The sequence below is a fragment of the Rhipicephalus sanguineus genome, chromosome 3, assembly GCF_013339695.2.
Source record: "Rhipicephalus sanguineus isolate Rsan-2018 chromosome 3, BIME_Rsan_1.4, whole genome shotgun sequence".
Taxonomy (NCBI): domain Eukaryota; kingdom Metazoa; phylum Arthropoda; class Arachnida; order Ixodida; family Ixodidae; genus Rhipicephalus; species Rhipicephalus sanguineus.
In genome coordinates this window covers 196,691,754-196,832,179 of record NC_051178.1, presented here as the reverse complement: position 1 = coordinate 196,832,179, position 140,426 = coordinate 196,691,754, and the positions used below count along the sequence as shown (strand labels likewise).

The 140,426-nt window shown below is 44.9% G+C and overlaps 5 protein-coding genes across 6 annotated transcripts in view; 2 read left to right on the top strand and 3 right to left on the bottom strand.

The window, feature by feature from the left end:
- Positions 1-28,178: 28,178 nt before the first annotated feature.
- LOC119386235 (arrestin domain-containing protein 3) lies at positions 28,179-48,732 on the top strand. Its single transcript, XM_049414264.1, has 8 exons — positions 28,179-28,187; positions 34,784-34,881; positions 35,721-35,868; positions 36,271-36,373; positions 36,744-37,000; positions 40,406-40,595; positions 42,366-42,511; positions 46,176-48,732. Exons 1-8 carry the CDS (start codon positions 28,179-28,181, stop codon positions 46,227-46,229), a joined length of 1,005 nt encoding a protein of 334 aa, XP_049270221.1. The 3' UTR covers positions 46,230-48,732.
- A 62-nt stretch (positions 48,733-48,794) lies between these two features.
- LOC119388011 (lon protease homolog, mitochondrial) lies at positions 48,795-70,671 on the bottom strand. Its single transcript, XM_037655617.2, has 21 exons — positions 70,012-70,671; positions 69,148-69,236; positions 67,436-67,555; positions 67,123-67,151; positions 66,259-66,476; positions 65,558-65,690; positions 65,123-65,181; positions 64,371-64,454; positions 63,286-63,417; positions 62,482-62,570; positions 61,718-61,856; positions 60,330-60,452; positions 57,782-57,837; positions 57,238-57,325; positions 57,025-57,147; positions 56,511-56,627; positions 55,596-55,736; positions 55,227-55,392; positions 54,303-54,520; positions 52,233-52,397; positions 48,795-49,103 (listed from the first exon to the last, which is right to left on the bottom strand). The coding sequence occupies exons 1-21, from the start codon at positions 70,663-70,665 to the stop codon at positions 48,957-48,959; spliced, it is 3,090 nt and encodes a 1,029-aa protein (XP_037511545.1). The 5' UTR covers positions 70,666-70,671; the 3' UTR covers positions 48,795-48,956.
- A 254-nt stretch (positions 70,672-70,925) lies between these two features.
- LOC119388010 (ras GTPase-activating protein 1) lies at positions 70,926-101,052 on the top strand. 2 transcript variants are annotated; one of them, XM_037655615.2, is made up of 25 exons: positions 70,927-71,349; positions 72,019-72,168; positions 73,064-73,199; positions 74,168-74,238; positions 74,447-74,564; positions 74,768-74,852; positions 75,088-75,232; positions 76,061-76,136; positions 76,841-76,988; positions 77,936-78,018; positions 79,816-79,889; positions 81,205-81,292; positions 82,619-82,795; positions 84,400-84,467; positions 85,108-85,184; positions 85,333-85,505; positions 88,370-88,529; positions 89,843-89,985; positions 93,829-93,944; positions 94,555-94,641; positions 95,325-95,392; positions 97,450-97,538; positions 97,611-97,688; positions 98,220-98,342; positions 99,177-101,052. In XM_037655615.2, the coding sequence occupies exons 1-25, from the start codon at positions 71,174-71,176 to the stop codon at positions 99,252-99,254; spliced, it is 2,787 nt and encodes a 928-aa protein (XP_037511543.1). In that variant the 5' UTR covers positions 70,927-71,173; the 3' UTR covers positions 99,255-101,052. The 2 variants fall into 2 exon arrangements, with proteins under 2 accessions (XP_037511542.1, XP_037511543.1); XM_037655614.2 differs by having other exon boundaries at positions 70,926-71,349; positions 97,450-97,688.
- A 6,763-nt stretch (positions 101,053-107,815) lies between these two features.
- Positions 107,816-129,932, bottom strand: LOC119388008 (lamin Dm0). The gene is made up of 9 exons (XM_037655613.2): positions 129,346-129,932; positions 127,993-128,104; positions 126,164-126,313; positions 124,394-124,690; positions 122,980-123,217; positions 119,256-119,449; positions 114,230-114,334; positions 113,343-113,570; positions 107,816-111,799 (listed from the first exon to the last, which is right to left on the bottom strand). Exons 1-9 carry the CDS (start codon positions 129,804-129,806, stop codon positions 111,761-111,763), a joined length of 1,824 nt encoding a protein of 607 aa, XP_037511541.1. The 5' UTR covers positions 129,807-129,932; the 3' UTR covers positions 107,816-111,760.
- Positions 129,933-135,282: 5,350 nt separating this feature from the next.
- LOC119386233 (DNA polymerase IV-like) overlaps positions 135,283-140,426 on the bottom strand; it is a 16,238-nt gene continuing 11,094 nt past the window's right edge. Inside the window, 2 exon segments of the mRNA XM_049414263.1 lie at positions 135,283-135,487; positions 139,354-139,707. Coding sequence (XP_049270220.1) covers positions 135,376-135,487; positions 139,354-139,707 — 466 coding nt within the window. The 3' untranslated portion in view covers positions 135,283-135,375.

The window sequence follows — 140,426 nt, the reverse complement described above, 5'->3', positions numbered from 1 at the left end:
TTTATTAATGACATGATAACGACAACATACGCGCACAACAAAACGTTGAGATTAGTAAGATAGTAAACGATTTTACTGCAAGCCGGTCATTCGCTTGCTTCTGGCAGTAACGCTTTAGGAATGAAAACCAACGCCGTTTGTTAGGAAAGTAAACATCCCAGAGAAGAAAAAGGAAAAAAAGAAAAGACGAAAAGAAAGAGATTTAAGAAAAGAAGAAAGGAAAGGCAAGAGAAAGAAGAAGAAGAAAGAAAAAAAAAAGAAAGAGAAAAAAAGAAGGAAGGGAGGAAGACAAGATGAGAAAAGCAAGAAAAGGAGAAGATATAGAAAGCAAAGAAAGAAAGAAAGAAGAGAGAAGGAAGAAAGGGGGAAAAAAGAAAGAAAGAAAAAGAGAAAGAAAAGGGAAAGAAGGAAAGAAGAAAGAGAGCCAAGAAGAGAAGGAGAAAGGGGAAAGAGGAGAGAGGAAAAGAAATTGATGAAGAAAGAGGGAGAGAGGAAAGGAGAGAGACGAGGGAGAGGAGGAGCCTCGAGGGACGAGAGAAGAAAGAAAGAAAGGAAAGAAAAGGAAAGGCGGGGAGGAAAGGAAAGGGGGGGGGGGAGGGGATAAGAAAAGAAAAAAAGAAAGGAAAGAAAGAGAAAGAAAGAAAAGAAAAAAGAATAAAAAAAAGAAAAGAAGAAGGAAAAAAGAAGAAAAGAAAGAAAGAGAAAAAAGAAAGAAGAAAGAAAGAAAGAAAGAAAGAAAGAAAGAAAGAAAGAAAGAAAGAAAGAAAGAAAGAAAGAAAGAAAAACAAAAGACCGTTTTCCCGGCATAATCGCCAGAACAAGGACGGTCCGCGGAACGCACTCGGTTCACGGAGGACGCATGAACTCTGCGCATTTCCGCAGAATTCTTTTTTTCTTACTTCATTAAGTTTATATATACATTAAACCCTGGCATGAACACGGACGGTTATAAACCAGTCCGTGGTGCGTCGACGCCAAGCATTGGTCCGTGGCCAATTCGTCGTTTCAACAGGCCGCGGGTTCACTGACCACCGCGCTGCATTAAAGAAAAACACTCGACGGCATCGTCCTCTAGCCTCGACATATCACTCGTTTTCGAGTTGATGGCGACTTCAAGTTCGTGTACGTCACTCCCTGCGAACAGTCTTAAAAGATCATGACCGAGCAGCATACAGTTTCGCAAAGCTGCATATACTATATATACGCGACCTTATTGCTGGTGATTTCGTAAGCATCGCAGATCGCGTATATGTAGAGAGCGTGATGAAGAGAGAAGCAGCGAAAAGAGCCTTGTGACCGGCTTTACCCGCCGGTTCGTTGTAAATAGCCGCTGAAAACGGGCTCATGCAATGAAGTGCACATCGAACGACAGTACGGCAGCAAAATGTCCTCTCGCTTCTTAGTCTTCCTTTCGCTTCCGTTTTTTTGCTCCATCTCTGCGATCAGTTCGTGAAGCATTGCGTGTCCCGAAAAAGTCAGCTATCCTGATGTAATTGCGTCATCGTAGAGTGGCCGAAAAAGAAAAGGGAAACGAAAGAGACTGCGCCCCCATTTTCATGGCTCGCATCTGAGACGCCGAATAGCTACTGTCGTTAAAAGAGCCATAAAGCTGGCAACGGTATAGCAACGGCCACTGCGTTGCAAACAGTGCTGCGAGCTACTGTTGCATCGCCAGCGACTCGGCCGATTCTGCAAGTCTTTAAATGTCGCACCCTCGTCAGTCGTATAGACGGAGCCAAAACTTGAAAGGCAAGGGTCAAACTTGAGAAGGAGCTCAGCAGTGCGCAGTCAGCGACGAATGGGATAAATGATAACGGTGAAACGTTAGAATATAGGAAGACTGCGGCATCGATTTGGGTTATGGCATGTAAACTCGGGTTACTGACGTTATCATTGTGGTCAGAGGGAAGATGCGAAGATCGGTATAGCTCGTGTAATGCGTATGTCAGTGTAACACAATGCGCGCCAAGCGGAAGGCAAACGCGATCTATAGGACTGCGAAGGATTAGGTGGTATGATGAGATGAGGAAAACCCACCCGCCACGGTGGTCTAGTGGTTATGGTGCTCGACTGCTGAACCGAAGGTCGCGGGATCGAATCCCGGCCGCATTTCGATGGAGGCGAAATGCTAGAGGCCCGTGTAACTTTGATTTAGGTGCGCGTTAAAAAACACCTGATGGTAAAAATGTCCGGAGCCCTCCACTACAGCGTCCCTCATAATCGTATCGTAGTTTTATTGTCTGGATGAGGAAATCCAGAAGCGCAAGATGGAGTCAGCCGATACGATACAATTACGGTTACGTATAATTCGAGATCAGAGGACATAAAATAAGATAGGACGATAGCATGACGCCAATGTCGAAAGAGCGTTATGATAATCCTTGTGTGTAGTTCGCATGTCATATGAAGCCACGGACAATGAAACCTGATTAAAGCACGTGGGAAGTTCACTTATTGTACTCAAATGAGATACGCAAATGATAAAGACAGAAAACCAGAGTTGTCGAGAAAAACAAGCGCCAGCAGGTGCATGGCATACGAACATGCGTATTGGCATTACGCGTGTGGCGCTCAGTATTGAGCTAGGCTGCGGCAGCGTGTTCCCGTCCACTTTCGTACGCTGCGTACTGTATGCCATATAACAGATATGGCAGCATGGGAGTGTTAGCCAGCACCAGCACTCGCGACCGTGGCGCATATCACTACCGCTCCTTGCGCACGTGTATATACGCCGATGAATCTTGCTTTCCTTCTCATTGTCTTATAACAATAGTATACGACCGTGATATACGTCCGTGCGCGCACGCGCGCGACATGTTGTCATTGAAAGGACTGCCTTGCCCGTCTATTAATCAAGCGTGTACAGGAGCCGGTTTTGCAAGGTCGCTGGGGTTATGACGTGTTTATACGACGCTTTTTGTTTCTTTTTTTTTTACTTCCGACGCGTATGTGCGAGTGTTCTCACGTGTATTGAACTGATTATATAAGGTTACTTTCTACCCCTTCTCCGACCTTATCGACAATGTGTTCGCTACGGTAAGTGCGTGATGCACAGTGAATACGAGTATGTTTGAACAGAACTGGCTTTCGCTCAACAGGGTGTTTTTTAACGGCGAAGTTGTTAGTCAAACTATAAAGACGGCAGTGGTGTTGCAAAAAACTATCATCATCATGAACGGGTATGTGCTACAGAATTCCGGCAAATCCCACTATTCGCTGCTCCGTGTAATAACCCTGATGGGTGAGAGAACGAGTACAGAGAGACAGAAAGAAAGAAAGATATAAAGAAAGAGAAAGGGGGAAATTCTTGCCGAAAAAGTTCTTCACGGTGTGGGATTCGAACCCGCGTACCCTCGATCCGAAGGCTAGCGTCCTAATCACTCGGCTATCCAGGCACGCTAGCAGAGTGTTCAATGACAGTTTAGAGCCATGGCACGCGAAGAGCACAGCTGGTGTTATGTCATGGAAAACAGCGCCCTTTAGTGGAGACCGCCGCGCATAGCGTCCCGTGGCAGTCTAAGGCCATGGGCGCAAAGAGAGAGAAAATAAAATAAAATAGAAAGAGGAAGCAAGGATCACGACCAGATACCGCACCACCTGGCCAAGCCGCGCATGCGCGGTAGCTAAGCCAAGCCCATTGACGGAGACATCGCGCGCAACCTCCGCTCTACAGTACATAGCCTGGCTGCGCCCGATCGTGCCGAGAACTCCATGGGGTGTCCTAAGAAAGTGCGCACTCCCGAGGAGGAAGCCGCGCATCTCGAAGCTAGGCGTGTCGTTGGACGGGGCGTACTAGCGGTGACAGTCCCGTGCTTCGCTGTGCCATGCTTTGCGCGACTTGATGCAAAATTCCCGCATTTTTAAGGGGCGAAGCTCCTTAAGGCGGCACCCGTTCGTCCCTCGTAGTCGTAGTCGTAGTGCGTAACCAGTCTTACGCTTTGACCTCCAAGGTGGTGCCGGTGGGAGATTTTTCCTGTGCGTTGTTGAACAATAAGAAATTCGCAGCGTTAGCTAAAAGCCGACTTCTTCTGTCTCTCATTCCCATTAGCAGCCATTCTTTACCTCCAAGGTAGTGCCTGGTGAGATTTCTCCTGTGCGTGATTAAAGAATAAAAATTTTGTTCAAAACGCCGTTGATTGATGAAATAAACCAATGAAAGACGCCAGATGTTTTGTAAAAGCAAAACGAAAGAACGCCAGATGTTTCAAAAGCAAAACGAAAAGACGCCAGCTGCTTAACGAAAGACGCCAGATGTTTTCTAAAGCAATAGTTTTCTAAACAATGAAAATTCACAGCGTACATGTAAAATTAAAGTGAGCTGCAAGTCGTCATAACTCATCGAACCTTTAGTAGAAACGCGCCCGATCTCACGTCGGTGATGATGTACTGGGCAGAATTCACGGAAGATTCACGGTTTACCGATGAACCTCCGCAGCTTCGCCCACTCATCATCATTCACTCCGTGGATATGCTGTGATTTTTTTTTTTTAGGTATCGCGTAAGAAGAAAGAATGCTTCACTACTTTAAGAGAGCAAATCTTTGGGCAAATTGGTGATCCATTACGTAACTAACAGCGCAAACGACTAACTACTTTGTTTTGTGCACGTGTGCAGCGCTATTCCGCACGTCTCGACTCTGCGCGTGCAAGAGCTATCGCGCAAGCATCTTCTTACGCTGTTTTCTGGCTAGTTTCAAACTGTATAAAGACGCCGTAAAGAACAGTCCAAATGCGGTGAGTGTGCGCCTGCCCGCCTGCGCGTTCAGTCCGTATTCCTTTTTTTTTTTTTTTTCACCTCCTTGCCTCTATATGACTCCCCTATTTCCAGTTGTCCTATTCTGCAGAAATAGTGTCTATTTCTATCCTCGACCTCATCGCGCTCTCTCTCTCTCTCTTATCTATATATAGCGTCGCGCAATCTTCAGTTTCATTGCTATATTTTTTTCTCTCTCTCTTAGTGTTGTACCCACAGCTGCTCTACCATCCCAGAGAAACGGCTTCAATCGTGGTTACCCGCTGGGACTCTTTCTTTCCTTTTTCTTCGTTTTTGACAGGTATGCGCATATAGATAGACACTGGCGTCCACCGAAGGCCCCGGCTCTTGGACTGATATGACGCGTCAAGCTGAAACCAGACGCGTAGGAGGACATTCGCGTCAGAAAGTCTCAGAATAGTCATTCCGCGTTTTGGGCGACGAGGATGACTCCGCTATGTGTGAAATGTAGCTATATACGCGCAAAGAGTATATACATATGGACCAATATACGCGGCCCTTCCGGTGGTGACCACCGCGGCTGCTATTCGCATTCCATCCGGCCGCCAGCCGCGTCGCTCTTGCTGTCACGACCGCCACGCGGCAACAAGCTCGCGCAACGCGCGGCGTAATATGCGTCCGCGCGAGCCTGCGGGCGCTGGAAAGGGTAGCGCTATTGCTGGGCCACCAAAGCGACAGCGAATAAAACAAAACGCACGAACGCTAAGCAGGGAAACACGCAAATATACTCGGTGCGTGCCGACCGTGTGCCGGGAATAGCATTTTGCATAGTGACCCCTCCCCCCCCCCTCTCCTTCACTCTCTCTCCGAGACACGTTCTAGTGACGCGCTCGCGCGGCCCACGTGTTGCGACCGCGCGCAAAGTGGGAAGGGGGAGGGGGGGGGGCAGTTGTTCGCATGCCAATGGTGGGGCTCACAGTGCTGTCGTCGGCAATGCAGTGCCGCGCGTGCAAACGCGAGCGGCGGCGGCAAATCGGGGCATGTAAACAACAACGGCGTCCAGGAGGGTCGCTGCTATTGGCCACGGAGTCTGTGAACTTTTCCTGCGGGACTGACCGCTTTCGTTGGTCGTCGTTCGCTTGGCTTTCGCTCCCCGTGGTGGACATGAGTCGCTCGCACTGTCCTCTACCCCGCCGTCACGTAACCACGGTGAAGTCACCAGTGGCGGGTGACTGACTAAGCTTGCTTTTTTTTTTTTTTTTTTTTGACCAGGGCAGCTGTTTTTGTGTACTTCAGGTATCCGTTCGCTGACGTCGTAATCTTGTTTGTTGTGATCCTATATTGTTAGTAAAGTCGCTAGACAGAGGGAAAGAGCGAGCTGTTGTTGTAAACATCCACGATGACGCGACATCTGAGCCGTCGTCGTACTGCAGTCTCCGTCTCGTCCTTACGCCATCTGGCGACGTTATAAGTGACGCCTTAGACTTCTCTTTCAATGCCCCTCTAGTGCCTAATTTTCTGGCGCCGACGTTTTAATTCCAGCTTCAGAATACGCGCCAAGTTAATATTTTCTAACCATCCGTGGCCTGCTTCCTTTCGCTGTATCTTCATCACCGCCAAGTATGAAAGCGGCGCTAAATTAATATTCTGACATTTTGAGGTAAACACGCGAGAAGAGGGTATATAATGATCTAAGCGAGAGAATGACCGAAAGAATGAGTGAAAGAAGCTCGGCAACGCGGGAGACGTGGAAGCGCGAGATTAAAGAAGTGGAGAAGAGATGACTAAGGAACCCTAGAGATGACCTGCCAGGCGCGCCCCCGCTCGGAATCTTTTCTCGTTTCGTCGTCGCCACCTGCATGCAGCAGTGACCCTCTTTCTCCCCCGTGCTTCATCTTTCCCGCAGTGCAGGGTCGTTAGCCAGAGAAAACTGCCTCAGGCCACCCTCGGCGAATCGCCGCTCTTCTCTCTTCTTCAACTTCGTAAACGAACGTTTTATTTTACTATATATACGTTTCAATCAACTGCATCTACGCGAGTAGGGCTTTCTGTTGTCGCTTCTTTATACGACGGCCGTCGTTTCGCGTTGGCCGCGTACGCCGGGATAGTCAGTCGGTGGCGGTAGAGCACGTTCCCCGTCTTCTTTCGCCTTTACAGATTGCGTGTGCCTCGATCGCGCAGACGAATAACGGCGTTCTGTCCATTCTGCCATCTATGCTCGAATTAAAGGCAAAAGCGTAGCCTATCACTGATATTAGTATTCGAGGCACGAGCCTGGGCATGAACAAGAACGTTCGAGGAAGGGGGCTAACGAACTACGCAGATTCAGCGACGTGTAATTTATATAATTTGATTCATGCGCGGCTATCCTTACCGATCCTGAATTTCTTTTCTTTCTGTTTTCCGGGAAGTTAATATTTCCCGTCTCGCATTCAGTAGCACACGCTCGCATACGGAAGTCGTAATCTGCACTAATTATCGAGTTCCGTCGTGGCTATATTGGCTGTGGTTGCCAAACAAAAAAAAGTACGCATGGTTCCTATGGTCCTTCCGAAGTTCATGTGGTGTTCATTGTTTCTCATATATATACATATTATGCGTTACACACAATCTCTCTGTCCCTCTGGTGCCTCTTATATTATAGTTGACAGGAGTGGATACAACATTACGCCTGTGAGACATTAAGTTTCCCACGTAAAAAATAAATAAATAAATAAACGATATAAAAGAAGGCGAAAAGCCAGCCGCGAGATTACGTTTTCGTCATAGTTTTTTGCTTCTTTAAAGGGACACTAAAGAGAAACGATGAATCGGTTTAGATCGATAAATTGTGCTCTGAGAGCTCTAATGTCGTTAATTTCGCCATCATAGGTTTATTAATAGAGGAGAAAATAAAGTTCAAAGTTTCATTTTTAAATTTCACGCCGTAATCTCCCCGCGTGACGTCAAGAATTTCAAACTGTACTTATCGTATTTTGGCGCCATTGGCTCAACAAAATTACCCCAACCTGATATGTTAAGTCTAAGTAAGGACAATGTACTTTATTTTTACCGATTAGGAACTACGTAGTCCCTAGTAGGCGCCGTCAAAACATGTGACGTCACGGCGAATGGTGCGGAAACTTCAAGGTGGCGTCGCCACCCACATTTTGTTTTTGCGCGTTTTCTCGCTTACTAAGCGTCTTCTCGCAGCAAGCGTGGTGTTTTTGGTATCGTGAAAGAGTACTTTACTAATATGAGGAAAATCGTTTTGCTCTTTAGTGTCTTTTTAAAATACAAAATTTTCTTTCTTTCGCGAATGTCTCATCCATACGGTAAATAGCAAAAAAATATATATATATTTCAATCGCGTTACTCCTTCCACGATCTCCCACCTTCTCACACACTAGCACGCATACATTATTTCGCTACCTCTTTTGTCTTTTTATATCCGGGCTTCAGCTAGTAAGTCTTTCAGTAGCAGCGGCACAGCGCAACGTATTCCAGTTGCACCGTTCCTTTGCACTCCGGTATAGTATCCAGCGACGTCGTCGAAATATGCTGCGCCGTCGCGGTCGTCGAGCACCGCAGTCTAGGAGCTGTGCTTTACCCTGGGCTTACGCCAGGCCGAGCACGAAGAGGAGTCCCCTCCTCCTGCTCGCTGTCCCGTACTCGTCCAGGAGAAAGAAAGAAAGAGAAAGGCATGTCCGCCCTCAAATTTTGGGAGCAGCAGAGCTTCGCGAGCTCTCCTCTGCATGCCACCGCCTTAGCTGCTGTCACCAGTTTCCTCACCCACCGCTCCTCCGTATACGAACGGCGCCGCGGCCTCGGTGCAAACGCCCAAGTGTTGTGCTGTGCGTCCTTCTATAGGACTCGCCATCGTAACAGGCGCAGCGGCGCAACAGGCTGTAAAACGTTCGACAGTTCGCCTCGCTTCCAAAATGCGGCGGCCGGTCGCTGGTACGACGCCGAAACGACTCCGCGGATTCTTTGTGTAACCCAAGGGAGGTCTCTCGAGTTATTTCGTCTTGTTTGCTTATTCGTTTTTTCGCGTTTCATGCACTCATTTTCTTTCTGTCCGAGTGCTACTGTCGGCGTGACTTGTTGTTGGGTGTCGCCGGGAGCGTAAATCACTCTGTCTGGCTGTGGTTGCACCGAGTACTCCGCAGAGAACGCGCACGTTGTTCAGCAATCCCTCAACTTGTCGGTGGTATCTTCGAAAAAAATTCTCTCTGTCTCTCTTGGAAGAGTCGATGCACGTCTATGCAGTGCCTGCCACGCATACGTGACATCCCACTCCCGAGAACTATCGACCGTTTTACTGACTTTTCTTTACATTTTTAGGGACACTTTTTACTCTAAATGCGATAGAGGTGGACATCGAATTGTGCAGACACGTCTTTCTTTCTTTCTTTCTTTCTTTCTTTCTTTCTTTCTTTCTTTCTTTCTTTCTTTCTTTCTTTCTTTCTTTCTTTCTTTCTTTCTTTCTTTCTTTCTTTCTTTCTTTCTTTCTTTCTTTCTTTCTTTCTTTCTTTCTTTCTTTCTTTCTATTTGCTCTGCTTTATCGTTTTGTATAGAACGCGAAAGAAAAGCTAAGACGGTTCTTATGCAATCGACTTGCGCGCTCCCTTTCTTGTTTGTTTTCCCCATTGCATTGTCATTGCACAAAAGATATATATACATACGGCCTCTCTAATGTCATTGTGAATAGCCGAGAGTAGCGTTTCATGCTCTGCGCAAAGTGTGTCGAAATTCTATTCTCGATACCCTTCAGTTTTGGAAGCAGGGCGAATGTTCCTACAAACTGCTTGCCCCCTTTTGAAGAAAAAAAAAAAACGAGGATGAAGAATAGCGTTATTTTTCAGAGGTGCTGCTTCTTTTATTCTTTTTTCTAGTGCGTCAGCAAATCGATTTCGTGTTTAGCTTTCCTCCGCCTTCGTTATTTTTTTTTTTTTTATTCGAAGGAAACAAACTCCCTGTAGTGGACAGGCGAATTTATGTGCGACATCCAGCAACGGACTGAACGATGCTGCAGCTTACGTAAACAATTTATTCGTAAAGAGGACAAATACGGAGAGCATAAATATCTGCCTCTTTTTCCTCTTCCCTCTATCTTCCTCTCGCTCATTAAATCATCGCGCTACGCTGAAACTGCTTTTATAGAGCGTCGGTACCGATCGAATTCCCGTTCTCTGCGTGGAAATAAAACGCTGTAGCAAACGAGCCGTAGCGGCTAATTTTGTTATAGTGAACGCGATCAACTTCGGCGGTGCTGTTAGACAAAGCGGCTTAGCGTCTGCACTGGAGACGAGACACTGCGAATGCGCAGAATTCTCTGTTTATTGCGCTTCCGCCAGAGCATGCACTTAACATCATGAGGCACGTATTTCGACATCTCTTCGGTATTCTGCTCCATACGAATTTCACGGTGCACGGTATAACGGTCGGCTTATTCGACGCCATTATGTTTAAGCATAGCAGGTGTGACAGAGGGAACTAAATGGGCGCTGAACGATGTTCAGTGGGTCTCTTGGATTACCCGTCCCTGACAGTCTCGGGCTGCCTGATGTGGTGCCATCAGCCAATAAGCGCGCCGCGTATGCAGTTCCTATAGATAGTCCGGAACGACACATCGAACACACCTGTGTCATCTCACGTTTTCCCAGCCTCGTTCTTCGCGTCATCTTGTCTTGATGCGCGCGCTTCCGAACAACGTTGGCTTTGCGCGACCAACGCGTTTTGAACAATGACGTCACGCGGTAATGCCGTGAAGCCGCGCATGACAAAATGTGACGCGAGCACACCGTTATAGTAACAGGACGAAGAGCCGTCGCAATCTCTAAGCGTATGTTGCGTTGTCGAGGTGTATGTATTTTTGGAGGGGCTGTTTCTCACTCGCGCTCGCCTGAATCGATGGAGAAATGCATATTTCATCGTGTCGCCACTTGGTAGATGCATGTGCCCTCTTGCAAACGCACAAACTAATTGTTATTGAGCTGAGCTCATTTGCGACGGAACTAGAACGAACCCACGCATTCATTCCGTAAAGTGTCGTTCGGTATTACGACTGAAGTGGGTACAGATCATGCAAAGGCATATATCTGCAGCGGATTGGCCCATATCTATAGGGCAGCCGCCGACTCCAGATTGCATGCATCGACTTCGCGAAATATTTTCCCACGAGACGTCGCTTTCGGATTCGACCTCCCTTAGATGGTGCCGCAGTCAGTGCGCTCAGTTCCGTCATTAGGAGGTGGTCTCCTGAATAATGGGGCCCTGAACGACCCCGCCTTTGACTTCACCGAACTCTCATTAAAGGCCGCGCGCTCGCTGGCGAAGCATTTACTATGAGGTGCCTCGACGCTCTCGAGAGCGCGATATAGAGGCGAGGCAACCTTGCAATTTCCGGCCAGTCTCGCAAGGCTAGATCGGCTTGCAGCCAACACACCTTCCTTCTTCTTTGGCTGCGTTCTAAACCCGGTTTACTACAACGGCGTCCTACCGTAGCTCAGCGATGGCCCCTCCCCCCATTCTTTTAATTCCCCCTACGATGAATGCAAGCAGCGCACCGCTGCCCGTCTGCATTTGACTATACCACGTGGCTGATTATTGTTTCCGAGGCGACGTCGATTGCCGCCAGGGCTTCCATATTCCACAGCGAGACAGCCAAGCTGTTGTCAGGTCAGAAACCCCTTACGTGGCTCGTCGTGGTGTCATCGGATATCTTAAGGCATAGATTTTAATCCCACATATGTTCAACGTGTCAGCGTAACTGAACACGAGTAATAGCGTTTCATTGCGATCAGGGGAGGAGCCAGGATTTCTTTCATTTTTTGTTCGGGGTGGGGGGTGGGGGTCAATCACTCTTTACGTATGTTCGTGCGTGTGTTGCTATGTGTGCGTGTATGGATGCTCTGACGCAGACTCTCACCGCTCGGAAATTACCTCGAAAATGCATTCAGGAAACCGGTACTTTATGGCTCTTTCACACCGGTTCATTCGATATAGAACCAGCGAAGCTCTCTACCGCGTCGCAACTTATACCATGGAAAATCTGGGGCCATGTCTATTCCTTTTTTTTTCCTACTTCATATTTTATTCTTTTTGCCCTTCGTCACTGGTTCGGACATCACTCGCACGCCGCCATGCCGCGCGATAAGAAGAGAATAACGCAAGACGAAATGGAACGTCTTAACGTACGGACCCCGACTGCAGCCGCAATCGGTTTGGAACCACGGTCCTACCACCTGTAAAAAAAAAAAGAAAAAAAAGAGAAAGTTGCCACTCAACGCGAGCCAATAAAAATACACCGAGGAAGCGCGCGCCTGGCAGCAAACTGTTCGAGCGGCAAACGGCTCCCGCGGTATGTCTCGCACACTATGGTTTATCGCCGACTTTCTAGAGCTTGCTTTTGCGCCGACTGTACGCCGGCAGCACTGAGACGTAAGAAATGCGAACGGCGCAGCGCTTCGACGCGGAAAACTGTGCTTCCGTTGTGGCCTAACGGCCAGGCTTCTGCGGGATTTACGCGAATTCTTCGCCGAATAGTGTACAGCGTGCAGTGCAAACTCGACTGCACAAGGCGATTTGGTTACTGCTACCTGCAGCATCGTCACTCAGACGCTGTCACTGTGCCTGTGTACAGTACGAGGGAAGAGCGTCGCAAAAACTGCGACAAAGCAATTTTCACGACTGTATATATATACCTCCCGGCTTCGTATATATTATATACGTTATTGCCGCTGCGCAGTTGAAGGTACAGCGATAGGCTTACTTGCCTTACAAGGAAAGGAAAGAACACATTTCGCTTTTCTGAATGCACACCTTAGGTGCAACCCGAGATAGATGGTTTTAATGGACAGACCAGCGACGCGAGAAATCAAATAAGAGAGGCCAATGAACAGCAAGGAAGGAAAGTGCGTGCGTGCGTGCGTCGAGAAAATCGCGTTCACGCAGCTGTGCACGCCATAAAGAAGGTAATCAGCGCCAAGCGCGCTTCTGTACATGCCACGGAGTTCAAGTTACACGTATAAAAGGTGACAGACAGAGAGATGGGGGAAAGCGCCGCAACATACGGACATACTCCGTTGCCGAGGGTAAAAGCGCCCGTGTGGCCCTGCAGCAAGGAGTGGCGGCGTAAGCAACGTATAGAGAAGGCCTATAGCGACGCGATAAAAGCGCAGTCATGCTCGTAAATGCGGAGCGATAAAGAGCAACGCGACGCCAAAGGAGGGCGCTATATACAGCTAACAGTGCAGCGGCCGGTCCACGGTTCCGGCCGGAAGACTCCGGCGCGCCATGCCGCCCCCGTTATGCCCCTGAGCCATACACATACGCACACACATCCGTTCAGTTCTACTGCTCGCTCCTACCAAACCCCTCGCCAAACACTCCAACTCGCCCACACATATCTCGTCCGCTGCTCTTTCTACACCTCTCCCACGAGATTTTCTGCGTACGCCATTCGGGCGTTTCTCTCTCCTGTCATTCGCCGCACGCTTTTCTTTACCTGCATATGATATTTATTTTTTTTTTTCTTCTTTTTGTAGCCTTTCAACGGAGGCTCTTAGTGGCACGGCTGGTCATCCGTGGAGGACGGGTGGGGAGCGCCATTTTTCATCTCGTGACATCGCGTAGATGACGGGGTGTGCGTTTCCGCGCACCTTGCACCTGGTCCGCTCGGCGGATTTCTGGCCAGCCTGAGCTCACACTCCGCTGGGGATTTTCGCGATGGCTGCGTGCGTGCGGTTATACTGCACGGCTGAACGTGTGTGCAGCCAGGAGGAGCCGGCGCACTCAGTACCCCCGAATGGCCGCCGTTCGCGAGTCGCTGAGTCTTGCCGCGCTCGCCTCCCTGAAGCCACGCTGAGAGAAGTTGTGATGGCTTCTAGTGGCAGTGTTGGGAGGAGGGTAGTTTGGGGGGGGGGGGGGGAGCGATGGTCTATTTGCCTCCCAAATCAGGGAACGTTCCGCTGGCGGCACAGCGCTGATGTGTGTGAGTGGAAGCAGCAACATTTTCATATAAATGCAGGCGCATGCGCACTTATACAGTAATGCACTGGAACTAGCACTAGCAAAAAAAAAAAGAAAAGAAAGGCGCTGTCACGACGTTACCACAGCTTGTCCTGTTACTGTTCAAGAGACTGCAACGGCTGAGACGAACGCTGTCGTGTTTTTATTAAGCGCACCGGCTATAGGTATACACATAAGGAACCATCTAGTATAGTAAGTATAAACCAACCACAACCGATGCTGATAAACTAAGCGTATGTGTACGCGTCTCCGGTTGATGCGAGTTGTCTAGACATTTAAGTTGTTATGTCGCGTATGCAGGGGTGAGCACATGCGCCGGTCGAGGTTCGAAAAGTCCACTCGAGGCGCGGCAACCTCCATCGTTGCCTTTTTTTATTTCTCCAACCTGCACCGTGCACTGTCTGCTTTGTAGCTTATACAGTAACCCTGTAATCCGGATGGAAACGCGTCTGTTCTGCGCGGAGAAATATTTACCCCAGATGTCCCCGTCAACACGTCGCGTTTATGTTCGGCTGGTTTCGGTTAACTTCAGTAACGTTGTCAAGTCCGTGGGGCGGTTTGGGAAGCTGAAGCAAAATATTGACACAGCATCCGGTAAAACTCTAACCTCGGTTAATGTTGGGTTAGTGTGTTTCGTCGAAGACGGGCTCATCCGCAAACAGGCGGATTGCCTCTTGCTCTCACCCTTTCCACCTGTCTGTGTATGCGAGAGAGAGCGAAGCGACTGAATACGGGTATCGGTGAAGGAAGAAAAGTTGGCCCATTGTTTGCCGCCAATCCTTAATTGACCACTCAACCCAGCCGGCGGAAACACTCGACGAAGGTATCGCAGCGCGGTTTCCACGAACGTAATTAAAGGAGACGGAATACGGGACAGCTCGGGCGCCATAGACAGAGGGATGGGGGGTGGGGGTCAAAAGGGGGACGGGGGCGCCCCTCTTAATCACTTAAGAGGGGGGAGCAAAGTCTGCCTAATACCGTCATTCAGTCGTACCGGTCCCGTCATTGTTCAAAGAGCAGGGTTATGGCCACGCAAGTTTTTGATGATAGTGGCGCACGAAGGCCCCTGATGTTGAATTCCAAGAGCTGTTCACTTTCCATCTTTACTCCTGGGAAGCGGGCGACCTAAGGCAGGCCATTGTGCAAGCCGGTTGAGAAGCACGGTCAGAAGCACGTCATCGCTTCATTTTCATGTCTTCATCCGTTGTGAAGCACGTTGTCTTTTGGACTATATAACTGTGGAAGGGGGGGGATGGGTGATGAAACACTCCTCCCTAATGGGGAACCTTGTGCATGCCTACGCTGGGCGCTGTCCTGTCTTCTGCGTCTTGTGCGCGTCTAATTTTGTGCGCGCCATACACGATGCCCTCTCCAAGTATACCACCCGACTTGCGACCCGCATAAAGTTCTATTCAGCGTAACGTGCCGCCGGCTCCTCCTTCTTCCTGGTTGGTTGACGCGATTCGTAGCTTTCGCCGCATTGCAGGAACGTGACGATGGGCACCGAGAGGTGCGAGCCCGGGGCAGCGCTTTGTCGCCGCCTGCCGTATACGGGTATTCTTCGTTAGCGACCTGACCAGCCCGATGCACAGCAGCGGCGTGGCTGCATGGCCGAACCTTTGTGAAGGAAAAAGGGCGAGTGAGCGGCGGCCGGGGCTGGCTGAAAGGGGAAACCCGGGCGAATTCGTAGGACGCGGAGGACGACACAGGGGCTTAAACCGCAGACGCCCTCTGCAAGCACTCCCCGGCTTGCTCGGTGAGAGGACGGTCGAGCGCAACAAAGCACGCGGCGGGGCCCGAAGAACAGCTGCCGTCGGTTGTGCGTGCAAGGGCCCCGAACAGCTGCAGCTGCGGGCTCCCGGGGTTATAATGCGGGACTGTCCCTATCGATCTGATCTTTGCGTGTGTTTGGCGAAGAGCGCGGCTCGCCCCAGCCAGGAGCCGGTGTCCCTTTTCATGGGAACACTCTGCGCTGGACCGATGGTCGCTCATCGCTCTGCGCTCGAAACCGTGACGCTTGCTCCTTTATTCATTTGTGTATATATATATATATATATATATATATATATATATATATATATATATATATATATATATATATATATATATATATATATATATAACGGGCCTTCGTAAACGAGTTACGGCTCTTCGGCCGTAACTCGTTTACGAAGGCCCGCATTCCTGCGTTCTCTAGATTTAAAAACCCCACATTGCTGCGGTGGACGGCGGTTTTGATGTGTTCGCGACAGGTTACAAACGACAAAGGTCTTCGGACTGTGCATGGTCGCACTTTTTCTGCTCAGCGGGCCACATACTGTATGAGCACTTGCTGCAGTCTGTATGCGCTCCATCTCTGCAACTCGGTGCAACGTAGCGAGAGTCGTGGGTCACGCCAGCCAATCGAAGAAGAGGAACGATCCTTAGGAATATATCCCCCGTTCCGTTGTCGCATGGAGCCATTCCATTATCGTCTCAGCTCGGAGCCGGCTGAATGGATACTTCGGCCCTCTTCTCTAACACTCGCGAACACGCAGCCGGCTCTCGTTACTGATTGGCTGACACGAGTTGGGAGGACGGAGAATAGTACATTAGTTCGGTTCTAGGATGCTGTTCAGCTAAACCCTTTTATAGCGCGCCGTGCAATCATACCATGGATTGAGGATGTCGTGCCGACAACGTTCATCGTCCGCTACATATTCACCTGCATATTCGTCCACCCATTTTAGCCAGCGTTAGCAAACCGGTCGCGTGTCTGCTAGACCTCCTTGCCCTCTCATTTTTACGATCTTTTCTTTCTCCCTCTATCTCTCTCTCTCTCTCTCTGATTTAGTCGTTGGCACGTTACAATCGCAGAAATATGCAACGTCCGAAAAAGGTTACCGTGAATGTTGCCGGAACGTTGGCTCAGCTGATTCTCTCTCTCTCTCTCTTTCACAATTCTCGAAATAACAAAGGGCGAAACGAAAAAAAAAAGATCGTAACGTGTATAATTGTTACATGACACATGACACTTGTTATCGTCGCCTCAACGTGCTCAGTCGGAAATGCAAGAAAGAAAAAAAGAAAGAAAAATTTTCGTGAAATTGATTGATGTGGTTGTTCAGGAGACAAAGGTACCTCGCAGAATGCTCGAATTGATAAAAGGGTAAACGAAAAAAAAGAAAAAGAAAACAGCAAAAGTATAACTGTTTTATGACACCGTTGTATCTTCAGCGCTGTTTAGTCATATACAAGACTCGAAATAAAGATATAAACAAAGAAATTACTAAGAAAGACACGCGGCCAGCTTTCATAGAAGCCTTTCATGTGGTTGTTCACGGAAAACAAAGGTCAAAAGCGATTTTCTCTCCTTCTTTCTATACGCACGTTGGCGTGCGTATAGCAAGAATGATGGCACTGTTTATCTGTGGTGGGAACTAGAATATCGAGGATATACGTTAGCTTGTGTGCTGTTAACTTTATAGCTTCGTATCTTAACCACGCATGACGAAACTGAAGCTCGTTACGTCGTTAACTACGATGTGTGCGGTGTTTCTAGTTTCTACTAACATGCAGACTAAGCTAGAGACGTCTTCTCCGATTACAATTTAGTCTCTCGATCTCTTTGTGTGTCTATGTTTAGCTTGGCGTTTCACTCCACGGTGGTCTAGTGGTTGTGAGTGGCTCGACTGCTGACCCCAAGGTACTGGTATTGAACCCAGGTCGCGGGGGCCGGATTTCGATGGAGGCGAAATGCTATAGGCTCCTGTACTTAGATTTAAGTGCACGTTAAAGAAGCCCAGGTGGTCGAAATTTCCGAAGCGCTTCACTACGGCGTCCCTCATAATCATGTCGTGGTTTTGCGACATATAACCGCAACAGTTATTATTATTCACTTATCTGCCAAACTTCTGGATGGATTTTATTGCGATGACCTCTGTTTCCAAACGACAGAGCAAAATCGAGCTGGTAATAAACAATCTTACAAACTTCAATAACAGTATTATTTTTGCGGGCAGCCAACCATAAACTGGCCGTTGCTACCAGCAATTTTTCTTTCTTTCTTTCTTTTTTTCTTTTTTTTTACGACTCTCTGGAAGACGTGCATCAGCACAGAACTGTAGGTTTTCTCAGACGCGAGACAGTATACAACCCGGTTCTATGCCATGTTTATTGTCGCATATTTCACTCGACAAAATACTTCCGAGGCTTCGTGGGAGTGCTGGGGAAGTCGAGGTCGGCAGTGAAACTGTGAACGCGATCTTTTCATCGCGCGTCAATATCGCCGGCAATGAGGGCACGCCCCTCAATTCGCACTTCTGCAAAGATACGCTCGGCTGCGCCGCAATTTCTCCCACCCGATCCCCGCTTATCTCCGCCGTTTTTTTTTTTTTCCGGCCGACCTCCGACTGCGCGGTTGGCGACTGTAGATGGAGGACGACGCCAACTATGTATGCGTACACACACTGCCGCCTCAACCTCGCGATGTAGCCGTCCTCTCCGGGTTGTCCTTTTCAGTTGCGCACGAAGACATGAGCGCGATGTGCCGGGGGAGTCGGGTTGGGCTGGAAAAGGCAACGGGCGTATATTTCCACAAAGTGCACTATCGCTACTGTAGTGCCTATTCCGCCTCCCTTCCACTCCTTCCGCTGCATCCTATTGTGGCGTTTTCATATCATTTCAAAGCGAAACGCGCGAAAGTTTCGGAACTATATGGCATTGCGAGGACTCCATACGCGAGCCAAACTCGTCTAAGCGACGCCAGGAGCGTATGCTACACACATACACACGCAGGCGCGCGCCCCATACAAACACCATTGCTTCATCCACTCGCACCAGCGCGCGCATCGTCGTTCGCTGGTGTGTTTATAAACACGTGCGCGCGCGACTCCATATAGGCGCCCTCCGGCACTCGCTCGAGCGCGGCGCGCCCGTTATTGTGTACGCCACTTGCGCGTTGGGCCGGATCTCGCGAGACCGAGGCGACCGTGCTGTCTCCTCACTGTACCGAACGCCGCGGTACCGCTAAATTCCGTGCAGCGCAGCATAGCGTGAGCTGAAGTTTAGCGTCGAGTTCAGGAGGGGGCCGAATTAACAGGCTGTATGGTGTTCACGACAGTGCGAGCGCCAGGTGTAAGGGGCGCAGTGCGTGCCTCCTCGGTGTTGCGAAGTTACACGAGTGGAACAACGCTTTATTTATTTATTTTTCATCTCTCTGAATTACCAACCAGATGTAACAACGAAAGCGCATAGCGCCGCAGTTCCCTCGTCGTCGTTCCCATTTCACTGCGTTAATCCAGTCCGTCGTGACGTCAAAGCCCAGAGCATGAAGGTCCTCCTGCTTTTAGGTGGTGCTGCATCAAGGCGAAAAAAAAAAAGGCAGAGATCTCGGGAAAAAAGAAGTCCTGAGCGAAAATGATCGTGAACTCGACGCCTCCAATCGGCCGACAATGTGCATGACTTCATGGCACGGGCGTAGATTTTGTCTTGGGGAGTGCAAACCCGTGTTGCACTGCGGTGGGTGATGGGGAGAGCGCTGGTGTGGCTTCGGTGGTGGGCAAGTGCTGGTGTGGATAGGCTTGGGTGGGGGGGTCAAGTGCTTCTTTTACACCCCCTGCCGACGCCCATGCTTCGTGGGCTTTCGGCACGCTTTTACGGTGAGACAGGCAGCGCACAATGTGGATAAAAGAAGCTACCGATGTAAAGGCGACTCAGAAGAAGCGTCGCGCGCTATGCATTTTTCGCACCCGCGTGCTCGCTGCACATATCGCGCTCGCCTCTTCCCGCTGGCTCTGCGCCATCGCGCCCCGCACGAGCAGCTGTCGCTGGCCGTGTGGGCGGCGGCTGCTCTTCGAACCGAAAGCTGAAGCATTGAAAGGAGCAACAAGAGAGAGAGAGAAGAGGGGGAGAGTTCAGCTATACGGCTTTGAAAGTAATGTGCTGCGAGAAGCGGCAAAGGCGGCATCTTCGCGCGATGGAAAAGAACGCGAAAATACCGAGGCAAAAGCGGAGAAAGCGTCTCGAAGGCGGCATTGCATGGAGTTCGAAACTTGTGCGCCATAACTTTTCGCGGGCAAGTGAAGGAGCAGGGCTGCGAGCGCAGCCTATTGAGCGGCAGTAAGCATCACGCACCGTGTACTCCTTTATGAAATGCAATATACAGATATAACGAAATAAGAGGCTGCAAACTTATATAGTCTACTGCATAATAATAAACTACCGATTGGCACGATTGCAAGCGATCGGTTGCGTCACACAGGGCAAGCTTTTCAATTTATTTCGTCGAATCGCTTTTATGCCATGCTCCTGATTGGGGACGCCGGCGGTCTGACACGACTTCGTTACCGCACAGTGACGGTATCAGCGCGAACGGACTCTGGCAGAAGAGAATCGTGCTGCATATAGTATATGTCAGAATAGAGTACCCCACAACTTGTCAATTCAATTCGCTGACGACGTCAAAGGAAAAAGGTAGTTTTCGGATCTATCGAATATGCTGTCGGACACGCTATGAATCACATAAGCAGACGCCTGCCGCGTATTCGGCGCCCGGCGTATTGTCTGAAATGCATTTGCGCTTCCTCCCCGCATTTCGACCGCATCGAAATGCAGCACCACGTTAGGATTCCAAGCCGCGCCCGCGTACGCCGGCCGACCGGCCGAAACTTTGCAGACGCCCCTCAACCTCTTCTTTCGCGCTCCGTGGAAGTAAACGAAAACAACTTTCGTGCTCGCGAAGGATGGCCGAAGAAAGTTTGCGCGCTAGCTTCGCAGAATTCGCGTGTGGCCGCGGCGGCGGCGGCGCCGTGACAGGAATGAGGGCCGCCGTCTCCTTGCGTCCTAGCCCTCTCGCCGCTGCGTGTGTGTGGCCTCGCCTTTTGGGCGAGGCAGTGTCTGCGTGACGTCTCTATTATTTATGACGACGAAGCGAGGGTCTCGCGTGCGCTCGGGCAGCAGCATTCTTGTTGTTGACGCGCGCCGCGTACGGCCGAATCGGGCATGTGCGCGTGCGGACGAGAACAAAGCCAAAAACCTTTCAGTGTACGGATGCTGCGAACAAAGAAAGAAGTATTTTTTTCGCTGGCTAGATGCGTAACACAGCCGTGTGCAAAATCGAGAGTTTGTTCAAAGGAACTCCGCAAATACGCCGCATCGCGTTAATTGCATCGCGATAATACACGCATTCCATTTGGTTTCTTTCTTTCTTTCTTTCTTTCTAACAATTGCAAGAAAAGAGATAACCGCGTCGAAGCAGAACTTAAATTCAAGTTTCAACACCGACGATACGATGCAAGAGCTTTATATGTATTGTCAGTACGTGCTTGTTAAACTCGGAAAAAGCGAGATACGTTGGGTAAACCTAGGCTGTAGTTCTGCGGTGACGCACATATTTTGGGTTTTGATAGCAAGCACTGATTATCCCAGAGTCGAGAAGTTAACAGCGGTACAGAGCAAGGATTTCGCCTGCGTTTCTTCTTCCACAACACTGTTAATTACCTCAAACCTCCATCTTTCTGTGAGTCTGTCTTCCACGGAGGAATTAATTAAGCGCCGGATGAAACACAGACACGCACACACAGACACACGCGCTGTATCAAAAAAAGAAACAGTTTCGTTGGGGCTTATATCAGTACGAAGTATAGCACGGTAACGAAACGACCGCCCTATGACATGAATGGTCCTCAGTGGTCCTTGCAATGAATAGGTGCTCGTTAACTTCTGTCAATGGTGTCCCCATTTGTGCATACGGCAAAGACAAGAACCAAGTCCGCGGCGCACTTAGGGGCAGCGTCCTCCGGCAAACGCGAGACCACGTGGTGGTTATTTTTGTAGAGCCGTCGTCACTCTTAACAGGGGCGAGAATAAGGGCAGAGGGAGCGGGCGACGGTTTAATGATAGCCGGAAACGTGAGCCCGCGGTTGCAATCCGGGGCTCGCCTATTGCTCGCCGCGGGATTGCGCTGCTGCACTCATGCACACGAAGCAGCAGCCTGTGCTATTCGCGCAGGGACAGCGTTTCAGTGGTGTGAATGTGATCATCTTCGCGCACGCGTGTATACTGACTGAACACTGGCGCTGGTAAATCGTGTTTCACGGTACTTGTACGATGTAGCCGTAGTGAACATGTTTTAGCGGTGACAGACATGGGCATACGGATGAGCTCTTCGTTCTTGTGTGGTTGTCTGTCAGCGAGAAAACACAGTTCGCACCGTTTGGTTAACCAACTTATCCAAACCACTCATTCGACTCGTAACTCAGTTACTGAGGCCAGCTTTCTTGACTGATTAATTGTGATCACTTATAATTTACAATGCCGACATAGCTTCTCCTCACTATAGTTCAACAGATATAGCAGACTTCGCTTGATAAATGACGTGGCGAATCAATGATCAATAGAGTTTTATTGTTGGACAGCGGTTGGTTTGACACGACAAGAATGTACTGTCGGGCTAGTTGGTTCGACATAGCGCTACATAGTTCCATAATAAAGACGGGATAACCGAATACACGGCACCACTACTCGTATACCTTATAAATTCGGTTTGCCTGACCTAGCACCGGAAAATGGAGCTGTGTAACTTTGCACTATACATTATAATCTGTTTCGTGCCAGTTTTGTCATAGCTTCCCCGTTCTGGTCGCAGCGCTAAACAACACAATTGTTAGAGAGAAACGCACTCAATTACCGTCTCTGCGTGCGACTGCATTGAGATTTAATCGAACCGCGAAGCATCACTCGCCCTTTTCTTCTCTCTCCTTCAAGCAGTCACCTTGCATGTGTTTCAGCCTTTCGTAACAGTTAATCGATTTTATATACGGCGCCAGGGTGTCTTCTGCCGGTTCACTGAACACGAAAGGAAGCATCGGTTGTTTTCCTAATGCTATAGGGAACGATTTACAGAGGCACCGGGGGAACAAAGGGGTAGAAAGAGGCGCAGCGTGTTTGCGCGTTCACGCTACACAAAGAGTTCGTTCGATGAGAGGTACGTGTGCAGTGGATACGGCAACTTCGGCGAGAGCTGCTTGTTGAGAGGAACCTCGAAAGAACAGTGTGCGGCAATGCAATTATGCGACGTTCACTCATGAAAGTTTTGTGAGTTCCACTGGAACGGTCTTCCTATATAGGGGGTACAAATCAGATCGAATTCGAGGGGGGGTTATAGCCAGCCTTCGCCGCAGTCGTCGTCGTTGTAAGGGTTGAATAGGACGCTAATGACTCTATCGGTACAACCGTATGCGTTTTCTCGCGCGCGAGATCCCCAACCGGCTCCGTACAAAGCTGCGATGGTCCTCGTCGTGTACCTGCCGCCCGGTGTTTACAAGAATTTGCCCGTACAGACAAATGGATCGGTAACGACCGGCGTGAATGTACTCTCGTACAGAAGGAACGGGAGACCAAAGGAAGGGCCAAACCCGAATTGATGAGGTATTTCTGAGCCGTTCCGGCCCTGTTATTGGCTATCGGCTCGGGGTCCGTTGTCGTCTGCAGTCAGTACAAAAGAGATTGAGGCTATTCTCCATCGCGGACTGCCGTCGCCGAAAGTATGCAGAATCATGTCGCGTAAACGTCGCGAGAGGAACGCATCGTCTTGCGGGGAGTCGGCGATTGTCTGAGCGCTTCCTTTGTGCCTGTATGCGAGTACGCACGTTAAGAGCGCAACGGATTCGAGAGGCGCTGTACGTTGTTGTTTCGCACGGAGTCCACGCGAAGTGTCCCAACGCGACCTACCTGGGACAACGCTTTATTCATTGAGAGGCCCACGAAATCCTTCGTGGTCCGCACGGCCAAAACACACGGGGGGGGGGGGGGGCACAGCCATTCGCATGTTTATTCGTTCGTTGTCCCGGATCATCGCGCATTCTCTCTACTGCCAACACGGAAAAACGCGCCGCCTGTGTTGAGGAGGGAGAGCGGTGTGTGCGCCTCGCAGGCGCCGTGTCAGGAGACTCTCCAGCAGATGGCGCGATCCCTCGAGGAAAGCCGCGCTCGGTGTAGTACGTATACGTCTACATTGCGGCACTCCGCAGAAAATTTTCCCCGTGAGACGCTTAAGAAAAGAGAGGTTCTAAGGCCAGACCCTCCCTACTGACTCCATTTACCTTTCTTTCTTTCTTCCTTTCTTTCTTTCTTTCTTTCTTTCTTTCTTTCTTTCTTTCTTTCTTTCTTTCTTTCTTTCTTTCTTTCTTTCTTTCTTTCTTTCTTTCTTTCTTTCTTTCTTTCTTTGTAAACGACGGTTTCTTTGTGTTCCTCAAAAGTCGGCTGCACGGCGCTTCGAGAGCAATCGTCTCGCGGGGACCACTCTTCTGAGCAGTCTGCAGTCCTCTTCTTCTGTGATATATATACGACCGGCGCTATATACTTCAGTCCGTGTCCGCCCTACGGAGGTCGGGAAAGCGCTGGGCAAGCGCTTCTGTTGTTATCACGGCGGCGTTTTCATTTCGCGCCTCACTATATATACATATAGGCTGGCTCCGAGATGGGCGGTCCCCGGCCGCCTCGCTTCTTTCCGCGCTACACTACAGTTTCGGAGATGCTGACGGAGACAACTACCCTTCCAAGTGCTTATAGTGGGCCCCGAGTCCCTCTGGGACGCCTCGAGCGCTGTGGTTTGCGCAAAACCGAACATTGTTCACCGTCTTTGAAGGGGACCACTTCGACGTGTTCAGGAGCAGTAATGGAAGGCCCCACATTCCGGGTTCTGTCAAAAACAAAGTTGCCGGTGCTCGTGGCTCCAAGTTTAAACTGTGCTTCCTTTAAGCGGTCACGTTCTGCCTGCCTCTCCTGTCTGAACTTCAGTCCGCGTTTGCTCCGGTGCGGTATAGATAGTTTTTTTTTTTTTTTCTCTCTTATTGCACGGATCAGCTACTACGTCGTTTTCGCAGTAGCACTCTTTTCTGTCAGCTTCGTTTCTTCTGTCTTCCTGGGTGAGGCTTAGGTCGGCAGGAATGCAGTCGCGGAATGTAGTTACAGGAAGGTAGCTGCCTGGTATTTCTTTGCGCAACCGCGCAATACGTCGTATTTGTACGAAAAACAAACATGCCACACTTTCAGTGACTCTGACACCGTGGCAATCACGTTCTCAAGGCGATATGACGTTCTCAAGCCAATGACATTCCCTTATTCGAGGCACGAAGGCAAAAAGCTAGATTAGAATTTCTTTATCAACTTTGGAACAAAAAACTAGCTCTAGATCCATCCCCGTACTTGACGCCCCCAACTAGCAGGCCCACCCGACACCAGCACCCAAACGCCTTAACCCCATATTTTTCTCGCACCGTCATATTCAAGTTTTCCTATTTTCCGAGAACCATTAGTGAATGGAACTGCCGTACCGATGCATGTGATCAAACTGTAAAATAACGTTCTTTACCCTTTATTGTTGTTGTGTCATTGCTACTTCTTTTGTATTTGTACTTGTATTAACCACCCTGCGTGGACCATGAGTCCGCAGTATTGAATGAATGAATAAATAAATAAATAAATAAATAAATAAATAAATAAATAAATAAATAAATAAATAAATAAATAAATAAATAAATAAATAAGAAGAATATTAACGATAACACTAATAGACGACAACGTCACTCGGCGAAGCCTCCTTCTTTCTTGTCTATATAAGGAGAGATGTTGACCACCAGAAAATGCGTCGTTATTCAGTGTGGACTAGATATCACTTATCTATAGATACGCACAAGCCGAAAGAACGAGTGCTTCAGCGGTACTCGATATGTTTTCCATGCATGTTTTCCATGCTGTGGACATCCTATCGATCAGCCTCTTCGAGATAATAAACGAAGAGAAAGAAAAAATACAGAAGGTGCGAAGCTCTTGTTATAATGCACGTTTAGCGTTTAGTTTTATCGAATCGTTTTAATAATTCGAAAACATACTCAACGGTAGTAGACAAGGTCGTAAGAGAGACGACACCACAGTGCGCTAACTTCAACAAGTTTATTTTCAGGAAACATCAACCTATTTATCCATGTTGATGCTTGCTGGAAATAATGTTGCTGGAGTTAGCGCAATGTGGTGTTGTCCCTCTTACGTCCCTGTTTTCGAATTAAGTTTACCAACATGCCCAAAAAATGGCGATGTGTTTTAATAATGTAATAAAAATATCACGCAAAGCCGCACGACACGTGCAATTACATTTTATTTCCAACTTATATATATGTAACTCTTTACGCCTTGACTCTGAATACAAATACAATCTCGCATGTGTTCAGTGTCATTGGAAGTGGCGGAAGGATCGGTGTAGTGTGTGCAGAGGCGTATTAAACGTATGCATGTTTAATGTTTCGGCATCCCTTGTTGTAGCCAGCACGTGATAACCGGTCGTCCCCACCACCGTGCCGACTGCGGAGATATCGCGCGTCGAGTCTGTCCGGCGAGATGTCATTTGCCCTTGGCCTTGTATACAGATTCCTCGTACTTTTCCTGGCGCCGCACTTGTGTAGCAGACCAACCCTACACTTGGCGAGACACCGACGCCAATCCCGCAGGAGGAAAATGCAAATAAGCCTGGATACACACGTGACGTCACCGTATACGCCATTTTGTTGTACGATTTGAAGCCCCTAGCGTACTTCTCGAAATAAACAGACGAAAAGCAGACGCAAGCACAGCTTTTCAGCTTGCTGGCTGTCAGTGGCGTAGCCAGAAATTTTTGTCGGGGGTGGGGTTAACCATACTCTATGTATGTTCGTGCGTGTGTTTGTAGGTGCGCGTGTTTATATACACATGGAGATTGAAAAATTTGGAGGGTGAGGGGAAGTTGAACCCCCACCCCACCCCTCTGGCTGCTGGTTGTGCAACAAAACGGCGGCATGGATGACGTCAGTGTATATGCCCAGTACGAAGACACGTATTGTACACTGGTGTTAACGTTCGGCCCACCGCGAAGCTCGTACAAACTTTCGGTCACCTTTTTCGTATTTGAGTTGTTCAAGCATTCATGTCGCGATTTCTGTGCGAAGGCGCGAAAGTTCTTCCTTCCTTATAAGAACACATTTCCTTAACGAAAATCTTCGGTTGATAGTCAGCGCCGTGTCTCGGTGTTTGTGTGCCTTTGTCGCGCTGTAGCCTGTTGAACCGCTACCAACTAGTTCAGTTTACTGCACATACTCCTAAAGTCATCCACTTCAATCGCTCTGTCTCTGGCGTCAGTCCAGTTTTCTAGCCATTGCATGCCTCTATCTCGGATAGGCCCAGTTTTGATCGCACCATTTCGTGATATTTACCTATCATACGATAACAACCGTCTTCGGCCGTATCGGCCCACTTGGCAAGAAACCCACCGACGGACGCATAGCGCCGGTCGGTGGGTTTGACAGAAAAGCTTTGTAGTTCATAACTTCATCGTTTCGGTTGACCATAGCATTTCAGATAGATGCGCGTAAACTGTGCAAGTAGGGGCACTCAACGCCGCACGATCTTCCTTTTGTAAACAACATATGAACAGGGAAAGAAAATATTCCGAGGCATCTTCACCTCGCACCGCGTATCCGGGTGCTTACGACTCAATTCGCATGGAGTAATCGAGCCCAGCTTGCCGCAGGCGAAGGTCGTCTCGACTGTTTGACTTCAGCTCACGCCAGGTATTGGTCGGTAAATATGAGACGCATACGAAATCTCACATGGATTCGTGGCTACTCTCCTGAACCAGAATCATCCGTAAAAGTTACATGTCGGACTTCGGATCCATGAAAATGCAGTGAGCAACATTTCAATCGTGGCTTGTTATACGGCGCTGAATGGGTATTTTGGCACACACAGTTTTTGTTGGTGTGTCCTTCAGCAGTTTTCCTAGAGTAAGTTGACTGACAGGCTGAATAGTTGACTGATTGTCGTTACCAGTACACCAGGAGCGAGGCTTTCCGTTCGATGGTTGAAATTTCAAATGACAAAAAAAAGGGGGGGGGGGGAATGTAGAAAACTGGTGGATGTAGTACATATAGCCATTCAAGGTATACACGCGTAAGGGGACGTCCGAGCTCGCCCCCCTTTCGTCATCGCCCTCCTCGAAGGCGCTAGAATGTACTACGTATACGAACGTTGCTACGTACATACACCATCGCCTCGTACAGTGGCGATGAGGCACTGGAACGCGTCGCACTCCTGCCAAGTCGCGGACCCCCAGGGTTGTTTGGAAAGTGACGTCACGAAGCCGCGTGCGGCCCGCGGCTGGGCGAGAGAGAGAGAAAAATTGTCGCGGTAGACTGCGACAAGCGCGCGGTCGTCTGCCGTCGACGACAGGCGTGTTTTGTCCACCGTTAATGGAAAGGGTATTTTCCGCAACGCCGCCGGGACTCCACGCGGTGTTCTTCAACACAGCAGATGCGGGGCCGATCGTTCGGCGGCCAGAGTCACCCGCCGCGGGCTTCCAATATAGCACGGTGGTGCACGGCCGCGCATGCGCCCAGAAAAGAAGGGAAGGACGCCGCCGTCGTCTCCCGGTCCCGCGTGAGACCATGCCCAGGGTTGGTGAAGAGAGAGAAAAGCGAAAGGGGGAGGGGTTACTTCTACGCAATAATGTCACCCGTGCTGCAGTTGTCTCTCTTCGCCTGCCTGCCAATCAACCGCAGTTCGAACCGCGCTACTACCACCTCCTCTCTCTCTCTCTCTCTCTCTCTCTCTCTCCCTCCTTCTCTCGCGCGGCTTCATTCCCGGGCGAAGTTCCATTCACCGACCGACGTCCCGGTTGATCGACGACGTGACGACGTGCCCTCGCGCCGATTGCAAGTCCCGCTGCTCCCTTCACCCGCCGAACCTCCTCCAGCGGCGGATACGTGCCCCCGTTGTCATCTGTTTTACAAATATAGACGCCAGGCCGGGCACCAACGCGGCTGCGTGACGTTTCCGTAGCGAACGGGCCCGGTCTGAGTGAACGTCTCCGTGCGATTAGAGCCGCGAATTAGAGGGAGAGGTATACTCAGTCGCTATCGCCGAGCGCGCTGATGAATGTCGCCTGCGTAGCGGCGGCCTGATAATCGCTAATCGAGGGGTGAGCGCGCGATCTTTATAGAGTCGTTCCCTCGGCACACGCGCATGATCTGTACGACAGGCAACGAATAGAACGCGATAGTTCAAAGGGTGCACGGCTCCTGCAGAAACTCGCGGTCCACTGTTTGAAAGAAACCTAATTATCCTATTCTGTCATTGACTATAGGGTGACGCGAGTAATTGGACATAGAGATTAACGGCATATCTGAAGTGTTTAGCGCAGAATTATGAAGGGAGAACACGTACACAGGCGCTTGTCCCGTTTTGATAATTCTGCGCTAAACACTTCAGATATGTCGTACCCATAAGCGTGCGCAGGGTTCCCCTTCAGCGGGGGCGAAGGTTCGTCGCAGCGCCCCCCCTTCCCTATTATGTCAATGTATGCGGCTGCCTTTGCGCCCCTCTTCTCGCCCCCCCCCCCCCTACAATGTATAGGGCTGACTTTGCGCCCCCCCTTCTCGCCCCCTTGCCCCCCCCCCCTCCTGCGCACGCCTATGGTCGTACCAACAAGGCCAAAAGTCAGCCCTTGCCAAGATTAACGGGTTTATCTTTATTTTAGGTGTGTGTAAACCTTCATATCATTCTCTCTCTCTTTTCCGATAAGACTGAACGGATTCTGTATATATTTATACGTGCTGGTTCGGTCACCGGTTATGTACGCTTGGCTGGAAGTACCATGTGGATGTACACAGGGAGCGGGACATCAGACACTGAGAGATGAAAGACAGGGATGTTAACCAGTCTAGAATAACTGGTATGCTACCCTGCAAAGAGGTATACAGAAAGAGAGGAAGATAACGATAAAGAAAGATGGGGAGAACACATGCACATAGTCGCAGTCCTCACAGTCAAGACATCCTGGACAGGCAGACGCGCCGACGCCACGATAAAAGAAAATTAGGCGGAACCTCTTTCAAGAGGGGCTGTCGTAGGTACATGCGCCATGATGTAATTATTTTAATGTAAAGTTTCAGTGGGAACGTAACGTAGGGAAGGAGCGCGAGGTTATGCAATGACGCAGAAGTAGGTTGGGAAGGAACATGATGCTCGCTTAAGACTTTTTACTTGCGAAGAGAGCATCGATGTTCACGTTATTTATACAGCCACTTCAGACAATGAAGAGTAAGCTCGCCTCTCTTTTGAAAAAAAAACAAAAAACCACACGCATGGTTTAGAAGAAATCTGCTGAATAAATCCAATTCATCTTTTCTCGGGTTTACATGTCAGTACGTCACTGATAAATCGCGAACCGTTCCATCAAACGTGAAACGCCTTCGAGCAACCCAGGACAGTCTTAGACTTCAATTTCCCAATGATTTTAATACGACTCTCGCGATACAGTGCGGCAAATTGCATGCGTGTACGGGATGACGCAGATATGAGACTGACAGCCGAACCCGGAAGCGAGCAAATTGCCGTTAAAGCCATACTGCGCGTATGGAAGGAAGGAAGAGAAAAGAAAACCTGTTTACCGCAGATGCCAAGGTTTTTCGAATTCGTTTCTCCCTCTTCGTCTCTCTCCCTCTCTCTCCTTCGCATCGCTTTTGTCGTTTCGGTATCGGCTTCCCAAAGACAGATCCAGACGCTTTCGCAATCGTACGGGCGAACAATATGGGTCCCCGCACGCATTGCGGCACTATTGTTTCCCGATGGCCGATTTATATAATATATATGTATGTATAGGCGTTCTTGTACTAGCCTGAAGCCCTCTACGGAAACCCGCAATAAGAAAAGGAAAAGAAAATAATAAACGGAAGCAATGCAGTCGTACGCAGTGCCGTCGTCGCAGCGGATCCGTATTTGCCTTGCCCTCATTGCAGCTTCTCTTTTTCGCTGTCAGGGCTCTCTGCTTTTGGTCTCGCTTCCATTTAAGGAGTGACTGTGTGCTTTTACGCGTTTCTTTTGCGTCGGAAGTAAAAAGAGAGAGGCGGAAAGGGGCAGGGAAGAAGGGACGCCAACGTAGAGGCGCGGCCCTTTTTAAGGAACGCTCGGGAGTCGGGAGAGCACGTGCGTGCGTGCGTGCGGACTCTAGCGATCATTCGATCGGATACATGACCGGAAGGACTGGGCGAAAAAAAGGAAAAGAAAACCTGGCAACGACGATAAGCGGTCGTTCGAGTGTAAAGGTGGGCGTCCGTGTAAGAAAGGGGCGCACGTAAGGAGAAAGCTGCTCGCATAAGGACGGGCGCATTTTGTGAAAGGGAGACCGGGCTGGCTGGTAAGGGGCACGCTAGAAAGTAGCAGCATGTGAAAGCATGGGCGTGCGCGCACTGTAATGACGAGAAGAGCGCAGCGCCGAACGAACGGGATCGATCGTACCCATCGGGGCGGACACTGCACTATTTCCGCTATCCGCGAGCCCCCCGAGTAAAAGAAAAGGGACGGCTCGCCGACCAAGTATACATAAGCAGGAAGAAACGCTGCGAGCTCCCTTTTGCAGCGAGGAAGCAATCGCATTCAAGCCGCGCGCGGCCGATTTTCGATCGAGCCGAGGCAATCGAGAGCGTCCGCGCGCGCCGCGGTCGCTGTCTTTTCGATCGGCCCTGGCTGTAGCAAACTTCTCGGAGCAGCAGTCTCCGAGATTTTTCGTTCGGCAGCGCTCGTTAATGAGCGGGTCCCAGGTGCCGCGGTATAGCGTCGATTAGTTTGGAGGACCCGGCTCGTGCACTTCGGCCTCCCCATTATCTCCTCGAGCCGCAACGATGCGCCCCCGTATCTGTTGCTTACTCTCCATTCAGCGTATTTAATTGTTTCGCCCGATTCCGGTCTTTTTTATTCGGCGCTAGCTTCCCGGCGCGAACTTTCGAGCACGCGTGATCACACTGGCGCGGTCAATTGGAAACGTGTTCTCTGGACTCCACCTCTCTCTCTCTCTCTCTCGAGTTCAAGCGGAAGTCTGTTGTGGGTGATCTCGATGACCGTAAACCCCAGCGATTCACCGGAGCAATTAGTCCGCGCGTGTACGCGCCGCGGCTAAAACGCCCCGGGGGAATTGAGCGAACTTAGAAGTGACGTTGACACTGGAAAGGCCGTTGTATAATAGTGGTTCGCACTGAATATAATTGCATATCTTGCCTCTGGTCCCTGTTACGAACTTTCGCAATCGTACATTCCATTATAGTTTTCCGCATTCTCCTTTATAAACGCGAAATTAACGAGGAATCGTCCCCATTATTTTGGAAGCAGTGCATACAGAACCTTTATCGTAGGGATGACACTGCTGGCTGCAGTTAGTGTAGAGCGAAATAATTAATGTTTGTTTACGGAGGAGAACTCGGCATATATATGGCCACCACCAGCGGCCGTGATATGGCATACTGTGGTGCACTAAACCGCGATGAAGAGTTTTGGGGAAAATAAATAAACAAATAGGTTTTTATTTAATGGATACTAAGATGTCTCGAATATATGCCTGGGCTTTAGAGAAGCGTCATGGTGAGGGTCATAGGCGAGCGCAAGGGGGGGGGGGGCAGCTCCCCTAGTCAACTAAGAGGGGGGGGGGGCGCAAAATCTGCCCCATACATTGACCCCCCTAGTCATCTAAGAGGGGGGGGGGTCGCAAAATCTGCCTCGTACATTGTCTTAGTAGGGGGGGGGGGGCGCTGCGATGAACCTTCGCACCCCCCCCCCCTGATTGGGAACCCTGCGCACGCCTATGGCGAGGGTTGTTGAATTTCGATATCGACCACTCACTGTTTTTTCTTAGCATTCCTCGTAATCTTACCATGCCAGCGTTTATCGTTAGTTCCTCATTCCGCCCTTATCGGAATGTGGCAGCCGCCGTCGTCAAATCGATGATAATATGAAGGGAGCGGGGGCATGTCGCGAAATCTTTTGTCGCAGCTATTTTACTGTCACGCTCGCTACGTTGTTCGAAAAACCAAGCAAAGCATGCGATTACACCAGAAGCCTCACTTAAAACTTCTCCGTAGTTTCCCGGTTTCGTATGAAGCATGTAGTTTCTGTTAACTTCGGCTTCAAATCGAAGCCGCTTGCACAACGCTGTACAGCTTCATGACACGAGAGACGCCAGCGCGGGACCACAAGTTCTTCAAATTATGTTGCCGTGCATATAGTCGTCAACGCTAGAATCAGAGCCAGGAGCAAGCGCTTATGCAGGCGGAAATTCCGCAGTTCGTTGCTCTAACGTGAAGGTGACGCATTACAGGCAGTAAAGCGGAGGGTTTCGACGTACGCTCCCTTCTTCTACTGGCTGTAACATTTTTTCGCATGACTACAGCGTCATCTGGCCGTTGTTATCACTGGCGCCCAATATAGATGCCATGAGTCGAGGGCTCAAAACAAACAAAGAAAAATGGAAGCTTAGAGTTCATCACGGTACAGCTGCTACACACCACGGGTGCTCGCCGCACGCACTGTATACAGCGTGGCCAGAGAACATCTCTTGATACGTTTGACTTCTTGATGACAGAACCGGTCGAGAGCCGGTCTCAGAACCGCTCATCTTTGTTTTGTTTACGTAATAATTATTAGTTTATTTATGTACGACGTCTACCCTTCTCGTGGTAACAGTCTCGGTGACACAGGTACTTCGAATACTTGGTACTATCGATGAAGAAAATGATGGGATCGGCTTCTCCTCACAGACACTCTTCAGGCGGAGAAAACAGCTTCGAGTAACACCTATGGTTAGTGAGAGCTCGCGTGCATAGTTTTTGAGACCAGCAGCCTCGTGTGTGCATCGATCGTGAGGTGTGAAGTAAACGCGCTTCTGTAAATAAGAAGACCGGTACCTGATATGAGGCGTTCAAATGTTGCGAACCATCACGTTTTGAAACGTCGCCATTGGCTCAGCGGATGCATCGAAATTCTGTTTTATTACGACGCCGCTTGGGCGCAGTTACACCGCATCTGCTGAAGAGTGCAGCCTCACGTGCTCAGCGGAAATGTTCACGTGAAAATGCTGTACTTTGAAAACCTGCCACCAACAAGCCCGTATTGCAACTTTAGCCACCTGCAGTTTTTGTTGGCTTTGCCGCCTTACAACCCTGTTGACAGGAGAAAGTACCTTTAAAGGGACAGATTTAAATGTTGCTTTGAGAAAGGCCATCTGTTCTGCCTTACATTGGCGTAGCGCAGCGCATTACATTTCGGAAAGAGACGGGAGGGGAGTTCATCCCTCCCCCCACAATAGTGTACTGTGTTTGCATTGTGTGTATATACAATAGTAAATTGCATACACTACCACGCGCGCATGCACACACGTAGAACCCCTTTTTCGCGTCGTTCTATTGGAGGCTGCAACTTGCAATAAAACTGAACGCTTACGCATAACTTAGACAAATTCAATAGGAGATCCTGCGTGGAGTTTTCTATGACGCCTTCGTCGAATTTCGTGGTAGTGAAGTAAAAGCCCTCTGCGGGACAAGATGTAAAGCCACGGTGGAGAATTGTACACGTCAGAAAAATTCTGACTGAAAATTTAATACTACCAAACGCGCGTTTCGGTGGTCGCGGTACGAACATGCCATAAGACCGTTCCAGAGGCTGACGAACGCTGGAAAGACGACGAAAAAAGCCATGCTGATGCCGCCCGAAAACAGCGTTCCAGTGAAGGCCGCAACCTACAATAAAACTCTACGCTTACGCAAGGCAAATGCCAAATGAGATTCTGCGTAGATTTTTTGTACAGTGATTTGATTTTGTCTAGGGGAAAAACAGTGCCGTATAACAGGGCGTTATAGGAAGTAACAGATAATTATCCGTTTCTTTATTTGCGAGTAGCCTGTTTTTTTTTTTTTGCTTTCCTTTTTCTTTTGTTTCCATCACCCTACGCTGTGGTCTAGTGATTATGGTGCTCGACAGCTGATCCGAAGGTCGCGGGATCGAATCCCGGCCGCGGTGGCCGCATTTGGATGGAGGCGAAATGCTGGAAGCCATGTGCTTAGATTTAAGTGCGCGTTAAGGAACCCCAGGTGGTCAAAATTTCCGGAACCTTCCACTACGGCGTCTCTCATGATCATATCGTGGTTTTGGGACGTAAAACCCCAACAACTGTTATAATTATTACTTCGTGTCCGTCCTCTGTGAACCAAGTGCGGTATAGTGATAGTACGTGTGTTTCTCTTCCCTGGCAGAGTCGGGAGACGGCAGGGACGTACTTACCGAGGGCCACCACGAATTCAACTTCACCTTCCTTCTCCCATCAACGTGAGTAGGAATTGTCAACGTGATTAACTCCACCTCCATTAAATGAACAGAGATAAGTTAACTGGATCATACAGTAATTAATAAAATTCTAGACATTAGAACTACTATACCAGATGGATGTTTTTTTTATCCTTTGTTTTTCAGTGTATCATACAAGCTACGCTGACTGCGATTGCTCAATATGCTAATATGCGCGAAAATTAGCATAAAGTTTTTAATATACTGGACAGAAGATTTCATTGTGCACAAACTAATGGCTAAAATTTATTATTGTGTAGAAATTAATTTCTAACTAAAGTACCACTTCGCTATTTTTTCTTTTTTTTTGCAAGTGTACTCCCTCCTAACTAATAAGGGTGACCTGTTTCAGTTTTACTTGATGTGAAACTATGGCATTACCGGTTTAACGGAAGAAGATATCTAAAATTGCATGTAAAAATCGCACAATTTTTGCTTCATAATTAAGGTAGGTCACTTGAAGAGGCAGACATTACTAGCGCGACCAATTGTAGTAGATGATAGCTAACAAGTTTTCACTAATTGCTCTTATTAGGACACATCCCCCACTTTCGAAATTAAAGCCAGGCAGCATAACGTCGTATTGACAAAGCGGAAATCCTGTGTTTAGTACTACATTCAATATATACAACCTCAAAGTCTGTAACAAAATTAACTTGTGACCCAGCGTTCGCTCTAGACAAATGCGTCGCTGATAAGTGTTAAGTGGAACCTTCTTTCAAAATATGACGAGCACTTTCCTCTGAACGCCGTGGAACGAAATAGGATTGAGTTCTGGGTGGCTATACAATGTGACGTACGTTTCTCTCGTACTTGCACAGCGGTGTGACCACCTCGTTCGAAGGCAAGTACGGCAGCATCCGCTACTGGCTCAAGGCGGAGGTGGAGAAGCCGTGGTCCTTTAACCACAAGACCAAGAAAGCCTTCACAGTCATCAGCCCCATCGACATCAACCGCAATGAATATCTGGTACGACCATTTCCCTTCCCCCACGTGGATGTGTGCGTGCGTGCGCACGTAAGATAATATTCTCGTGCTTATTTTTGTTGTACCAGGATCCTTTGCTGAACTTGTTCATGAAAAAAAAAAATATATATATATATATATGTGTGTGTGTGCGTGTGTGTGTGTGTGTGTGTGTGTGTGTGTGTACGTGTGCGTGTACATGTAATTATTCTTTGTTTCTTTGTTGTTTCCCACTTGTATACGTTCACCACCTGTTGTACCTCGCACTTGTTGTGTTGTATCGCACAAATAAATAAATAAAACATACTGGACATGACATACACAGATGTGTCCGCTTACGAACGGGTACTTTAGACTGACCTCTAATCAGGCCATTCTACGCATTCTTTGTTTTTTTTTTTTTAGACTGCAGTGGAGAGCAGTGTGGAGAAGACGCTATGCTGCTGGTGCTGCACTTCAGGGCCAATCTCACTGTATGCCAGGACAGACCGCAAGGGATACTGTCCTGGTAAGCAGCAGCAAACACTCTCTTTTGAGTGGTGTGGTAGCACATGCATAATTCTTGCATATGGTGCTGCCGGTAACCTTCAGGTGTTTGTAACTTTCACTAATACAACGAACTGGTATGCTGGTCCTTAAAGAAACCTTGAAGACACCTGTATGAGTGCTTTTGAAGTGGCTGTAATGCCTTGTATGGTCATTACAGCTAAACAAAGGAACGAGTCTTACACGATATATTCATTTGAAAGCTCATATAAGATGACAGATTATATCAATTTCAGTCGTATGCGATCTCTTTATAATTGAGGTACAGCTGGAAGTCAATGCAGCTTCATTTTAGAGAGGCGTGGGCAGCTCACTCGATGCATACTGCGCAGGTGAATCTATTGCCATTACGGCCGACTTCGAGAACCTGTCAGGGCGCACAGTGGTTCCACATGCAACGCTGCACCAGACACAGACCTTCCTGGCTGGCGGAAAGTCCCGGTCACGGCATTGCAAGTTCACCACAGTCACTGGCGTGGCCCTGCAACCAGGCCGCTCGGCCAACTGGGACGCCCAGCTGCTCAAGATTCCTGCGGTGTCGCCCTCCATCACAAATTGCTGCCTGATTCACGTGGAGTATACTGTACGGGTAAGGAGATAGGGGTGCGAAACCCGCTCTTCTTCTCTAAAAAAAATTACCCCAGTTTCACTCAGTGTGAGATCTACACAACAGAAGTGCTCCTGTGTTTCCCTTTTCATTTTCTGTGATCAGTGATCACTGTGCGGCTACCGCTTTGTCTGCGACCGACCGGAGCGTGACATGAGTACACTCATCTGTTGTCAGGCCCAACATTAGCACACCTACGCTATTAATAGCTATTTTGGACTTGTGCAAGCTGTGCTGAATCAGTCGTCTTTTATTTTGTTTTTTTTTTTTAATTTGAAAATTGCCACCTTCTACTTTATAATCTGTCTCTTTGCACCACAGAGGTCGTTGGCTTTTTTCTGCATAGTGGACGACATATTGGCAGTGATCTTTGTGCAGAGTTTAAGAATACATCATGCCTTATGAATGCCACTGAGTGCCCTAGGATTTATTTACGATGCCACTGCTACCGACGTAGGCTCCTGGAAATACGCAAGTTCGAATAAAAGTAACAACTCACGCACGCTCTAAGAAAAAAGAGAGTCCCTTGATTCCTTTCGGAGAGTCCTCACTTGCCACGTATATGACTCTCTTTAAGGAGTCACGTCAACTCTCTTTGGAGATCATTATACTCTCTTCGGAGAGTCGTCTGACCCACAAGAGAGTTTTAAAGAGAGTCATATACGTGGCAAGCCAGGACTCTCCTAAAGGAGTCACACATACTCTTCTTTTTTTCTCAGAGTGTAGCGACGTGCCATGAGATGCTGTTATATGTGCCAAACTACTTTCCCCGAAACAGTTCATGCTTTCACATTCTCTAGAACCGGAAAAAGAAGAGAGTTGAGTATTTTTAACTGTCTTGTGGAGCATAAGACAATTCTTCATTTATGACTAGGTACTTCTAGTGTTTTGCTGCTGCCTTTATAGCACAAATGAGTACAAATAACTTTCTGTTCATAATTGTACTAATTCTTTGAAGCCTTCTTTTAATTGAACATACGCAACATAATAGTTCACACAATTCTTACTTAGTTCATTATCCAAGTGCTATGAATCTTGAGATTTACATTAGTATGTCACGCTCTTGGCTTCTTTTATTATATCTCACAAGTGACATGTTTATCAGGACTTACTAGGTCTCACTTTACTATGTCGTAATCCTTCAAGAATCGCAGAGCTGGTACTCACGTCGAACTTTTATTACCAGTTTTTAAGTGGACGCTAAACTGTCAAGCCCTTAGCAAAAATTTTGGTTTTCACTTGTCATATATGTATTAGGGGTGTTGGCAGTGTTTTCGTTACTGACCAATGACCACAAAAGGGCAGAAATTAAGCAATATATAAGACTTCTGTGGGAGTCAAATTCAGGCATGCACTCACATTAGCACACTTAACTATTTGTCCTAGAATGGACCTTTTTCAAATATGCAGCACATCGCCTTCCACTGGTGGCGAAGTTTGGCGAAAGGCCGCGCCGGACAGCAAACGTTCATAGGAATGTGACGGCCGGGCGTCGTGCGGAATCGCTTTCTTTTTCTTTTCTTTTCTTTTTTTTTTTTTTTTTTACAGCGAAGCTATTTACCTGTGGCCCATGCGTTCGCAGGAGGTATTCTGGGCGGCTCGCTTCCGTATGTAGACACCGTGTGTAGACAAAAATGAAGACAGCGCAGCGCGCTCATGCGGCGGCGTCTGCATCGCCGTTGTGTGGTGGTGCTAGCTGCTGTAGTATGACGCAAAAGAAAAAGAAAAAAAAAGAAAAATTGAGCATGGTGGCGCACAGGTCACCGCCTCGACGCTCATTGCATACATGCATCCATCCGTAGAGCACTACGTGAAACCGGAGACAAAAAGCTTTAAAAAAATTACACCATCTCCCACTAAAGGGAACCATGTGGGGATGCGAAGCAGCGCATGGGTCGACTTAAAGTTCCGTTCATCACGGGCACCTTGCCCGATGTTAACGCGTCCGATTAAACTTGCGATCTCGAAGGCCATGCAAACGCCAAAATAGGCCCTCTCAATCAGCGTGACGTTCGCCGACAAAAGTAATTAGGCTGCCTTTTTCTTTACAGATGAAATAATTAACTAGATTACGTGCTATCTCGAACTATTCAAACCATAATAAGAAAGTTTGAGGCGAATTTCGACATTTTTTTCGCACGTCTGTGCATTTGCTTTGAGGCAAATAGCCTTTGAGGTTGGCATCCAGGAACTGGTCGGGTGTGTTGGCGAGGCACTTTCGAAGACCGATAATCTGCTTTCTCTTGAGAAACCAGGCAAGTAACAACGCCAAGTTTTACATAAAAAATATAGGAACTCTCTGCGATATTTGAGCGCGAAATTCGCGCGAATGGAGCTGATGCCCGTCCCTGCGACACACTTTCAGTAACAAACGACGTACGAAACAGCTGATTTACTTGCTGTTTTGCGCGTCGGAAGAAATCGGGAAGCTTGCACGCCAATTTGCTGACCTAAACCGGCACGAAAATGCTTGAAGCTGGCACCTGTCACGTCAGCCGTTCAAATACATGGCGGTAGACGACGATAGCAACGCCGGCGCGCTCTCATCCGGGCTCTTTGGCCGGCCGTTGCTAGGGGGTCACGTGACGGTGACTTTGGGGCGCTTGGGGGGGGGGGGGGTTCATTATCAACTGGTCACAGGGTACTACGGACTTTAGGTACTACAGCCTCCACTTGTGAATAAATGTGTGGTTCACCGTTGAAAATGGTCTGCCACACCATTATTTGTTGTGACTGGAATCAGCTATGCAATCTTGCAGTATGACACGGAATGCAGAAATGATACCGTTCAAGGCAGAATTCTTTATTGGTACAGCCTGTGCTAAGTACACCAAAACACTCGCTGTACCATGATAATGGCGAGCATGGTCGTCGGTCGTCGAGATTCTGAATCCCCAATGGAAAAATCTTACATTCCAGCGTTATTGCTGGTGCTTGCTCCAGTTCCAGCATGTACTGCTATCCGTGTCGTGCATGCAATCAGATTAGAACATTTGCAAATACTCGAGAAGGTTTCAATACACTCAAGCATGGCCTTTGCCAGGCAAATGTAGCACATGTAACGGTTTTATACAGTGAAAGCCAGTCACAATGAAAAAAACAAACAAACAAGTACACATGCAAGTATGTAGAAAGCAAATCACTGCGCATGTTTCAACCAGCTTTACTTATTAACACTGCCAGTTTTCGTTTTGTTGCTCTGCGGTACTTAAATATACAAAAATTTGATGCTACATTGAATCTAGAGAGGCTTGCACTCATTTCAATGTCTGTTGTGTATGGCCTGTTCAAAATTTCTAATATTGTTAACACGAACAACATGAGAGACCCTGCCATTGCGAGATACTCATGGGCACTGACGGCAGTGAAATGCTTTTCCATTTCCAGATCACCCTGCAGATTCCAGGAGCGTACAATCTCTTTGTGGACCTTCCTATTGTCATTGGAACAGTGCCCTTGAGGTCTCGACCTCCACACTATCGCACACTGGGGCTGCCCAGCCAGCCACAGATCCATTTCTACCCGGCTGCTCCTCCGTACTCGGAAGCCGACACTGATGATGCCCTGCCTGTTGAACGTGAGGAATATGTGCTGCCTCTAAAAAACGCCACAATTCGTAAATATTGCCATATTGTTGCAGATTCTCACGTCTGAGTTATTATAGACTGCTTACTGCCCATACAGTGTGTTACTGGCACACTGCAGAAAAATAATGATAGGGAAGCAACTATTCGTTTCTGGGCTGGGGTTGCACTCTTACTTTGTGCCATTCACCTAGCATAAAATCATTTGGAAACGTTAACAGGTGTCATGTTTAATATATGATAAAGTGAGTTAATATTGTGTCTAACTAAAGAACGAGCCCTTAAAAAGTTGTCTTTCCTTCATTCATAGCGAGGGTCTCGTTCTGGCAGACTCGATGCCTTAAGGTAGTATGCGAGGGATTATTGGTCAGCTGCCAGCTCATAAAAGATCATGTGCTACGTGACACCAACAGGCAGAAAAAAAGAGTGTTCCACACTTGCCGCTATGGCTGCGACTGGTGCTGACTAACACTCCTAGGTTTAAAATTATACCCCATAAAGTGGACGGGAGGATGACTGCCACCGTAGCTCAGTGGTAGAGCATCGGACGCGTTATTCGAAGGTCGCAGGTTCGGTCCCTGCCGGCGGCAAGTTATCTTTTCGTCCACTTTACTTTCTTCACACTTTATCCTAATTACAACGAATAACATCCCCTATACTTTCTTTGGCATTATTGTCGGTTAGTTTTCATTAATATTGTGCTAAGAAACGAGCCCTTAAAAAGTTATCGTCTTTCGTTCATTCAAAGTGAGTTAAAGCACTTTAATAACTTTAGAGCTTGCGTCATTCTAAGCTCTTCTACGTACTCATCATTATTTGGTGCTGAGGCTCCTGTAGCTGTAACAGGTGGGCTGCAAACTATTAATCTCGAGTAATTAAGTTCTTATTTCAAAAGTTTCTTCTCTCTTCCTTTTTTTTACAACGGAAGTGTTTATGTTGTGGCTATGTATTTACAATGATGTGCCCTCCATCTTTAAATCTGCCCCACCCTGTTCCCATGTGTAGGGTAGCAAACCGGTTTTTCTAAACTGGTTAACCTCCCTGCCTTTCCTTCTGTACTATTTCTTCTCTCTTCTTGCCAAAGCACTCAGGATGACAATTTCTTTCTTTCTTTTTTCACAGCAAAGCTGTTAGTGTAGCTAGAAGTGCTTGAAAATGCCATATGCCTGTTTTCAAATTTGTGGAAAAAAAAAACAACAGATCACACACGCTGTTCACGTCATGAGAAAATGTGGGGAATGTTAGGGGCAATATGCAGGTAATCTTTTTTTTAAGTATGTGTATGTGTTCATTAGGGGTTAAATGAAGATTGCTAAACTCTCATGGGTGCCATATGGCATGCTTACACTTAATTTCTCTACTTCCATAGGAGGATCAGAAATGGCAGACATTTAATATTTAGAGAATACAGGGGCCGCTACTACATGGATAACATGCACATAAAGCTTCAATTGTGTAGGTTTCTGGTGGTGGTCACATTATGGTCCGTGGCTTGGCCGAGTACTGCCTTTAACAAGTGCTTAAAGAATTCCTAAACTAGTGCTTAAAGGTGTTATATCTAGGCACAATATTTAAAGCATGTAATTTAATTACATGCAAGTGATAAAGTGCCATTGCGACAGTTCAGAGTGAGCAGTTTCAACAGAAGTTGCGTTGTGATTCTGCAAATTTGCACAAGTCTGCCATTTTCCCCCTCCCATGTGTCAATCTGTCAGTGATAATGATGCGCATGACGAACAATGAGCTCTTTCTGTTTATTGCAGCTCCACCTACCTATGCCGAATGCATAGAAGGCTCAGTAGACATTGGTGACGATGAAGATGGAGAGATACTTGGAGACACACGGTTTACACCGATGTACGCCTATGTACACGACTACCTGTACCATCCACCTCCAGCTTATTCTGAGGTATTACCAAGTGTGCAAGAATGCAACATGTCATCCTATGAAATAACGAGAACTAGTCTTCTTTGAATAAGCTGTCGCTATGGTCTCATGCATTGTAACGCTGCATAGCTTTTACAATGGCATGCAGGCGGCTTTACAGTAATAAAATATTTATTGCTTGATGTTAGGTTAGCGAGCTTTAATGAGCAACATTTACCACACATCAACAAACTGTAGTGGCATACTTTTAGTAACATTTCTATTTTGTGATATGTATACCTCATATTTAGTGTAAACTGTGAAGCCAATAAAAATAACAGGATGTGGTCTTCACAGAATCCAGGGTTAAGAATAGCAAGAAATAAGAACAACATTTTTACGTAGTGAGTGGAGGTGAAGTCTTCTGTCTTCTAGCCATGTCTAACCTGGCCTTGCTCTGAGCTTCACTTATAACCATTATGGCATGCCAGCCAGCCTGCTCACGAGCCTCACTAGAAACCTTTTGCTTCTTTCAAGAAAAATGTGCACTTTGGTTAATCCAATGAAATCAAAAGGGGAATTTCATTGCACAATAATATGAAAAATGCATGCATAGTAGGGGTGTGCGAATATTCGAGTTTCGAATTTGAATCGAATAGTTCCTAATCGAATAATTCGACAGGACGAATATCTAAAATGCGACAAAGGCCAATGGTGCAACTTGGTTAGGGTAGGGTGGCTAAAACGAACGCTAACGTCGCCGTTCATTACAATTTCACTGACATCCTGGTTCAAAAGCGAGCGCATATTGATCTTAAAGGAGATTATGTCATTTCCACACGTAGAAAAACACGTGAGTAAACTGTCAAGTCCTTCACAACTTCGCTCCCGAAACGAAGGCACGGACTTCTTGCGTAGTTCGGTCGCATATGCCGCAAGCGCTGTAAAACGACTTGACTATGGCCTGCGAAACCCTCGTTGATTGGCTTTGCATGTAAAAATTTGTTCACGCTGGGCAGTCGCCACTGCCGCACCGCACCACTAGTTCAGAAACTCCCATCGTTCTGGCGTGCAGTTAAAACGCTGCTGTGAACGGGTGCCCTAAGACTCTTGGGCCCGGAGCACCCATGGCGATGAAGCACATTACCGTTGTCAGATGCTCGACCGTGGGGAAAGAAAACTAGCTACCGTACCCCCCTTTGTTAGGAGGTGAGGAGTGCCGCTGCTGACTGGAATGGCGGTTCTTCTATCAACATGAATGCGCGCCCATAAAAGCTGAAACAAAAGCCACTCCCGAACAAGTGCGTAATGAAGCTGTCAGCACGCGGTAGCTTTCCCGATTTTTCCTTTGTCCTGCCGTAAATGGCGGTACACAATTCGAGTAAACATGCTATTCGATATTCGATATTTTTGGCCACTATTCGGCACTATTCGATTCGAATTCGATTCGAGATAATATTTCACTATTCGCACACCCCTAATGCATAGATATTCAGACCCATAGCCTAAGCAGTTAGTGATGGGCCTAATACAAACAAGGTTATAATAATTAGTAGTCTTATGCAGAAAAAATAAACAATAGCGAAAGTATCATACATAAGTGATAACTGTTATACATATTGAAAGAACAAAACTAAAGAACAACAAATAGTTACTGCACACACACTAAATATGCGTGATAAAAATTTTAAGAATACATAAAAGCTCAAGAAAATGCTTGATTAGAAACAAAGTATCATTTGCAGGTAATGTCAAAATTTCTTGCGAGTTTTATTTCAAGAGGCAAATTTTTCCACACCTTAGCTCCAGAAAATTGAATTAATCTTTTGCCATACACATTCGAACATACAGGCATCACTTGTAGCTTACAACCTCCTTATTTCACCACGCTTTCCTCTGATAATGTGTTACTACAACTGAACTTTAAACTGTCATTTTCTACAGTAATTGTCTTAACTTTACAGTTACATACGAGCTTTTTTGTGGCATTAAAAGGACAATGCTAATGTGTCACAGAATTACGCATGCTTATCTCTTTTTTTTTTTAAAGAGTTTGAGGTTGTGGTGCTTGCCCTTAATATTGCTGTTACCTCGCTCTGTTACCCTACACCCCACACCATTTAGGTGAGGCAAGGAAACTAGTTACCCACTGTGTTGCGTATTGTGTATCCACTTCGTGCACGACAGTACACTACTCGAACAAAAAAAGCAAAGGTACTACACCATGCTTCTGTCTCTGTTGCATGCTTCCTGCATATTTTCACAAAGTAACCTCACAAAGACTTTCTTGTGCGCATGTTCTGGACAATATCAGTCGCATGTGCATGCCTTTATGATGCTGTTAGATTCCTAAATGTTATTATAAGGAAGTTCATCTCAAAGGAAAACTGCTTTTGTAAATGGCTATAGGTACACAAAGCGTAAGTGATTTCGTCGCATCCATCACATTGCAAATCTGATTTGAAACTATTGCCAGAAATATGACAGTAAACAGGTCATGTCACAGAAGCTTTTCATTCTGGCACAGATTTCTGCATTCAGAAAAAGCAACTTAACCTAAAACAGTGTACGCTAGATCTACTATGATTTCTAGGGCAAGAAACGAGCAACAGAATCTTAAGGTGTAGGTGTCGGGTGAAATCTGTACTAAAGGTTGATGTGCATGCGCACGAAAATACACGCACCAACAATCTCCATCTTTGATGTGGCTACGTGCAAAATAACATTCAGCTGCTTGTTGAAAAACCATGGTACATCATAGCTTTTTCTTTGCTTAATTTTGCACATTCCTGAGTAGCATGTTTTTAGAACACATAACATTTGTAATAAAAGCCATTGGTAGCAATTACACTGAATATCCTCAAAACATTTAAATCTAAAAGACCTTTACATATCTAATCATTGAATGAAGGCTACATTTTAGCTTACATTTCAAAGAAAGGCAATGAATACAATTTCAAGTGACACATGCTAACAGTGACTCGAAATAAGTTTTCAAACTAAATATAGTCTGCTTTACTGCAAATGAATGTAATCCTTCAATCTTCCAACACAAGAATTTTACAGCAAAATTGTATATTTACATAGTCAACCTTCAATAAGGTCGGAATGTTTTTAAGCCAAAGAAAATGCTGTGAAAAATGGTAACTTCTCAGAAAGTGAGACAAAGCGTGAAATGCGTGTAGTTATGCAGACTAAAACAGAGCCTAACAGCATTACAAAAGCAATGCAGGCCCTCTCTAGTGTCCTAACAGAGAAATTACAAATAATGAAATATTAGTGCCTTTACATCGTTTGCACTTGGGTGCCAGAATATGTACTCTTTGCGCCATTTTAAGGAGGTACTCACAGCCGCTCTCAAAGCAGTCCAGCACATGTTATGTGGCCACCTAGAGAGGTCTTGTTAGAAGGGGCCATTCGTTTTTTCTCATAGTATCGGTGCTTTGCGGATACAATCATCAAGAAAAAGAGTTACATTAATCATCTTCGTCATTTCAACAGCCAAGCAGTAGCAGCAACCAACAGGCTTTCTTCGCATTACATTAGGAACACTCGGTGGAAACCTCGACAGTCATTGGCAGCATGCTGTGTAATCAAATGTCTCCCAGTCCTCATCTTTTTTTGTAGTAGGCCCTTAGAATGTGAAGGGCTCTACTGCAAGGCTCTCCAGGACAGTATGATGCCATCTTCTATTGCACATTTGCAGGTTGACCCTCACCCATCCCGACAAACAGAGGGAGCATCCTGTGGCTCCCATTGAGGGTCTGTACAGCGAAACATGCTTCCAATGTGGACTGCACGGGACACTGTTGTGAAGTGCCATGCTTTAATGACCAAGGTGCAGCAACGAGTCAGACAGCAGTGGAGAGCACAGTGCCTCAAATCATCAGCGTTACATATACATGTTATTGCTGCACATCCCCATCGATCATCATCGCCTCTTTTTGCTTCTGCTCTCCAAGCTCGTGGGTCTTTGCTGTGTGTGTAGCATCAATGGAATGCGAGATGGACATCACCAAAGATGCACTACAGCGAGGTGCCACACTTCTGCGGCACTGCCAGTGTTGTCAAGCGCCGATGTGCCAAGTCGGACCTGAAGTACGACAGCAAGTCCTTGGGCTTAAACTCGGAGGACGACAACCATATTTAGTTCGGGGCTCGTCGCTTATAGCATGACTTCTAGCATTTTGTAGGAAGTCTGCTGTGCTGTGACTGTGCCAACAGGGTGCTTGCATCGAAAGTAGGGCAGCTTATGAAGAAACAGATGTCAACCTCCTTTGAAAACGAAACCTGAGGTTACTGTGCAGTGCACCTATCAATGAGCATGCTTTCGTTAGGCAAGGCTGCCGCTCACGATACAGAAATGCTACATGTGCTGTGCTATGTGGCTTGCACCTTTCGCAATAAAAAACAGGTGCGCGACTTTCTGCACTGTGCTGACATGAATTACCTGCATTTATCTTGTTAACAAAGCCTGCTGGCTTGTGTATAGTGACAAAAGAAATCAACTTCAGCAAAAAGAGGCTTTGGTACAGTGTAAACTTCACCTTATGAAGCATGCTTGGACGAGGTATAGTGGACCAGACAATTTTTCTTTCATCATTGTTTTCATTGTACATGATCAATGACTGCATCGACAATGAGTGTGTTCAGACTCTGATGTAAAACTACAGTTTTAGCAAATGAAGATTCTCTGCATGAATTCACTTAGTTTGAACTGTATTGGTCATCCTGGGGCAACGTGTTGTAATGTTTTTTATCATCGGTTGCATAGAATGGATACTGCTGGCAGAAACTGCTCATTAAAAGCTTAGAAAGCGGAGTGATAGAGAAAAGAAATTGTTTCAAGATGTGGCCCCTTGCTGTAGCACTGGCAACAACGCCTTTAAAATATTCACTGACCACAATTTTCTTAGCTACAAGGTTTCAGGATTACATGTTGTAATGTCTTTCATATTGTGAACTAAGTGAACAAGGATGCTTTCCACAAGAAACCGTGCCCAAGTGTAGCTCTTATGCCTTGCTTTTCTTTAAGACCTGTGGTACGAGCTTTCATTAACATTACTTCACAAAAACTGATTGTATATGCTCTAATTCAAGAAATACCAGATTTCAACAAGCTTTTCTAATCAACATGTTCTGCATATGTACTAGCCAAGTAAAAGCTTCTAAAACAAGGTGCTCCATCTAGCATAGACAAAATGGGCAAAGTTCAACAAAATTGCAATGCACTGGTACTTAAAACCAAAAGTTTAAACTTTCTTTCTTACCTGTATAATTTTCAAATATGTAGGTACGGTCCAATATTAAAAACAGGGCTGCAGAACACTAATTTGCGTACTGCTAAAAAATTTATGCTATTGCAAATGTTTTTTAAACAAAAAGAAAAAAGAAGACGACGTAGTAAGACTTCCTGCCCAATAGAAATTCTCTATAGAACTACAATGCCACATGCCTTGGTGTGCATGAATATAATGCTTTTGAGATGCACCAATGTCTAAAAATAAGTGTTTAAAATCTGTAAACTTTCATAACTTCCCCTGTTTCTCTCATGGGAAAGAAAAACTCCACGACTTGTGTGTTGTCATTTTTTACACCCACATTTTGAAATATCTCAAGTGACATTAGCTTAGCACAATCGAAAAACACAACATTAGTGAATAAAAGAGAAAATTCTACTAGTGAGGAATATGTTTTTATTTCTTTGATGTTTCAACCACCCTGCATATTATGAACTGAAACCAGCAGCACTTTGAAAAACAACTGCTGCATTGCAAGGCTTGGAAGCATGCTTGGCAACTTCTCAGAAATGATCTAGGTAGAATGAATTCGACATGCTCATCAGATAATGTGTATACTAGTAAAAATCGCATCCAGCAATAGCTGCACTCTAATGACCAGTACTACATAAGCTTTGCGCACGTCAATGTTATTGCAATAGTGTACAGCATCTTTGTGAACAACCGTCGTACTAATTCTTTTCTTGTCATTGTGCGTGTTCTCGTCCCTTTTAATGTGCCAATGGTTTCTGCCAAGCGCACTTATGAAACGGCAAATGCTCGGTCGCATTTTTGTTGAGTCCCAGAGTTCTGTGAACTATGCTACACGTCAGATTTACTATCTTGCTGAAATGGGCAACATTGTAACCGAAGTAAAACATGTTTCAGCTGTGCAATTAGATGTACCCCCATGCTTGTTGGTTCTCTGCTGAAGTGTTCCGACTGAGCCTGCTTATTTAATAAACAAACATTGTCACTTTGAAAGATGTGTTTGGGTGTGTGCGTGTATATGAGGCAGCATCATAAAGAGGAAACGGCACGAAGCCTAAAATGAAGTAAGCCGATTTATTTGGTAACAGGCCCTGAACAGCTTGTTAATCTATGACCGAAATGTGCGTAGAGCAAACTTGTACGTAATGCGCTATTTTCATGCCGTGCTTATGGAAAGATGACTTCAACAAACTACATATACACATCTAATAAACTTCTCAGCCTTTAAATACAAAATCAAACACTTTGGAATAGTGGTCAACGAAGTGGACTTCCAGGCCTTCCGTGATGTAACTCTGCAGTTCAGCGTAATCTTTCTTGTTCTCCTCGGGAAGTATGAGGCACGTCACTCCGACTCTCTTGGCCTTTGCAAACAGCAACAAAAAAGAAGCAAAAGTGAACGCCATTTCCTAGGTATTTTTCCCTTTTGTCAAGAAAGCTTTTTGGCACAAAAGAGAATGACCAATCAATCATGTTGGTGCGGTGCAATTTTCTTGATATTGGTACTATATTCAATATTTCTGCTCTTTTGGGGCAATAAATGTTTTCAAAATTTGTCAGGCTGAATATTTAAAAAAAAATTTTAATGCAATATATATGACCTTGTTTTTATGGGCAAGAAATTAAATATACCTAAGAAAATGTCGCAAGGTTGCTTAACGTCACCGCAAGTAGGTGCGTCTTCAACAATGCTTCATCCTTGCATCCTATTTGGCTTACCAATGTTCTGGTCATGGTGATGGTGAGATTAAGCAAATGTTGCTAGTGCTTGGTTAGGTAATGCGCAAATAGAACGAAACTTTAGTATGATTCTTGACTTCATAAGAAATCACAATGCAGCATATTTCTATCTCTCTCTACCAAATATTCAAATTTTCCAAATAAATAGAGAAATTTCTCATGAACCCTTCATGAATTGAATTTAGACACAGAAAACATCCATGAGATGTGAAATAAAGAGAAAAATGCAGCTGATATGTCAGCTTTGCAATGTGGTAAGAACAACTGTAACAGGAGAGAAAGAAAAACACCTGCAAAATTATTGGCAAGGCTATCGAATAGGAAGAAATAACTATATTGAAAGATTTTATAGAAGCTTCCAGCTAACGTCACGAGTCATACCATAGTTGAGCGGCATTCTTCGTGCATCTGTCTGACCAAGAGTGAATGAAAGTGATCATATGCTTCATGATGAGCAGATGCAGGAAAAAATAAAAAATCGAAGCAAGGTATAAACTGAAATATAGGCAGTGTATGTTTACTTCAGTCTTTGTTTCACTCTCACTGATACCTTTGCCCAACAAAACTTTTATTTCAAGGTTTGCTTAAGTGTGCCATGACACGCCAAATGTTGCCATGACACGTCAAATGTTGCCATAATATATGTTCACAATTAGAGCTATGCAAATAGCAAAATTCTGGGTGCGAAGCGAATTCGAATATTGAAGTCTGAGTGCGAATCGAATAGAATATTTTTCGAATATTTCTAGAATATTTCTAGAATATTTTTCGAATACTTCGAAGTGAAATTGCAGAAAAAAAGTTAGAGAAGATTCCTAAGCATATTCTTATGAGATAGCAACATGAAAGTGTTTCTTTTCGCTAGGTTGATGAAGCACTGCCGGGGTGGTGTTTCGTAGTTGTCTTATCAAGAATGAAGCAATGTAGAGGCCGAATTGTATTTATGTGCATGATTTGGTGCAACCAAAGTGTTGCCGACAACACTTTACACGTGATAGGCAAAGATGCCATTTTCTCAGCCTCTCCTCCTCTTTCAACCTCTGTGGAAGCCCAACTAATGTGGCGGACAGGGGTGTGCTCCCTTCAAGTCCAGAGTTCCAAATCTGCCTCGTAGATGTCGATATAAAAGGGCATCTAAAATTTTGTACGCTGAAAAGCTTCGGCGTCCGATTTTTCGGACTTCCTGCCCAAATTTCAGGTCCAAAACAGCATTAATTGAGCCCCCACCTCTGCCACATCTTTCTTCTCCATGTTGGAACCAGCGTTTTCTCAAGTTATTACATTTGCGACCGCAGTGGAGCTTGAAAGGCAGCTTTGCCGCAATACGAGGGTGTGATGAGATGAAGCATATTGAAAATCTAGGGACTACTTCCAATCTGACATTGACTGTCTTGGCAAAGTTCGACCGTAACGGAGCTTGAAAGGCAGCTTTGCCGCAATACGGGGGTGTGATGAGGTGAAGCATATTGAAAATCTAGGGACTACTTCCAATCTGACATTGACTGTCTTGGCAAAGTTCGACCGTAACGGAGCTTGAAAGGCAGCTTTGCCGCAATACCGAGTGTGATAAGGTGAAGCATATTGAAAATAGGACCATTTCCAATCGGACGTTGACTGTGTCTTGACAAAGTTCGACCGTACCGGAGCTTGAAAGGCAGCTTTGCCGCAATACCGGGGTGTAATGAGGTGAAGCATACTAAAAATTAACTTCCAATCGGACGTTGACTGCGTCTTGGCAAAGTTCGACCGTAACGGAGCTTGAAAGGCAGCTTTGCCGCAATACCGGGGTGTGATGAGATGAAGCATATTGAAAATCTAGGGACCACTTCGAATCGGACGTTGACTGTCTCTTGACAAAGTTCGACCGTAACGGAGCTTGAAAGGCAGCTTTGCCGCAATAGCGGGGTGTGATGGGGTGAAGCATATTAAAAAATCTGAAGAGGTCACTTTCAATCGGACGTTGACTGTATTTGTTTTTGGGAAGTTCGAATAGTTCGAATAGTAAATTTCGAGTGCGAATCGAATCGAATAGCAAACACTATTCGAAAAATATTCGAAATTTCAAATATTCGCACACCCCTATTCACAATACATCATTGTTGGCTACAGATCAAAAAGAAGGATTAACTCACGCCAGACTCTCATATTGCCTTCCAGCAACTACACTGTTATTTTTGTATTGTGAAGACATTTTTGTTACTTGAGAAAATCAAGGTGGTTCTTAGCTAATTTTGCAAGCTATATTATATATCATTTTTGGAATTTAACGTCCCAAAGCCACAATGTGATTATGAGGGACGCCGCAGTGGAGGGCTCTGGAAATTTCAACCACCTGGGGTTCTTTAATATGCACCTAAATCTAAGTATACGGGCCTCAAGCCTTTTCACCTCCATCAAAAATACAGCCGCGATGGGTGAGATTCGATCCTGTGACCTTTGGGTCAGCAGTCGAGTACCATAACCACTAGACCACTGTGGTAGGTGCATGCAAACATGGACACACTGATGTCACAGCCATGGTAGCAATGCCCATGCAGGACAGATTTGATGCCACACAGCCACTGGCAGCACAAGCAGTAATGGGCACAACGAACACACAAGTGCATACACAAAAAGTTGTTTACTGCTTTGGCTGTCAGTGCAGCAGTGTATATTACATCATGCACGCAATGCTGGAGGTGGACACACTATCTGCATGTATCAAAGCACATATCCATAAAATATAGTTACCAAGGAAGCACAAAGCAACTTACCGCTATCGTCTTCTCCTTGATACCTCCTACTGGGAGTACCTTCCCTGTGAGCGACACCTCTCCGGTCATAGCCACACCTGGCCTCACAGGCCTATTCAAGGCTAGCGAGAGCATTGCAGTTACCATAGTGATGCCCGCACTGGGACCATCTTTGGGCACTGCACCCTGTTGTGTTGAAATAGGCACACAGTGTTGTAACATTAAAAACATCACAGTGTTGTAACGTTAAAAACATCAGATACTTGGAGCCAGAACAGCCTTAAAGACTGAATAGAAGGCAGAGACAAAGTGCTGAGTTTGCCTTTTCAGAACTCACAACTTTTGCCCTGTTTTGGCACAGCATGAATCCGATTTATTTGCCCAAAGAAATATACAGCCCACTTGATTCTCTCAACCTTTTAACTCCTTAACTGCTTATGACGAAATTGTCACTTTTTTGCTTATGACGAGCTCTGCTCGTCATGGCTCTTCAGCAACGTTTCAAGAGGCTTTGACGAGCCCAGCTTGTCAAATGGCGTTTTCTTATTTAAAACATAGATGGCAGCACGGGCTCCGTAATTGGCACTTTCATTGAATGAGAGTATGCACACTAAACAGCGCAGTGCGTGCCTTGCATCTCCCGCGCTATATAAACGAACATGGCGCAGTGCCATGCTTTGAATGCTAGCACAAGGATGGTAGCCTCATCTAGCTTGTAGTTCATCGAGGAATAGTACATTTTGTCCACAGGAAGTCAAATGGAACCCTTACATTCTACAGTTGCAGAAATTTCTTTCAGAAAACACATCAAATGCCCCAGGTATGGAGTATTACCAGGCCCGCAGCCTGGGGAAGGGCTAGGGGCCCAGGCACCCCCCCCCTTGAAATTCTGATGGAGGGGGTTGGTTTACCGAAAATAAATAACGAAAATAGGTGTTTTTCAAGGCCTTCAGCAAGTGCCCCCCCTCCGAAAAAACTCCTGGCTACGGGCCTGGGTATTGCATGATGGTGCAAAATATGCCGAATAAAGTGTTTTTATCTGTCGTAAAATGTTTTCGCAAGTATTTTTCTGTTTTTAACATGTTACTGAAGCATTTAGCGTCATAAAAAAATTTGGCAATTTTCGAACAGTTTTTCATAATTTAATCGGCACTTAAGGGGTTAAGGAACACATGTACTAGCTGTTTAAGTTTTATCCACAAAACACACAAGCCACAAGTCACTTCATTCAAGACATGAAGTTGAAGCTGTGGCTTACTCGAAGTTGTAATATTTTAACAATGGTTCCTCAATTTCAGTGCTCTAATGAGATCTTCATTATTCAATTTATGAACAGGTTAGAAAAACAAGATATTGTAAGCTGCCTTCAGTATACATGCAAATGCATTGCATACCGACATATAAAAAGAAAACAGAGCAAAGCACAACTTTGGGCTTACATAAAAATAAAATATCACCAGCTTAAGTTTCTTAAAATCAAGCAGGCCATTTTCTAAATCTTCACAGTGACTAGACTTTCTGTTCAAGCCCTTATTCTTGCTCTGTGTGGTCTGTTGTGACAGGGAGGTCCCTTCTGTATCGTGAGTGTGCCCATCCCCCTTCCACCAAACAGACACACAAACAGTAAGATCGTTACTTTTCAGACTCACTGTGCATGCTGCCCTTCAAGCAGCACACGTTTCTAAGTACTTAGTAGCTACTGCAATGCCTGTGGATGATAATAACATGCCAGGTATAAATTCACTTTCACTAGTGTAATACCTGAATGAAACACCTGATACTTTTCAAAGCGAGTGTGCTCTGGCTCTTAAAATTTTGAGCCTTGTCCATGCTTACTGCTGTAGTGGGCAATGTGCTTTGCACCCACAGAAAAAGACAAAGAGCCTGACAAGCTTGGACATCATGACTGTGATATCAGTTTAGTCACTCGGCTAATAAATGTTTGTTTGTTTTGGGACTTCTGTTCTCACAAGTTGATGTCACAGCCATGATGTCCGAGCTTGTCGGTCTCTTCGTTTTTTTCCGTGGGTGCAAAGCACACTGCCCACTATACTGTCATTAGAATGAGATAAAGCATATCTAGTACCCCACCTCAGGCACATGCAGGTGGACGTGAGCTTTCTGGAGGAAATCGTTCTTTGGATCCTGTTGCAACAGGAAGGCCTTGGCAAAGGTGTAGGCGATGTTGGCACTCTCCTTCATCACGTCACCGAGGTGGCCTGTCAGCTGCAGTGAGCCTTCCTGCTTCTTGTCCCCACTAGATTCCAGCGGCCGTGGGACGGCCGTCTCTATGTATAACGTGGAGCCTCCTAGAAAAACAAACGTCAAACATGCTGAGAGAACCAGTGCGCAAGCGCAAACAGGAAAGGGTGCAACTGTGTCATTACTACAGTATATGCCCATAACAATATGATCACTGTGAAATTTCAGCACGCACAAAACACAAGAACACAGTGTCAAGAACTCTCAACTCTAAGCGCTCGTCTGTCCCCTACACTGCGTCTTTGTTTTTTGTGCATGCTGAAGTTTCACCACGAAGAGTAACCAGCTCATCCAACTTTAAGTTCTACTGCCGTAATAGTAAGCCTATAGAACACCTGCTGATGCCTATAAATGCAGAGAAATGCTACAAGGTACCTGGAACCAAAAACTCATAAGACAGCATAGGAAAGCCTGAAGGAAGGCTTTAGAGGGCAATTCAGATCCCCGAAAGTACACTAATCATCCATTGCATATAAAACAACAACAATACCATCATCACCACAAACCAGCTATGGTTGAACACAGCATTGCTAAGCCAAACTACGAGGACAAATGTTTCGACAGGGTTAAATAGACCTAAGCAAGAAAGTGCTTTCATGCAGCCCGAATTTTCTTTAATGCTTTTAGTGATCCCAGTTCGTAAGCAGATACTCCAGCCACATGTATAAAGACAAACAGCCTAACAACTCCTTAACAAGGAAGCTCCACACTTCGTGAACATAAAATATGCAAGGAAATGTTGTGCCAACTCACCCATTGCCGTCCATGCAAGACCCATCACAACACCGGGTGGAGTCTCCTCATACATTCGATCGTGAGTAAATAATGGTTTCCCAACAAAGTCATTGAGGTTTTCTGGCTGAACTTCCACAACTTCACATTCTTTACTGACTATTTTGAAAGCAGCCTTGCGGAGGATCTGCACCAAAGCAGTAGTCAAAGAAAGGGTCACGAACAAGGCACTGTTTCACTGATCGGATTGCAGTCAGTAAGGGGTTAGATTTTGCCTTGTTATACAACAAAAAGGCCGTGACTATTGTTAAAATGAAAAAAGGATGATTTCTTTAACAAGCAGTCTACCCACGAATGTATACTAATGTAGAACAAAACAAAACAACTAACCTTTTCAATATGTTTTTGCAAGTTTCTCACACCACTTTCTCGGCAGTAGTATTTGATCAGCCGCTGCAAGGACTCGGGCTTCACGTCCACTTGATTCTCAGAGATGCCGCAAAGTGCCCTTGCTTGTGGAATCAGGTAACGCTGCACAGTAACACGTGATCATTTTCACATCTGTAAAGTTCTCTCAAGCAATAAATAAAAAAAAAGAATGATGCTGACCGGAAATCAGTGTGGCTTGTGAGAAGTATAAGAACTTCCATCCTGCAGTCACTCCAACTTATGGAAGTCAAAGCATGACACCACCATGACAGTTTATTATTTGATGTACATTTTAAAGTGTCCCAGGAGTGTAAAAAAAATTGGAAACACTGCACTGTGCCACGTGCCAGTCTGGAAACTGGCCTCTCTTAAGATAGCAGTGCTGCCATCAGCCGTTAGAGATGGCAATGGCAGTGAGTGCACAGGCAGAGCATGTAATAGTATATGTGGGTCTAGACAGCAACGCACAGTCATTCCACTGGTCCGCCACTTGCTTATGAAATCTGGCATCTTCTTAGTCTTCGAAAAAAAATGTAAATGGCTTGTCTGCATTGTGAAACGACAGTTATGACATCAAACACTTGTTACATTGCACAGATAAGTGAATAATACGTGCACTTCCTTTTATAAAGCTAATGTACATGTTATGAGGTTTAAAAAGGCATGGCTTTTGCAAAAACACACCAGCGGGCTAAGGGCTCAGTTTCGGTGGACACTGTCACTTAACAAAGAGCTGCCAACCATTCACCCAGATATTAGATCCCAACAGCTATAGCTGTCTCAATGTGGCTTTATACTATGGTGACCTATCTGTCCCTACTTCCAATGCGTCAGGTGCTGCTGTGGCAAGTTTTGGTGGTTTAGTAAAGCACACACCTCGGCAATGGCCATCTTTTCTTCGGCAACGTAGCCGGAGAGCTCAATCATCTCCATTCGATCCTTGAGTGGTTCTGGTATCGTGTCTGTGACATTTGCAGTGCAGATAAACAAAATCTGCACAAAATAAAGGAATGGGCAAGGTGAATTCTCACAAAAAACACACAAGTGACCATGCGCTTGTATATTTTCTACTGCTTTCAAACACTGCTCTCATTTTTCAGCAACTAAGTCAAATGCACTATATTAGAGTGAAACAGAGTACGACTTGCTTAGGACACACACCATGCACATACATGCATACTAATGAAAGTCAAAGAGTGGGCAATATAATCCCTGTTTAAATATTAAAGAGAGCTTTATAATACGTAATAGCCCATGTGTACAGCATGGTTCATTATAATGGTTGCATGCATGATTCACAATGGAAGGCTTCCAAATTAAAGCTTAATAACTTATTTAATAAAAATAGTGAAGAGGCATAAAACAAGTGAATATGCTGCACTTGAATCACCTTTGAGAGATCTACATTGACATCGAGGTAGTGATCCAGGAAGTTCGAATTTTGTTCGGGATCAAGAACTTCTAGGAGAGCAGATGATGGGTCTCCTTGATAGCCTCTTCCAATTTTATCAACCTATGAAAAAAGAAGTTTTAACGTAAAAATAGTTTAACATAAAGGAGGCAAGTTTTAAGGGGAAAGTCTACATCTTGGAACAGAACATACCTCATCTATCAGTACCAAAGGATTTTCTGTTTTTGTCTTTTTCAAGCACTGGATTAGCTTTCCGGGCATGGCTCCAACGTAGGTACGGCTTCATAATGAAGACAAAGCATGAGTAAGATTAAGGCTAAACGATGTAAACAAATGCCTTCGAGTGACATTTATTTTACAGTTGATGTAGAGGAATATGAACCATTCATGGCTCATAAACAGAAAAGTTTAGTGGCAGAAAAAGGGGGTCTAAAAAGAGCTACATTTTACACATAGTCATGATACAGAACGAAAACCACACAACTTACTGTAAAACTGATTACATATATTTGAAATCAGTATAAAAAGCTAAGTAAACAGCAAAAGCTTCACTGCCCTAGGCTACAGAATAAAGACATTTTTTTTTCGAGTAGCGTCTCCCCTTCAAGCTACAATAACTAGCAGAACACAGCTGTACAAAAATCCTGATAAGGAATAGTAACTTGTAATTTCACACACATACTACTTTAAAGAAAGTCTTCAGAAGTCTCAAGGTATAGTGAAATATTAAACATACCGGTGCCCCTTGATCTCTGCAACGTCAGTCATACCTCCAACACTAAATCGGAAGTACTGTGAGAAAAGATAATTAAAAAATTTAATTAAATAAAAAGGTAACATAGAGGTACACTCTAGCCTAAAAGAAAATAGCATGTAATAGTATGACTCATCAAAATAAAACTTAGGACCCATGGAAAGATGAAGGTGAACAAAACAGAAGTGGATCAAGAAAAGACATTTCAGTGTGAAGCCCCAAGGTTCTGAAGAAAATTCCCCTTCGTTAAAACACTGGCTCCGAGCAAAGACTTTCCTTCTTTGCCACTTATGAGCACAAATAAAATAGCGACCAGGTGAACATGAAAATCCACTAAAGAATTTTTACAAGAGATGACAAATTTTTAAGCGTAAACCACAGAAATTCACTCTTAAAGGGACCGACAACTGGGCAGAACGTGTGATTAGATCCTGGTAGAAATGAAAAGACCATGAAATATAGTGACATATTCCAGCATCCTTTTCGCGTTGTGAGTAGGATTTATATTTTTAATTCGTGCTTAAAAGTAACAAAAACCGGTATGTTGCGCAGCCTAGCGGAAGAGCCTTGAAGCTGGATTATGAAGTCGGTCACATTGCTGTACGTAGCCATGTAGTCTGATGCTGTCATGTGCACCATAATTGGTCCTCAAAGTTAGAATATGTATATTATTATCTATCCCCGCTCTGTTCTGTGCTGCCTACGAGGTAAGGTAAAAGGAGTAGCACGGTGAGAAGCGGTGCTGCCTTCGCGGCCACCAGTGGCCCATGTCGTGCTGTGGCGCATGCGCGCGGAGTGCACGCATGCGCAGTAAACCACCGCGCTCGAACACAAACCGCTCTCGCACTGACTGTTTGCAGCATGTGTAGTCAAGTGTGTTTAAGACTTCATATTCGCCGCACAGAGAAAAATTCTGATTAAAATGTTTCCCGGCATTTTCCACGTTACCATTCCGTGGCTAGACATTCTGAGCAGTTAGCTTTCCGTTGCGCTATAAAAAATAGGTGCCCGAAAAATTGGTTGTCAGTCCCTTTAATAGTTGAAAATAATCTCAAAATAATGAGGCAAAGCACAAGTGTCGTTTTCCATGAATGCATAACAAAGTAAAAGATAAACATTAAACATTAAAAAACAAATGCAGGTTTATGCCAGTCCACCATTCGGAAATCTTGTACTTTGTCCTAACAGATACTATTCTAAAACCACCACTGATGTTGAACTAGGATTACGTTCTCTGTATTTGATTATTCTGTAGAGTTCTTCAGAGTGAAACACAGAGAGTAAAACAAAAAGAATTTTGGTGTAGTTAGAAGACCGATAAAAATTTAAATTAAGTGGAACTGGTCAAGCAGGATGCAAACAAGTAAACTTCATGGTAAAAATAGTTGACACTGAGAGAAGGAGACGGAGTTTCATGGCAGATATAAGTAAACTAGGGGTGTGCGAATATTCGAGTTTCGAATTCGAATCGAATAGTTTCTAATCGAATAATTCGATTCGACTTTCGAATAGGTAGTATTTGAAGTTTCGAATAATTCGACAGGATGAATATCTAAAACGCGACAAAGGCCAATGGTGCAACTTGCTTAGAGTGGGGTGGCTAAAACTAGCACCAACGTCGCCGTTCGTTAAACTTTCACTGACATCCTGGTTCAAAAGTGAGCGCATTTGATCTTAAAGGAGATTATGTCATTTTCGCACGTAGAAAAACACATGAGAAAACTGCCAAGTCCTTCACAACATTGCTCCCGCAACGGAGGCACAGACTTCTTGCGTAGTTTGGCCACATATGCTGCAAGCGCCGTAAAACGAACTGACTTTGGCCTGCGAAACCATCAGAGATTGGCTTTCCATGTAAAAATTTGTTCACGCTGGGCAGTCGCCACTGCTGTACCGCACCACTAGTTCAGAAACTCCCATCGTTCCGGCGTGCAGTTAAAACGCTGCTGAGAAGGGGCGCCCAAAGACTTTTGGGACCGGAGCACCCATGGCAATGAAGCACCATATTACCGTTGTCGGATGAGCCGTATTGCGTGACCATAGGAAAAGAAAACTAGCTACCGTACTCCCTCTGTTAGGAGTGGCGCTGCTGACTGGAATGGCGACTCTTCTATCAACATGCTTCCGCACCCATAAAAGCTGAAACAAAAGCCACTCCTGAACAAGTGCGTAATGAAGCTGTCAGCAAGCCGTAGCGTCCCTGATTTTTCCTTTGTCTTGCCGTATCTGGCGGTACACATTTCGTGCAAATATACTATTCAATATTCGATATTTTGGCCCCTATTCGGCCTTATTCGATTCGAGATGAAATTTCACTATTCGCACACCCCTAAAGTAAACAGATATAAAAAGTGAGGACTAAAGAGGGCTGAGAAAGAGTGGACGCAACACATCTTTAGTCTTATTTTTGTGCGCTGTTCACTTAACAAAAATCAATACCAACTTGCCCAGTTCTCAATTCTAATGAGACGAATTTTAAATCGCATGAATTTGAGAGAGGCTCGTAACATCCACAGAGCAGTATGCTTACCTCCCTGTTGAGGGCTCGAGCTATAGACCGGGCAATACTCGTCTTTCCAACACCAGGAGGACCATAAAAGCAGAGGATCTTTCCCTGAGTTGTTCCCTTCAGTTGACTCACAGCAATAAATTCCTGTAAAGCACAACAAATTTATACAGGCAAATGACATACCAGCGTCAGAGGGACAAGAGTGACTTATGGTCAGACGGAGGGAAGAAATGATGAGCATTGTGAATTCCGAAATATTTTTGATAGGGTATGCTTCATAGTACACACCTGCTCACAAGCTTTTTGAGATCCATAAGAAGGCTAAATGTTCTCACACCATAAGCGCGCAGCAAGTAGTTAAAGGGATACTGAACAAAATTTTCGCCGCCGAGTTAAATGGCCCAATTGAAAGATTGGGTGCTGAAATTTGTTGAAACAACCTTCATTTCAGCCAGACTAGCAGAAAATAATGAATTTAATGCATTTTTCGCAAATTGGCGCGTCTAGCGGCCGCGCCGCGAACTAGAGAGGAAGTGACGCGAAACTCGGCGGATACTGACTCGCCAACCGTGCTCGCTGCAAAATCGTTTACCAATCGACATCGCAAGCCGCCACCCGCTGCCACGCGTCTCTCTCAAAACGTGTTCTCACGGTCGGTAAGGTGTTCTTGAGAGGAGAGGTGGAGAAAGGGAAGTGGCAGGGCAGGAGAGAGCGTGCCGGTTGCCTCCCTCTTGCTGGAGCATTCGACGTCACGGCCGTCGACAAGCGCACTGGCGTGCAGCCGCCGCGCTCTCACAATCCACTAAAAATACGGCCAACTGCTCGAAATTACGTGAAATAAACGCTGTTGATAGGAACAGTCGTGTCGTCCGAGTCGAATGCAAGTGTTTTCGTAGCACTTTCACATTTTTGTTCAGTATCCCTTTAAGGAACGCAAGCTACTTTTCTTAAAAGTGGTTTTTGCAGTTCGCCTCTCCATTACAATACGTGCCCACCTGCAAAAGTCCTATGCACAATATAAAGTATTTTCTCGCCTACAGTGCTTTCTTCAACAAAAACACCTTATATCTCAAGTTCACATCACAATACTGCATCCTAGTGGTTTTAGTACGTACGTTACTCTAAGACATCGGAATATGAACGGAACTTTCATTCTCTGGGCGCCTTAATTCTCGACATTGTCAAATGACATGACAAACGCATAAGATTAAATTGCAAGTTGAGCCAAAAAGCGAACACCAAGTTAGCAGCTACTTAAAATTGCGAGTATTTGCAAGTATTGCGAGTATTTGCATGCGACTGGTACTCAATTTTTCTTTCCAGCCAGATGCCTAACCAGAGTGCCTGCAGCCCGAACGTATCCAGATGGCATTTACACAGGTGCAATATACACAGGTGCCGCAACTGACCAGTATGCGCTTCTTGACATCTTCCATGCCGTAGTGGTCTTCCTCAAGCACCTCTTTGGCTCTGGCCAAGTCCAAGTTTTCCTCACTTGTCTTGCCCCAAGGCAGGCTTGTAAGCCAGTCAAGGTAATTACGCGTGACACTGGAGAAAAAGAAGAAATAAGCATGTTCCGATGCTGATGCCACGCCAGAAAAAAAAAGAAGTGCAGTTGGTGAACACTGCAGAAGAATGAAGAAGTCATATCCAACAAAAAAAAAAAATAACTTCGTTACATTCAGTATTTACAATACATGCGTATGTGCTTCATATACTGAAATTGGTAAGAAAATTGTTTTATAATATCTCTGGCCATTAAAGCATGGTGTGGTTGTAATTCATAATCTCCTATACAGTGTGGCATTGTAATTCATAGCAAAGAACATTATGTATGTTTCAGAATGACAAAGAATAACTCAAATATGAATGAAAAGAAGGAAGGATTATGAAGAAAGAAATGAAAAATACCACCACAATTTTTTTCTTTGTATTTATTCCTTTACCCCTCATTTCCAAGGTCATCATGAGCCACTTCAAGAATATCCAACATTCTAAGTTAGAAACTTCTAATTAGCTTAACTGATTTTTTTAACTGACCAACGACAGAACAGTCAACAGGCTACTACCTCAATGTCAAAAAAGTGATAAACAAGCAGGAAATGTGCATTTTTGAAAAAAATAATTTGAGTCAATAAATTTCGTGAGCACAAATAACAGGCAGATTGCACACCTGAACTCCGACGAATGGTTGTCGAGAAATGAGAGCTTATTTAATTCTTCGTCGATCACTTCCATGACTTGTTTCGGGACAACCAGATCCTGTTTCATGCAGGAAACAATGCACACATTACAAGGCTCAGAAAAAATACGGGGCAAAAATCAATATAGTGTGTTGTCTCTATCTCAGATACGTAATGTGCTCACAAGTAAAGATGTTAAATGTGTGAGGACAGCTATACTACTTGGAAGAGTTTCATAATCCCTTTAACATTTTTATTTTTTAGACAATCGTAATAAATAACAAATTAAAAAGGCTTAATTTTCGTTGTCAGCAATTTCATTTACGCAACTAGCAATGCCTTCTTTGTTCACACTTTTCAAGTTATTGCAACTATACCACTACGTGATGGTGAAAAAATTCCTGGCTGCACCATTGGCTCCTTCAATACTACATGTGTTCACACATGTGCCATCAAACTGTTAGCAGGTTAAATATTCAGCAGTCAAAAAAAATAGTACCAGAATCTTCAGTTTATTATATAGTACATGATTGGCCATGTTCCCAATTTAAAACTTGCTCCATATGTTTGCATAAGCCAATAAACATTCTCACTAGATTTCTATTGGCATCATCACACTGTATTTCACAGCAACATTAATATGGCACACTATACTTTGTATGATGTACATTGCAAGTGCTCTTGTGCGCACCATGATAAAGTGATGATGGAGGTGTTGCAACCCTGCAACTTGGTTATAGTAAAAACAGGGTTTGGTACCTCTATTCGCTCGTTCAATTGTATCACAATTTTACCTGCAGTCTCTGCTTGAACTTCTCCTCGATGGCGTCCTTGTCATCCTTTTCAAGGCCCAGTTCCTTCTTTATTGCCTTGAGTTGCTCTTGCAGCATGTACCTCCGATGCTGGGTCTTCACTTTTTCCTCAACCTGCCACCACAGAACACAGCACGGTCCAATGTGCCTAGTTTCAAACTTCCATTATGTAACTGATGTTGTTTGCATACAACTGCGATTCCTTTCAGGTCAAGGAACCAAGTAACTGTGTAAAAGGTAATAGCAGATTTGATTCATATTGTATGGCAGGCTCAATTTGGCATGCAAGTTTATGAAAGGCTCATTCCCCTATTGGATCCTTTGCAAAAGAACAACATTTTATCATTATTATTATCATAAACATGAACAACAACCACGTTACCTGTATCTGCTGTCACACAAAATAATATAAAGCTACTGAATTTTCCTCCACAATTTCTGAAGTCAGAGAACTGAAAGTAAATTGAAAACACCAAAATGATAGAGTACACACAATATAACTGCCAGAGTTTGGATTGTAGAGCTAAGCAACAGAGAGCTGAACTGCTTTTGGTTCAAAGAACTACATCTTGAACATCGCAAACAGCAATTTGGGTAGGCAGCAGTAGGCGATAATGAAACTTTGCATTATATCTCAAGCTTGAGCTCTGTGCATACTAGAACCTGGCCATTGGTGACTAGGTTGTGTTCTAAATGAACGACGTCAAGTCAAACACAACATCAAAATTTTCAGTATTCCGAATGGTAAGCACAATTTCTCGAGATAACTATGTCATATCGCTATAAATCTGGCCTCTAAAGATAATGTTGGCTCTGATCTAAGCGTTCGAGCCAAAATTACGCCCATACAACCCGAACTGAATACAGTAGAAATGAAAGTATGTGCATTACTAAGCCCTAAATTGCTGCAATTCAATCGGTGAGTACTGTACCTTGGCTTGTAGCAACACTGACCAAGGAAAACTGGTATGTAAATAAAAATTTAAACAAATTCTGCCGTGAGAAGTGGGCGTATAAAATGTATAAGCGTTCCTTATGCAAGCATACAAACGATAAAGGCATATTACCTCCTTGCCAATTTTCTGTTGCAGTTTGCTAAGTTCATACTCTTTTTTCAGGAGGGAGAGAGCCAACAGGAGACGCTTTGATATCTGGGAAGAGACAAAAATGAAAAAAAAAAGGGCAATGTTGACAAAAGCAGACTACCCAGCTTGTCACAATAACAACAGCTACAACAACAACAACAACAACAACAACAACAACAACAACAACAGCAACAACAATAATAATAATAATAATAATAATAATAATATAATAATAATAATAATAATAATAATAAAAAGTGCTGCAGTTGACTGCACTGATACATAAAATGGATTAAGGTACTCAGGATTATAGGTGACATATCGACATAGGCGTGCGCACGAGTCCCCACTAGAGGGGGGGGGGGAGTTTCATCGCAATGCCCCCCTCCCCCCACCCTATTGGTTGAGTCCAAAGGACATGTTTCACAATGGATGAAAAAAAATTAAAATGAAGCGATGACGTGCTTCTCACTCAGGCCAGCATTTGGTCCCTGGCTTTCCTGAAGTAAAGATGGGAAGTGAACAGCTCTTAAAATGCAACATTAGGGGCCTTCGGCCGCCATTATCGTCAAAGACCTACATGGATACACCTGAGAAAGCGTACGGGGCAGACTTTGTGGCCCTCTCCTAGGTGACTAGGGGAGAGGTGCCTCGTGCGCACGCCTATGCATATCGGAATTCTTGTTTCATCCTACAGAAACACAATGAGCAGAATAATTGTTCCACATGCTTACATCGGTCTCTTCGAGGATTTGTTGAAGCTCGTGAGATTCAGCACCGGTCAATGCTGCACCTAAAATGGTGAAGAAATGTGTCAAGTACGTTCAACTGAATGCCAACTACACTCTAGGGACGTCAAAAGCACCCCCCCCCCCCCCACAGTGTACTTAAACTGCACTGAAAGGAAAGGGCAGCTGAGACACCCTTGTATAAGAATTAAGAATTTAAGTAAAAATGGCAAAAGCCACACAAAACATTCTGGCACGTTTTTAACATCAGACTAGGAGATGAAAGATAATTAAGCCATGAAGTTTCGTGTGTACCAAAGTGGCTCTGTTGCATTAGATATAAAAACCAAACAAAGAGGCACTGCACTCTAAAGACTCTAAGCCGAAAGCTTGAAGGCTCTAAGTATGCGTTTTCAAGCATACGCACGTGGACAGGCTTACCAAGGTCAGAGAGATAGACAGGGTTGTCCACTACACGCTGCCCAGCCTGGATCATTTGCTGTATGGATTCTCGGTACAAGGGATTCAACGCAATGATGTCACGAATGGTCTTGACTATCTCCTGTGTCACTGCCTACCATTGAATGAAGACAAATTAAATGGGGAACATGTTACGCATCAAGACATCATGACTGTCAGCAATAAGTGAGCACATGGACTTCTATGCAACACACAGGTATGTCCACATATGCATAACACAGCGATGACAAGCTGAGCATCATGCCTCAGCTCGCCATCGCACAAACTCCAAACCTACAGTGGTGACATTAATGTAGAAGCACAGTGAGAATTTGTTCCTGCAGTTTGGTACTTTAATATACATACCCTTGATGGTGTGATGTGCAGTTGTGTGCAACATGAAAGGGAACACTGCTATTGTGTTCTTACGTTCAAGAGGTCATAGTACGCTCAAGAGACAATTGGCAAGCACAAAGGCGTTCATAACGCAAAGTGTTCGAGCGGAAGGGTACCTCTTGCAAACCAATATGTCACGTATGCTTAATCATGTATTTGGTGTTCCCTTTCATATTGCTTACCCCTGACTGTACCATCTCTTCTCCCTACCTTATTGAACAAGTGGCCATCAGTGTGCCCCCAATGAATTTATTGATTCAAAAGGAAAGAATAGCCAGTTTACTTACTTTCATTTCTTCTGTGATGACAAACTTTTCATGAGGTACATTTTCAACTTCTGCCATCAGAACGGGCCCCATGGGGACAGACACAGTGGGCGGAGGCGCCTGTCCCCCTTCCGGTGCAGAATCCTCGATCACTTCGCTTGAGGGAACTGCATTGGTAGCGCGACCATTTGCATTTGGACGTCTCCTTCTTCTGTTTGATTTTTTTGCCTCTTCCCCTTCTGTCAAACAACGGAGAGAAAAAGTAAGTACAGCAGAAAATGACCACTGCGACGCGAATAGCATAACGGCGACTTGATGACACCCCACCAGTGTTGCAAAAACGCGCCAAGCATTTTAACGCTAAAGCTGGAAGTTGGTTTTACTTGAATGCATTTCACCAGTGATAAGACAGGGGTGAAGAAAGGTGCACACAGGACGCTTACTAGACTGCAGCTGAAATTTTACTCCAAACTAGTCGCAGATTTCATCCCAAACCAGTCGTGCTAACCAGATAAATGCTATTCATATAAAAAAATAAAATAAAATGCACTCTATGTTCAAGAAAAGGAAATGTGTTGTCTTCTACATTATGTAAAATTTAGTGCAACAGTATCCAGTAGAAAGCCAAGGTGCCTGCCAATACACCACAGAATGATGTTATGTGAAAACTTCCAGGTACACACTTCCTTCAATAATTAAATGCAGGCTGATTTTAAGTTTAATTTAACTGTGTCCAAAAGTCCTGAAATGTACCGGTGCTTTTAATGGACTTTCTTCAAACCTTAAGTAAACTTCAGTTGAAATAACTACAGGTCATGCAGAGGTCAAATTAAACGTTGACTTTGCATCAGCAACCATGCTGCAACACAACAGCGGAATGCTCACCTTCAACAAGCTGGCGAATAATCTTGACCCTAAAAAAAAACAGAATGCGAAGGGTTAAACTGAGACAACATTTACACCAATACTTTTTGTTTTTATTTGTCAGATACTGCCAGCTACCTTTCGCGAACCACAGCAGCACCTCATACAATCCTCAACATGATAAAGTGCACTTGAAGTAAAGCCAAAATGTACGTGAAAAGTGCATTCAAAAGTGAATCATACTACGAAGTGCTTTCATTTATTGTGCTGTGAACTAGAGAAAACAATGACAAATTTGTAGGCTGCCATCGTAAATTTTCTATCAGGCCTGTACCTTCTGTGGGCCATGACAATCATACGCAGCTTCTCTCCAAGGTCCTGCAGTTCATGAATCTGGACAAATGTTCCCACACTGTACAGGTCATCCAGCTTGTCTACCACTTCAGATTCGTTACTGCAATGAGAGGAGATGAAAGAAAATAGGTTTTCAATTAATTAAAAATATATGCATTTAGCACAAATGGCACAGCCGAAGAATAAATGCTTTTTCTCGTCATTACTATTCTGATATAGTTGAAACAGGCATATGAAATGCATGACTTCCGAGCAAAAGAAACCCGATTAATTTTCTGTTCTAAAACCACAATTTATTACATCTACCTGAGAACGTTATGAAATTGTTGTATTTGAATGTGCTTATAATGTATGCTTTCCTTCACTTTCCTTTGCACTTTTACTCAATTTACTTATGCAGGACGATCAGCCAATGGTAATCGAGCCTTTCTGTATGTGACCAACTATGTATTATTTCTGTTATGTGCAATAAATTTTATATTGCATAGACTGAAAGACAGTCTTCGATGGCAAGTGGAATGCTATTCCAATGTCTGCACTCTGACAAGTGGCTATATCTGTTCCAAAATTACTAAGATGCCAAATCAATAGCAACAGCAGCAATCTGTCAATACGTTAATCAGAAAAGCTTTAGTTGCACTCGTTATACTACTCAGTCACGTGAGTCTTCCTTCTACTGCCAGGTCTGCAATTTTAAAGACGCTACATCAAAAAGGAGGTGTTAAATTGGTAGTAGTGGTGTGTAAATAGTGCCACATGTGAATTGAATATTGAATATCTTTTCAATAGTCATCGGATACTGGACAGCCATTTTTAAAATTAATATAAAGTCATGTTCACATCCTAGTATTCATGACTTCAGCAATTCAAGTACAAATCGAGCAATCAGGAACATTAAATTATTTGCACACATAAATCTTTTCAGAGAGAGTTACATTTATCGTACTACAGCCAGTAAAGTTTGGCTACCTGAGCAAAATAGCCTGCTGCACTACGTGTGTCCTTGTGTTTTATGTTATACTATGCCTGCAGGAATCAAATCCAATAATAATGGTAATAATAATTCCTCACCAATACGGGGGTGTTGATTCAAAGTGTTAGACAAAAAGCGAGCAACACTTCACGACAGTCTCGCCCCCTTTACAGCAGGCCACAACAGGAAACATCATGTATTTACACACGTATTAATAAATAACACGTTTTGCACAGTTGAATTCATATTCATAGACTATTATCAGTATTCACCACATATTCATTACTCATAAGTGGTCACAACATAGATATTTATAAACTGTTTGAAGGGTACTTGAATTTTTGAGTAGTTGCAATGCTATTCACTATATTTTTTCAAATATTTAATTTTAAAACCTCTAATTTTTAGTGAAATATGGTACTAGTCTTTTTTTTTTTCATTCTCCCTTTCTGGAAACTTGGCACATGACAGGCACAAATGACAAGTTTCAGGGCATGCAATGTGGCTGCTATTTCAAATTTACTTAGCAAACAACCTTATGAATTCATATTTCTATATAAAGACGTTTAAATTTTTCTTGCAATTAGCTGAAAACCTCATATAGCTCCTTGCTTTGTATTTGTGCAATACACAAAATATCTAAAGGACTCGCACATTAATTTTTTGTGTCTCGCACGACAGCAACTCACTTTAGGCTATGCAAAGCTGTGAGGGCTCACCTTTCATCCCGTTTAAGAAATACGCCAGCATACGGTTGGTTGAGGCGAACTTTTCGTCTTATCAAGTCGACAAGTGCCGGGTTAGAAACCTGCATTGTTGAATTACAAGACGATGCAATAAACGAAGGATATTGCATAACCGTACAGTATTGCTCAGGCCACCGCATCACTGCACAATGTAAATATTAAATTTTCGTGAAAAGTCGCAGCACACATGCAAACTATTTTCATCTCTCATGTGAAAATGCTACGTCAGTCACAACACGAAATGAATTCAAACTGGGCACCAATTACAATTGGCAAGAGAGGTTAGCATTTGATAAAATTTTGTTACTGCTGTTTTGCACATCTTGGTGCATTTCATCTTCTTGTCATGGAAAATTGTTCACAGGAGTTAAGTGGGTGGTAAGGCCTATACGCAGCCCCCCAAAATAACTGCAACTCGTTATCACAGCACGGCCATGTGTACTATGCCGTGTCCTTCCGAGCTTTCAGATAGCATACCTTCAACCTTGAACATGGAAGCTGTACGTAGTGACGTAGTGCACACATATGTGCATACTCCCATCTATTCCTAAACTGCAAGCGCACATCGCCTGGTGGCATAGTTGCTGCTTTTTTTGTTCTTGTTGTTACTAATGTAATAAATCTCTACAACGACCTGAAACGGTGATGACGACAGCTGCGGAAAAAAAATTTAGTTTGTAACTGGCGGTTGCCATAAATTACTTTCGCATGTGGTGGCACATGAAAACGAAGCCGCAGTACTTCAAAGCACCGAGTTAAGCAGTCAACGACCGTACTTTGCGCAGCATCTCAGCATTGCAGCGTGCTGGTGTATAAATTTCATGTCAATGAGCTTACCTCCACCATTTTTATAAACCTTGGAAAGACGGGGTTTCTACTGACAGCTATCACTGGAACTTGAGGCCAAATGTCCGGCACAGTTAACGCGGCAACTGCGCCGACGCCTTGATTAGGATAATGAATAACACTGCCCTCGTCCTTAGGCGGATCGTCTTCTGGAAGTTCGTCGGGCTTCTGCTGATCACAGTAAAACCTCGCACTGTTCGTGACAGTTCCCCCAAAAGTCTGGAACTTGCTGGTAGACGGTGCGAGCCATGGTCTCCCGGCAGCGGCATCGCCCTTAAACTGTCGCCAGGTACCAAGGCGACAAATCGCTGACGCACTACTGTAGTGTCTCCAGTTGCTCCCGAAGACGCCTAGTCTTTGTAATAATCTTCTGGAAGTTGAGGAGCCAGCAACAGGTAATACGCAGCTGAAGGCTCTCCGATGTGCTTCAGGCGTCGCCGAGGTCACAGAGTGCGAGTGGTGGCTGCACTGCGATAACCACGCGCATGGAGCTGTTCTGGTTGTTCCCGCAGCAGCCTTTATTCCGTTGGAGATGCCACAGTCTGGCCGAACAACCGCTGCCGTTAAAAAGTTTCGCCGGGCCACCCGCATGGGATCCTTCAAGAGCGCCGCCATGATAGTCTTTAAAAACTTGTGGTGAAACATTTCTCAGGACCAAAAACTTTGCGAACAGATTCACCGCTAGAGCTGCAACTGTTCGTCTAAGTGGCGCTTGCTGCGCTACTTCTTTCATGGTAGTAGGCGTTGACGCAGAGTATTTTTAAGCAGTACGAGGTGAATATTGTATAACTCATACTTCTTAATTATCAATAAGAGGAGCAATAATATTGTAAATCAACCAATCTGACAACTCTCGCGATATCTCATAAAAAGCGGTGCACTGCGTTACTAGCGTTACTCATGCAGTCTGTCAGTAGGATTTCGATTACACTTGTTTAAGTTGTGATGCTCATTGCCGTGCTGCGCTATTGTGCGTGATTGGGGGCGCGGATTTCACGGTATCGCGTAATTCAGGCACATTGAAGGACTAGAAGATACCAAGGCCATCGCGGAAGACAGCGCGCCGAACACGGCCCGAAGGGCCGTCTGGGACGCCGATGCTGTAAACAAGATGTGAACCGTTCCCGTGCAAGCAGCCGCGTCGTGCCATAAGATGGCAGAGCACGACTTCGACCCGCGGCACCATCGAAAGCACTTCCACGGTAATGCCGTCAGCCAGGATGACGACCGGGAAGGCTGCTTTCACGAGGAATATGACCCATTCGCCGGTGACGGCGATCTAATTGAAGACGATTCGAACATCTCTCTGACAGCGCCTCCGCAATCTCAGTAAGCAAATTGTTTTAGCCTCTGAACTTGCACATGTCGCTGCTGGAGTTGAGCGCCGATTGTAGTCTTTTAGCGAGTCCTTGAACGCAGTGATACCGCTGATGTACACAGCGGTTAATCACCGCGACAATACATGTGTTTGATCGCGTGTACTCTAGCAAAACTTTCCTAGTTTCAGCCCATCACGAGAAGAAGCTGCAGACAACTGAGACCCGAGCGATCGTTCGTAATGATCGACTTGTTATAGCTTGCCTTTTCTCATCTATTGCGTAGTTGATTTCTTAACTTCTCCCACGACTGTCAGTGCTTTTTAAACCTTTGAAAACTGTTATTACAACGTAACTCAGTTTCCTGTAGAAAGAGAAAAAGTATTGCACCGATGCGATTGCCTCGGCACGACAAACGCGAAAGCACGGCAAGAAAGCATAAGGTTGTGCTTTTTTGCAACTCACCAGAGTTCTACCAAATGTTTTGCGTGGCGTCTTATAATTGAAAATTTTGCAGAGGCATTATGTTTAGTATATTGAGCCTAGCTGTGGCATGTAACACGTCTGGTATGCTGTTGTTTTCCTTTATGTGCTGTAACAAACATGGGTAATGCTGCCCCTGTAAAAATGTAATTGGCTACATTGCCAGCCACTCATTGTGCCTGATAACACCGTCATCCAGGTGGTACCATGGACGATTGGACCGTCATACCGCTGAGCAGCGTCTACAAGCTGCCGGCGGTCTGGGTCGTTACCTGGTTCGAGAGAGTGACCGCAAGCCAGGCTCATACGTGCTCTCCTACCTTGGTCACACTGGCATCAACCACTTCAGGTTCGCTTCATACGCCACTTCAAAACATCCATAGTTCTTCTTTGAAGGACATGACTTTCTTTCGTCCGGGTTCCAGTAAGACCCATCTAATAAAACAGCTTTGTTTGAGCCAACAGTATGATTAAATGTGCACAACTGTCGTTTTCTACTCTCTTTTACTTTATCTGTAATTCAGAGCTACTGACAGTTCAAACTCCTTGTAGAGCACAGCTCTTAGGCGCGCGCTCCTGCGTTGAGTGTCAGCGTGCCTTGTCCCTTGTTGTCCCTCTCTAACTGAGTGAAATGAGTTCAGCAAAAGATGAACAAGTGAGGAAAAATGCCCTGTGTGCCGCATCGCGTGCTTGTTCGCCAGTCAGAGTTCAGAACGCAGTCACGTGGCATGGCATTTTGGTTTCTTCAGATGCCACCAGGTGCCACCTTCCGTGCATCTTGGGGGAACATATCTCATTGAAGCTGGCATGTCCATTGAAACCTTTCAATAAAAAGACAAACTACTGGTGTTAATATGCGTTTGCACATTGTGTCCATCTTTTGCTTCTCACTCTTACTGTATAACGTTCAAAATGGATAGAGCAACATTCAGCGATTGCAGTGTTCGATAATTTTAAGAGTATATTACCTGTGCAGAAACACGCACATTTCATGCTGTTGGGGATTTATGTTATCCAGCAACCTGGGAAAGATGAATAGAACTGCACCAAAGTTTCGCTTGAGGGAGTATCGTAATACTTGGTAATTTCTTTAAGTTCTTTATTAGTCAACAACTGATGAGATGTGCTGCCAGCTTGATATAGTATTGGCCTCTGTAGATATGACAGACATCTTTCTTATGATGTATTGCTACACCAGTGACAGGGCTAGATGATCTTGATGAGCCTGCTTTGCATTGACCCAGGATCACTGCTGTTTGCGGCGACTACTACATTGGTGGCCGTCAGTTTGACTCGCTGTCTGACCTCATTGGCTACTACACTGGCTGGTCAGACCTGCTCAAGAAGGAACGCCTTATTCAGCCAGTTTCTCCGCCTGAGGCAAGCAGTTAATTAATTGAACTTCTTTTTCTTGCTAATGCTTCTGCATTGTTTATTCACTGCTGTTCAAAAACTGAAAGGTATAAAGGCTGTGACTACATGGAGGGGTCATACTCGTTTTATTCATCCGAAATTATTTGATCTCACTCTTTTCAACCCCTTCCATATTTTGCATTAGCTTGTCTTTTTTACACTATCATACTAATAGTCTTTTTTTTTCTTGCAAAAGTACATCTTCTCCTCTACAAATATGTTCGATTATTGTGTCTCAAGTGCTTAAGCTATCAATTTCATGCATTTATTATTGACAGCAGTTCCAAGCTTTGTCAGTGTAAAGCCTGAGAGATCCTTTAGTGAGACAGGATTGCTTCAGGTTGTTGTGTCCCCAAGATTGCACATGTGTATGACATGCACATCTATGTTGCACCTGATGGCTATTGATGTTGTGTACTATTTCAGCTCCTTTGATGGTGAGAGAGAGAGAATATGAGGAACGTAATGAAAGGACATTAACCACTAATTCGTCTGGTTAGGTACCCTACACAGAACAAGGGCAGAGAAAGGAATAGAATGCTGGTACAGAGATATGGCTGTCTATCACAACCCTATGCCCTTTTAAGAGCCTACGGTTAGCTGTGATAATTCTTTATCATGATGCACTTCTTCTACTGCTTTATGGTGTTTTGAGTTCAGTCATTTTCTTTAAATCTGTTCTTAAAGAAAGAGGATCATAAATATGTTGGTGTCATCAAAAATAACATGGAAGAGGATGCTGTATTGGTCATGAAATGCTAAAAAGATTGCAAGGGGTAACGTTGACTTGTAGTAAGAGCTTTTAAATGTGCATTAAACTGAGCAGCATAGCTAAAGAAACAGCATTAAACTATTTCGGGTTGTCCAGCCTATTCTTTCACTTTACAGGCCTTGTAATTATTTTTTACATTTGTTTTTATTTATGCATCCAATAGCCTGTCAATGACAAGAAGCGGGCCATAGCAGTGCTGCCATATGTGAAGATGGCTGACACAGACGAACTCAGGTCAGTGACGTGTTGACTGTGTTCATCTGTGATCTGATTTTGTTTTTTGGCGTTCAACTATTTGTTCCTTATCCTTCACTATTAGTGTAATTTCCAACATTTCAAAAGTTCGGCTACCACTTGGTGACTCATCCGTCGATCACCGTGATTATAACGAGGCCGACCTGTTAAGGGTGTCCTTTCCCTAACTGCAATGTTTGTGGTACAGCTTCCAGAAAGGGGACATCTTTGTGGTTCACAATGACATGGGTGATGGCTGGCTGTGGTGCACCCTGCATCGCACTCAAGAAAGTGGGCTCGTCTTCAAGGAGCTCTTGGAGGAACTGGTGAGTAGGGATGGCATGGCTGTGCTGCTGAAACTCTCTCTTTTTCTTCCTGTGTTTTCCTCTCTTTTGCTTTGAAGTAGATACATCGAATCCCTTTGCTTCTAAGCATATGATTCTGTTACCGGAGTAACATCAGCATTGCTTTTCATAGTCATTGAAGTGTAACCTTTATCTATTTTTTAAAAATTACTTTTGCAATGCAGGATGATAATGTAGATCCAAACGAGATATACCCCTGGTTTCATGGTGACATCTCAAAGGAGGCTGCTGTTGAAGAGCTTGCAAAAAGTAAGCTGCTACTACTGTTCTGTACTATGTTGATTGTGTGCACGTATGTGTGCATTTTGCTTTTTCAACTCAGTAAATTAGCAATGTTGTGAACAAGCTAAAGTTGAGGCTTTATTTAGGGTGATGATGAGTACAGCGTGTGCTTTGATGTTATTTTGGGGGCATTAGTATTACACCTGTGGCAACATTTATAGATGAACACAGTCTCAAGCTCTGACATTTTTCTTCCATCTAGTGGGTCCGGGAAGCTTTCTGGTGCGACCAAGTGACAACTCACCGGGGAACTTCTCTCTGTTCTTCCACATTAACAACACCATTCAGAGGTTTCGAATAGAACGGAGAGGAAACCGTTACGTCATGGGTGGACGTACCTTTCACAGGTAGCGTGGCCACGCTTCTCATCTTTGTTTTCGTCTTCCTTATTGTTGCATGCATCTGAGCCTAAAGCTTCAATTTTTGACATTTCCAGCCAACTTGCACATCCACGACTGACTATAGCGTTTTTCTGTAACGTACATGATAAAAGCCTATGAAAGGTGCCATAGTTTATAGGGCCTGAACTTTATTGGACGGCTTGCTCAGCTTGCATATGGTGGTAACTTATTACTATTCTGTTTGCGTGGTCCTATATTTAAGAATTGCTAACTAGTTCACATTCTGTCACATTGTTGACTAAGTAGACTCTTGAACCAGCAGTCTACTGACTTAGTTACAACTACAGGCAAAATGGTGACACATAGTACAAAGCATGACATGGCACTTTTTGATGTGCCACTTTGTCATACTATATATTTTTCTGCTTGTTGCATAGTCATGCAGAAACCAATGAGCTCAATCTCAGTCCCACATTGAAGAAGAAAACACATAGCATCAACAATGTGTTCTCCAACCCGAAAAAGAAAATTACATTACGCTTATTGTTTGATCGCACCCTTTTGAAGTTATTGGTACCCTTGAAAGTTTTGTTATTTGTAAAAACACAGTAGTGGTGCCAGTTGTAAAACATCTTGAATTGGATATTGTTGCTTTCTCTGTAGCATTGTACGAAGTGTATTTTAGGTTGTCGCCATTGCCATTTACTCTCTTATGATTAGTGAATGTGTTTAGCATGTGCACTGGCTGCTAATAGTTTCCCTTGTTGCTACTTCATAATTCTGGATGTAGCAACACTTTTTTGAAAGAAGATTTTTCTCTACCTTTGGTTTCAGCCTTGAGGCTGTCGTGAGCCGTTATAAAGTGGAACAAATAGTGGAAGGCCATGTCCTTGGAGACCCTGTGCTGAAGGTGCATAATTTTTCTTGCTGTTGCACTCATTTTGTATCTCTTGTGCTTCTCTACTCTGATGTAAACTAGACATAGACATAACACATTTGTGAAGACAGCGCCCTAAAAAGCATTTCATCCTTTTTTCTGAATATTTTGGTCATAAGGACATCCAATTTGTTATTGAGCTGAAGCTTATAATTAAGCCTGTTTAGAAGAAGGGCATGCAGATGCAAATGCTAGTCACGCACAGTGCAGCTGAACCCGGATATGTAAAATCTGAAGGGGATCGCAGAAAAGTTCTATATGTAAGTAATTCGAGATAGAAAATACTTTATATATCGAAATATAGGAAATGGGATTTTACAACTCTTCGATATACACAATAATTTGTTATGTGTGGGTTCCATATTATGCGGGTTCGACTGTATGTACAAGTTGATATGAGCTACTACTGGTGCTTGCTATGAGTGTAAAGTGGTGTATCGTGGTTCTGGCTGGAAATACTATGTGTATTGTTTTAATCAACTTGTTTTGTCTGTTTATTGTTTTCTTTCCACAAGTACATCACGTAAGCATTAACTTTTCATTTCTTGTTCACTGTTCATGTTTTGTTCTCACCTGCTTTTGTGTTTAGTAAAATTCATTTTTATTGATAGGTAACCACATAAATTCGTACAAGTGTCACGTTAAGCTTGTGACATACAAGTAATGTTGCGTTTCAGGCCCCTTACGAGACCTGTCACTCGAGCCGGGCTGAAGAGCTCCAGCATCGATCACGTGACATTTACGCCACTCTGCGGGAGAGCCGAGAAACTGGCATGGCAAAGCGCAGCAAGGGCGTTCGAATGCAGGGCTACCTCTCTAAGAAAAGTGAGCACCATTGCTACTTGCAACGTGACCTAGCCCTTTCCGTGTTGCGGATCAGTCCCTCTTGTCAGGGCTTTGTGTTCCATACCTTATTGTTAGTGAATCTTGCTTCTTTATGGCCTTGTGTCTTAATTTCCTCAGCATGATAATTTGACCATTAGATTCATTTTAATTTCCATGTTTTAAGGGAATTCTGTTAGAATCACAATATCGCATTTGAACGAAAGAAGGGAATTGAAGGGCTTGTATTTCTTGCTTAGACATAATCTTAATGAAAACCAACAGACAATGAAGCCAAGGAAGGTATAGGGGACATTATTTGTAGATTTTTAACTGTATTGTGGTAATTATGATATCAATGCGAAGAAATGAAAGTGGACGAAGAGACAACTTGCTGCCGGCAAGTTTGGCCCCTGCCAGCGGCAAGTGGTCTTAATTTCTTCACATTTGTATCAGAATTACTACAATACAGTTAAAAGGCTACAAATAACATCCCCTATACCTTCCTTGGTTCCATCGTCTGTTGGTTTTCATAAATATTGTAGTTGGTGGCATGCTAGAACTTATCACCTTCGCCACTTCTTGACAGTGGTATGCAGCTGGTAGTCAGTTGTGATTAGGAAATTAGGCATTGCATGCATATGACAGACAACCGGTGGTCAGTAAGAGCAACACAATGGTTGCAGAGGGATGGGAAATGCAGTTGAGGACAGCTGCGAGTTAGACGGAATGACGAAGTTAAAAAGTTTGCAGGGATAAAATGGAATCAGCTCGCACAAGGTAGGATAAATTGGACATCGTTGGGAGTGGCCTTCGTCTTGCAGTGGAGCTAAAATAACCTGACAATAAATGGCTGTTCACTGTGCGTGAAGGTAGTTACAGCAGCATAACACATTGCACATTGTGTTACTTGAACCAGCGTGCATGTATTTACTTTCTTCCTTCCCCAGGTGTGGGCAACAAAAAGTGGAAAAACCTGTACTTTGTCCTCAATTCCAAAGAACTGCACTTGTATTTTTTCGACAACCCTAGGGTGAGTTGGTTCCTAATGGTATTTTGTAAAAGATGGGATCAGATGGCAAACTGTACTGTGTAAAATAAATTTTGTGAGTGGTAACAAGTATAAAGGCAAGAGCTGTACTGTCAATAAAGCAGCTATTTTATTTACGCCATGGCGTTAAAGAGCTCGCTATGTGGAAATTCCGGCGTCGGCGTCGTTGGCTGTGAGCGAAAAATCAGTGTTGTCCGTGAGCGAAAATTCGAGTTAGGTGCAAATGAACAAATAATAAAAAAATCTTCGGTTCGAGTGGGAATTGGACCCAGAACTGCTGCGTGGCAAGCAGGTGTTCTACCACAGAGCCACACCTGTGCTCGAAATTCCTTAGGAAAAAAAAACTATATGAATGTTATGTAGTGTGCTGAGTGTCATTAACACATGTAATGTTGCGCGGCAGAGGCATAGAATCACACCAGGCGTCAAAACATGTGAATTGCACGAGAAGTGGTTGGCTTAAAGACTCATTATCATTATCAGCAACACCATCGGTGTGCAGGTGCGCGTGTTGCCTTATGGAGCTGTGGTGGGTACCTCACAAACTCGCAAAAGAAAGAAGTATGTCATAGTGGGCACTCCACAACTGCCTAGGATAGCTTGAAAGGGCCGATTTACAGGTGCACAGGCGTTCCTTTCCTTGCGGCGTGATTTACGTGTTCACCGAGAAGCGAAGCCAGGCTTGTGATTGAGAAGGCGGTTTGAACAGGGTCCGATTACGCTGTCGCATTCTACTCTTGAAGGTGAAGCTCAAGTGACCTCCAAGTTTTTGCCATTACAAACCATATGTTGACCTAAACGTTGACTGTTGTATTAGACGCTTTTGAAAGAATTATAGTTGTATTTTTTTGTGTTGGGTTTCGTAATTCATTGTCTATGCAACATTTCTGGTGCAGTGTACAGTAAAAGCTCGTTAATTCGAACTCGAAAGGGACTGCAAAGGAGTTCGAAATAAGCGAAGTTTGAATTAGCGGGCGGGCGCTAGCGTCCACCCGCTAACGGACGGTGCACCACACTGTGCGGACAGAACCAAAAGAAGCCACCTCTGGACTCGTTATCGCGAATTAGGCCGTCTGTGGCACGTGATTTCGTAAATTAAGTTCATGGAGCTCTAACAGCAAACAGTATTAATTGATCGGTCAGTGATATGCCAGAAACAAGCCCCGACATGCATTCATGTGAGAAGTGAGCCTTAATGTGAAATATATGACGCTATTTATGCTCCGAAGCACATTTATTTACATGGCAGAGTTAACGCAATCAAGCTTAAAAGTAATCAGTAATTTGAATTTGCTTGCGTCTCTTATGTCGCATCGCTTGCAGCTTGCCTGAGAGCTCCAGCTCAGCGTCCGAATTCTCAGCTGCTGAGAAATGCTGCTGTTTCGTTGTTTTGCATCTCTAGTAAATTTGGTTTGGTTTGGCTTTGCAACACATTATGACAACTTTCGGTCTACTCCTGTCAGAAGCATTGAAAACCAGGGGCTCCCAGTTCGAATTAACTGTTGTGGATACTGACGCGTTCGAATTATCGGGAGTTTTCCCCCATAGAAATACACAGGGCTGTGCCGGGACCAGGGCATCAGTTCGAATTAACTGTAAGTTCGAATTAACCGAGTTCGAATTAATGAGCTTTTACTGTACTTGGTGTTATTGTGGTTAGTCTCTGGGCATTGTTGTTTGTTGAAGGCTGTCGACTTCTTCCATAACTTGCAAGAGCCACAGTGTTGTCTCCAGTCAATCTGTATGATTGAAGTAATCTTTAGACTTTTTCCTTTTCAGCGGACAAAGCCAAAAGGTTTGATTGATCTCAGTTATTCCTACCTGTACATGGTTCATGACAGCCTTTTAGAAAGGTATGAATTTGCTTTTCCGAGTCCATGTTGTGTGCCAAATGCATGCATTTTCTTGAGTTTTTTTTTCTTTTTCTTTTTTCCCTCGGTAGTTTGATGTATCCTTGTAGGCATCCGATGCTGCTCTCTCTCTTCTCTAGTGATACACGTTCCTGAATAATTCAAATACACTTTTCTTTCGGAATGCAAAAGTGCAGGCATTGCTGTGTGGTAACATAAATACAGTAGACTCTTGATAATTCAAACTTTCGGTTAATTCAAACAAATCTTAAATTTTTGGTTGGCCCACTATGTTTTCAATGTATTTTAAAGCTGCTTAATTCAAACTGCCTCACTGTACAAATTCGGTTAATTCAAACTTTTTGCTTGTCCATGTCTGGAAATATCTGCTACCTTTGTTACTCCTAGCTGAACATTCACGTTTTTCTGTTACTAACAGGCGCAAATAAAGCTGATTGCCTGCCTACAAAATGGTCAAACTAGCCGAACCTTGTGCACCAATAATCGTTGCTGATCGAGGAAAAAAAAGACTGTACGGTCTGGCCTTGATTTGTCGCGTAAGGTCACTTTCTCTGCAGTATGCCATGCGAGAAAGCGTCCCAAGAATACGAAGGGGCTAGCAACTGTCCTGGGAGGCAACACATTTCATTCCTTAATTACACACCCGTGCGCGCCTTGTATAATTACGAGTACCACTATTATCGCTGATGTCTAAAAATTTTACTGGCAATCATGCAGAGCTGTCTATGATGTTGCTGCGGCACTGAGAAACAACAAACATCGCAGTGTTAGTTGGTGTGTTGCCCTGAGTCATATTTATGAGAACTTGTGATAATTCAAAACTTCTGATAATTCAAATAAAATCCTGAGGTCCCCTCAAGTTTGAATTAACGAGAGTCTACTGTATAACTTGATGTTATAGTAGTGCTGATAATGTGCTGTGCAGCACTCGATAATGATCCCTGGTACCATGAGAGTATGCACCCTCGCTAGTTAGTGTTGCAGTACATGGCATGTTAGCACTAAAGACAAAATCTGTGCATTGAGGCTCTTCTGTTTTTACTTTTCTGCTTTACACATTTGTGTAGCTTTTTGAAATGGCTATTTTCGAAAGAGAGCCATTACTATGTCAAAAGTTCTGGTATGCCTACTACAGTTGGTATAAACTTGGCTCAGGTTCTGCGATACATTCAGCCAAATGAATTATGAATTTAAATTGTCTGTTATATGATTTTATTTGCCAGGAACCATCAACCTATGCCATTGGCATATTAAAAAAGAAATTGTGTTGAACCTCAGTTTTCTCCTTTTTCCCCAGGCCCAACTGCTTTCAGATTGTGGAAAGGGCTCTTCCTTGTATCAGCACTGTGTATTATCTCTGTGCCAGTTCCTCCGATGTGGTTCGGGTAAGTTTACATTTTGAAAAATAGCAAAAATATAACAGTGTTCCTTTCCCAGTTATCCCTGTATGCATTGTCATAGCATAGTCTCATGGTTGCACTGGGGTCTACAAGGCATCCTAATTTTGTATCAAGGTTCACTGATCTTGGCAGCAGTTCACTGATCTTAGTGGCAGAAAGGAGAATTACCTGTGTGGCGGTAAGCTCCATGGCTAGGCATATCTGGCTACTGCCAGGTGTGGCCGGCAAGGACAAGCCTGTAGACTGGGGCTCAGTGGACATGTTGTCTCCCACACAGTATTGTAGTCAATTTCATATTCAGTTGTTGCACTATCTTCTTTATTCTTGTTTCGTCCTACTTTGGTAACATACATAAAGATGCAGTAGAAGCCCATCACACTAGGCTTATCAGAATGGAGTACTGAGAGCCTTCACTTTCTATTGATTTGTGCAACAACCTTATGTCATCCAACAGAATCTCTTCAGCACTCAATCAGAGATCTGTTAGACTATCAACAGGCTGAATTAATGTAGAAACCCCTTAATAAAAGCTTTGTGGAACTCATGCCACTTAATCACTCTTTCGTACTGTTTCATAAACGTGTTTATTGTGTCAAGGGTGCAGGTTGCAAGAATGCGTGAAAGTACATACACACCATAAAATAACGAAAAGGAATGCCTGTTCATTGCACAAGCATGCACATTCGTGCTGGTTGGTTCTTGAATGTCTTGGAAAACACAGCAAACAACTGGACACAAGAATAATGAACCAACAGCTGTGTCGCTGTTTGCCCTTTCTTCTTGTGTCCCATTGTTAGCGCTGTTTTCCCAGCCAGCCTGTCGATTTTTTTTCTTTTCTTTGTAATGTGTGTCTGTGTATTGTGGGGTCTCGAAAGAGCTGCTTTTGGAACAAACGCACACAGTACATGCCGTTGTGTAACAACGAGCGCCTTGACATCTATTAGCAACTTTTACAACCTCGGGAGCACAGCGCCGACTTTCTCTCAGTGGCAACTAAGCTAACTATGCTAACTTCGATGCTCGGATGCCATGAGGCGAAAACGACTTTACAGGGGCGATAACATCCCCACAGTATTTTAATCCATTCTTACAAGATTCACCATTCATGGGCCCAAGGAAGCATGCAGAGTATAGACGTTAGTTGTCAGTGGCAGCTGAGCTTAAAACTTTAGTTGGGGCTGGGGGCTGCCATTGTAGTTCCACTCCCATAGTGAAGGGTGGTATCTTGCCTCGTAGCTCGTTTTAACTTCCTTGAAGTAGCTCTAAAGGTACCAGGCTAGAGTTGGCAGCAGTGCGACATTGTTGTTTCAGGAGTGGATGAGTGCGGTGGGTCCCCTGTGCGTGCCGCAGCTGGCCAAGGGGTCGGTCGGTCGAGGCCCCTCGCCATCCGTCTCCCAAGTGCGTTCGCTCAGCCTCACCTTGCTCGAGGCTCACAGGTTGCCTGTGCGCCTTGCCCCACACCCCTTCTGCATTATTTCCCTCAACCAGGTGAGCTCTTCCTCCCACTCTGTCTTTTCTTCTATGTCTCTCGTGGTAAGAGGCCATTCCATGTATTGCAATGTGTAAAGTTATGAAAAATTCTTGGAACACGGGATGTCATTGGGGCCAACGTTTCGACAAGAAGTTGTCTTCTTAAAGGCCTTGAAGGAGACAAGACCACTTGTCAAAATGCCTTGAAGATAAGTCCACTCATTGAAATGTTGGCTCCAGCGATACCCCGTGTTCCAAGGACTTTTCATCACTTCAAGCTTCCATCCTTCCCTGAACTTCTACCATATGTAAAGTGAGTTAGGCTAGACTGACCATGTCAACTTGGCAAAATAATGTTGTGCGGCATAAGCGGAAAGGCCATGATTTCAAGCACAATCCTGTCATCTTTATTTTTTTGGTGACGCCACCGACTAGCACGTGTCATTATCGTGTTGTACTAACTTGAAGCATTTTGCCAATGTTCACGTGTAGCTTTGGTTGGATCTGGTGGTTATGGCAGTGTGCATAGATTAGCTGTCTAGCACTGAAAAATAATAGAATGTTTCTGATGGCTTTCTATATTATGTAAGAGGTAAGTGTGAAAGTGGATGGGACAGCTTATTACAAACTAATATGATCATTGCTTCTAATGCCTGTAGCTTGATGGCAATGCATCCAGGGTTCAGGGGTTTATTACTCTGTAGTACTATGTTGTGGACTGCCTACTGCACTTCGTGTTAATCTATGCATATTCATAGTGTTTCTAAGCTTTGTCTGTCTTAGCCAACTTTCAAACGTGTTGTTCGTCTTCCAATCCTTTGGGTGTCTCCAGTTTTTGAAAAAGCTTACATTAGCTAAATGATCTCAATATACTGACAGCATTGATTTATGCTTGTTGTTTTGTGTTAGTATGTCCATGGTAGTGCATCCTCTTTGCTGTTTTTTGCGTGGCAAAGGTGCGCTTGCTATTGTTTGCATCGTCTAAACTCTCGGCTGCTTTTTAAAAGTTCTGCATGACACCTTCAGCAAGGTTGAGTACGGTGCACAACCTGAAATTGCATGTGTGCGCCCCAGCTGTACACAATCCCTCCTCATTTCCTGCTTTCTTGATGCTTGGCTAGGAACTGTTCAGAATACAAACCACCTTTCTTTCTATCTTTTACTATAGCATGTCTTCGTGCAAATTAGTTTGTACCATTCTTTGTTTCTCAGAGATTCTTGGATCACTTTGGTCACATGACCTGAACTGTTATTTTATCCTTTTCTTGCACATTTCATCTGCTTTGTCACCCGTCCTCATCTGCTTTGCATGTCCCACTGCTGTCATTGGCACAGTGTGAGGCTTATTCATTTTTTTTTGCATCCTAGTCTGGTTCTTTTGTGGCATGCGTGGGTTTCATCACGTTTATGTGCACTTCATGTACTGCTTCATGTTAACACTGGCATTTCACCAGACTAAATCATCGATAGCCTTTCCTTCCTATTTTCTGAACACTGCATTTTACCTGCTGTCACTCCTCGATGAAGATCCGCCTGTGTTTCTTGTACAGTCTTATTGGCTTATGACGCTTTGTTACTGTTTTGGCTTTGACATTCTCTGGTGAATTCCTTGTCGGCAATAGGTGAAGGTGTGCCGCACTCAGGTCAAGTGCCCACCTGATCCAATCTGGGAAGAGGACTTTCTGCTCGAGTGAGCATTGTTTGCCTTACTTTTTCTCCCCCCCTTACTCTGCAGTTGAGTGTGGTTCTTGTGGAACTGCATAGGGTATTTGCAGCATCGTACACATGACAGTTTGATTTTTGTCATGGCTATGGGTATTAAAGGTGCCCTAATAGAAATATGGTAACGTAATTGCTGAAATTTTTATCTTTTGCTACATGGTAGTTATGTAAGACATAGAGTGTCTTGGTCTTGGAAATTTCTGCTTGCTCGTTTTCTGTTTGCAAACCTTTGATTCCACATAGCTGGCACACGTGCACAAGTTTTGGACTCGAGGGTGTGGCCATGGAAAGATGTCCATACCTGATATGCAAAAACATGGGCAAAGACAGTCAGCAAAAATTCACTTTGGGTTGTGAAGTTGACAACTGACCAACCTTAAGACAATGAATGAACACCGTCTCATGAACACTGTATTTTATGATTCTCTTCTACAGGCCTGAAATGGACCTTCGTGCTTAAGCGCATAATTTAATTCCTTACAATGTGTTGTTTGGCAATTCAGGGCAATAATACTTTTAAAAAACTAGCCTGAAACTTTGTCAACGATAGCTACAGTGTCATCGACCTGCGTTGACCACTTATTAAGCTTGTACTCTTGTTTCACTAGGGATCTTCCGTCAGACGTCACATCTTTCACCATTACTCTTTACACTAAAGGGAAAAGGTCAAAAGACATGGAAATGGGTAAGCGATCGGAGGCTGCTGTATTTTTGCATGTCTACATTGTCTTTACCAATGTTTTTTCGCTCTGTTTGTCGGAGCGGGAAAACACTGGCAGAGTGTTTTTCCACCCACTTGTATTAACAGATCCGATCTTGTGCTTCCTTTTCAGCGGAAGTTACAGTCGAGTTGGACAGCTTGGTTAATTGTGAAGAAACGGAAGAGTGGTTTTCTTTGGGTGGCCTGACACCTCCCATTCGTGAGGACTGGGGGTCCCTGCGTGTGCGAATCCGCTACGTGCATGAGGTCATCATGCCGCTGGCCGAGTACACAGCCTTCAAGGAGGTATGTCAGAGATGGAAAGCCAGTGTCCTTGTACATAGCTTTGTTTTCTTTCTCTTTTCTCTCTCTCTTTTTGAGTGACATGTTTCTGCAACCAGCAGCCACTGTGCCCTAATTGTGACTGAAAGATAGGTACAAAGGTATGCGAGTAATATGCAGACTGCTTATGGATTGGAGCACAAAAACTCATTGCTAAGTAATGCTCATACTTTTATTTCCACCATCTTCAGCTGATGTCATATAAGCGTAATTTCGACTCGAGCACTTACATCATGGCCAACGTTACCTTTAGTGGCCAGATTCGTAGTGACATGACACAGTTATGTCAAGCAATTGCACATACCAGTTGTTATAATAAAAGATTTGATGTCACGTTTTAATCCATGAGCACTGTACATAACTTAACTTTGTGTTCTAAATTCATGTAGTTGTTATTCTGTAGGAAGTGTCACAGATAAATGACAATGGCATTGCAGGGCATGTATAGTGAGACTTTTATGACTTCACTGCTTGGTGTACCACAGTGTTGTCTGCTGAGTATTGAGCAGAGTGTAAAAATGTACAATGGACTGAGCATTCAACCTGATTATGTTGCATCCATGGCAATGTTATACAGTAGAACCCCGCTGATACGTTTTTGAAGGGACCGTAGGAAATAAACGTAAGATACGGGAAATGTAAGAGCCGAAAAACAGGAAAAGCAACAAAATATTTAGTGGTAGAGAATTTTATTTCAATGCTTACGAGCAGCACGAAAATTGGCGCGCTCAGCCGCGATCTAGTCGATGGATAGAAATGCGGAGCTGGGGACGGCCTCATCCACAGAGATGTAATCAACGTATGTGATTTTTTTAACACCAACAGCTGTAGGCATGAAAGAACTAAGTACACGCAATCACGACCAGCGCGGCGAGTCCGACCGCGAACCGCGCGCATGACCATGCGAGCTCCAACCAGCTCGAACTCCTCCCGTCCTCCGACAAATAACGATGATGATGAGTCTACGCCAACGCGATGGCAGAAGCATAGAGTTTCTTACAATAATACCTAGAGGGGAATCTGGCGCTAGTGTCTACGCGGGCTCCTTGAGACGCGCTTCAACCACCATGGGAATGATGGGAAGTACAGGCTTCGGATTTGCTTCGGATGGATTAGGTTCTTGAGATTCGCAACGCTTGTTTGCCGAGTGTAAAACAAAGTGATATGAAGTTAATTCCATATATACCTTGCTTAATTCTTTTCTATGTAAAACTTGTTGCAAAAAGTTTGCGTGACGGTGAGATGGAACTGAAACCTGAACAAATTCAACCACCAGGGTATGCATTACTCTGCAACTGTGTTCCAGATTTGGCATCACTAAATAATGAATTATTTTTGTACAACACTTGAAAAGAAACACGCTTGTTTTTCCCTCGAAAGTACGCATTATCTATTTATGGAAATAACAGTACTGTATTGAGTGAGAAACACTTAACGTATCGTCTGCTGCGATGCCAGGTGCGTCTGTTCAAGTGGTCTGCCTCCAACGCATCTCTCGTTTTGTTGTGAAGTCGAGTCAGAGGAGCGCGACGGTGCGTCTACTTAGCTTCGCCGTCGTTTTGCTGCTGATTTGAACGAGTTTTGGTAAGACGCGCTTATCAAACAAACGTGAACTCGATGCAGTTTGCTGCACTGACATGGTACGCTACATCTGTGCGCAGCGGTGAGTGCACGACGCTTTGCTAAAACTGTCAAATACAACCTGTAAAGCTGCAGCGTCGCAGCAAACCAAGAGATCTAGCGGTCTTCAGCCTCTTTGAACAACAAAGGCGCTGCTTGAATGCTTTGAAACGCACCCCACTACCCACGCCTCGCGAAGAACGAAACTGAAACTGTAGAAAAAGATCCGTAGACAGTTCGCCAGCTAAGGCTATCCAATCCGAAGCCTGTACTTCCCATCATTCCCATGGTGGTTGAACGATCGCAGCGCCAGTTTCCTCTCTAGGGTATTGTATGAAACTCTATGGGCAGAAGTGAATGCCAATCTCGAAGGCCTTGCTTTCGCGAGCAATTACGTCATAGACGCCATGTTTGTGCAATACAAATCTCAAAGGCTATGCTTTTGTCAATAGTAAATGCCAATCTCGAAGGCCTTGCTTTCGCGAGCAATTACGTCATAGACACCATCTTTGCAATACGAATCTCGAAGGCCAGGCTTTTGTTTGCATCAATTGAAAGATCCTGTTGCTTGCACCTCTCATGCGGCTAATATTACGGTCAAACGAGGCCAAGCTGCGTGAAAATGCACCATGGCCGCTCTCTTCGGTAGTCACTCGGTCGGCTACGAGCGCACTTCGCAACGTATCATACGGAACGCTCCGACAGTTACGACGTAACAGCGGGGTTCCCAATACATTGTATCCTATGGGAGCTATGCCGGGACTGGCGGAAAACGACATAACAGCCGGGAAAACGCAGCAGTGAGGAACGTAACAACGGGGTTCTACTGTATGTTCATAATGAAAAGAAAATGCAAGTTGAACAGAGGCTAAAAAAGAACAGAGGACAAAGCACTTACTAGCAACTGCTGTCATTCTTGCTGTCATTCGTTGATTCATACTGTTTTTGGATAATAATGATGGCTTGTGATGACGTACATTAATGTCATGCATATATGAGAATGTTCTTTCCCAAATAAAAGTTTTCAGTTTGCCAGTAAGCGCTTTTTCTTGTGTTCTTTCTTTGTCTCTGTTCAAGTTGCTCTTTTTTTTCATCATGAACCTATACCAACATACCTAATTGGCAGTTATCCTAAATGTTATATGTGGCAAGCAGAAAGCCCCGATTCTCTCGATTGACTCTGTGCTTTGCCTTGTGTGGTGTGGCAGTTGGTGGTAGATGAGGAGCTCCACCTGGTGAGCGTTCTGGCAGACTTATGCCACAAGGATCGCACTCCCCTGGCCAGTGCCGTGCTCCGGGTGTTCCGCTACGAGAGAAAGGAGGCGCTCCTGCTCAGGGACATGAACAACCGGGAGATCGACCTCGAGGGTACTCCCCTGTTTCTTTTCCCCGCTTCTCTCTTATTGCAATAGCGATATCCAAGCGAAAATTTGCCATCATCATTGGGGTGGCGGTCTGTACAAGTCCAAGCCCGATAAGATCCCATCATGCCCGTCATGCGGCATGTTATGGAATTGAAGGAGAGCAGTCACCATGCATTCGTTTGTGGTTTTTGGGGGAGGGGTGTTGAAGCGAGTGCAGCAGAGGGGAGAGGTTGCATGTGGACACGCTGTTGCTTTGTGCAGTGCAAAGTTGTAAAAGGCGGCATGCGCAGCCTATCTTGCAAGTAATCTGTCGTGGTTCCAAAAATCGAGTGAACCGACTTGGATGGCCACTTCGCATTTGCTCTCTTCGCTGAAATCCTCGGATCTTCGCATACCTAATGTTGCCGCTTGCATTATTTCAAAGAAGCAATGCGATGCACATCACACCAGTGTTGTACTTGCTAGTGTTTGTGCCAATCGAGTGAGATGTGTTTGTGTTTGCCTGTGCGCACAGTTTATGTGAGCTGGCAATGATATGATAAAAAAAAAGGACCAGGAAGAAGTGAGGTGATAAACACTGGCTGCTTTTGATCTTCTCACTCTATTACTTTATGCTTTGTCTTCGAGTTGGCATGATTTTTTGTGCAAAGGAAAATGATAGCTGTAACCTTAAGGGACAAGAAGAGAGCAGAGTGGGTCAGGGAACATACAGGTGTGTTAGTACATCTAAGTCGAGATCAAGAAGAAGAAATGGACATGGGCAGGGCATGTAGCACGTAGGTAAGATAACCACTGGCCATTGCGAGTAACTGACTGTATTCCAAGAGAAGGCAAACGTGCGAGGGGGAGGCAGAAAGTTAGGTGGGCAGATGAGATTAAGAAGTTTGCGGGTATAACATGGCAGCAGCAGGCACAGAACTGAGTTGATTGGCGGAACATGGGAGAGGCCCTTGCCCTGCAGTCGGCGCAGTCGGGATGATGATGATGATGATGACTTTTCGTGAGTTCTTCACATTTGCCATAATGCGTGAACAGTACTTTCATTTCAGTTCCTTAAATACCACGATTACTTTTTTATGCGAGCAATATGAGCAATCTTGCTGCCATACTACATTTAACAATCATTCTGAAATTCAGTGGGTTTTTCAAGCAGTTCATGTGTTTAAAGAGCTAGCACACACAAATTTAAGTGCCTCTGCAAAAAGATTTGTGTGTCACTGTGGCAAAAGGGGTTTTTATCAGTGCTACATTGAGCCTATTTATCTGAATGTGCTTGGTTTGTGCCTTAGTAAAAAGCCACCACTTTTTATCATGCAGAGGAGACATCAACGTTGTTTCGCACAACATCATTGACGACGACGCTGATGGACCAATACATGCGCTCGACTGGCCACGAGTTTCTGAAGCACACCGTTTATGACTCCATTATTCGTGTAATGGATGGACGGCAATCTTGTGAGGTAAGCCTGCCCGTTTGCACGCTGAAAGAACAGCACAGTCTGGCATGGACAGTAATGTCAAGCATTTTTTTAGCAATGTCGCATCTAGTATCAAAATACCTTTGTTCTAAGTGTGTATTTGTTATGCAGTAAGAAGCATTTTACTAAGATTTTACCGTATTTACTCGAATGTAACGCGAGTTTTTTTTCAAAATCTCTCTGAAGTGATTTGGGGGTCCGCGTTATAATCGAAGCACCTCAAATCGTGCCTTGACGGTGCCGCCCCACTGGTTCCTTAAAATGGCTACGACAAACCTAGCGATCTTTCAATCTTGTGCTGGCAACATATGCACGCTGGCAACATCGAATCCAATCCAATCCAATCCTATTGTTCGCGACGTGTTTTGCGGTCGGTTCGTTTCCTTTGTGCTTCCGCGATTCGGCTCGAGCAAATGGCAGCGCGACGAGTTCAGTACGATGCCCGCTTTAAGAGAAGTGCAATAGGCCTAGTGCGCTGCAGCTTTGAACCGAACAGGCAGCGCCACCGGACGGCCGCGGCGGAAAACTTGGGACTGTTGTTTGTTGCTCCTGTGCCCGCAGTCACGGTAGAAACGCATGGCTCCTCGCCGAAAGGACGTAAAAACGTCGCAGAATTCCGGTAATTTTCCGTACTTCTGCGTGCATGGCTGGCACAACAGCTGTAGGAACACCGTTCGGAAGCAACTAGCTTTAAAATTCTGCGGGTTACCTCAGAAGTCGGACGAAAATGAAAGACAACTCTAGCGCAGCTGTGTGGGGCTGCGTAAGCAACGCCTCGAATTCCGTCCATAAGTGTCCCCACTCTCGTGCGTTTTTTATCGCCTTTTATTATTTATTTTAAATGTATACACAAGCTTACAAGGTCACAAAGAAATAGGAAGATAGCAGGCTGACAACGGCCACCTAGAGGGGCAATGTGCCTGTCTGCGTCTTCTGCTCTCACGTGTGATTTCTTGCCAGCCAGAGCGGCGAACAGAAGTAGCCGGTGCGGAATCAGACACAAATTTGCCGCGTCCTCTTCGTTGGGAACGAAAACAGTTCGGTACGGCTCAGCACACGTAGAGCACTGAAAAATCAAATGCTCACCTCCACTCATACGTCGTAGTCCACGGTTTTCGACTGCACTTTGCATTTCCCAATAATGTCGGAAGATTCCATCGCGCACATCAATTCTTCTTTCAGACCACACACTGACCACTCGCGTGCAACTTCGTACCAAGCGACCAAGAACTCGTTTTGAAACACACGTTATTGCAATTTCAATCCTACGGAAACCGCAGAACAACACACGATGGTCGCTTCTTGTCCTCACGTTCACGCGCGGGCTGGCGGCCATGGCTGGCGATGCGCTTTCCTAGCAGACGACAACCAATGACGAACTGATGGGCGCTTGCAGTCTCACTGTCTGTAAAATGTGTGTGCGTGCGTTGTGAGCGTGTTTGTGTGTGTGTGTGGGAGGGGGGTTGGGGGTGGTCTACTGTTCCCCGCGTGGTGTCCAAGGGATGGAAAAGAACTTGTTTCCGGCGCAAGCAGCTCTGTTTCGTCGGCTTTTCCTTTTTTTTCTTTTTTTTTCTTTTTTGTTGGTAGGGCTCGCAGTTCGGTTTTCAGCGAACAGAAGGACTGAGAGGGGTCTCTCTTTCTCGAATGGCTTGAGGCCAAAAGGGGACGAAGTTTTGTTGAATGCTTACGATAACAAGATTCGCTGCATGCTGGTTTTTCGGCTGTAGTTTGAGAGGTTTTTCAGACAGGAAGAAAAACATAAATAAACATAAGTTAGCACAGCGTATTTACACACGCAGACAGAAAAAAAGAAGAACTACGGTGGCAGTTCTTGGAGAACAGCGGCCGCCGCAACCGTAGCCGCCACCTTGAAACATGCAGGCGGGCCCGTAGGCGACAATCCTAACAGTGCGCCGCTAGCCCGATAAAGGGCGAGAGCAGTAGCGCCACCATACCAGCTCACGAGGTCTATACTGATGGCTGAGGAAATCGGGAACTCAGCCGCGGCTCGACGGCTAGATGTGGCGGAATCTACTATCCGTGGGTGGAGGCAGCGTGGAGCGCTCTTCAAGAGTGAGCCCGGCCGAAAAGGCTTCCGTGGACCTCGTTGTTGCCGTCACACAGAAATCGAAAAAAAAGTGGCGGAGTTTGTGATTGAGCAGCGAAATCGCCTATTGGGGGTCAACGTTGAGCTGATTCAGTGGAAAGCCCGAGACGTATCTCGAGAGATGGGGATCCCGCGGGAGAACTTTAAGGTTTCATGTGGATGGGCACAAAAGTTCATGCGAAGAAATGGATTTTCCCTCCGGCGAACAACGTCGATAAGGCAGAAGCTACCAGCAGATTGCGAAGCGAAGCTAGTGGAGTTTCAGCGCTATGTGCTCGACCTGCGCCGCTCGTCGCAAATGCCGTTGGGGCACATTGGCAACGCGGACCAGACTCCCGTTTTCTTGGACATGCCTATGTCAAGGACTGTCAGCGAAACAGGTGCCCCCCGAGTTCGCATAAGGACAACAGGCAACGAGAAGACGCTGCTAACCATGATGCTAGCCTGCTTGGCGGATGGGCGCAAGTTGCCGCCATACATTATTTTCCGGCACAAAACCATCCCGAAGGAGCTGTTCCCCAGGGATGTGATTGTCCGCTGCCAAAAAAAAGGTTGGATGGACACTCCGTTTATGCTTGACTGGGTCAAGACTGTGTGGTGCCGACGGCCAGGTGCGCTCCTCCACCCCGCCTCCATCCTAGTTCTCGACTCATTTCGCGGTCACCTGACGCCCGAAGTGAAGAAGCTGATGCGGGAAACTCAGACGCAGCTCGCTGTTATTCCCGGAGGTATGACGTCCGTGCTGCAGCCATTAGACGTCTGCCTGAACAAACCATTTAAGGATGGAATGCGGCAGCTGTACGGAGAATGGATGCGAGAAGATTGGGCTTTGACACCTACGGGTAGGATAAAGCGACCTAGCGCCGCGAAGATTGCCGAGTGGGTGTCCGCCGCTTGGTACGGCCTGCCGCACGACATGATAGTTCGCACGTTTAAAAAGTGCTGTATATCGAACTATATGGATGGCACGGAGGATGACCTCATCTGGGAGGAAGAAAGTGACAAAGAGGGCTCGACCACCGGCAATGATGGCGATGAAAGCGACGAATGAACAAAACTCACTTTATATTTAGAAACTGGGATGTCTTTGCCACTACCATGTGCAGCAAATAAAGGTACATTTTTCCCCCCCGCTTTACTCGCGTTACATTCGTGTTCTTTTTTTTTTTTTTCGGCACTGGAAAGTCACCCCTCGCGTTACAATCGTGGTAGTGTTACATTCGAGTAAATACGGTATTATTTATTCGTGTATATCCCAAACAACCAACATGGGTGTAAATTGCAGTAAGACGCATCCACAGGGACCAATACATATGTAACAATATTGTTGTGTCGCGCGACCCAACGCCGCGCTCCTGCCCTACACAACAAATATGTAGTTTTCGTGAAACAAGATATTGGTGTCTTGGCTAAGCTGGCATTAATGACTGAACAAACCAGTTACTCAAGTATTTGAAATAAAAGCTTTTATTAATAGGAAGTAAGAGATTTCTTTAATTAGCTGTTATTTTATTCTGTTGTACTAATTGCTCATTTTGCTCTGCTCAAGCTACAGTGTAAGACAATATCGATTTGATTGAATAAACTCAAGCTTGTCATTGACTCAGGGAGTACATTTATGTGCAGCTGATCATATGTAGGTAAATAAATGTTGATGCTCGGCGGACTGTGTCATGCATACCATGATATAGCTTTTGTCTGTGTTTCCTTACTTCCAGTTGAATCCTAGCAAACTGGACAGTCCCTCAGAAGCCTGTGCCAATGCTGAGCATTTGCTGTCAGTGCTGGATTCGATTGTTGAGTCAATTTTTTCATCGGTGGAATATTGCTGCCGGTGAGCACCTGTGACATTCAGTCGCATAATTTTCAGTTATGATGTGGTAGACTGTATGTAAGACCCTAGTTCGTGTTTGTGGGTAAAGGCTGCCGGGGATGCAGGGAGGAGAAACATGCCACACGTGACTTCTCTCCCATGTTTGTAACGTTTCAAAGATGAAAAGGAAGATTAATGAAATAGGATGTCTGTATAGCTTTGTTCCGAATTGATCATTTTACTTCATTGCACTCTTCAACTGAATCACCTCACAGTTAGGCTTTCGGCACAGCTCGCATTGATTGGATGAAATGACACTCACTCTAAGTTTGTATTAATTATTTTGAGATAATTGTAAATCAGCATAGGTTCTAAATCAGCCCAGTCATTGGGGCAGTTTTGGAATTGGATACTTGCTTTGGCTATGACTTATGTAATTAGGGGCCTACAGGTCTAGCTTTGGAATTGAACATTGTGTAAAAAAACACACATGGCATACGGGAGGCAACAAACCATCACAAGCAGATTTAGAATTCCATTGTGTTTAACAGTGATACCATATGTTCAGTGGGCCGTACCTGGAATTCTCCCAGCTGCCTTTTATAAGCATTGTCTTTTGTCTTTATTCCAGCACACTGAGGTACATCTGCCATTGCCTTCAGAAGAAGGTGGCCTCCAAGTGGCCACATGACCCTATGGTCAAGACCAGAGTAGTCAGGTAAGATTTGCCCACCGTAGATTTCATCAGATAGGCTTCCTGCCACTGTATGTCCTCCTAGCACTTATTAACTACTAGAATTTACTTGTTGGAGGTTTGCTTTTACTGTTAGAAATTTCAATATACATAGCACAGATCAAACAGTGACGGCTACTGAGTTCAAAGTTCACTGTTAGAAAGTGTCAAATATTTATTTGTTTCGGGCATTGCTTAAAAAAGGAAGGAGAACGATGAAAGAAAGAAGCTTCTCAGTTGTCCAAATAGTCAGTTGTGATTGGATTATGTGTTCACACAAAATGGTTTATGTATATAAGGTACCTTTTTTTTTTCAGGGGCTTCGTACAATGGTCATGTTCACACTTTGCATTGTTTAGAAGGAACAAAATATTTTACAGTTTATTCCAGATTTGGAGATTTTTGAAAATGTGTTCATATTGTATCCGATTTGGAGATAGCACTATTCAAACATCCATCTTTTCTGAACAAATTATGTGGGAGTCGTATACATAGGCCTACATGAGTTACCTACCTACTGTACAAGGGTTCCCTTGAAAGACTAGAGTTGCAGTTGAGGTCTGTGATAAAAACTCATGGAGTCTCTATTTTTCTAACACCCATATCACTATAATTGAGGAAAGGCTCACCAAAGTTTTAAAGCAGTAAACACATTTCTTGCATTGCAGTGGGTTTATTTTCCTGCGGCTTCTGTGCCCTGCAATACTGAACCCGAGACAGTTCAACCTCATAAGCGGTGAGTACTTTTTTTTAGATTTAATATGCGTGTAAAATGAAGCAAAAAGTACATATGACAGACATGTGCAGTCTCTAATTGCTGCTAATGAAGCTTTATTAATTAATTAATTAACCTACCAAATCACTTGAGTCCAAGCACTAATGAACAAACAGAAAATGTAATATTGAGTAGCAAAAGGAACAGCGCAAGCACTGATAAGTGATAATTCACAAAAAACATGAGCCTAGCTAGGAGGTAGTGCAATTTGGCTATGCTAATATGGGTTTGGGGACAAGAAAAGAAAAAAAAAAGAAAAATAAAGACATGAAAAATCGCAAAAAGAAAACACAGCAACAGTAAAAAATGATGAATTAAGACCAACCTACCAAGAAATGTGTTCTTGTAAAGGGAGACTAGGAGAAAGACCAAATCAGTTTTAACTAGTAAACTATTCTTTCAGTCAAGTTTTTTGTTGATTTTGTGGTAATAGGCTTACAATTAGATGGGCAAATGATGTATGCTTTCTTTTTTAATGTTACACCCTAAAACGCAGTGCCAGTGTGTCAGCATGATGTCTCTGATTTCACCTTTATCTTGTATTTGGGATATTGCGGGACATTTGAGTTTGTGAGAGTTGTTACATTTAGTTTTTGGCTATTTCAGGCCATATATTTACCAACCTTACCCGTGGTTAACCTTTACAAAGAAAATACTAACAAGGTCTTATCACTGGCCACCAAAAACATACAAGTCACGACAAGTGGGTGTGGTAACTTCAAGAAGGTGTCGCCATCAGTCTTTAATTTCTTTTCTTGTTTCTGGCTTGGCGAAAAAATAAGTGTGTTTACTAATTGACTGATACAACTCCTTAGTATTCATTGATAAGGTTAATGCATGGCACGGAAGCATTCTAGAGGGATGAAAAAATTGAGAATTTTATTTACCTGAAGCTTATTAATTTAACAGTTCTTACGCAGTGTGGACTTTGCGCTGCGTACTAAACGTGCTGTAAAATTCCAAGCAAGCGCCCCTTCCAATTTCAATGCTAATTTCAAATTTTTGTGCCATTCTGGGAAAGCTGCCCCCCTCCCCCTTGCGCTTCACACACTGATCATGCAGCACGTCCAGGCCTGACCTCAAAGTGCCTGTGCCTGAACTTTGTTGTCAAAACTTTTTATTGTTTTTCTTTCCCGCATAGTGATCACACTTGGAACAGGGCACACTACACCCATGACGATTTTCATGTTCCCGTGAGCAAAAGCGTGGCCTTAAAGATCTATATTTGCAATTAGATGATGGTGTCTGGGACACACTAGTTAGCAAAAGTAAGGCCTCCGAGAAATGTGCCTTTTGCCAGAGCTTTTGCGTTGGCGTGGGCTCATCATCGGAGGTGCTTCTATGCCATGCTTTCCGCCGTCTGATTGCATTGCCTTTGTCTTTCTCGTGTTTTTGAATCATTGTATTGCGCTGTGCCATGAACGAGAGCCGGAAGACTTCTGAGGAAGTCCATGTGTACTCTGTTTTTTTTTTTGTTTTTTTTTTCTCTCGTGCGAACGCTTTGCCGCTGCCATCTTGAATTTTGGAGCCGTTCCAGGAAAGTGCCCCCTCTCCACCATGCCAGTAATTTCGTGTTGTTAAAAGGGGGCGCTTGCTTGGTAATTTACAGTATGTTGCAATTCTTGGTGCATCTGCAGTGAAATAGGAGAACTTGCGTTTGGCCTAGTTGGTGCTTACTGTTTGACCGCCCGTGTCATCGTACCTCCCTCTGTTCTCGTCTTTTTTGTGCGGTCAAAATGTCAAAGCAGTGAAACAGGTTCTCACAGTCTGCATGCTCTGTTTTTTCAGTTAACATTGTGTGTCAAAGAAAAGAATGAGATGCTGCAAGGCTGCACATCCTAGTCTCATTCCACGTGGATGAGATAATCTTGTGGTTCTTATAGCAGTAACATGGACATACCTGCTAGTTCAGTGACTTCAAAAGCCTGGAAATGCTGCAGGAGTTGTGGGAAGGGCAAGGGCAGAGTGACTTCCCACTCACGGTTATTACTGACCCTGCGAATTTTGTTGTTTTGTAGACACACCGTCGGAGACCTCATCACGTAGTCTCATACTGGTGGCAAAATGTCTCCAGAACCTGGCCAACCTTGTTGAGTTTGGGGCCAAGGTGAGGCTGCCATGCTCTGCAGCACCTAGACAGGGTTTCTCTTATCGTTTGCTCATGATCTTATTTGAACAGGAGCCCTGGATGGAGGTTGTGAACCCTTTCATTCTCAAGAACAAAAATCGGATGATACGCTTCCTGGATGAGATTGCTGTAAGTAGCCTAGATAGCTGCTTTGGACAGCGTATCCACAATTCTCGCATGAAGAGATGTGACGACTGTGAAAAGCTCTTATAATGGCCTTCAAAAGCATGCTGTATATTGAGATGTCTCTGATTAGGTAGATGTGTGCTGCAAAATTGGCTAACAGACACACAGATGTGGAGAAAACTGCTGGAAGAGACTTCCAACAGTGCTCCAACAGTGTCAAGGCAGGCTTCCCGCAGTAAGGTTATGAGTTCTGAAGAAACTGCACAGCACTTCATTTGTTCCTTGTCGATCATCATTAGAAAATGTTGAGCTCTTCTAATACCACAGTTGTTGGTCACTTTTTAAGCACTTCTTGAGAAGATTAATCAAACATTCCTGGAGGAATCCTCTTGCTTTGAAAATATCATCTCTATTTGCACTCTTGAACTGTTTAATGGAAAATGCCCTAAATGTAAGTCTTTCTAGGATGCGTGGCATGTTGAGAGGGTCATGTGGCAGGTTCCATCTTTGTAAGCTTACGCAACATGCTTCCAGAATGTTCCCGAAAAACCTGAGCCCGATGACACATTTGTTGGCGACCCTGCCCGTGACTTGGCAACACTGCATCACATATGTGTCATGCACAAAGATGACTTGCTTGCACAGAGCAACGAAAAGGTACCGTCTTAGCTTCTGACCAGAACGACTGTAAAATAAGTGATGTCACTCGGATTTTTCAGTCGGCATGCATGCCACGTTGTAAACTGTGTGCAAGTGTTTTGAATTTTAGTAGTTCTGAGTTCCTGCACTTCATTAAAGCCTGTATGAGGTTCATGTTCAAATGGTGAACGTAAGTTCTGCTGCACAGTTTTTACCGGAAATACAAACAAAGTGCTATGAAAATTCTCTGCATGCCCCTTGGACGGCATGTGGCATGCACTCGTACTTCTCCAATTGTGCTAAGAGACGTATCAGGGGACTTGCTAAATATTGTAAGCGAGTGCTTACCAGATGCTTTTTAGAACATATGCACTCTATGAGCCATTTAGTTATGTTAGTAAGTGTTATAGGCACTTCACAGGAGACACATTGAGAAATTTTCATTATTGAAATTTGTTATTTTGTTTAATTTTGTCTTCTTTATTGCTTCCACCTTAAATCTTTCGAGCAATTCGAGCTCCTTTTTTTTTCCTAATCCACCTTTTTCATGTTCCTGTAGTGCTGTTTTCCACTGGAAACGTTTTGGTAGGGTGGTGGAGTTTTGCATGGTGATCCTGGATCGCTAGAACAAAGGTCTCTGAGATCGAGCAGCATGCGGGGACCATACCATAACGTTTCACGACTTTTGCGCTTGGGGAAGGGTGCATGCACTGTGGCACCGTGAAAAAGGCAGATTGGTTTGATGCTCATGACTTCTAAGGCTCGCATTCTTTCATCTGCTACTTTACAAGGAAAGAGCAGTAGTTGGCAAAAACTTTAAATTTGGCTTTTGTTCCGTTTTCTTTCATACAGCCCATACTGAAGAAAGTAATCACAGTCACCGACATGCTGTCCAAGCATCGGCAGCACTATATGGACAATGCAAGGTAGCCATGGTCCAGTAACATCTGTGAGACCTGAAATACTGCCAAGAAACTTTCAGAATATTGAGGCACAATTCACGATCCTGGTGATCTGTGGCCCTAGCCTACCAAACCTGCAGAAAAACAGCGTGGCTCATCCGGGACCTTCTCTTGGCTTTAGCGAGTGACCCATTTTTGTTAGCGCTTCACATTTCCTGCGCCTCTCGTCCCATTTGCCTCTTCGTAAAGTTTTTTTTTAAATTCTTTGATGCAGTCACTTGAACCACTAGTCTCCGAAATAAGCCATGTTGGGAGAACCTTGCTTCAGTATTTTAAGTATGTAGCACACAATTAGTCTTTGCAAGGCAGTTCATGAGATTGTGAAATAATGCAGAGTTTATAAGTGTGCTTCTGGAATCGTATGCATCTTGGTGTAGCTTCCACAACTTGGTAACTTGGGAATTTTTCTCAAGTAAAAAAAAAATGATGATGGCCAAAAGCAAAGGTGAATTCCACTGGTTGATCCAGAGCACGTGTTATGGTCTTTGTCAAAAATTTCGCTTCACACTGGTTGATTCAAAAACGAATTTTCATTCTCTAGTGGGGCTGCATTTGATTAATGCACCCTGCTGAGGGTAATTTTTTCTTGCCGTATCTTGTTTATGGCCGTATAGAACATGCCACACTTCCTGAAGGTGTTGCCTCTCAACTTTTGCAGTTATGCGACACATGGCTATATGTTTTTAATCTGTCAGGTTTTTATTTGTGGAGCGTGAGGCTCGAGTGTGTGCGCAAGGGTTCAAAGAAGCAGCTTTAGAACGGCCAGTGGAATTTGCTGCAATTTGTAGAGGTAGAAAAATTACCAAAGTGCCAATGTACCTGAGCCTGACCTTTGCCCTATTGTTGGTTTCAGCTTTCCCTAGTTCCCTCTATGGGGCATTTTTGTGATTAGGCTTTGTTATTCCTTCCCTTTAGCAATCCACTACTATGTAATGATCGCTGTGATAAGCCTTGTGCTAGCCAGATTGTCGCTTCATTAGCGAGTGTTTCGTGCTAGAAGTATTAAACCCGCTTTTCCCAGGAAAAAAAAAGAGGCTGCCACATTATTGAGTAACGCAGTGGACTTCTACAACTAACGTTGGCTTTTTTTCTGTGTTCAGCTTCTGTAAAAAAAAATGAAGTTGGTGTTTCCACTTTGCATTTCGTGTACTAAGAGGGCCAGCTTTTTGTGGGCCCTGTACTTTGCTCAAGATGGGGCCCAGTGCAAGCTTTTTTCTAGCTTGTGTGCAGAAAAAAAATATATATTTAGCAGGGCTCAGAGAGTTCTAGCTTTTGTACATGCTAGCCAAACACTCATACAAAAATATATTGTGTGTGCGCTCCACATTTCTATCGCACTAGACACGCAAGACTGCATTCCTTTGCTTCTCGAAAGGCACTTCAGTGCTGCTACTTGCTTCTGCACTCTTTCATCCCAATTGTTAAAGTGTTTCTTCAAACTTAGTGCTTAACTTGTAACCCGTTCTTTTTCCCAATTGTGCTCAAGTACTAGCTTTAATTTTTTGGCCCGAGTCTTTCCAAGTTGAAATGTGGCTTGGTGCTCCACGAAGCCTCGTATGTAGCAGTATTTAGCAGAAAATTCCTGTGCCTAACATTTACTTGTCTGTGTTGTCGTTAGCGTATGGATGTGCTGCTTTCCCATACTTGCCTCTACTGTGACGCTGTTGCATACCAAAATGCAGATGCATAGACATTGTGTTGCGGAGTACCATGCTAAAGACTTGATGGTGCTTGTAATGCTTGTAAATAAACTGCACTCATATGCACATATTGAAGTGATATGACCTGTTGCCCCTCGCTTATCATTTTTAATGCAATTATTGTGTGCCTCCATCAGCATCTTAATGCTTAACCCCTTAAGTGCGTTGACATCCTGATCGAAAAAGCTAATTATACGCTAACGGACTCATGAGTCTACTCACTCAGACTCACTCAGACTCAGATCGAGCCGTGAGTATGAGTCTGAGCAAGTCCGAGTGAACAATATTTAGGTGAGTGTGAGTCCGAATGAGTCCGATTGAGAAAAATTTGAGTGAGTCCGAGTGAGTCCGGCTGAGGAAAACTTTTGCGAGTCTGAGTCTGAGTGAGCCCCAAGGGCAAAATATATTCCATCAAAGATTCTGAGGGAGCGCCACACATTTTGCCGACCTGTGCCTGAGTGTAACGAATTTTCCATGCTCATCATTCATTATTTTGAGTAGTAGATCTGCTCAGATAAATAAAGATTCGGATAAATAAAGGCAAGCGGCGATTGCGAGAGGAACGCATACGAGCCCAGTGAGCCAGAGCAGTCGATCCAGTGTGCTGCGATGATGATGATGATGATGAAAGCTGCTAGCTCTCCTAAACGCCGCTCTGTGGCAGACCTGAGTTTTCCCCCCCTTTTTTTTGCTTGCGAATCGTGACACTAGGTGTCACTGTTGTGTGTACCTGATTTTGTTTGTTTTTTTAAGGCTTGTGCGTGTTCTGTTGTCATTGCAGCGTGTGTGAATAGAAGCGACGCGAGCCTTAACGCGAGTGTCAACGTCAGCAGTGTCTATTGCACGTTTTTCACAGTGATTGCTCGCTTCGAAAATGAGTTCAGCGAGAAAGCACAAGGTTTTGTCTTTCAAGGACAAGCTGTTGATCGTCAATGCAAAGAAGGATGCCGCTGCGCGATTCAACATTCCTGCCAGCACCCTGACGACTATCTTGAGTGCAAAAGACCGCATCCACAGTGCAGTAGTCGGGCACAAGCTCAAAGAAAAAAAGGATGAAGTTGTCAATGTTTGCCGATATGGACAAAGCCATGCTAACGTGGTTTTTGGACACACGTGCTCGAAACATGCCCGTAAGCGGCGCCATCCTACAATTAAAAGCAAAGGATTTTGCTTGCATCCTGGGTCACGATGACTTTAAGTGCTTCTGACGACCTGAGCTTGTCATGAGCAAACGTCACTCTGGTGTTGCTTTATTTTAGCCGGGAGTCGAAAGGTCATGGGAGGGTCTGTTTCCTGCAGACGCCTATGCTGATGGTCTAGGTTAGACCAGCAAGTTGTGAACTCTTGCATAAGGGATCTTAAGAAAGAGTTCACGTCACTTCGCGAATATGGAATTTTTACGAGATTGGTGCTGTTATCCACAGCAGCTTTTGCTGTAGAATCAGCTAGCATGTTGCCTGCCAAGCCATGTTGTCCAGCTACCCACTGGAAGATGACAAAGTGACCATTCTGTTGCACGAGATCGAATACCTGTATGATTTCGAATACCTGTCGATGTATTGATCTTGCCCCTCCACCCTCCAAAAGCTTTCAGCACCTAACGTGGTTTTGCACCGCCTCCGTGATCGGCCCACCTTTGACTAAGCTACGATGTCATGTGATGATGTCATCATGTGATGTTATGTCATAATGGCGTCACAGAATTTGGGCGATCTGTGAAGTCATGATGACATCATACGGTGACATCATCATGTGATGGTGATTTTTTGCACCACTCATGTTGCACCCGATGCCACCGGTCAGTTTTCGCGTTTGATGAGGCATCTAAGGCTTTTGCCTTAAATATACGAAACTTTTTCTCCAAAGCTCGCATTTAGTGGTTGTGTGTTCAACCAGGAAAAGAGTAGGAAGAGCCAGCGAGATACGACATTTGCATGCACTTTAAAATTTTTTACATGGACAATGGACCTTTCTCTCCAGTCACGTGACTTCCTAGGCAAAAATGCTTGAGGCCCATGTACATGTATGTGTAAGTGCATGTTAAAGAACACCAGGTGGTTGAAATTTCATAGCTCCGTTCGTGCTCAAATATTACAGAGTTCCCACATTATAGTCATGACCTTTCGATGTAGTTACTTGCCTGGTTTATAAAGATAACTTGGAATTGGTCTTCGTTGGTGCCTCGCAGACACCCGCCACCAATTCCAGGATGCCAATCTCTGTGCCACAATTCAAATGCACAGAAAGGCAAAAATATGTCAAAATTCGCATCGGACCTGCATGTTACGGTTCAAATTGTTCAGTATAGCACTTCATATAATTGTAATGCTTACCACAGGTTCAGCAGTTTAGCACGCACTAGTGGGTCCCACTTGAATTCCGCATGATGCCTTCACATTCCTATGGACGTTTGTAGAGTTACTGTATATGGCTCCTTTTGTAAGGACCCTAGATAGAACTGTTTAACTAGGGGCCTTGCTTTTTTTTGATGGCTAGTGTGTCGCAAACTTCGCCATCAGGGGAAAGCGCGACGTTGTATGTTGGGAAAGAGGTAGAGCTGTGCGAATAGCAAAATTTTGGGTGCGAAGCGAATTCGAATATTGAAGTGTGAGTGCAAATTGAATCGAATATTTTTCAAATATTTCTCGAATATTTCTAGAATATTTTTCGAATACTTCAAAGCGAAATTGCAGAGAAAAAAGTTGGAGAAGATTCCTAAGCATATTCTTCTCAGATAGCAACATCAAAGCGTGTCTTTTCGCTAGGTTGATGAAGCACTGGCGGGGTGGTATTTCGTAGTTGTCATATCAAGAATGAGGCAATGTAGAGGCTGAATTCTATTGATGTACATGATTTGGTGCAACCAAAGTGTTGTCGACAACACTTTACACGTGATAGGCAAAGATGCCATTTCCTCAGCCTCTCCTTCTCTTTCAACTTCAGTGGAAGCCCAACTGATGTCGCGGACAAGGGTGTGCTCCCTTCAAGTCCGGAGTTCCAAATCTTCCTCATAGACGTCGATATCTAAGAACATCTGAAATTTTGGATGCTAAAAAGCTTCGGCTTCCGATTTTTCGGACTTCCTGCCTAAATTTCAGGTCCAAAACGGCATTAATTGAGCCCCCACCTCTGCCATATCTTTCATCTCCATGTTGGAACCAGCGTTTTCTTGAGTTAATACATTTGCCACCATAGCGGAGCTTGAAAGGCAGCTTTGCCGCAATACCGGGGTGTGATGAGGTGAAGCATATTGAAACTCTAGGGAACACTTCCAATCTGACGACGTGTCTTCGCAAAGTTCGACTGTAACGAAACTTGAAAGGCAGCTTTGCCGCAATACCGAGGTGTGATGAGGTGAAGCATATTAAAAATCTGAAGGGGTCACTTTTAGTCGGACGTTTACTGTACTTGTTTTTGGGAAGTTCGAATAGTAAAATTCCAGTGCGAATCGAATCGAATAGCAAACACTATTCGAAAAATATTCGAAATTTCGAATATTCGCGCACCCCTAGTAAGAGGTCCATCAATAATTTTAAGTGGCTAGCTGATCAGCTTTATTTCTATGTAGCTACTGTAATTGTATCTTTTTATATTTTTATTCCTAAGGCATACAGTACTACAGTAATATATTCATCATTGTGAGGCATGATTTGATGGTTGAATGCCACAGTAGCCAATCAATATCTAGGCGAGAGCTCGACAAAGAACAAAAAGTTCCCAACGTTCGTTTGTTTACAGAATGGTAGAACAAATACTTGAGACTTAGAGAGCATGCATGTTGGTTCCAACTTAATGTTTACAGCTGTTAATCTTTGTCTTCAGGCTTCATCTAGTCATCAAAAGGTCAATGTAATACAATAGCTGCCAAGTTTAGTGATCGGTCAGTACATATATGGCAACATTTGCCACCCAATACTTTAAAGGACCCCTGTCAGTGAAATTTTTGTTTGCGACTTTACTGTAATTTGTAGCTTTGTGTCTGGTAATCCCGAAATTGAATCATAAATGTTCTAACGTATTGCACAATTAATGCTAGCGTCGTTAATTGCGACGAATTTTGCATCACTTTGAAACACCCACCTAAAACCGCAAGAAACTAGCCCCCCACAGCGAGGGAGCGCCTAAGATCACATGCTGCACTCAAGCTTTGGTGTCGAGGGAAGTGCAGTTTTTACATCAAGGACCCCGCGGGGCACTGTACAGTCGAATCCCGCTATAACGAATACCGCTACAACGAAATTTCCGCCACAACGAATAATTTTCGATTCCCCGTCAGCCGCCCATAGAAAACAACGTGAAAAATGTCTCGTCACAACGAATACCTGTTTTGGGTACTTCCGCCTGAACGAAGTTTTCGCGAGTGCCACCACATAAGGAAATGGAGCTTGCCTAGGATTGCCGTGAAATTCCGCTAGAAACTCTACCATTTCTCGTTGCCAGAGCCATGCGGCCGCATTGCAAGACCCTTGTTTTCATCGGAGACATGCTTTCTGACCACACGCACATCCTGGTAAATTATTCACCATGAAGATGCTCGGCGACAGATCGTCCATCCGCCATGATGCTGCCGGCGAGTTTGATGCGTGTGCGGGCCGCGGAAGAACCGACTCAAAGCAATGCTGCGGTCAAAACCGCAGTAGACACGATCACCGATAGAAACGACGCAGTTCTGAAGGCACGCGCACGGCCAGCACGCAGATTGAAAACGGAACCACCGTTTGCCGCAATCGCTGCGCTGAAAACCGCGGTCGCTATCGTCGCGATCATCGATAGCGAATACGCTCAAGTACGCAGCTAACACACCGGAAGAACGATTAAAGGCAAGAAAGTCGTAAAACGGCACAAAGCGTTTCGGCTATCCTTTCGCTCGCTTATGACTGTGGTAATGCGGAGCTCCGGCACTTTGTTTTCAAGGGGTCATGAAGCACCCCTTGGGCTGATTGAAAAAACACATCCTGCGGAAAGCTGACACGGCTATGAACTGCTCTGCCAAATATTACAGTCGTGCGCGCCGCGTAATGGCCACAAGCGGAGCGCGAAGTTGCCGTTTCCCCAGGCACCCTCTTTTCAAACAGAGGCCGGTTCTCACTCTCGTCGGTGGGCGGGGCGTCTGTCCGCTGTACGTCGCAAAGACATAGCCAGGACATAGCATGCTTACTGGCCGATAGCCGACGTAAATCGAGAGCGGCGTTCGGATCAGATGCGCTTCTTGCCGCGGGGTGCCGCCACTTGCCGGCGCCGCACTCCTCAGTACACGGTAGCCGCACTCGCGCAAGCGAATCACAGCGGGAGAGCGATCGCGTTTCATGACGCGCGCTGGCGTAACTTCTTTCCCCCATGCCATCCCTCCCTGTCTAGCTTCCAGTGCGCTCGTCGGCACGAGAAAAGAGAGAAAGCGCTGGGAGCGTGCGCCAAACCCCCGTAACTCCGCTGATTCTTGACGGATTCGAGAAATTTTTGCGGCAATCGATTCGGGAGGCAGTACACTCCGATACTGAGGCCATTAGATCATTACTTGGAAAAGTGGTTCATGACCCCTTTCAGTTAGCCTCTAGCGCACTTCAGCACGCGCCTTCGCGGCGCTACGCGCTCGGCACGCTTCGAGGGCAGCCTGCATGCAGTATTTGCTCGTGTATAGCCCACGTGTATAACTCGCGTATTGACGCAAAGCCGCCTTCCTTGCATTACCGTGAAGCCAACTTGCTCACCAAAATTGCGTGTAACCCGCACCCCGAGTTTAGCGCTAAATTTTCTGTATATTTTGTGCGTGTTATACGCGAGAAAATACATTCACTCGGTGTGCGGCCAAGTACGTCCGAGTTAGCGAGAATTAAATGCAAAGGACAATGCATGCGCTTGCCGGGACCAAATGACGAGTCATGATCATCAGATCTTCCTAACTTTTGTGGTCTATAGATGAATTTTCGCTGCAACGAAATTCCGCGACAACGAACCTTTTCGCGCGTCCTGTCAATTTCGTTGTAGCGGGATTTGACTGTAAAGATTGAAACGATGTGGGTGCTTCTATATGTTAAGCCTGCTAAGTGCATGTCCCCTCAGGAAAAAGAAAAGCATTTCTGGCATAAGCAGCCAGAAGAGAGCGAGAGGAGTGAGTAACGGTAGCCCTTGCTGGGTGCCAGTCATGGTATTGTGTGCGCGCCCCAAATCTTCTGCGACGTCGACAATACGCGTTTTACTCGTGGAACGTCACATGGGGCCTGGATCTATGTCATGCCAGTGGCGACGTAGCGAGGTGCTGCCAACTCAAGTGAGCACTCGCTCTTCCTTTAAAACCAAATTAAAATATCTTAAAGTTAATGTCCACCACTAATAATCGGTCAGAAGTGCTTACATATACAGGATAATCAAACAACACGAACATCTTCATCATCCGCCACTAATAATCGGTAAGAAGTGCCTACATATACAGGACAATGAAACAACACAAACATCTTGATGTTTCAATTTTGGTATCAGTGGTCTTTTAACTCATTTCTACTTTGACAAACATTGAGGCCAATCTCATTCATTGCTGCTGCAAAGCAGTCCAGTAGCTGTAGTCAGCCAAACTGAAGAGAAACTATGGTAAGTAACTTGTCTTTGTACAATGACAAACGTGCTTACCTTCTAGGTAAACAAGAGTGCAAGTGAGAATAAGACTACAACATAACGTACAGGAAACATCGACAGTGAAATTCATCTCTATGATCTTGTGCAGGAACATATTTAAAGCTAGAAAATCACTAGGACAGGTCACTGTGGCACCAGTGTAGCCACTGATCATGTGTCAAATGGAACAGTTGCAATTATTGAAACACACGAAACCAAATACAAATAGATTCAACTTTAATCATTTGTTTGTACACCACAAGAATGCAGAGCCACAGCCACACAAGAAATCTTCAAAAATGAATGGACATGCAATATATATTTCAGAAGCCAAAGCCAAACAAGGTATATATCTAAATCACTGCTCACTTTTTATGTGCGTGTATGACACCACTGAGATAAAACACAATAAAGTGATCTTGCACCATTGTACAAAGAACACAAATGTGGCAGTGGGAAATGCTAAATCAAAAAGCAGTGGGGAGAGCAAAGCAGTAAGTCATGCAAAGCTTAAATCACTTATTCTTCCCAACAAAGAGGGGGGGAAAAAAGAAGAGAAAAACAGTTGCACCAATCTCTTAACTATCTACTCGACGGATATACAGCTAGGCACTTTTCTTGTAAGCAGTGTGAAAGCACTCAACACTGCACGGGCATCTGCTGAAGATGACCAATAGCGGTGATGTGTGCAAAGTTATAGATCTAATGGGTGGTATGCAGCTTGCTAACAGAGTGCACTCTGGTGTGAAGCATGGCAGTGGTCACTGGCACTGTAGGTTTAGCTTTCTTCAAAGAAATGCTACCCAACATAAACAAACAACAGATAACACAAATATCGTCACAAGCACCTACAACATACATCTGAAAAAGACGTCCCGACAACTAGTTAACATAAAACAGCGTTTGATTTAAAGAAGTTGCACGTGATTTGCTGCGATGCAACATACGTAGCAGGCATCTATGCAGCCTTTCAAAAAGCATAGTTTCCATTTGTCAGCTCTTCCGGCAAAGTTCGAAGCACAAACTTCTTTCATTTCTATCAAAACAGCTTAACGCAGACACAATCTATAAGCTCAAAGTTTAATTGGCTTGTTTAAACAACCAGCCTCAAGTGACATGCACAGAATGGGGATGCTGCAGCAATTACAAACAGTAGACTTGTCAGCGCACAACAAATCGGCCCTTTTGGTAACAGCAAACTCGGCACCTACAGGCATTCAGCATGCACTTTCCATGGACGAGTTCTCAGCTATACCAACTGGAAGAAAGGCAAAGCCACGAAGCAACAATTTATAAGCTCTGCCCAGTAACTTCAGTAGCAGCAAGAGAAACCTCTAACGACCTACCATCAAGTCGAAGTATATGCAAGTGCACAAAGTCCGTTAGCATCTGGCAAATATGAATTCTTTCTATGCAATACCCAACAGTAATTCAACAGGATGCCATTTCTTGTTATATCTTAGTATATTTTTAAACAATTGCAGAGCAGTGGTGTTCAGATCACACCCACGTGAATGTAAAGCACCCTGCTACATCATAAGCACAACACATAAATGCCTTGGAACTTTTATGTAGTTACAAGTATGAAAGCATAAAGACAAACTATGGTGCACCAGAAGAAGGTGACAACAACACTGCCATGTTCACGTGCAAAAATTAAAAGTACTGCTGCCATTATCAGAGCGTAAGGTGCCAATGTCTGTGCTAACCTGTATGACTGAGTGACTTTATTCAAACCATATGACGTGAATAAAGTGACAATGAAGATCAAGCAGTGTTCAAGGTGACCTCATACCGAATGGAAGTGGAGACAAAGTGAATGCAAGAACTGCGCTGCAGTTCATGTATTCATAAACGAAAATGTAAGCGACACTGCAGACTGTTATGCTGCACACAGTAGAGCTACACACAACCTGAATGCAGTTGTCCAACGAGGTCGCTTCTGTCAGGTAATTAAAGTGGTGCAATTAACAATGAAATTACACAATTTTTTTTATGTGTGCATTTCAAATAATGAAGATTATGCATTGTTTATGTTGAAGCCAAGTGCAAGTTTTCAACACTATATAATTGTGACCAACAGCGACATGGTTATGGGTTGCCAGTGAGTGCTCTTCCTGGTATGTGCAAAATGACACGAAATTCTAGTTAAGGAGGTATGGTAGGGTAAATAGATAAAAAAAATTGTTTTTTTTTAAATTTCATTACTAAAAAGCACTCCGAGGAGCAAAATCATGCAGTTACGAGCACACAGGAGCACTCAAAGCCATTTAAAAATGCCTCCAGAAATTGCGCCTCCTGACGAATGTGATGGTTTGTTCACTTTTCCCAGCATTGTTTCTGCACGTATGTATTTTAGATAATAAATATGGCTAGATTGATTAAATATATTCATTTCCTACCATTTTCATAATTTTTTATTGCAATTTTCCCGTCAGGAATGCTTTTGTAGCGTAGTCATTTGTTTCTGTTGTGAGCATTTTCAGCGCGTGGTTTTAAACATACAAGTGCGTTCTTCTCATGATCAGTTCTCTGAAAATTTTCCAAGATTTGTTGTATCAGACTGATAACGCTGAAATTTTCTCAGATTATACCATGCAAATAGTCTGAACCTAAACCTTTTAAACAAGGTAAAAATTTCACTAAGTGAAGGCGACCCATTTACCCTCCCCTACCATACCCCCTTAAACCAAACGACACGACAGAAGTGTACATTTATTCTCACTCTTCTACTTTCCACCGGCATTCCAGGTAAACATGCTCCACTGAACAGCAACCGAACCTATTAAGGTAAGGTACATTGACAACTAGAGTTGCCAGTTTACTCCATGCAATGAACCAGCATATCATTCAATGGCATCAAATCTTACCACGAACTCTTATGCATGGTGTAACATGGAAACACAAACTGTATATTAGAAACATTAGCACAAAGTGAATGTACCATGTTGAGAGGATCTTTGGAGAGGAAAAACAAGCACCAATAGAGGCAAGTTCACTAGAATGCCGAGGCAACTTTGAGTTAAAAGGTGAATAGGTCCCTGAAAACAAGGCCAAATTTGGAGTGTGGGATGTCAAAAACTTGTAAAGCAAACCAATCATTTTCATCGGGCTCGGGTGAATATGCGTGACATTTGTAATACATTTTCACGTTTGAGAGACTTATAATGACTAAGGAAGATCGCCCCAAAATTCTCGCCTGAATTTAGGCTACCTTGCACCAAAAAAAGCGCAGTGATTGCTTTCTACTAACAGCAATTAGGACTTCCGGAAGATGCCTCAATTTATTTGCAACTCCAATAACAGAACTTTTGCAGGCAACTCTAAGACAGCAACAGGTCAAAATCTTGTCATAAGTGGTCACCCTGAAGTTCGCATAAACAAAGACAATTAAAATGAAACTGGACAGTGTCAACAGGACAAGGAAAAGCTAGTGCAACAAACTTTTAAACAGCGTAAGACGTTCACAGAGCAAGAACGACACAACATTAACTGTAGCACTTGAATGCCAGAGTTAATAAACACACACACAAAAAAAACATGCTTCAATAATGCTCTAATATAGGTTCTACTTTGTTCTACGAATACAATAATCACTGAATATGCAAAATGTAAAAAAGGAAAATTATATTTTATATGTATCTTTTTTTTTTGGTAGCACAAAAAAATTGGTGATTGGTAGCACAAAAATATTGGTGACGAAGGATAATGCAAGTGCGTAGCAAAGAAAAGAAAGGTTCTTAATAAGTGGCCTAATTGCATGATGTGTATACGACAATAGAAAGAGGGAATCTGAAGGATATGTGGTGAGGAAAAAAAAAAAAGATTGTCCAGGCTTACATTATCAGATAAATTTCCAAATAGGAGCGTAGAACAAATATTCGTATGCAGATGGAGTATAAGCATCTCAAGTTTTTGCCGTGTGTTTATTCTAACCAAATTGAATCGATACCATTAAAACAGGTTTAAATTTAATAAAAGACATATGTTGAAAGAAATAAGGCGAACATGAAAATGAAATGGGGCACACACTTTTGCCATCCGTGATTGCACACAGACGGGCAAGACTGTAGAGCAGTAGAAAGCAACAGCGGTGATGAATATCGATGGCACATGTCCAGTTGTCTGGTGCGGTGGTTGGTGACGGTACTCTTGAGAGTTCAGCTCACATAATGCTGCACCGATTTGGATCATTTGGGTCCACCTGTAACAAAGAAAATAACCATAATTACAGTGTTAGCACGTGGCCATGGTCTAATCGGTATTATATTTGCCCTATTTTCACCATTACGAACTGCAAGCTGCCGAAAATGAAACAGTTTGACACAACCACGTTCTAAAATGCCTGCTCCCACAAGGGTAGACAAAGATGCTGAATGCGAAGTCTGTGTTCAGTATATGTGTACTTAGTGCACCTTCTGTGAAATGAAGTAGTAGTGAAGATAGAGTCAACAAGTTTCACATCTAAAAACTTCTTGAATGACAGCAATGCTTTGTGACACAAATTTCAGACAAGCTAAGCAGCCTAGGCTAGTTTTGTGCCAAGTAAAAACAATATCCAGATTAATTTTGGATACCCAGTGGGTTTGGCTACTGCATTAATTAAAATGTGATCATAGCAGTTGTTAAACCAAATCCACAATGCTTTAGAGATTTGGTTAAAGAAACAGAAAGAAAAAAAAAGGGGGGGGGGGTGCAGTCCAGCATCAAAATTATTGCAAAAGCTTGCAACTGCATCAGACTACAGACTTATCCAGCACATGAAAACCAAGGAATGTCAAAATGCCACAAAATCTGTGATGCTTTACAACAAATCATGATGTGATGAGATGCAGAAAAAAAAAAAAAACGCAAACTTGAAACACCGTCCAAAATTGGGGGACCCTTAAGCTTCGCCTTTAAGAGTTGAACGCAATAGCGAAATCCGGCCCCCGGTGTGCACTTCAACCACTAAGTGCATACTTATTAATGTGTATTGTTACACACACACGCACACAGACACACGTGTGCGCGCGAGAATGGTACATACAGGTTTTTGATCTAAAGCAAGAGTCGCATGGCCTCCAAGATACACGCCGCGCGCTTGCCATCTCGGAGGCGATGAAGAGTCTCACAATGCCTCACAGATGGCAGCACATTATCTAGCGTTTGCTGTTTGCTTGATCAACGCCTTCTCTGGAAAGGCGGCATTGGCTTGATATGTTTTCCGCTAGATGGACATAGTTGTCCATTTCCTTTCTCGATTTTTCGTTCACGGATGATTTTTCGCTCACAACCAACGGTCCCGACACCGGCGGCGGAATTTCTGCGACACGAGCTCTAACGCTATCGCGTTAAAAGTATCTGAGAGTATTCAACTTGCTTAATTTACAAATTGGCATTGCTCGAACTGCAATTTGAGTAGAGAAAATTGTGCCACTTTTGTTTTCTTTCTCCTCCCCATTCTGCTGAAGTTATCGAAGTTATCCCTCACTGCTGAATGAATAAAGACATCCAAAGGAATAACCTAGGAGATCAGACAGCTTAGATTAATTTCTTGCTATTTGGTACAAGATCATCGGTAAATGTATCAGTTACATTGACAATACAAACAAAAACAATATTTGCATAACAAGCACAACATTGGTGCTTGTTATACAAATACACTGTTTTCATTTATTTAGTGTGAGCATGTTCTAAACACTAGGAATGCAAATTCAAGTGTAGCTATAACACATCCATAGTATAAACTGCAAAGCGAGCCTCACATTGTCATGGAAGATGTGCTCGGTGCGGAAACCAGAGGCACCGCCAATGCCCGAGCTGCGTTCAGACAGCCGGCTGAACTGACGGCGACGACTCTCCCTCGTTGCAACTTCCTGGCCTTCCGAACTGAGGAGTGCTGTGCGCTTCTGCTCACCCTTGGGCCACTTGGTGGTGCGCATGACCAAGTCACTGGGAGGGTTGTGTGTGACTCCACATTCAGGACTCCAAATCTGGAAAAGCATAAAAAGCAGCACGTGGGACATTTTTAATGCTCTTTCACGCACAATGAAAGGATGCTCTGCACTTGGCTGCATATACTAAAGAAACAAACAAGGTACAAGCTTACGAAGCAAAAGTCTAAGCAATTTAGGCTGATAAGGCTCGTTCACACCTGTGACTAGCACCGGTCGCGTGACAAAGTTAGTCGCAAACGGTCGTTTTAGTCGCGAAGCGACTGCTTTGGCTCCGTCGCTCGCTGCTAAATTTTTCAGTCGCGCGACTGCAGTTGCAAACCTCTGAACCAAGAAGATGCACAGGAACAGGACGTTAGCCTAGTTTACGGGGCACTGGCAATGTGGGCAGATGTGAATTCTGTGCAGCGACGGGTATAGGTCGCACGCAGGTGTGAACAGCGATCGCCTTGAGTCTCTAGTCACAAATGGTCACGCAACCGGTGCTAGTCACAGGTGCGAATGAGCCTACAAAGTTCCCACAGCAGAATTGAAAACTTAGCAGACCATACAAACTCACGGTACAAGGACGATAGATACATGCACAGCAATATGTGCGAGCACTCGCGTAAACACTTTTTCATAATTGAGTACGCCATCGTGGCTAATTATCAATGATAAAAATAAGTCACAGAGAAGCGAAGTTTTGTGGCACTTACGGTGATTGAGGCTCCTGGCTTGATCGCGTGGGTGCGGTGGAATTTGAATGTGAACTCGTCATTGCCCGCTTTGCTGTGAACCTGCCAACCGGCCAAGGGCACCTCCTAAAACAGACAAAGATGAGAGGTGGGGGTGGTGGTGGATGAGAAATTCAACTAGGAAAGCACTTAGCATGTTTGTAAAGCAGTGCTACTGCAATGCCCTGCAAGAAAGGGCATTGGGATAATTCCATTGTAACCCCTCTTCAGTTCGTTTCTTCTGATCTGGATTTATGCAATAAGTCTTCATCGATTTTTCTAAAGGATCTGATTCCATGCTTCATTCAATGGTACTTGTGAAGTTGAACACCATGCTAAATATAAATAACTCGTTTCTTGAATCACCAGTTTTATCCTTTGTTGCTTGCAAATCGATTCATATTGCCATTACATCAAGCATTCCATAGGTGACCCCATTATGGCCTTTACTTCTATTTTGTGTCATATACAAGGTCTGTTAGAAAAGTATCCGACCTTTGGTGGAAGAAAAAAAAAACTGGCATAATTCGAGCGTTGGAAACCTAATCCCCCTCAAAGTAGTCCCCTTGGGACTCCACACACTTCTCCCAGTGGTGCTGCCATTGTTGGAAGCATTCTGAGAAGGCCTCTTTCGGAATGGAGTTTAGCTCAGCTGTCGTTGCAGCCATAATGTCCTCCCTTGTCTGAAATCGCTCTCCTTTCAATGTCCTCTTGAGTTTGGGAAACAGCCAGAAGTCGCAGGGGGCCATATCAGGAGAGTAAGGAGCCTGTTGAACTACAGGAGTCTGACTTTTCGCCAAAAATGTCTGAACCAAGTGTGAGGAATGTGCAGGAGCATTGTCGTGATGGATGCGCCAGTTTCCTGTTGACCACAACTCGGGTCTCTTGCGCCGCACAGCATCACGTAGGCGACGGAGGACATCCCTGTAGTACTCTTTGGCGATTGTTTGACCCTGTGGTGCGTACTCGTGGTGTACCACACCGCGGGAGTCAAAGAAAGCACTCAGCATCACTTTGACGTTGCTGCGCACTTGGTGGGCCTTCTTTGGTCTTGGTGACGTGGAATGCTTCCACTGTGACGACTGGGGTTTGGTTTCCGGGTCGTACCAGTACACCCAAGACCCGTCACCAGTGATAATGGTGTTAGGGTCATTGCTTGTGAAATCGAGCATGTCCTGTGAGACTTCAACATGAAGTTGCTTTTGCTCCACCGTGAGCAGTTTCGGCACGAATTTCGCCGCAACTCTCTTCATGGCCAAATCTTCGGTCATAATGGAATGTGCAAAGAAAGTGCTGATGCCCACCTCTTCCGCAATTTCCCGGATAGTCACACGACGGTCCCGCATCACTACAGCGTTCACTTCGGCAATGACCTGGTCATTTCGGCATGTTGATGGCCGACCGGAGCATGGCTCGCTCTCCAACGATGTGCGGCCGTCTTTAAACCGGTTGTACCACTCCTTAAACTGTGTGCGCCTCATAGTGTCGTCACCGAAAGCCATCTTGATCTTCCCAATGGTTTCCACTTGGCTGTCGCCCAGTTTCTGGCAAAATTTGATGCAGTAGCGCTGCTCCAGTTGCTCTGTCATTTTCCTTGCAATGAAAAACCGACGAGAGCACTGCGCATGACCTCACTCAAGTGCTGCGTCCCAGCGACTGACGCTATTGGCAGGCGGGAAAAAATTCATGCATGCGCACGAAGGTTCAAGGTCGGCCGATGCAAGCGCGCTTGTTTCAAATCCATCAGGTGCTCGCAAAAAAAATAAGGTTGGATACTTTTCTTACAGACCTCGTATGCCTTGTAATGCCTTATTTAAATTGTGGCTTTGTGGCAATCTGTACGAAATCATTATTGTCTGTTGATGGCCATTATCATCTTGTTCAGCCCATTGAGTCCTTTTGCATGTGGTTTAAACCATGTCAAATTAATATAAATTGCAGTAATTGTACAGGTGCCCAAAAAATAATACGGAGCACCTAACCCGTGGCCGCTGGCTGGCGAAGCACGCCGGCGAAAAGTAGTGCCTAGGTCTGCGCATGTGCGGTATCCCTAGCAAGCTCGCCTTGCTCCAAAAGAATATAATTGGATGCTTTCTAGTGTATCACAGGGGGACTAAAGTGCTCTGTGCACGCGGTGGAGCATATGCGTGCGTGCATGCGCGTTAATGGGCATTGGAGTCTTTTAAAGTGAAAGGATTAACTGGTTGCGCAATGGCACCGTTTGGCCGCCCGTCGTCGACAATACTTGCAGTGGCAAAAATCAGAAAGCGGCATACTACAGCTCTAGCGTTCAATGAAGCACATAAAAGTGAATTGAGCACCATGCATCTAAGAGTGATCCATGTGTCGCAAAACGTAACTAGGGTAATTAACAAGATCAAAACACACACATATATACCTTTAATAAAGCATGCTAAGTCAAACCACACTTTTATTACATGGCACCTTTATCATGCAACACCTTCATTTAAGTTGATTACTATGTAAATAAATGTTACTACCAATAATTAAAAGTAAGAAAGGGTTGCAAACAGTAATAGATACTACCTAACATCAGTCTGACTTCGGGATTAGACTGGTCATGCCAAATTCAGACTAAGAGTTTGCCTAAGTTCAATAATTAATAAGAACTCATAATTAAAAATAAATTAAGGTCACACCACAAAGATTACACAGCATTTAGTGATTATGTTACATAGTGCGTGAGCACGCTGTAGCCAAAAGGCCCCGATCCGCTTAGAGGGACAAACCGCACGATTCTGAACGGTAGGCAATGCCTATCTAGACACGCTAGGGAGCCAGGCTCGCTTGCTAGCGATGCCGCGCACGTGCAGACGATGGTTTTATTTTGTTGCAGGTGTGCTCCGCCGACGATCGGCAACCGGTCCGGCACTCCAAATTATTTTGTGTGCACCTGTACATAAAGGCAGGCTGCTGGATCTCTAACAAATGGAAGTAATACCATTTACAAACAACTCGATTCTTTTCTTTTATTTTTCAAATGACACTGCTATAACATGAGTGTTTAAAGGGGTGGTGCCATCAAATTTCAAGGCTATAACAAGCCTGTTGTGGGTTTCCTTTGTATGCAAGGACATTCCACACGAAGGGTCGGACACAGCAAACGTTTAGAATATATTTTAATTCACTTCCAAAGTGTACCTAAATGCTCATTCTCCCGATCGAAACCCATCGCTAGCGCGCCAACACTGACGTAGATCTGTAGGATGGGCAACGAAAGTTGTAGTGACGTCACACCAAGTCTGCTGTAGTAACGTGAGTGACCTCCGGACCTCCGCTACTTCCGCAACGTACGTACCGGCTGTAGTGAACTAGAATACATTCTAGTTCACTATAGTACCGGCAAAGCATCGGTTGCTACATCACTCGCAGAGTTTCGATCGCTTCCTGGTCATGTGCGTCACAGCCTTGTGTGGTCACGTGACCACGCCTCCTACACTTCTACGTCACTGCCCAACCTCGGCGCCCAGAAAACGAAACCGAAAGTTGTCCAAATAAAAAGGCGATATTAAATTATTTAGCGAGAATACATGAATTTTGGTGCGTGCATCATGCTTCCTGGATGCTATAGGAAATGCTTACAGCAAAGAACGCGCAAGCCACAAATTTGGTGGCACCACCCCTTTAAATATACTAGGTATTATTTAGGACTTATCTTCAAAAACAATTTTTCTTTGTCAAACCTTGTATTTGCCATATCGAAGTGATAAGCATGAGTAGCTCCAAAGGTGATAGTAATAAATGTTCTGTCGCTTATCATGCAAGCGATCTGGCAGACGTCACTGATAGGGCTATCTTGCACGCAATCTTGATCGCTAATAAGGGCGCCGCCTTTTCCATCGTTCCTACCCTGTCGACATGAACAAAACACTTATACACTCATGATGGCTAGCGCAGGACTAGAACACAGGACTAGAAGAATGTAGACGACACAGGTCTCCCATTTGGTATGCCAGCCTGTATATCTCAATAGCCCCCTCATGCCCTTTCTTCTTCTTCTCCCCCCCCCCCCCCCACCCCCACCTTCGACCCGTCGTCATGGTCTAGTGGTTATGGTGCTTGACTTCTGACCCGCAGCTTGTGGAATTGAATCCCGGCCACCGCGGCTGCATTTCAATGGAGGCGAAATGCTGGAGGCCCCTTAGATTTAGCTGAGCGTTAAAGAACCCCAGGTGGCCGAAATTTCCGGAGCCCTCATGTTGTGGTTTTGGGACATAAAACCCCAACAATTATTATTATTACCCCTCCTTTTCGCACTTGCTTTCTCTTCTCCTTCTCCACATATGAAGTTGGGGGGAGAGTGAGCAACGCATACATAAACACGCTGCTATGGAAGCCAGTTGCTACATTGACGAAGACAAGTCCACTTGTCAAAACATTGGCTCCAGCAACGTTCCTAGTTCAAGGATTTTTTTTTCTTATGTTGGGTATGAATTTTTTTAATACTTTATCACAAAAAACGGACACACATCACTATTCTCCGAGCTGTATCACTTGTCTTAAGCTGACAAATACAGCGCTCCAGCTTGAAGCTTTTCATGAAGCTATTACATCATTAACACCAGACCTTTTGCAAGAGCTCAATCCACATTATTCTGTAATTTGCACTTTAACATATTTTTTTGTGCTTTGAATATGAATACTGCAAAATATATTTTTTATCATTCATTTACACTAGTAAGCTTGGTCATTCTTGCTGCATTATTGCCAATTTTCTCTGCTTTGCTTTTAATTGCACTGAAGTTTCAATGAAAGAATTAGCAGTTGCACTTTTAAACAAACAAAAACAGCAGTCTAAAATTGTCCTCAAGAAAGAGACAGCACATATACTCCCACAATCACAATACAAACCAGAATACAAACGATGCATTACCATAACTTGATTTCCAGCACGTTCAACATATGCAAGATAAATAACATAGCCAGCAAACGTTTAACACTGGTGCTTGCAGAAAATGCTAACCATGGTATACAAAGAGCCACTGACCTTCGTTCCTTTGTTGTGGATGGTGACGTATCTTCCATCAATGCAGTGATCAGAAATTTCAAGGTCTCCCTTTGCGGATGCAGTCACCTGAGCATCGGAGTTGCTCTGTTCCTCACGGTGGGACATGAAAGTGCGCTTCCGTTTGGTGCCACGGTGAGGCGTCACAAACATTTCCGAGCTGGTAGGGCTGGATGCTGATGAGAGAAGCACACAGAAGCTCATTGAAATGCTCAAGGTTTGCTGAATACACTCAGTTCAAAAATTTCATTCGTTATGGACAAACTCCGAACAGAAACTTATGCAAAATAAATCATCATTATGGATGTACACATGCAACAACTCGTTTAATTACCGTAAAAACCCGCGTATAGCCCGGGGTTTTTTTCTAGATTTTAGGGTGCGAAATTTCGGCCCCGTACTATATGCGGGTCCCAAGAATTTTCGGCCCAAATTCAGTTTCGGTTTCGGCATAGCGCGGTGCTATCATCATCATCAGGTGTCTGCGCGCTTCTGCGCTACGTAGTGTTAGCGGCGTCAGTCTTACGGACCCCCGCGTGCAACAGTGGTTGGTCAGTCGGACAGTGGCCTTTGCTTCAACTTGGTGCCGAAAACGACGGCCTCGATTTTGCTCCTGTGATTTTACACCATGTCAGGACCGCGCAGGCAGTACTCTGCTGCTTTTAAAAGAAAAGTTATCGCTGCTGCCGAAACCATCGGCAACTGTGCCGCGGAGCGGCAGTTCGGAGTCAACGAGCGGAGTATTCGTGGTTGGCGGAAGCAGAAGGAAGCCCTCTTTGCATGCAGCGGCCAGCGAAAAAGTTTCCGCGGACCAAAAAATGGAGCATTTCCTGACGTGGAACGAGAACTCACAGACTTTGTGCGGGAGCAGCGAGCTGCACATCTCGCTGTCAACATCGAGCTGCTACAAGCGAAGGCAAGGGAGATCGCTCGAGACAAAGGCATTCAGCCGGAGGATTGCAAAGCGAGCAAGCATTGGGTGTCTCGCTTCATGCGCCGCGCTGGGTTCTCCCTACGTCGGCGTACGTCGATCTCCCAGAAGCTACCAGAGAGCTACGAAGAGCACCTCGTGGCTTTTCAAAGGTACATAATTGCGTTGCGAAAGGCAGTCCCCTTTCAGCTGGGCCAGATCGGCAACGCGGATCAGACGCCGGTCTACCTGGATATGCCCTCGGCGCTGACGGCGCATCAAAAAGGCTCCAGGCAAGTTATCGTGCGGTCGACTGGAAACGAAAAGACGCGGGTGACTGTAATGTTATCCTGCACGGCTGACGGTCGCAAGCTGCCACCCTACGTGGTGTTCAAACGAAAGACGCTGCCGAAGGGGGAGAAGTTCCCGAAAAATGTCGTCGTCCGCTGCCAGGACAAGGGGTGGATGGACGAATCGTTAGTCCTTGACTGGATAAAGTCCGTGTGGTGTCGACGGCCCGGAGCACTGCTGGGGCTGCCTTCGATGCTTGTGCTCGACGCGTTTCGGTGTCACCTGGCCGACTCCGTAAAGCGACTGCTGCGCGACTCCCGCACCGAGCTCGTCGTCATCCCGGGAGGGATGACATCACAGCTGCAGCCGCTTGATGTGTGCCTTAATAAGCCATTTAAGGACCATGTCAAGCGCCTGTACGTGGAGTGGATGAGGTCCGGAGAACCTGAAGTGACCCCTGCCGGACGGCTGAAACGGGCCTCGCCAGCGATGCTCTGCTCGTGGATAGTCGAGGCTTGGGCCTGCATTCCAGAGGCGCTCGTTTGCCGCGCCTTCAAAAAGTGCTCCATCTCGAACGCGCTTGATGGCACTGAGGATGATGTGCTGTGGGAGAACATTTCCGACAAGGGAGCTTCGGAAGAGAGTGCGTCCGACGACGACGATTAATGAAATGTCAATAAATGCATTTTTTCCATTTTGCTCGGACTATATTCGGGTGAAAACTTTTTTTCTCACGTTTGCTATCCCCGAATTACACCCCGGACTATATGCGGATCCGAGCTATATGCGGGTTTTTACGGTAGACTCTGGGGCTTTAGGTACCAGAATTACAATCGGTTTGCGAGGCACACCATAATGGAGGAGATTCAGGATAAATTCCAATGAAGGCGTTTCTTTAATGTGCACTTAATCTAAGTACTACATGAACATTAGTGGCAGCCCACACGTCTCTTGTAGTGTATTCTGGTTACACCACGTTAATCACGGCGACCATAGGTCACTTTATTATAGTGCTCCAATATAATTTTATCCTCAGCTTAGTACCACACATTTATTTCGTTGTTTTCATGCACGGTTAACCAGATGTGTCATTTTCATGTAGTGCACTATGTTGCTAGGGGAATAAATAATAAAAACTACCAAAAGAAAAGTGTAAGGACATAAGCTATACATATACATGTATACATACCGTATTTACTCGCATAATTTGCGCACTTTTTTTCGCGAATTTGGAGCTCCAAAAAGGGGGTGCGCAAATTACGCGGAGATTTCACGAGCAAATCTGAAATAACGCGCAATATATAGTCCTAACACGCGCGATATAATACATTAAAGAAGAAAATAAATTATAGCGCAAACGAAGGGTTTTTAACAGAATTAGCACGTACTTTAACCAGCCAGATTCGGTCATGCACGGTCTAGTCAGAATCACTGATACACAAGTCCGACTGAGAATCATCGCCGCGGCCGTTGTCACCGCCCTCCCAAAGTGCGTCGTCCTTGGTTCCGTCGAGTGCGTTGAGGCGTCTTCTTGAAGCTCTTGGCGACAATGCTGGTAACGAGGTGCCACGGCACGGCGATACCGGTGGGCCTAAGCTCTCGCACATATTTGAAAAGGTATTCTTCAATGGCAGGAAACTTTCCATGCTTCGGTCGATTCTCGGAACGGTCTCCTTCCCGGTCTTGTATTAAAAAGCGAACTCTTCTGCGGCACGGTTCCCGTTTCCTTAGGCAAATTCTATAACAATGAGCTTGAATTTTGCCGAATAGTTATTGTAGCCCAGCGCAAGAGAACAGTGAAAACGCAACTGGCTGATCGCGAAACCTAAACTTCCGAAATCACCGAAGGCTGCGTCGCAGCGCGGACGCAGAGGAGGAGGGTCAGCGAGGGGAAATGTTGGCGCGACTGGCCCTCGTACGCCTCCGATGCAGAAAGTAGTCCGTGCCGTGTCGCGTGCATGCATTCTCACGGCGGGAGAACGCTCGAACAGTTCCGACAACCCGTGAACAGGTTGGGGTGTTCGGGTACGGTTGGTAGGGTCTCGGTGGTTTCCGGAGAATAGAACGAAGTAATCAGAAGAAGGGACTTCGCACTCGCGGCCTGTCTTGTGCATGACTGCGCTCGCCTGCTCGGTGAGGGCCGCGGGGGCGCGGCCGTTCAAAGTTTCCCCGTGCGCGCGGGCCGGCGAGCTGGCTCGAGCGGGGCGGGGAGCGCAAAATATGCGAGTAAATATTTTTTTTTAGCAAAGCTGGCTAAATATTAGGGGTGCGCAAATTATGCGAGGGCGCAAATTATGCGGGTAAATACGGTATATACTTTTTTCAAAAGTGTGTGTACTTGTGTAAGAAGAGGGGGGGGGGGGGATTATGAGTGACAAGAAAAGTGGTGCTACTTTCAGCAGCCTTTAAGGGAGCACAGGTCGGTGCCAGTGGCAAAGGAGTAGACGATTCAAGCAACAGAAGAGGGAGGAGACAGGAGATTTGTTGGGGAATTGAAACACGTACATGGAGTGATGTTGAGGCGCGTCTCCTCTCCCTCAAGCAGCTTGCGGTAGGCGGCAATCTCGAGGTCGAGTGCCACCTTAATGTCCAGCAGGTCCTGGTACTCTCTCAGTTGCTGCTCCATCTCCGCACGCAGCCGGTGGATCTCTTCATCCTTTGCCGACAGTGCTCGGGTGTTCCAGTCACGCTCTTGCTCCAACAGTCGCTCCAAGTCCCGCACACGGGATGACAGAGACTGGTTCTGCATGTGTCATGTGGGGAAGAAAGAACTTCACCAAAGTGCACTAGTGCTAACATTTTCCGAAACTGCGCTCTGGGAAGAAAAGAAAAAGATGCTAAACATCTGCATTTGTGGCACCTGCACTTAAACCACCAGATAAGCAGAGGGCACTTGGAAATTAAAAAAATTGCAAGAAAAGTTTATGCATGCTATGGATGATCCCAGGATATCACCTCTGACACCACTGCACGCCTCTGCATATTACCCTAAACATTTATGCTACTACATCAACATTACGAAAGGTAAAAATTGACAGCCACCCATTTGTAGCAAAAAGCTACATGATTTCTCCGAGAGAAAGCTTCTTAGTTGATGAAAAAATGTTGCAGTGGCTTAGCTCGGCTACGCCAGGATATACGTAGTGTCAGCAAAGGTTCAGCTGATTATTCTTAGCTTTCCTGATTGCCTAGGATTAGCTTGATTATCATGCTTACTGCTGCTCCAACGACACACACACTGTATACGTATTATGTGGCACATGTATATTTATTTTGCCAGGCAACTACTTCAGGATCCGATGAGTTAAGCTTCTTCGCTCTTCTGCGCCGTTGAGCAGCATTTGCGCTCTCCTTCTCCATGGCTATACCACACTGGCAAACGCCAGTCAGAGGCGCTATCAAGCAGCTCCAGCGCAGTGTCAGACGGCGACTGCAGAGTGAAGGCGAATAGCTGCGCGCGTGCCGGCGCCAGTACGTCTGCCACGGCTATGACGTCACTCCTCTCGAATGCGCAGACCGGCAACGGCGGTGGAGTGCGCGGGAGGTGCCAACTCCGGTGCGCCAGCTGTGTGACATCACTGATCCTCGCGCATGCGCAGCACAGCTCTTGAGGAGGCGCGCGAAACTGGCTCGGCTAGGCCAGTGTAGCTAACGCTACAAAATTGTTCTGGCACAGCAATCGAATTCTGGACCAATGCTTTTCTAGGGTGGTAACTCTACCTGACAAATTAAGCGTGCTAATCCTCAATACCGTTTTAAACCTGTAACAATACCAGCAGCAGTGCTTCTGTGTTACATAAACTGCACAACTCCTACAGCCACAAGCATGCAAAACCAACAGCAAAATGCAACACAAGCTTGGAATGCGGTTCCTGTCACAAAAAGGCTGCCATATTGGAATCATGGCTCAGTGACTTACCAGAGATTCGAGCTCAGCAATGCGAGAGTTGACACCGTCCAGGCGAGTCTTGTAGGTGTGCAACTCATCACGTGTCACGGAAGAGTCTGAAGAGCGTCGGTCCAGCAGTTCCTGCAGGTCACGCATCTTGGTCTCATAGATGCTCTGCATTTCTTCCCGGTTCAGCTGCATCTGCGATTCATACTGCTCACGAAGCTCCTGCAGTGTGTCGGCCAGTTTGCGCTCATAGTTCTCCTTCAGCCGTCCATCGATTTCTGTGATCTCGGTCTGCTTCACAACACGCACTTCTTCCAGTTCCTGGATGAATAAAGTGAGAGAGCAGGACGAATGAGATAAGGTTAAGACAGTGTTCCGCATTCCAGTCAAAGTATGTACAAGCTTTCTGTACAGGATGTATTTGAACATTACCGGTACTCTTCACATTAGAGCATGACTGTGACTCAAACACAATCTTTACAGCAAGGAGCATGTGACTAGACAATCTCTAAAAACAGAACGCCACAGGCCAGCTAACATATTTGTGAAAAGCTAATTCTTATAATCTGAGCTTAGAAAACATGTTTTAGAGCATGTTCTACACGATCATTTGCCACTAAAAGTACATGTAGTTCTGGCTGCTCGCAGCATTTTGTAATTGCAGATTAGTAGTCACACTGAGACATCAAATGTGCAAACTGTGTGCAGCTCGAAAAGATAACATTGTTAAAGATTTTTTTTGTGAGCGCTCCACAATGCTTACTTTGTGTGTGTATGAACTCATGATCGTGTAGTGGAATCATGGGTTGCACATTTGGAACCATGGTTTTAATATCACAAGGTATTTTATTCTCAAATTTCACACCATAAAATGTGGCCAGCTAGGATACCGTGCTGTATACATGAAAGAAGTTGCCTGTTAGCTAGAGGTCAACACAGGAGGCAACAGCAAGCAGTACGGCCACTATGACCCCCATTGAGAACGTACAATGTGCATCTGTATAGTGTCATGTGTGGAGCACACTTGCCAGTCCTTGTAACACGTGTACGTCATTGGGGCAGCGCGTGATCGCCCTGATGTTTGTTGATCTACTAGATTCATATTTTAATATTATACTACATCTCCCATAAGACTGGCGACTTATACTAATCACTGCAGTCACAATGCAAACATAGTTTGTATTGTCATCACTATATAAGCTTATTAAATTTTTTTCCCCAGTCACCAAGATAACTATTCAACCACACAATTTTGCAGACATAACTCATAATAAAAGGTTTCGTACAAAATATAAAAGGCAGCTTGATAATGCTAAGGCACCTCGATATTCCCTAAAATATATTGTACAATGAAAAATTCAGCGAGTTGGTTTTGATTATAGCGTAAAAATACACGAAAAAGACGACAGTAGAAATCAACTCGACGCGTCGTCTTGTTGATTTTTATTCTGTGTTGTCTTTTTCATGGCTTTTTACAGCTTGAAAAAGTATTGTATTACCAAGATTTTCAGGGTAAGGCTTTTCACACAGGATAAAAGAAGGTTATAGCATGAAGCTGTTTGTATGTAGCTGTTACCTGCGTAGTGCATTTTGTTCTTAGCACTGCCTAAGTGCTAGGAACAATGGTCACATTGTTGTGAGATGCGGCTGTTACTTTTCACATACCAGTGCTTTCTTTAGCATCTCTATTACTTCAGTGCATGCAAGCTAAACTATATATAGCATGCATGCATACATGCTATATATACTTTGCATATGGCACACACATTGTTCAACCAGTGAAAAGAAACACACCTTCTCATAAAGGGACTTCTGGAAGTCCAGCTGCTCATTCAGTGTCTTGGCTCGGTTGCTGAGGTCTGTGCTACGCAGGATCTGATCTTGCAGCTCCTTCTTCACGCGCTCGAGTTCTTTTGCCAGGGCATCCCGCTCATTCTCAGCATCCTGCAAATATAAGCACACTCGCCCTTTCAGAACGGCAAGGCAAGACAAATGCCTCCGAAAAGAAAAGCTCTGTCTTTCACACAATCAATCCCCAATCATAACCTACCTGGGTTAGCAAAACAAGAAAGACTAGCACTGAGACATACTTTATCTCTTCTTTTCAGTACGAGGCAATAGTGAACGATCAGTGAGCGTCCCAATGCGCAATTCTTAGTTTTTCAGAATGTAAAATAGCAGCCCTTTTCAATGCTACAGTGAACAAGCGTGGAAAGTTTTCTGGGCCTGGAGCACGCGTGACATTAAAGCATCACGACCAAGTACATTAGCAGGTGGCTGTCGAAAAAAAAGTGCTGGCTAGACAACAGGATAACATCTTCCATCCACTACCAGCACCCCTTGAACAAATTGCCGCTGTTGGCTTTAACACTGCCACTGCTTATTCGAACAGTAGCTCTCTAACCATTGACACTCACACAAAAGCCGTGCATGTAGTAATAGTAGAAAAAAAAAAGTTTATGGACGTGCGTGTGGTACAATGATATGCTATGGGCATAGTGGGAACACAAATGTTACGTTGTAACACCGTCGGAGCATCCCCGATTTCACACTTGTCTTGCCAATACCAGTGGTGCATGTTTTCATTTCTATGCAAGCTTACCCCCAATTACGGATTTTCATAAAGCCAGGCTGACCTACAATCGTGCTATTCACGACGGTACTTTGTGATCGTGACAAAGGCAAGTCAGGAAAATATGCAACTGTGGAGAACGTCTACTGCCTGCTTCTACCAAATATCGTCACACACTTTGTTGCGGTTACACAAAATACTTGGAGAATGGTCAGGAGACAAGCTTGCCCACTAACTGAAACCGAAATGAGCCTAAGTGCCTTTGTAGCAAAATTTCCTGCATGGCACAGTTGAGTGCAGGAATTCCGCCCCTGAATCATTCAAGGAGCTTTGCAAACAAATACAATACCAGGGCTGGAAGAGGCACCATGGAAAACAGCTTGAGACGAATTGTTTCGCTATCAGGACATTTTAAAAACCACAGAGGCCAAGGCACACAAGAATTTTCACAATCCTTCACCAGCGAAATGTGAAACATTGCAGAGCCCAACTTTCTATGGCTAATAAACGAGGAATGATAGATATGTGCATGACAAATTACTTTCCCACAAATATGCCTCTCAACATTATTTAAACCCCTCAAGTAATCCGTTTCACTTGGTCAAAAAAAGAAAGACAAATTTTATGAGCTAAAGCATTTTGACAAGCAGCTTAGTTCCTTCATGGTACTGTGGCTGTGCCTCTTACTCAGACTGGCTACATCAAAAGCTAACTTAGGATGAATATTCCTTTTTCAGCGAACTTTTACAAGCAATAACACGACTCTTACAAGCCTTCAGCAACATTCTAATTTATGTTTGTACATTCTGTCAGAAGCCCCCCCCCTCTTCTACAGTATACAAGAAACCATTATGAAGTTACTATTTTGGCGAGACAAGCATAAGTATTCATTCTAAAAAGACAGGACGTGCAAACGCAGACACAAGAAAGAAGTGGTGTCCGGACTTCTTTCTTGTGTCCTTGTTTGCACGCCCTGTCTTTTTAGAATGAATACTTACCAACTAGCTCAGCTCTCTGTTATTCTAAGCATAAGTATTTTTCAGCTCCTCACCTTAAGCTGCGTCAAAGCCTGGTTCAGGCGTCCTTGCAGGTCGACAACCTGAGACTCCAATGTTGTCGCACGCCGCTCTGCTGTGGACCACTCACGCTCCCTCTTGTTCAGCCTGAACACATAAGAAATTTTGTATTAGAGTAATGCAGAACTATTCATCGTGTCGGAAACAACACAAGGCTGTATATAAAAAAAAACATCACAAATGCTTGCAAGGAGTAGACCTGGCCCTGCCATGTAATAAATGAGACAAACAACTGATGGTAAGTTAGAGCAATGGAATTGTTACCAAGGAATGGAAAATGCAGTCGAGGTCAGTAGAGAGATTGATGGAGCGACGAAATTAAAAAGACATGCATTAAATTACCTTGACATTCTCAGTAGATTGCATTACCCTACCCACCATTCTGTAGCTCACTACCACCGGGATCAGCCCACCTTTGACCAAATGACCATGTCAACTGATCGAGTCATAATGTCATGTCACCACACGTCATGAAGATGTTATTAGTGACGTAGGGACACGTGGGTTTTTGTACCACTTCATTCGCCTGCCATGTTTCGCTCAAGGGGCGAAACCGTCATGCAGGCAGGCCTTCACAGCAAACGAGTGTGTCAGCCTTGTTTTGGCAAACAGGGTTCAATGCACAGCAATGAGTTACTGTTTTTCACAAACACATGATCAACAAATTGCAGAAACTTATATTCCTTAACATGTACTTTCTCGTGATCTTTGAAACAGTAATTAAACAGCTCGGTGGGTGATGCATTTGTGAAATTAAAGCTCGCCGTGAACATATTGCGCAACATATCGCAGTAACTCCTATAATCTCACGTTACTGGAGCAGCCGAGGGGGGGGGGGTTCAAACCCCCCTTCCTTCCCCCAACCACCCGAAAGTTTTAATACTGCATGTGTACGTATACATACAAACGCACACATGAGCATGCATAAAGGATGGTTGGACCCCTCCAGAAAACAATTTCTGGCTACGCCCCTGTCTCATGTGGATCAAGTTTGAATCTGCAGCTTCCCGCTACGCGCACCGCTCCGGAAGCGACGTCGTTTTATTTCCGGGACGACTTGTCCGGCTCCTGCCGGGACGCTCGATCAGCGGTACTCGTAAGGACAAGATGCCTGACGATCAGCCCCGTAAGGACAAGATGCCTGACGCCCACGCAAGCGTATCTATTTCCAACTAGACCAACAGGCCAGGCCCGACTGTTCAAACAACCGAAATCGTTAAAGATGGCGCAGGAACCGACCTACTTGGACGGATCCCAAAATAACGGCGAAGCAAAAATACAATAAAGAGCCGACCACACATGGTCGACAAAAACGGTGGCATACTCACTTGGCCTGCAAAGCTTCGGCGTCGGCCTGCCATTTCTTCGCTTCCAGCTGAAGCTTGGCTCTTTCGTTGGCTGTATCGTCGACAGCCCTCCGGGCCTCGGCCAGTTCTCTTTCGTACAGATTCTTGACGCTGGTCACTTCGCGAGTGCGCGTCTCCTGGCTCGTCTCGATCTGCTTCGTGAGTCTGCTATTCTCGGTTTCCAACTCGCGCACTCTGTCGATGTACGCAGCGAGCCGGTCGTTGAGGTTTGCCAGCTCATTCTTCTCCTGGATCCGGGTGAAACGAGACTGACTCAACGGCGAGCGCGAACGCCGGTCGTGCCGCCCGCGCCCACCGTCCTGCGGAGTCTGAAACCCGGCCGCCGGGTTCTCCTCGTTGTCGCCGCGGTCCTGGGACGTCGATGCGCTGTGAGACGACGTCGTGGTGGTGACAACGGTCTTGCGGACGCTCCTCGTCGCCATCTTCGCTAGCCCGTGTCACGGCTTCAAATGCCTCGCTGTTCACGTTCCCAAAACGTCGACGGCGTACTACCACTGCCTCGCCCGAATACCGGCACCGCCAAATACAAGATGGCGAACTGCCGCCACAGAAACGGCTTGGTAGATTTCACGCGGCCGCATAGGAGTACGAGACGTAGGCACACCCTCTCTGCGCTCTCTCTCCTTTCGACGTGACGTCGGTGACGTCCTTGATGATGTCATTTTGCCCGCGAAATTTGGTTTATTGGCTGTACTTACTACACGGATGTGATTCTGACCACATATTGTTACGCCGAGATTCTGATCTATGCCGGTTCTTATAGTTGTTGCCTTAATAACAGGCTCATCTGGTCGAGCAAGAAGACAGCGAAGAAAATGGTTTCCGTGGGTGTTCGTATATGGAAGTATTGCGATATGTGATTCCGCCTATCATTCTTACCACCCTCTTTTCTCATATGCCCTTCTCTTTTATCCAGCGCAGTAATGTCCCGTATCATTCTTTCCTCGTCCACTCTTATCCTTGTAGTGCGCAAAGTTTACACCATGTACAACCAACTGGCCCCATACCCTGGCTCTTCTAGCAGTAATATTAAATGTTATTACTGAATATAACAGTCTGAGCAGGAAAAGAAATCTACAGGCTAGAACAAAATGTGAGCAGAGTGATATTTACTAGCGGTTTTAAAAGAAAAAATATTTTTTAGATTTTCTACTCCTGATATGCCCATGAAGGAAGTAAGGAAAGGGAGGGGGAGATTAAATATTCATTAATTAACGTGACCAAAGGGTCACTTCAAGATCACCCCCGAAATCCTCTGAGCACTGCATACCCTCTCCCCTTGCTTTCGGCCTTTTTTCCTGGTCCATAACACCTCCGGAAAAATATTCCTGGCCACGCCATTGACCCTGTGGCCTTTTACGAACAATTAAGGCAAGCGGCGCAATACGTAGGGAAAAAAAGGACAGCCATATTTTTTTCTACATTGTCCTGATTTCCTACGTTCGCTTGCTGTGCTATGCGCTTTCACGAACCAACTCGCCCAAGCTTCTACTCTTTTACCCGTATGCGTTCCACCGTATCGTTCGCGGTGGTCTGTACGGTTCTGCTAATGCACCCTCTAGAATCTGCGAGAACATCGGCGCTGAAATGCGGTGAAATGAAAATGACGTAAAAGGGTGGGTGTGTCACCGCTCGTAGCGGGGAGCGTCACGTGGTTCCATTATGGCCTGTTATAATAGTTGGGGATCTGTTTTCATCATGCGCTGTTTCCTCCGGGAGGATATATTACCAAACCCTTCCGGGAAATGTAGTTTTCTGCCCAGATGCTCCCATATGCTTCCTGTGACGGGCTAGCAGACGCGTGTAAGGGAATTTCCTTTCTGTCTAGCTCTGCACGTCACCCAAGGGTTCACATTGTTGTGCAAGTAAGAATTATTATTATTATAAGTTTCTCGGTACCTTTGGGGTGCACAGCCACACACGTACACCATGCGTAGAATGTTTGTTTCGCAACTGAGAATATATGTTATGCGGATTCTCAATCAAGGCAGAACAACGTACTTTATGTAATAACTGCAGCTATCTCAACTATAGGTAAACAGGCACAACATCGATAGCAATGAACCGACACACGTGACCCACTGACCCAGGCTGCAGCCAGGTGCCATGCGCGGAATAAATTGCCACTTGACCTTACACGCCGTCATCACTCGCGCGAAACCGGTATCTCTCCATGCGCCAGTAGCCGAGCATCGGGTCGTCCTAACAAACTTTAGCTGGAGCAGCTAAAGAAAAAGAAAAATCGAAGAACGCGCCGGGTAATGCAGTCACGCCGTCTGCCGGTGCATGATGTCATCGCCGTTTGCATGACGTCCAAGGAACGGCGTGCGGGGGAGGGGGAAATGCTCCTGAGAGATTGCGTAGCGGGCGCGCTAAGAAGAAAGGGAAAGAGTGGGCTTGCCATCGAGCGGGAAAGGTGTGGCACTTCAAGGCTGCGTCTACGAAAGAAACAAAGTAAAAAGAAGGCTGAGCGCGCGCGCAGAGAGAGAGAGAAACACGGGTTGCGCAAGAGCGCTCTGCTGGGAAAAGCAGATGAGAAAAATGATCAATAAGAGCAAAAGGGCGTCCGCGCCAACGGTCGGTTCAGTGTTTCTAATCACGCACGCTCTAACAGTCATTCCATTCCGCCCTACACCCCGCCGTGGCAACAAGGATTTGACGCTCCAAAAAAATACAACTTCCTTGGGGGTGAATACTTACGCAACCGCAACGCACATATATCTTCCCGCGGCGCTTCGCGTTTTTATATATATCGTGTACTTTTAGTTTCTCTCGTTACAAGCCAAGGTCAAGCAGATGGCAGTCGCGTGCAGACAGGGCGAATCTGCACACATTGCGACATATACGTACGAAATGAACCACACCCAGATCACTGCAAGCCGTGCACCCACGTCACTTCGTCTCGCGCATAGTAGCTGCATTGTTGCTGAGATATGCCGGCCGTTGCACCGGTTATCGTTCACTGAACGCGTGCCTCGAAAGAGCGAACACGTGCAAAGCGCACTGGACTGTCTCCAGCGAGGCCAAATACAAACAATGAATCGGTTTAGATTGATAAGCTGTACTTTGAGAACTCTAACGTCGTTAATTTCCCCATTATAAGTTTATTATTAGAGGAGAAAATCAAGGTCAAAGTTTCGCTTCGTTTTAAAATTTCGCGCCGAAACCTTCACGTGTGACGTCACGCATTTCAAATTGCATTTTTCGTATTTTCGCGACATTGACTCAACGAAATTTCCTGAAACTTAGTATGTTAAGTCTATGGCCCCCTCAGAGGAGAAAATAGTTCACATTTACTGATTAGGAACTATGCAGGACCTAGTAGACGCCGTCAAAATCTATAACGTCACGTCGTTCGGAGCGGGAATTTCAAGGTAGCGTTGCCACCCGCATTTTCTTATTGAGCATTTCCACGCTTACAAAGCGTCCGCTCGGAATTCGGAATGAGTAATTCATTATACGAGAAAAATCGATTTTTCTCTTTAGCATCCTTTTGGGTCAAGGAAAACTGTTAGCAAGTGGATGTTGACAAACACCGTGGACAACAATGATACGTCAAGCTGAGAGTTTTAGGTTTCCGATATAAGCCACAACATTGGAATTCGTAGCATATTCGATAAAGTGATGTTGAGTTACTGCCAGAAAAAGCTTATGCATTAAAGAGACACTACAGTGTAACATTCTTTTGGATGAGATCAAAGTGAACAAGTAAACGAGTTCAGACAGATAAATTATTCTTCCAGAACTATGTTGTCCTTAATTTCACCATCATAGGCTAATTATTAAACGAGGGCATGAAGGTCAAATTTATATGCTTGAATTTCTCACCAAAACTTCAGCACGTGAATGTCAGTGTGGAGTCACGAATTTCAAAGTACTTTTACGTGTTTTGGCCCCACTGGTTCAATGAAATTTCGTTCTATATTATTTCTTCTCTGTTCTGGAAAGCTACGCTAAGACTTCATGTCTGTTGGAACATAACGTTAATCACTCTTAGCGATAGGAGATTACGTAGGCCGCAGATGCTGACAAAGTGTATGACGTCAGGTCAAGCTGGTGCGGCATGTAGTGCGGGAACTTAAAGGCGGTGTCGCCTTCTGCATATTATTGCACGCTTTCTCGCTTACAACCGCCACGGCAGTCTAGTGGTTATGGTGCTCGACTGCTGACCCAAAGGTTGCTGTGTCGAATCCCGGCTGCGGTGACCACATTTCGATGGAGGCGAAATGCTTGAGGCCTGTGTAGTTAGATTAGAATTAAGTGCACGTTAAAGAAAACCAGATGGTCAAAATTTTCGGAGCCCTCCACAACGGCGTCCGTTATAATCATATTGTGGTTTTGGGACGTAAAACCCCAACAATTATTATTTCTCACTTACCAAGCGTCTTCTAGAAGTAAGACTGGTGCTTTTGGTATTGTGAAATTGTAACTCACTAATGCAAAAAAAAAAGAATTATATATATATATATATATATATATATATATATATATATATATATATATATATATATATATATATATATATATATATATATATATATATATATATATATATATATATTTTTAGTGTTTCTTTAAGAAGTCTGCGTACAGTTTCTTCTGTGACAATGTGAACATTGTTGATTATTGTTTCTTAAACAAACTTCTGCCAAATGTAGGCAAGGACAGGAGGCACTAAAAAAATAATATTGCCACATCTATGCAACGTGATGAGGAAGATGAGGAAAAAAATATATAACAAGAATTGAAAGAAGGCTTAAAGGAGAAAAAAACCCTTAACATGAAGTGTTAAAAGGCCAACTCAGTTACCATTCCTCCTGATTTTTGTGTGTGTGTGTGTTTTTGACATTGTGGCAATAAAATAGTGATAGTATATTAGCATTTACAATTTTCGGACCAACAAAGCAATAAAACGATGTAAGACACCACATGAAAGATCTTTTCACTATAGAATGTTAAATCAACTTTTTAATACTACAGAATAAGAGCATCATACGCAAAGGTGAACTGAGTGACAACGTCAGAAGTTGTGCGACACAGAAAAAAGCAAAGCATGTTGAAGTTTTTTTGTGTAGAGTCTGGAAGCTGCCGTTCCTTAAATTTTTATGTTGCAATGGCCATGCGCTTTTATAGGAAATTTTATGATCATGCAGGCAAACATTTAACTATCACATTGTCTGCAACAAGCACACCACACTAACACAGTTGTTTACAGCTGACTGATGTTCAACAACAACAACAACCAATTGCAAAGTACACAATAAATAAAGGTATGAGTATATTAATGCCTCATGATAATGTTACGAACCAGAATGTCCCAAATAGTGTTTCAGAATTCTAAAGACATGCTTCAAGAGTTCTCTCCAACTCTAACAAATGGTAACTTATCTCCCGTAAATGTTTTGCAGATGCTAATGTACAACACAAAAAAAGCAATGTTAAAATTTGTAGTATATGGTCTGCATTGTGTACACACATCAATGTAAAAAACAAAGATGCGATAATGTTTCGCAAGTAAAACAATGAATAAAGACCTCTGCATAGCAAAGTTGTTATTTGTCCCATATAACACTAGAGTCATATTCGGTAAAATTTGCTTACTATAAAGGCTATGTCATGACCTCTGTTTCTGGATGTTGATGCTGTCGTTAATGTCTCAAAAGCCAGTGCGCAGTAAATACAAAAATGAATAAATCAGTTGAATAATTTCAGTCATGCTCTGGAGTATTCAAGGTGCTGCGGAACTTCCGTACACAGCCAATGCCAATGTCGACATCGGCTTTGACACTTGTCGCAGCAGTAGTGAATTTTAGACTAACAAGTTGTACAACATAATGCTGTAGTGCAATTTATGCATTATAATTAAATCTTCATAACAAAGTACAAGAACATGGAAGGTTTTCAGGTATCACAGGCAGCTTTTACTTTTACGTGCAATATACAGTCTATATACATTTATATATAACAAGAAATAAAACAGTGAGGTCAGGCTTAAGATTTTGAACAAGAAGGTGAGAGGTAGTTTGTAATAGAATTTCGTTGCCGTGGCTGACTGCACTTTGGTCGCTTTTGCGACCGTTGACTTTTCGGTGTCTCGATTTTCCTGAAAGACAGAAAAAAAATCAAATAATTTGCAATGCAAACATGATCTACAAACACTGACAGTGCTTGGTTGTCTCTGTTGGCTCAATTCAATGTGACAAAGAACTGTCATTGTTCATTCTATTGAACAGAGAAACATTAATTTTGAAAGTGAAAGAATAAATGCATCTTATGTGGACTGTCTCATGTGAACAAGAACAAACGGCATTGAATCGGGAGTTCGTAGGAAGCCAAAACTTTCTGTTAGGAAGGCAGGAGGGCACTCTGTGATTAGGAACATTGTGGCAATGGAAAAAAAGCAATAACAAGGTAGGAAGGAAAGAGCCATGACTGCTCATCCTTTCTTAGACCATTACTAGATTGAAGCCATTGATCAGTAAATTTGTTTAGTTTCATTGCAGAAGATCATGTGGCTATACAGTTGATGTGCACACTACTATGCGATGCATGCTGCACCGGTATGTGTTAATCTACACCACTATAATTTTAACACAAAACAATAAAAAGTTTAACAGCATTAATTAAATGTGGGAATGTCTTTATCAGAAAAATGTACTTCTTCCTGCATCTAAGGGTTTGACGATGTTGTTTAAACATGTGATCTGTTGTATACTCACGCAATCCAAGCAATGTAAGCGTGAGTGAGAAAAATGCAGACAGGCACTATCTTTAAAACAGAGAAGCACAGCACGTAGATCAATCAGTAGTGATAATGTCTGCAATGTATAAAATCGCTGCGTAGCGCGAAAACAATAGAAGCTCAAGCAGAAGACCAGGCACCCTTCCTTTTGAGGGTAACAGTTGAGAGACTGGCAACGGTCGCATACTATATGCAATAGGCACTACTTGGAATGTCAGTGACCATGGTCTGTTGTGGATCGTGCAATGGTGCCACTGGAGATGTGACGCTAAGCGAAACAGAAACAGAAGAAAGGTGGGACTCGTCAGGGGACGTGGCACACTGGATTGGCTCCAGGACATGGGAGAACACAGGGACGGTGCACTGCTTACGGATATTAGACGACATAAAAGGGGAAAGAATCTACAGCAGACCTCACGTCACGACAGCATGGTGATGGGACAGTTCAATTTCTTCTAACTCCTCCAGTATTGAATGGATTCTAAAGACTATTTCTGTAAAATGCTCCTTAGAAGCAGTGATGTGATTGACTGAAGCTGTTTTGGAGCAGGTTTTTGGAGCAGCAAAAAGTGCATTTTGGAGCAGCAAAAAGTGCATTTTGGAGCAGGTAAAAGGGCTTTTGGAGCAGCCAAAAACACGTTTGGGAGCAGGGAAAACAGCTTTTGGATCAGCTAAAAGCTCACTGCCAAGGGGAAAAATAAACCGTGTTAAGTAAAACAGTCAAATAAGGAGGAACTGTTTTGAAATAAAAAGTCCTGTCCAATAATGGCTGTTTGCATAACACCATTGGATCACCTAACAGCCCCGTAAGCGTAAACATTGGACAAGGGTGTCAATGCAGGCTGCCATTGGCGTTGCGGTCTTATAATGGCTTAGAGTGGCCAAACTAACAGTGCAGGTAGGGTTTCCCAACTACAGTAGAATCTCGATGATACAAATCTGAAGTGGGAACGACAATATTCGTATCGCCCAAAATTTGGTATCATCAAAAGACTAGCAAGACCTGTTTTCAAACCACGATATACGCACAAAACATTAATTTCTGTCAAAAGAACTCGCGTATGCCTTTCTGGGACACACGTGAACGGACAAATAAGCGACGGCGCAGCTGGCTGCCGCGAAAGCGCGCGTCAAAGCTTCGCGTGAGGCCAACTGAAAACTAAGTGAAGTCTGCTCCACCATAGTGACAAGCGAAGATCGACACAAAAGCCGAAAGGCTTCGTGCCAGGAGCGTAGGCAGAAATTTTTGTCTTGGGGGGGGGGGGGGGGGGGGGGGGGGGGGGGGGGGGACTTCCTTGATTTGAAGTGGGGGCCGGGCAGGCAGATGTGGTCAAGTGTCATTTTGGGCTTTGTATGCCATAGCAAAAAAAATAATAATTGCGGCGGGGGGGCGGTGTGCGCTCCTCCTGGCTACACCACTGCTTCGTGCCTTTTTCCACGACTATATAGTCTTTAATCTACCGCTGCGTTAGCCGCGTACCTTCGGAGCTCGTAGTCGCTATCGATGATTGCGTTGATAGCAACTGTGGTTTCGTGCGGCAAACGCGCAGGCGGATTTTCAATCTGCCTGCGCTGGCTGCGCACGTGCCTTCAAAACTACGTTCTGCATCGCTTGTATTGCTATCTATAATCGCCTCTGCCGCTGTTTTGTCCGCGGCGTTTGCGGGAACCAGCACTTGGACTGGGTGGGCGTTGGACGCACGTGCACTTTCGGAGTCCCGTCAGTTTCATCGTCGCCATACATGATAGTGTCAAGAGCAACTGCGGTTTCGCCCACAGTAGTTATGGCAAACGATAACCACAGTTCTGACAGTGTGCGCACTGGCCTCGCGCGTACTTCCGAAGCTAACAGCATTCTACTCTCGGCCGTCGCTCGACGGATTTGGTACCAAAATTCGTATCACCCGCCGCGACGTGGGTGATAACATCCAAATTTCGGCCCATTCGACACAGTGGAATTCGGCTGGGAAATTTCACGAATTCGTATCAGCCGTTACGTTTAATCAACGCCTCCTAAATTGGTTTACTTGGGTTCTCAAAGAGCCTGGATCGGATTGGGTTGCAATATTTGTCATGTCCAAATACGTCTGATATGCAGGTCTTTGGAGTTTTCAGTACACCTGCTGAATTCCGATGCGTCTTCGTGGCCTTAATGTACCTCTTGTGTAGCATGTCGCTTTATCGCTGCAAAACCATGCTGTTATTTCTGCTGTGTAGCTACCCCTAACCGCGGTCAGCCGTAACCGTAGTCAGCTTAACCACGGTTAAGGTTGTCCGTGTGACAGGGGCATAACACTCGTTCGAGTACCGGAACTTAAAAAAGGGTGCAAAAATAAGACAGGCGTGGACGTCGCTGTACTAACTACTGAAATTTTACTTCTATGTTGCTGCGGCGGTGTGGTCACACCAGCTCGCGGCGAGCCGCTCCTTCCAAGGTGCATTTTGGGGGGGGGGGGGTCACGCCAATTTGCAAGTCTGGAGAGGGTTACGTCGGTTATGGTTATGTTCCCAGAAAGCGCCGGGCAGCGTGCCGAGAAAAATGATGCACGAACACATTTGTCTCGTGGCACGAAAATTTTGCCGCGCGGCAGCTTTGGAGTGTCGCGTTTTGCCGCCGGCGGTGCGCTGTGCACGTTTTTCCGCTAGTGTGCTTATAGTTCGGCGCAGTTTTGGCGCAAAACAGCGGAGATGTAGCAGGATGTAGCAGCTTTCACGTCTTGGCGCAGCTTGGCGCAATTGGCGCAGTTGTCACATCACTGCTTAGAAGGCACCTTAGTGACCTTACAATTTCCAGCATGTAACCAGAATTTGCAATAGCATCTGTTAAAGGGCTCCTCAGCATTCTCTAGCTAAACCTCAATAACAAGCACATAGAGAAACATAAAAAAATGCAGTGCTTGGGAAATGCAAAGTTGATTTCCACTGGAATATAGTATTAATCTAAATAGGAATCGTGTCGCAACTTCTCTTGATTCCTGAAATTACCTCTGCATAGTATTCTGCTAAGGCGTATCTTTGCAGGCTTGTATAACATTTAGGCAGATTTCAACTTTCCAAATTTCAAAATTTACTTCTACTCTGCGGATGCATGCAGCGCTCATTTGGCTAAGTGATTCCCTGCCGTGTTCTCTGACGAGGTGCGAAGTGAATCGCAGTGCCTGTTGACAGGCATAGTCACTGGTTTTAGCGCCACTGTGAGCTTGCTATTGTTTGAGTAGTGCACTCACCGCTTTTCAGGCATCGGGCTGCTAGCAAAATCCTGCGATGAGAGCATTTCCCGAATCATGGGCTTGTTGAGGCACGTGTCGATGTGCTCGTTTACTTTAGACCAGTCCGTCTCCCGAATGTTGTGACCACACACTGGACACTCTACTGATGCTGGCTCCTCCTCCTCCACAACACTAGCCTTTTCCTTGGATGACACAGACTTCGCACTGTCCATAGTCGTTGTCATATTGCACTCTGTGTCTTCTTTATCCACAACGTTAGCACAGAGTGTCTCAGGCGTTGAAGCTAGTAGCAACTCATCAGGTGTTCCAAGAGTGGCCTGGTTATGGTTCTCCTTGCGGTTTGGCTCATAACTAGTGAAGAAAGATAGCAGGAAAGATATTTAGGAATGGCTGTCATAATTTCATGTCGAACTTGCAAAACAGCACTAAGCAAAAAAAGAAACAAGTAATGGAACAAGTATGGCCACATCCATAGCAATTGTTCATTTGCTTGTTATTTGTCTGTAGCATGTTTTTGCAAGTTTGATATGAATTACTAATTCACAAAGCACATGTCTTGTTGACATTAACTAAATAAGTATGCTTGAAAATGAATGAAGCCTGCAGTGACTACACCAGCTTTAAGTTATAATCTGTTGTGCCAAGCAAATTTAATACCATGGGAACGAAGAAATCATTCTTCTTGGTAACCACATCGCTAACTTTGATTAGGTTTGTTGTGTTTTAAGACATGGCAAATGTGGAGAAGCAGATTTCATTTTGAGGCCATCAATAAAAAAAATTCTTAAGCCTTGCAAAAGTTTGAAAGCTACAGAATAAAAATTAAAAATAACCTCACAATTTTGTAAGCTGCACTTAACATGTGATAGCACATATAAAGTGGACAAACGTGATATGTTATACAGTGACTGAACTGTACCACTGGTTTGTGGATAGGATGTTTTTTCAAAACACCTGTACGCATTGTAATAACTTGTGTAAGCTGTAATATAAATTTGACCTCTTTACACGCAGTTTACGGAGCTGCAGTTCTCATTTTTGTGCGAAGGTTCAGATTTGCAAACAGTGTA

What these genes read in the sequence shown, in the direction of transcription:
- LOC119388011 (XM_037655617.2), bottom strand. Translation starts at nt 70,665, where the DNA reads ATGTTTCACCACAAGTTTTTAAAGACTATCATGGCGGCGCTCTTGAAG. An exon ending in GGTTTATAAAAATGGTGGAG is followed by an intron (nt 69,237 to 70,011) that starts GTAAGCTCATTG and finishes TCAACAATGCAG; the next exon opens with GTTTCTAACCCGGCACTTGT. An exon ending in AAATCCTCGAAGAGACCGAT is followed by an intron (nt 64,455 to 65,122) that starts GTAAGCATGTGG and finishes GTCTCTTCCCAG; the next exon opens with ATATCAAAGCGTCTCCTGTT.
- LOC119388010 (XM_037655614.2), top strand. Translation starts at nt 71,174, where the DNA reads ATGGCAGAGCACGACTTCGACCCGCGGCACCATCGAAAGCACTTCCAC. An exon ending in GTCAAAAGACATGGAAATGG is followed by an intron (nt 85,185 to 85,332) that starts GTAAGCGATCGG and finishes CTTCCTTTTCAG; the next exon opens with CGGAAGTTACAGTCGAGTTG. An exon ending in CCGGGAGATCGACCTCGAGG is followed by an intron (nt 88,530 to 89,842) that starts GTACTCCCCTGT and finishes TTTATCATGCAG; the next exon opens with AGGAGACATCAACGTTGTTT.
- LOC119388008 (XM_037655613.2), bottom strand. Translation starts at nt 129,806, where the DNA reads ATGGCGACGAGGAGCGTCCGCAAGACCGTTGTCACCACCACGACGTCG. An exon ending in AGAAGTCCCTTTATGAGAAG is followed by an intron (nt 124,691 to 126,163) that starts GTGTGTTTCTTT and finishes TTATTCATCCAG; the next exon opens with GAACTGGAAGAAGTGCGTGT. An exon ending in AGCCAGGAGCCTCAATCACC is followed by an intron (nt 113,571 to 114,229) that starts GTAAGTGCCACA and finishes ATGCTTTTCCAG; the next exon opens with ATTTGGAGTCCTGAATGTGG.
- LOC119386235 (XM_049414264.1), top strand. An exon ending in TCAACCGCAATGAATATCTG is followed by an intron (nt 35,869 to 36,270) that starts GTACGACCATTT and finishes TTTTTTTTTTAG; the next exon opens with ACTGCAGTGGAGAGCAGTGT. An exon ending in CACCTCCAGCTTATTCTGAG is followed by an intron (nt 42,512 to 46,175) that starts GTATTACCAAGT and finishes GCACATTTGCAG; the next exon opens with GTTGACCCTCACCCATCCCG.